General features: G+C 48.7%; 3 protein-coding genes across 6 annotated transcripts; 1 reads left to right on the top strand and 2 right to left on the bottom strand.

The window, feature by feature from the left end:
• Positions 1-874: 874 nt before the first annotated feature.
• xkr7b (XK, Kell blood group complex subunit-related family, member 7b) lies at positions 875-65205 on the bottom strand. The gene is made up of 3 exons (XM_029260108.1): positions 64562-65205; positions 9452-9651; positions 875-2465 (listed from the first exon to the last, which is right to left on the bottom strand). The coding sequence occupies exons 1-3, from the start codon at positions 65203-65205 to the stop codon at positions 1513-1515; spliced, it is 1797 nt and encodes a 598-aa protein (XP_029115941.1). The 3' UTR covers positions 875-1512.
• Positions 65206-88863: 23658 nt separating this feature from the next.
• On the bottom strand, positions 88864-91241 carry sox18 (SRY-box transcription factor 18). The gene is made up of 2 exons (XM_018737635.2): positions 90648-91241; positions 88864-90253 (listed from the first exon to the last, which is right to left on the bottom strand). Exons 1-2 carry the CDS (start codon positions 91000-91002, stop codon positions 89310-89312), a joined length of 1299 nt encoding a protein of 432 aa, XP_018593151.2. The 5' UTR covers positions 91003-91241; the 3' UTR covers positions 88864-89309.
• A 15243-nt stretch (positions 91242-106484) lies between these two features.
• tcea2 (transcription elongation factor A (SII), 2) lies at positions 106485-116830 on the top strand. 4 transcript variants are annotated; one of them, XM_029249830.1, is made up of 11 exons: positions 106486-106642; positions 107075-107261; positions 109401-109463; positions 109574-109679; positions 111048-111138; positions 111676-111827; positions 112320-112376; positions 112765-112919; positions 114157-114303; positions 115399-115470; positions 115883-116830. In XM_029249830.1, the coding sequence occupies exons 2-11, from the start codon at positions 107193-107195 to the stop codon at positions 115889-115891; spliced, it is 921 nt and encodes a 306-aa protein (XP_029105663.1). In that variant the 5' UTR covers positions 106486-106642; positions 107075-107192; the 3' UTR covers positions 115892-116830. The 4 variants fall into 4 exon arrangements, with proteins under 4 accessions (XP_029105662.1, XP_029105660.1, XP_029105663.1 ...); XM_029249829.1 differs by lacking the exon at positions 115883-116830 and having other exon boundaries at positions 106485-106642; positions 115399-115866; XM_029249827.1 differs by lacking the exons at positions 115399-115470; positions 115883-116830 and having other exon boundaries at positions 106485-106642; positions 114157-114876.
• The last annotated feature ends 5066 nt before the right edge of the window (positions 116831-121896 follow it).

Here is a 121896-nt window from a genome sequence, read left to right as displayed (position 1 = left end):
TTCTTGCCCTCTTTGTTCCGGACCTCCGAGGTTTGGGCTCCAGCAACATCATCACGAATCCGATTTCTAATCGGTGAATTTACCGCCGAATTCTCACGTCTGGGACGAGGTGTCCGCCGCCTAAAACACGTCATGTGCACCGTCACTTATTGCATCACTTAGTACTATGCGCGTACGTTTTAAAGGGTCGAAGAGCGCGGAGCCGCGTCGGTCGGGCCGTTCGGTAGAGAGCATAGAAAAGCCACAGGTATGGACGGGCGCATCATACATTAGGCAGTACGCAAACACACTTGTGAGTGTCCTTGTACAGTGCGGACTTCTTATTGTAATTTTTTTTTTTTTGGTTCCTGTGAATAGCAACAGTCCGACCATGGTCAGAAATGCAGAGTGTAAGGCTTTGCATCTCGCATGATGAAGTCAGTTGTGTTTTACACCAGTAAAGGAACCAGCACAATCAATCCAGTATAAATCAGTGCAAACAATCGGTGGTGTAAACCAGATTTACAGTTAGCACCAGTGCTGAGCTCATCTGTACCATACTCAGCGGTACCATAGCACTGCCTGTAAAGCTAATGTCACGCTGACTTGATCCATTCCATGGCAAGGGGCAGCACAGTAGTCCATGATGTTTCACCCAACCCATCTACAGGCGCAGCCGTCACACAGCGAACACCCTAATTTACTTCTAGAATACAGAACGAGTCAGTTCATATATATACTGTATGTCACAACAATACAAGAACTTTTACTATGGTATTTGCCCAGCTACATTTTTTTTTTTTCAGTTGAAATATCCCTTTTATTGTTTCAGTGTCAGTTCTGCATCCAGTTATTTAAGAAATAATATGGCAAAATAAAATCGAAGTAAAAAAAAAAAGAGAGAAATCATATACTTTTTATATGTACACAAGAAAAATGCCATTTTTATACATAATTGCCATTTCGTAAGTGATATAAAAAGACATGGCCATTGAGTAAAAAAAAGTCACCTCACCATATAGAAACAAATCAAGACACAAACATTTCCGTGTTAATTTAACGTCGACATTATAATGCGGTCGGCTCCAGAGGACCAAGTTCTCTTGAACGCCGCTGACCTAAAAGGTTTTTCTTCATCATTCTCATCATCATCATCATCATCATCATCATCACCACTCCACTGCTCCTTCCCGCGCCGTCTGTCGGGTTACATCCACCTGGTTTCACCCTTGAGCTCAGAAACCCCCCCAACCCCCACCCCAGCGGTCCAGTCCTGATGCTCTACGTGGACTCCGGGGTACGTCGCCCAGTGATGACATCATCCACGCACGCACGTGGAGCGGCGGCGTGGCTGCAGCAGAGGAGGTGGTGCCGGTCCCCGGTGCTGCAGGATCAGTGCATTCTTCTGACACCTCTCCTCTCTCTCTCTCTCACTGAGCACCAGCCTCCAGTCACCAGCTCCTGCTCCTGCTCCAGCGCTGTGACCATGGGTCATGATGCACCAGCGCACCCCCCTCCAGGGGGGCAGGTGGTTTACACAGTGGTCTCGTACTCCATTACTTCCTTGGGGGTGCCAAGACTGCGGTACTGCAGGCGAGGTGTCACAGGGGAGGTACTCTCCAGCACCAAGATAGTCTTACGCAGCCTGCGGTCGATGAAGTGGGCGTCCCAGGCCGGATACCTCTTTCTGGGCAGGTCTATGCGAATGACCGGCCCTTCTGTCCGGGGGGCACGGGGCACCTGGGTGGGGGGAACGCTGGGCCGGACTTGGAACACAGGCAGGCAGCTGTCCCTGTCGCCCGGAACCTGGTCCCTGTCCTGTCCCGTAGTCCTCTGCAGGGTCCGGGGCGGGCTGGTCACTACATCCGGAGGAGGGGCTGGGACCATGCACGGTTCAAGGACCCCCTCCTCCGCACATCTCCACTGACCCCCGAAGATGGGGCCGTTGGGGTGCAGCAGGCAGTAGTAGACGAACATGAAGAACATCCCCAGCGCGAAGCTGCACACCACCACGCACACCACGATGAGGGCGCTGAAGTCAGAGATCTGCGGCCCGCGGTACAGGTACCAGAGGACGGTGAGCGCCGCGTTCTCCGCCAGAGTGATCAAGTAGTAGATGAACATGCGGTAGCGGGTCCGGCCCTCCTTCACGTTGAACCAGCAGAAGATGTAGATGATGCCCACCACCATGTTGTAGATGATCTCCTCCCACTTGGACATGCAGAAGTCCGTCTCGCCCTGGATGATCCAGAAGGTCATGATGCACCAGTGCGTGACGATGAAGATGCCGAAGTAGAGCTGGAACACGGAGGCAAAGAGGGCGAAGGCGATGGTGCGCGCCCCGATGGTGAAGAAGTGCCACAGCATCTGGACAATCACCGCCTTGTAGCTCATGGACATCTTGTCGTCGCGAGAATCGCGCAGAACCTTCTGGTAGGACGCGATCATCCATGAGAGGGACACGAGAGAAGCAGAGGCAGACAGGCCTGGAAAGGGAAGATGTAGGATGGAGGGACGAGGAGGAAGAGAAGACAACTTTATGTTACAAAAGAGTGGACAAGGAAGACAGGGACAGTTGGAGAAAAAAAAAAGGTCAAGGTCAAGAAGACTAATGTAAATATAAGATGTTAAGGTAAAATCCATGGATCGCAAACATTTAACGCTTGTTAATGCTCTCCGGAAGGGTCTTGAAAGTGTAGAAGCTGAACGTCAAAACTCCATCTTAGAGTTATGAATTTGAGTACACTAATGGCTTTCTAAAGTACCATGTATTTACCATGGTTCATTAAATGTAAAAGAGAAGCACACTTGAATACGATTTGAGAAGGGCAAGAAGGATTTCATCGATAGTCAATAAAATAGTTAGGGTCTGCATAAATAGAATGAACTCGGAAATGGTTAAACACCCATGCTTGCATACTATGTTTCGGTATTCACTTTCAACTAGATGTGTTATGATTAATTACTAACTGGACATTTGATTAAATTATTAAGATTTTTCCATGAATAATTAATACTCCAAATTACATCTCTTTCCTCTTGCGGTCCTCGCGCTGTGAGCTTATTAATATTTCCCTCAATCTGACACTATGACACAATACAGAAACCAGTGTGCTCTCTGGCCTGTGGCACAAAATCAAAGCGCGCATGTGGCATTAGGAGCACGTTTCACGCGCTGCCCGAGTATCCGGTGTCTCTGTCAAAAAAAAAATTTAAATTTTGCTCATTTTTTTCACTTTGTCGCATTTTCATGCATAACACGTACTGTGCCTTCGGGGAAGTTGTCTTTGGGATGTAATCACAATGAAGGGAAAGGTGCTGAAAGGAGGGAAAGGTGCCGCTTGCCTGTACACTCATCCCCGGGGACGCACCCATTAGGGGCGGGAGAGCCTGCTTAATGAGGAGTTTCGTTTAAAGCCCGGCGGTGCCTGGCTGGTGCGGGAGGACGTGGGTTTGATCCCCGCATGCATGTTCTCCCTGCGTTTACATGGGTTTGCTGGTGGGGAAGTGAAACTAATAATGTGTGAATGTGTGTTACATTCCTGTGGAAAGTGTAAAGCAGTGATTGACTGTAGGTAGTGTATAAATATATATATATATATATACATATACACACACAGATAAGAGGGGGTGCAGTGGCGCAGTGGCGCAGTGGGTTGGACCACAGTCCTGCTCTCCGGTGGGTCTGGGTTCGAGTCCCGCTTGGGGTGCCTTGCGACGGACTGGCGTCCCGTCCTGGGTGTGTCCCCTTCCCCTCCAGCCTTGTTCCCTGTGTTGCTGGGTTAGGCTCCGCTTCCCCGTGACCCCTGTATGGGACAAGCGGTTCTGAAAATGTGTGTGTGTGTGTATATATACACATATACAATTTTATTTGATGTGTAAATATCTACATCTTTTCAGTAAATGAAATGTGGTAATAAAAGCAGTTACTGAGGCTAATGAAACAAGTGTAGATTTATTGAGCAAACACTTTTCTCCGAAGCAATTTACAACATTAAGATGCTCACACCTACTATCCCATTTACACACCTGAGTAATTTAGGGTAAACACCTTGCTCAAGAGTACTACAGCTGGCAGTGGGATTCAAACCCACAACCCGGGGGGGAACCAAGGGCAGTGTCGCACACCACTACACTACCCATGGATCTAGCTGGCTAACTTTTACTGGAGTAATACAAGGTAAGTCAAGGATACTAGAGCAGGCGCCAAATGTATAGAGGGGGCAGCAATGTAATGAGCAGAAGTGATTTTGTCTTGATGTGTAAATGAACAAACGTGCAACATCCTCCAGTAAAAGCATGTTGCCAATGATTAGTATGAAACAAAATTTACTTACATACAAGTAACGCAGTAAATATAACTAGTTGCCACCCACCACTGAAAATAGCCTCCTTTTACAGTTAGAATGTAACATTACCTTACACTACACTAGAGTTTGCCGTCTCTCGCACGCACAAACACACACGCACACACACACACGCACGGCTAAATGCTGCGAGAGCTGCGTGACCGCAGGCACATCGTCGTCGCGCAGCATCTCCACCCGGCGCCATTGGCAAACACCTCACGTCACTTACACCTCGAGCTGTAACACGCTAAGAACGCTTCCCGCAAACGTAAGTAGAAACAAGTTAAACCCCCCCCCCCCCCAACCAAAGGCGGATGTGCTCTAATCACAGGAAGTGTGCCAGTCATTCCCCAGGTGTGCTTCAGTCATGCATGGATCAGCAGAATCTCGGAGTCTCTGTAACACATTTCAAAGCCTGTTTGTTTGTTTCGCCGCTCGAGCCGCGTCGCTTTCATTCATGCTCGAGTCCCGCGGAGCCACCAGGACTCTTCTTCGAGCATTTACAACAAAGGGGAACAAACCGTCGGGCACAAACCAACACCGGGAAGACAGGAAAGAGACAAAAGGCCAGGTGCCCGTGGATTACAACTGTCGGATAGCAGCGCTGCGACTCTTACCTGGGTACAGCAGGTCGTGTTAAGAAATGCAAACAAAGCACTTTTTTTCCAGCCAAATCCTCTGCTTGTCACTTTGACACACTAAGCTGGAGCTCAGTTGTTTCAATGAAATGGGATAATCGACTGCAGCGGTAAAACGCTTAAAAATTCATTCTTAAAAATTCAAGAACACTGTTCTTCTTCAAGGGGGGGTGTGTGGCGGCATAGCGGGTTTGACTGGGTTCTGCTTTACGGTGGGTCTGGGGTTCGAGTCCCGCTTGGGGCGCCTTGCGATGGACTGGAGTCCTGTCCTGGGTGCGTCCCCTGCCCCTCCAGCCCCGCACCCTGTGTTGCTGGGTTAGACTCTGGCTCGCCGCGACCCCGCTTGAGACGAACAATTTCAGTCAGTGTGTGTGTTTTTCTTCAGCTTTCCATATGAAAAATCAGAATTTAAATTTATCCACATAGCAGATACTTTTCTCCAAAGCAACTTCCAGTGAACTCTGTGTAGTGTTATCAGGCCACACACCTTATTCACCGCGGTGAATTACACTGCTAGATACACTACTTACACTGGATCACTCATCCATACATCAGTGGAACACACTCTCTCTTTCACTCACACACTCTGGGGAAGCGGAACAGCATGTCTTCGGACTGTGGGAGGAAACCAGAGCAGCCCAAGCAAACAGATGGAGAACACGAAAACTCCACACACACCGAGTGGGGATCAAACCCATCTCCTCTCGCCCCACTCAGGTAGCTTGGAAGTATCTCATCGCATATTTACCAGTGCACCTGATCTCATCCGATACCACTTCATCTTCATTCACTCATTTATAGGACAGCGTGTAGGTGGAATGAGATTGAGGAATAACTGTTTCACCAAAAAAAAAAAAAAAAGTGACTAGTTTCCGGTTGAAGCGCCGAGAGTTTTAGCGATTCCGAAGGCGTCATAAATATTTCATGTGGTTCCTTTCCGTGTTTCTGCCCTTCCATTTGGAGGAGATCCAGATTAAGGAACATCTTAATTAGCGGCTCGACTGAAAGCATTAGTCAACACTTTTAAGTCTTCGGCTCCCTTCGCCGTCCCTCCCGGCGCGTTGGAGCCACTTGGACAGGAAACTCCTGGCAATCTTAATTGAATCTAGCATTACAGGCACCATATCTCGCACTTGCATAAAGGATGGCAGATTAGAGGTAAATAAAAGGAGTCTGAATGAAATGGGAATTTGCCGTCCCGCACGGCTGAGCGCTTGCCCGGCTACCTGGGCCGGAGAGCGGGACAGCGGGGAGGGGGGCCGCTCTGACACAAGGGCTTCAAAGATCGACCGGACTTCTCCGACCGGGGCCTGGTTTCGAACAAAGCTTCGAGGGGCCGCGCTGCCCCGAGCGCACGCTGCCGTCTCTTCCGCCGCGTGCCGGGATGCTCGCGTGCGGCGAGAAAGTCAGGTTGACGGGCGACGCTCGCGTCTTCCTTTCCCATGAAGGTGGTTTTGTCCTCTTGCACACGGATGACTGCCGTATGCAGGATGCTGCCGACGAAGGCGCTGCCTCCAGGCTGCGGAACCCTTCCCGAGCCCTCTGGGTCCTCCATCGTCTTATTGCCCCATGAACCATGATGCTAGAACCAGCAGCGGTAACACTGGCAGCCAGGGCTCAGGGAACGGCGCGGACACAAAAAGCTGCTGCCTTTCCAACAAAGTCAACGGTCAGCGGAGCACAAGAGCCCTGTCCTCCTCTGGCCTCATATGTCGTATATCCGGGATCTACCCGCTGCCCTTGCGTCTTACATCGCGGCGCTTTTGTAAAACACAGAACGGAAACCCACACCGTGGCAGGTCCTCAGTGAAATTATACAGATGTTTACACCCCTGGTAGCTTCTGCTCCCTGGGCCACCTCTGTCCATCGAGAGCATTCAGAGATGCTCTGTCTCCAAAAACAACTGCGGGGCATGCAGGAATGGGCCGGGTCCAGGGAATAACCCGGCGAGGGATTAAACCGAGTTTTTATTTCTCTTCCCCATAATTATCAATCACTTCAGCACAAACGACGCGCTTTATTTACATTTATTCATTTAGCTGATGCTTTTCTCCAAAGCCATTTACAATTATTTGCCCAGTTCTAGAGCTGTGCAATTTTGCTGCAGAAATTTAGGCCTTTAGAAATTAAGTACCTCGCTCAAGAGTACTACAGTTAGAGGTAAGATTCGAACCTGTGACCTTTAGGTCCAAAGGTAGTACCTCTAAACACTACACTTCAAGCTTTAGCAGCCAACCGCCCCATCTCAACAAGCACCTGTCCCGAGTGGGGTCACGGTGAGCCAGAGCCCTACCCATAGGGGAAATACCCTGGATGGGACACCAGTCCATCACAGGGCACCCCAAGCGGAGCTCGAATCCCGGATCCACCACGCAGCGAGCACCATCACACCCCCCAGCTTTATAAACCAAGAAACCAAATAAAATGGCTTCTCCACCTTCAAAATGAGAAATCAACTCAACTAAATGAAGCAAGGTCCTAGGCATCTCAGAACGTCTGCATCTCGAAACTCCGGTTCCCACCATACCTTTCAAAAGCCGGAAGCTTCCGCAACACACTTTCCTTATTCGAGCAATCCGAATTAAACCTCAGATCTCACACCTCTCCTCATGTCATCTTCTCAGCTCTCTGTCTCAAAGAGAGTTTGACTGTTTCCGACTGGCCGCAAATGGTACTTGTTCTGTCCTAGTCAGCTGTTTCCCAACACAGCTGTCAGAACTGAATTTAGGAGCCAGCAGGCAAACATCTCAGGAACAGGGAGCAGCTGGGAGCAGAGTGGTTAGGGTTACTGCCTTTGGATGTCCTTTCCGTGTCTGCATGGGTTTCCTCCTGGTGCTCTGGTTTCCTTCCACACTCCAAAGACATGCTGTTAAGGTTCACTCATAGCGTGTGAGAGACGGAGAGAGCGTGTTCCACTGATGTATGGGTGAGTGACCCAGTGAAAGCAGTGTATCTAGCAGTGTAAATCACCACGGTGAATAAGGTGTGTGGGATGATAACACTCATTGGAAGTCGCTTTGGAGAAAATCATCTGTTAAATAAATGTAAGCTTTCTGTTTTTTAATACTGTAAATGTCCACAGGTCATCATCAGTCATAGTAACTTATACCCCCAACACCTCAACAGGAACTGATTACATTTGGTGGGAACACTTTGTAAAAAATTGGAGCAAATCTACGGCTGGGTTCAGCCTGTTCCAAAGTCAAGACGATGTCGGTGTGCCGAATTGTCCGAATTTCGGAACGGCGAACCCTGAGCAGAATTTCCACTCCGCAGAGCGCGCAGCAGTGGAACGACCGGTCCGCCACCCAGGATTCGCCTATCGCCTCGCAGAAGCCCCTCGGCATAGCGCAGCGTCCAGCGCTGAGCAGCGCCTCGAACCACGCTATGCCGTAACAGCGAGATGCGTCGCTCCACAACGAGGCCATCATTCATCGCAAGCTGACGCTAAAACGGAGACTGGCGCAAAGGTGTTATTTTTAACGCATTACCGAGCGTGACGCTCTTCCTCCGCAGGTCCTTTCCAGGAGCCAGGCGAGGGCACGGTGTCGGAGGGAGGAAACGAAAGGGTCGGGAGGTCGCTCATCCGCAGCGGACCGCCGGCGTCGCCTAAAGCTTCGTTGTCGGCGCTTTTCTAAGGCCGGCTGGCTTTTAATGAGGTGAAGATGAGGATTTAGTGCGCTCGACTTGCGGACGAGAGCGTTATTAGCAAATGCTCACGTGGGATTAGGCAAGTGCACCCCCACCCCCGCAGGCACGGGTAGGACAGGAGCCCAGAGCGTAAAAGGAACGCACCGCTTGAGAGAGGGCAACCGGAAGGGTCACATTCAGCTCATGCTTTTCTCCAAAGCAACTTCCAGCTACTGACCCATTTATACAACTGAGTAACTTCACCGGAGTAATTTAAGGTAAGTACCTTGCCGAAGGGTACCGCCACTACCCCCGGAGATGAGGCTCAAACCTTCGACTTCTAGGTCCAAAGGCAGCTTCTGAAACCGCTACGCTACCAGCCGCTCAGCGAAAGGAGACTGCCGGTCCCCCCCGCTGTTTACAAATTAACAGCTGCACCGTTAACTCCCGGCTACGGTGACCGTCACTGCGCTCTGTTGCCATTAAGACAGTCTCAACATGGCAATTACGAGGACGTTAATTTGCTGTTGGCCTGAGGGGGCTGCTGTTTAGCTCACGCTGCGAGGCACATCGCACACGCCAGCCCGCATCATGTCGGCACACGCTCGTATTTCTGGAGCCGAAGCGCCCGATCGTCGGCTGCCGAATCCCTGCATTTTCATTGGCTGCCGTACCGCTGGATAATGAGCGGCCGTGAGATCGTTGGCCGACGCCTCTTTCTGAACGAGGGGCCTTTGACCGCGGAAGCGGCCTGCGGCAGACGAGCGGATGACGTAGCGGTGCGTGCCGGTGCGTGCGCGCATGAGAGCAAATGCTGCTGCGGGAGGGAGGGTGGGGGAGGACTAATCTCTCACCTTGCAGCGGATACATCTGGTTGCTGTGGATCATGATGCTGAGCTGCAGCACCAGCTGGGGGGCGCTCTTCAGGAAGGTCTCCAGCAGTCGCAGCATGTTGATGTCGGCGTTCTCGAACATCATCCGCCAGTAGAAGTGGCGCCGCTCGTGGTCCCCGTGCCAGCGGCTCTGCACCCCCAGGTACAAGGCATGAACGTATCTGCGGGCGACACAGCGGAGGGGGATATCAGAACAAGTCGCTTATAAGGTCGGGGAATATGTCGTGCAGCAGAGATGGGATGTCTGGGCAGATTTCGGTCCAATTCAATCCTATTCATTCCACATGCATCCACGATCAGTAACCACTTGTATGATGCAGGGTCGTGGAGGTCCGGAGCCTATCCCAGGCGCATAGGGCGTGAGGAAGAGTACACCTCGGGCAGGATGCCGGTCCATCACACGGCAATCACGCACGCTCACTTATGCACAGACACACTAAGGGCAATTCAAGGTCACACATCCTCCTGAAAGACATGTCTTTGGTCTGGGGGGAAACCCATGGAGACATGAGGAGAACATGCACAATCCACACAGGCTGAGCTGGATCTGAAGCTACATCCAAAGACACAGTCCAGGAAAAATAGCATTTCATTAGATATGTTCTTGCAGAGAGCTCCTCCCAGGACAGAGTCCCTGCGCCGTCTGAGCAGTTACTGTAAATGGACAGATGGACGAACCCTCTCGCCGCTTTTCTCAGAGCACTTAGCACGGGTGCAAAAAGTGCGGAATTGCATGCAACACGTGGCATTAGCGATAGCGGCGATATACAGGTGAAAATTAGTGTGGGGAAAAAGCACCTGAGGTCGGGACCACCGTGGTGCTCCGTCAAAATGCCTGCTGCAGTGGTGGCCTCTCCGGCCTGTCGGCGGCTACGTGGGGGACCTCACATAGGAGCCATGAAGATCAGTGGGCTTCACAGTCATTACCTGCTACACATGGTCGACGGGAGCTTTTCTCGTTATCGTTTTCTTATAAACTGGCGGGATGTTTTTAGTAGCCAACCTTTTTTCTGCGGAAGCTAAATTCCACAGCAGGTCTGACCTGCCCACACAGGGGGGGTTAGGGACATAATAAGGGTTAGGGGTAGGGACCCAATAGTTGGGTGGCATGGTGGCACAGCGAGTAGTGCTGCTGTCTTACAGCGCCTGGGTGATGTGAGAGACTGTGGGTTTGCATGTTCTCCCTGTGTCTGTGTGGGTTTCCTCCAGGTGCTCTGGTTTCCTCCCACAGTCCAAAGACATGCTGTTCAGGTTCCCTCAGAGTGTTGTGTGTTCCACTGATATATGGATGAGTGACCCATTGTAAGAAGTGTATCCAGCAGTGTAAGTCAGCTTGGTGAATAAGGTGTGTGGGCTCATAACACTACAGAGAGTTCATTGGAAGTTGCTTTGGAGAAAAGTGTCTGCTAAATAAATAAATGTAAATAAGGGTGGAGATTAGGGACGCAATAAGGGTTAGGGGTCAGGACACAAGTAGTGTTATGGGTAGAGACACAATAAGGCTGAGGATCACCACAAAGCCAACGGTGTCTATGACGGTCAGCTTGCGGTCAGGAACGTGGAGATCTAACAGCCGAAGGCCAAGTGGAGCAGTGGAAAGAGCTGACCGATCCTTGCACTCTATGCCCAGCCTCATCTCCTGCGTCATAGTCGGAGCGACTAGAGGAACGCTCCATTATCTGAAAGGCTGCCGCTGTGTCAAACACGAGCCCAAATTCGAGACTGAGCCGCACTCCCTGGAGGAGGCTGCCAGGCACGTGACTACTTGAGGGAGTTAGGGCTCAGCTTATGTCTAACGCTGGACAGCAGGTCCTCGGAGTGTGTGTGCTGAGCCTGGATCATTCTTACATTTATCCATTTATTCATTTTACTCACACTTTTCTCCAAAGCAACTCGCAATGTTAAGATACAATTACCTATTTATACAGCTGAGTAATTTTACTGAAGCAATTTTACGGTAAGCATCTTGCTCAACTCTACTACAGCCGGAGGTGGGATTCGAACCTGCAACCTTCGGGTGCAAAGGCAGTCCCTCTTACTTCTCTATTTACTCACTGAGCTGAAGGTTTTTAAAGCAAAATACAGCATCATGCTGCTTACTATGATTTACCCCTTTATACAGCTGGGTTATGTTTACCAAGGGTGGGATTCAGATCTGGGTTTATTAAATTCAAAAGTGGTGGCCCTAACCACTACGCCACCTGCTGCCCCAGGGAAGAATTTAGAGAGAATTTAGTCCAGGTACTGATTAAGACTTATTTTTAAGCGGGGTTTGAGTCTGCTGGGGGACACTTACTTTTTAATGATTTTACTGTACTATTTTACAGTAAAGTCTTCATTATGTTACTCATCATTTCTTTGTTATTCTTTCCCTGTACTTATTGTTGTGAACTGCATGCTGTAGAGAGTTCTAGAACACACAGTCCACAGACTCGGGACAGGAGGCTGAAAGGCTTGGACCTTTGAGAACACACCAATAAGTACATTTCAGGCTGTATTAGAAGACGGGATCGGAGACACGAGGTGTGTGAGCACACACACACACACACACACACACACACACATTAGCTTCAATTTGTGGAAGTCCACAAAACAGTAACATTCCTAATTTGCTGTGCCTTACCACTGAGACCCCAAAGAGCCTCAAACTGTCAAGATCCAATCCCACAAGCCCCAAAATCTCTTCCAGGTGTGTCAACTTTGTCAAACAGAACCATGGGCCATGCGTCCATCTGTCCATTACCAACGACCACTTGTTCAGTGCAGGGTCACGGTGGTCCAGAGCCTATCCTGGAAGCACAGGACATGAGGCAGGGCACAACCTGGGCAGGGCGCCACTCCATCACAAGGCAGTCACACCAACCAACCAACCAATGTCCGCAACCGCTGGTCCCAAGAGGGGTTGCGATGAGCCGGAGCCTACCGAAGGGAAAGGGGACACACCCCACAAAGGATGGGGGGAGGTCATGCATATACAACAATTTACTCGCGGACGGATGGACGGGCGGATGGACACACACACACACTAACACACACACACACACCCACACCCACCCAGTGGGGGGACTCCAGTGTCCAGAGATGCTCCCTGAACCTGAGAGCGACTCCTGTACTGGTGCACAGCGGGCCACCATAACAGCAGCAACATGCGCCAGACGGGGGTACGAAGTCAGAGCTCAGCGATATAAAACGCGTCTGGCTGACACTGCCAGGCTCCGGAGCACAGCAAAATGGGGATGACAGCGCGTGGCGGACAGCTTGACTGTGCCACACAGCGTCCCTGTCACTCTCTGGCACAGCGATGCCCCCGCGATGGTGTTGGTTAATCAGTGCCGAAAACAGGAGAAGGCCGTCGTGACTCCTCGTTCGCTCCGCAGCGGAAGTCAGCGTTGACATTTTGGCGCACTTCCGGATATGGAGAGCGTGCCGGTGCTCCCCGGTGCTGCGCTGCTGGCTGCTTCGCGACGACATCCGTACCCTGTGAACAACCTGCCTCCTGTGCCGGTGGCGTCACTAGGGGGGTGCCGGTGGTGCGGACAGCACCGAGTGACACCATCAGAGGGGCTGACACCAAAATGGCTGTCTATAAAATTTTTGTGCATTATTATTTTTATGGGGGGGTGCGGTGGCGCAGCGGGTTGGACCGCAGTCCTACTCTCCGGTGGGTCTGGGGTTCAAGTGCCGCCTGGGGTGCCTTGTGACGGATTGGCGTCCTGTCCTGGGTGTGTCCCCTTCCCCCTCTGGCCTTACGCCCTGTGTTGCCGGGTAGGCTCCGGTTCCCCGTGACCCCGTATGGGACAAGCGGTTCTGAAAATGTGTGTGTGTGTGTGTATTATTTTTATAAAAATATTCCTGCAGTTAGTTCTAACATTTTTCGTAAGCCCAGCTTATATGTATCGATATACTAAAAAGAGTGAAATGGGTGGTATGGAGGCACAGCAAGTAGCACTGCTGTCTCACAGCACCTGGGTGGTGCGAGAGGATGTGGGTTTGATCCCCGCTCAGTCTGTGTGGAGTTTGCATGTTCTCCCCATATCTGTGTGGGTTTCCTCCGGGTGCTCTGGTTTCCTCCCACAGTCCAAAGACATGCTGTTCAGGTTCACCCGTAGTGTGTGAGTGACAGAGAGAGAGAGAGAGAGAGAGAGAGAGAGAGTGAGAGAGTGAGTGTGTGTTTTCCACTGATGTATGGATGAGTGACCCAGTGTAAGTCACCTTGGTGAATAAGGTGTGTGGGCTGGTAACACTACAGAGAGTTCATTGGAAGTCAATTTGGAGAAAGCGTTTGCTAGATAAGTGAATGCAGAACTGTATGCGGAGTTACTTGCTGAACCTTCTAATGCACTCCGCTCAGAGCTCTCATTATTACCTGGTTACAATGGCGGTTCAAATCCCGTGGTTTCGTCTCCACGCGCCACAAACACGTGCTGTTGTTTTCGTCGCTGCTGTTGCTGTTTTTATAGTCGCTGATTTTGTCACATTTTCTGGCATTTTAGCCACAATACTGTGGTAATTAGTATTTGTGAATCTATATGAATAACGTTAAATTAAAATAATTTTAATGTAGTTCTTAAAACGTTCTTACTTCGAATTCCACCGTTTTCTATTCACTTTAACCACGTGAAACTATGTCGATGCAAATGCATTTCGGCCGTGTGTACGATATTGTAATTTAAAGGTGTAATTTTAATTTTGCTAGTTGTTTATATCACTACTATCGCCATTACGCTCAGTGATGTACAGGAATTTCGATTTACGAGTAACATTAATACAAAAAACATTACAAAGGATTCTACGGCCTGGTCCGGGAGGAGGTCCATACGGGGGGGGGGGTGATACCATGAGCTACCGCACTGGGTGACACTAACCCTTGTGACGCCACTGTCTTGCGCTTTCAACTGAATCCAGCTTCCGCTCAAAATGTATTTAATCCACAAATCGCGTGAACCGAAGGTGCCGAAAGCGATTCTTTTATGGCGCCGTATCTCCCGCCCGGGTCTCATCGGACCGGCGGCCGAGGACGCGTGGCCGCTCTCAGCCGAGGCCTATTCGATGCAGATAGGAGCCCGGGTCGCCCGAGGGCCCGAGGAGGAAAATTAGCGCTCGGCGAAGGATGCGCGCACCAATCCGGGGAGGGGATGGGGCGTCTCGGGTTACCGCGGGGTGGGCGCTCCAAAGTGCTCCAAACGAAAGTAGCCCTTCCCGGTGCCGGGATCGATAGCCGTCCCCGACTCTGCTCCGCTCCGTCAAGGCGAGAATCACATTTTCCGCACCTCCTCAATACTCCCCCCCCCCCAAACCCCAAAAAATTCAGTTTAAAAAAAAATCAAAGACACTCCTGCAAGAACAATAACTGCAACTTTTGTCTGATTTAAATTTGGATTTCTTCATTCAGCAGACCCTTCTCCCCAAAGGGACACACAACCCCGAACACAGTAAAATACTTACTGACGGCAGGAGCCGGTGGTTTCGGAATTTCTCAGAAAACGACTTTTATTCCACGTTAGACACTTCAATAGAACCGAATATTGAATAGTGAAATTCAATAGGACCGATCGTATAGTGTAGTGGTTAGAGCTGCTGCCTTTAGACTCCAAGATTGCAGGTTGAAATCTCATCTCGGCTGTAATACCCATGAGCGATGTACCTACCATAAATTGCTTCAGTAGAAATTACCCAGCTGTATAAACAGGTAAATAATTGTAAATATCCTTGGAGAACAGTGCCAGCAAAGTGTAATGCAAGTTTCATTTTATTTCAATAGAAATACAGTAATCATGTCATATCGGTGATCAAACAGTCGCTCATAAAGGGGGCGGCTGCAGGCAACCCTCAGATCTGAAGGTCGCAGGTTTGAATCCCACCTCTTGCTGCGGAGCCCTTGAACAGGATACTAACTGTAAACCACTCCAGTAAAAATCACCCAGCTCTGTGAATCGACGTGAGGGGATTATGAGGAACGCTGAAGTTCCAGAAGGTGAGCGGCGCCCTGATCTCCGTAGGTTCCGCGACCCACGCCGTCCGGTTATTCTCGTCTCCTGGGCGCATCCCCGATGGGACGCCGCTCGTCTCCTCATTCCCGTTCGCGGGGAGACGAGGGCCGCGGAAGCACGTCCCGCACGACACCTTGCACCCGCGGCGCTGCGCGCAAAGGACCGGCGGAGGTAAGCGCGGTGCGGTTAAGGGATCCGACTCGGGGCGGGAGGGTTGCAGGAACGCCGGGGCAGCCTGCTGAAGGAAGGCGTCCCCGCGGTGGGACGCCTTCCTTTGCAGGTGTCTGTTTTCTCCTCCTCCTCTTCTTGTTCTTCTTTCTGCGGTGCCCTGAAGAAGGAGAAGAGGAGGAGAAAAAAGACACCTGCGCCATGTATTGTGTTCTCCCCTTTCTCCCTGGTGCCAGTAAATGCGCGGGGCTGGCAGAGGAGCTGACGGATGGAGCACGGCGCAAAGCGTTTCATAAGCAGCCAACGTGGCGGTCTCAGCAGGGCCGATCAAAGCCGAGGGTGCGCGTGGCCGGCGCTCCCCGATGCCGCCGTACTCTTTTCGGGATAAACACCGGGCCACAGCCTTCCAGTCCGATGAACGTTCGTTATACATCTTCGTCGCTTGCACCTTACGTGAAAGAGTTGGGAGACGGACAGTGTTCAGCTTCGAGCGTGTGTGTGAGAGAGAGAAAGTCTCTCTGTCTCTCTCTCTCTCTGACAGAGACAGAGAGAGATAGACAGAGAGAGAGAGACAGAGAGAGGGACAGAGAGAGAGAGTGAGAGAGAGAGAGGGAGATAGACAGAGAGAAGGACAAAGAGAGAAAGACAGAGAGAGGGACAGAGAGAGAGAGAAAGAAAGAGAGACAGAGAGAGATAGACAGAAGGACAGAGAGAGAGAGAGAGACTATTATGATGAAGGCCTAGAAACGGACATTTTTCGCAACAGAAAAAAAAATGAGCAAAATGGGCACTGATTTCAGGAATGACCCATTATAGCGTGGACTAAAAGCGCATAACTCCGAAGTGCTTTTGCGGCCGCAGCTCGCCGCACCCGCGCAGTTTCCTTGACTGCAACAGAGCGTCTCAACGAGCAATACGTACGCGGCGAAGGGGACGCGGAAAGGACGAGAGGGGTTCCGCGCCAGCGTCGTCCGATGAGGGCGCCTCCCCGGCGCGCGCGGAGCGAAAATGACGGGGAAAATCATTTTTGTTAATCGCCAGGCATAAAAAAGGCCCGACGCCATCGGATCAGGTAGCGTAGCGTGAACGGCGGAGCTATTTTGGGCTCCGGAGCCTTTGTTTGCTTTCCAGCTCTCCGATTGACTAATTTGGCTGCTTTAGTGCCATGAATTGTCTCCCAAATTCCACTCTTTTCCCCCCTGATACAACTTGGGCAAAAGCCCAGCGGAGGCTGTGAATAAAACACCGGCTAAAAGAACAGAGGCACAAAGTGTACACTTATACTGAAGTGATTTACATAAATCTGTGCGTCTACGGTGCTCAATAGTCGATAATCGGTGTTCAGTGCTCACTCATCATTTCTCAGCGCTCAGCACCCAACGCTCCATCATCAATGCCTGGTTCGTAATGTTGTGGCCAGTGCTCAGTGTCCAATGTCCAATACCCAGTGCTCAGTGTCCAATACCCAGTTTTCAGTGTTGGATGTCCAATGCTCAGTGCCCAGTGTCCAATACCCAGTGTCCGGTGTCCAATACCCACTGCTCAGTGTCTAATGCCCAGTGTTCAGTTCCTAGTGTCCAATACCCAGTGTTCAGTGTCCAATGCCCAATGTCAAATACTCATTGCTCAGTGTCCAGTTCCAAATGTCCAATACCCAGTGCCGAGTGTCTAATACTCATCGCTCAGTGGCGACCAGGAGAGTGCCGTGTGGTCTGATGAGTTCCCGCTGCTAGGGGCTCAGGTACGTAGAAAGGACACTGGGCTGTGACACAGAAGGTGTTTCCTCCCCGAGGAATCGGGAGATGCGCGATAGTGCGCACGCCACTGAAAGTAGGACACGCTATCTGCATTTGGCTCACTTCGGAACACGGATCCTTTGTTTTCCATTATTTATTGTAACAGCGTCTGTGTACGCGCTTTGACAAATTGGCAGGAAACACCTTTAGTTGTTGCGCTGCAGAAAAAAACCCTAAATAAAGAATTTAAAATGCAAAAGCTATAATTAAATAGGTGACTAAAGGAGCCTAACAGCGCAATAAGGCGATATGTAACCAACCACACCGAGCCTGAAAAAACCCAGCCCACAGCAAGTCCCACTGGATTACAGGCCTTCATTTGCATAAAATCTTTCTCTTAAAGTAACTCCCCTTGCTTTGGGGGCTTTCGTGGGTAAGCAGAACATCAGTGTGACTGGCTCTTAGAGGTGAAACAAGGCATGAGACATCATCTGATCACAGCGCCTCTGCTTTCTTGAGTTTTATAGGCAGTTATGGTGTATAGTACGTACACAATAGCGCTGGACTCTGAGATGACTAACTGCCGGGCCAATGCAGAGTCGCGGTGGTCCAGAGCCTATCCCAGAAGAATAGGGAACGAGGCAGGGTACACTGCTGGGGGGATGCCGGTCCATCGCAGGACAACCACACCGTGAGCAATTCGGAGTCACCGGTTCAGCTGAAACACGAGTCTTCGGAGTGTGGGAAGAAACCAGAGCGCCTGCCGGAAACCCACGCAAAACCGGGCGAACACGCAAACTCGACACAGACCAAGCTGGATTCAAACCCGCATCCAAATACGCGGCCCAGGAGAGTGAGGCACCAGAGCTACCCGCTGCGCCACCCCGAACCTGAGATGTATTTTAATAATAAAAAAAAAAAAAAAAGACAAACTGCAGGACCACCAGAGACGAACACCACGCAGACTCTCCAGAACGAGTGTCACACACCTGTGTTTAGCTGGAACTAATTGGCGGAGCTCAGCGCTCAGCTGCTGCAATGTGTCATGTGAGTAATTTATGGCCCTTAATTTAAAAGTTAACAGAGAGAAAACAGCACATATGACATTCAACAGACACGCTCTGCTGCTCCCGATCACAGTGACGATGAGCCAGAGCTATTTCGTCAGCACGTGGAAAGGTGATCTTAGGAGAAATAATAATAATAATCATAATAATAATAATAAAAATTGCCCTAGATTTATAAGGACATAGTTGTAGGCCTGGTGATATTTTTGTCACTTTCGTATTTTTGTTCACAAAGCCTGAGCTTAGACCCCACCCACCGCTGGATACCGTACCCGGTTCCCCTGCAGCACTTTTATCCGTTTATGAAGGATTTCCTTTCTCCTCTCTCACCGTCAACGTTTCGCACGCGGCGGATCCGGCGCCGGCCGTCTCCGGCTGCTCGCCCCGAGAAGCGATTGTTTAATCGGAGGTGGGAACAACGCAGGGCAGATCTCATTACCTCGCCTTAACTCGGATAATTGGCGCGAATTAGTAGCGCTGCATTGTTGCAGGAGGAGGAATGAGCTCCGCAGCCGGAGCGTCTCGTGCAAAATTAAAGTCACGTTGAGCGCACCCTGCCTGAAGAACACCCTCAGTGCGCCAGTACCCAGCAGTGTTTATCACTTTACACCAGTACTGAGGGACCCACTTCTCTCTTGATCTCCAGACCCCACTGACATCTTCGGGACACGATCACTCCCTAGAGCTTTGTGCTCCTCCGCCTCTGGCCGCTCGGTGGTCCTGCTCACAAGTGATCCAAAACTCTCAGCTCTGGCTCCAATGTGGTGGAACAAATTCCCTCCGTCACTCAGAGCTGCTGAATCCCTCTCAGTGTTCTAGAAGGGTCTCAAAACACATCTCTTTGGGACCCGCTTCTCTCCTCGTCTCCTCGTCGTGATCGCCCTTTGCATTTCACATCAGGCTGAGCTCTACATGCAGCTGCTGGTGCTGGTGCAATGTGTATGAGAGTAAACGGCGGCGTGGGACAAATGGACCGAGCGTTCAGAATCATGCACCTGTATCTGTATCTCTCCGTCTGTTGGCGAACTTCATGTTCGTTTACCGAGTTGTTAGTTTCTTCGGTCGAAAGCATCTACTAAATGAATAAATGTAAACGTAAATTAGATCCGTCTAACCGGGTGCAGACGGCATCTCTGGGGTTCTTAGAATTATCCTTATGAAATAAAACCGAGTTCCCAGTTAAAGGTACCACTTGAGATGTTATTATAATTACAGGTTGGATTTCAATATTTTGAAATATTGTACTAAATGGGAAATCAGTCTGTTCACAATTCCGCTGAAATCTTCCAAAGTCCTATGTCAGTTTTATATGCTTTTTTTTTAATTCTTAATTGGCTGCGCACGCAGGAATATATTTTGGCCCAAACTGCCGCCGCCAACTGCTCGGTTACTTAGAGCCCTGGAGACGTTTGAGAGACAGGCGCGAAGGCTCCCAGCGATGTTCGCCTGCCTGCTTCCTGCTCCCTGCTCCACGTCTCCTGCTCCTGTCTGCGCGGCGAGGAGGCGGCGGAGCCCAAGTGACACCTGAGTCGGCCGTGCGGCGGCTGCCTGCGATGCTGTCTTTGCTGAATGACACCAGCTTCCTAAGTCGTGCTGGTGGTGTCGGTTTCAGGAAAACCCCCGCGCAGAGGTTAGATGTGTGTTACCTCCCACAGTTCGGCTATGAGGGAAAACATAACTGGTGCTGCTCCTAAAACACAAGCACTCTGGGCAAGGAATGAAGCTGTACAGAATACGGCAGAACACAGATATACTGTATAAATAGGTATAAAGGTCTAAATCACTCATTCATCCATCCATCCATCCATCCATCCATCCATCAACCCTCCAACCCACCTACCCAATCCATCCATCCATCTACAATTCAACCCACCCATCCATCAACCCTCCATCCATCCATCCATCCAGCCATCCATCCATCAACCCTCCAACCCACCTACTCAATCCATCCATCCATCCATCTACAATTCAACCCACCCATCCATCAACCCTCCAACCCACCTACTCAATCCACCCATCTATCCATCTACAATTCAACTCACCCATCCATCAACCCTTCAACCCACCTACTCAATCCATCCATCCATCTACAATTCAACCCACCCATCCATCCATCCATCCAGCCATCCATCCATCAACCCTCCAACCCACCTACCTAATCCATTCATCATCCATCCATCCATCCATCTACAATTCAACCCACCCATCCATCCAGCCATCCAGCCATCCATCCATCCATCCATCCATCCAGCCATCCATCCATCCATCAACCCTCCAACCCACCTACTCAATCCATCCATCCATCCATCTACAATTCAACCCACCCATCCATCAACTCTTCATCCATCCATCCACCCATCTATCCATCTACAATTCAACTCACCCATCCATCAACCCTCCAACCCACCTACTCAATCCATCCATCCATCTACAATTCAACCCACCCATCCATCAACCCTCCATCCATCCATCCATCCATCCATCATCATGAACTTCACAGAGTCACAGTGATTCAGACCCTATCCTGGATGCACAGGGCTTGTGGTAGATGTACCCTGGATAGCACACCAGTCCATTGCAAGGCAATCACACACACACACACACACACACTATGGGCGATGCAGAGTCACCCGATCACCCGAAACACATCTCTGGGCCATGGAAGAAAACCAGAGTGACTGGAGAAAGCCCACAGAAACACGGCAAGGACATGCAAACTTCACACAGACCGAGTCTAGAAGCGTGAGACACCGGTGCTACCTACTGCATCACATGTCACGCACAGAGAGTACAGCAAATGTCAAACGAGCAAAAAAAGATACGAATATAAATAGCATAATTATGAAAGAAAAAAGTTGGCAGCTATATAAAGCTGTTGCTTTGAAGATAATGCTGTGGTTGGTCAGGCTCTCACTAATTGTTGATCCCCAGCTCAAATCTCAAAGGACAGGCCTTGGAAATCAATAGCCCGCAATGTCGCTGCTGCCCCTCGACTCCTACGGCAGCCGGAGCGACAGCGAGCGGCGGAGTCACGATCAATCCATCACGCTGCTCTCTGAAAGCCCTCTTTGTGACGCCTAATATCGCATCACACCCACTTATCATGGGGGATTTGAAAGAGCAAAGTCACTTCTTCAAACTTTGTTCTCATCTCCTCTCACAATTCGTCTTTTGTGTCTTCCGTTGCCATCCGCCGACACGCTCCGGTTCGGGACGGAACGGAAATCGCAAATTATCGCCAAAGCGATCGCTGCATTTCCCGTCATTAACGGTGTCATACATCGCAGGCCTGCATAGTCTCATTGTCTCCGGCACAGTTTACTTCTTTAATGGAAACATTTACCATAATGAGGTAAAAGCGGGTAATTGCGATGCCTTGACCAGGCTGCAGATTAGAGAAGGAAGCCATTCGCACGAGTGGCTTCGGCAGAAAAATACACAGAAGTGTAAATTAAGACTATTGAGTATCTCAGCTCCCTTGTGGAAGTGAAGTGAGTCAAGGTTAATTACTCTCCAAATAAAAATTAAAACAAATCTGGATGAAATAATGGCAAAAACGGGGTTTCGGCTGAATTGCTTCAAGTTGAAGGCTGTATTACTTTGTCACGACAGAAACATGTTTTGAGTAAGTGCCACGATAAGTGGGTGGCACGGTGGCGCAGCGGGTAACGCTGCTGTCTCACAGCACCTGGATGGTGTGAGAGGATGTGGGTTCAATCCCTGCTCGGCCTGTGTGGAGTTTGCATGTTCTCCCCATGTCTGTGTGGGCCCCCTGTGGGTGCTCTGGTTTCCTCCCACAGTCCAAAGACAAGCTGTTCAGGTCTCTCATAGTGTGTGTGTGTGTGTGTGTGTGTGTGTGTGTGTGTGTGTGTGTGTGTGTGTGTGTGTGTGTGTGTGTGTGTTCCACTGATGTATGGATGAGTGACCCAGTGTAAGTAGTGTATCTAGCAGTGTAAGTCACCACGGTGAATAAGGTGTGTGGGCTCATAACACTACATAGAGTTCATTAGAAGCTGCTCTGGAGAAAAGTGTCTCCTAAATAAATGATAAGTGGGAGACACAGTACTCCAGGAGGCAGACTTAAAACCGGAAGGCTGTGAGTTCAAGTCCCAGGAGGAGCTTCTTAATTGATACAGTGCAGGAAAAGGGGGTGTGAATAAATGGACAAATGTCCAGCATGCTCCTTTAGGTCATAGGGTCAGGCGAACTAAATAATGACACCGTGTGTGGAAAGAGCTGTGGACATAAGATCGTGAATGTACTTCCTCTCTATATGCAGACACACACACAGAAGTGTGCAGAGCCGGTGTGTGACACCTGGAGGGGGGAAACGCAGCGTAAAAGGCAGGCTGAAGCGCGAGGTGACCGCTGCCCGACAGCCATGTGAGCTCTGACAAAGCAGGACACGTTGTGCGGCGCTGTGCTCCGATGGACTCGACCCGCTTGCCCGGGGGCTCCGTGGCGGCCGTGCGCCTGTCACGCGGAGCAGCGAGGCGTACCCTCGCCCCGTCGGGCTCCCCCCGTGCACCGCCACCTTAGCTCACCTCCCGCAGGAAACGCCACGCTCTCAGAGATATGGCTGTGATGCTAATCCCCAGGAATGAGGTGTGTCCTGTGGGACCTTTCCATTGGGGCGGGGGGCTCGAACTATTAGGCCTGTGCACACCCCTCACTAGGAAGAATCCCCTCCTTCTCATCTGTCTCGCCAGCACAGTCTCCAGGGTGCGAAGACGCGATTACCTCCCGCAATCGGCAGGGGACCCTGCTGTCATTTTAACATCTCTCCCATTGTCACGTGCTGTGAAGACAGCTGGTAGTGTACTGTTTAGAGCTGCTGCCTTTGCACCCAAAGGTTGTGGGTTTGAATCCCACCTCTGGCTGTAGTACCCTTGAGTATGGCACTTCTTATAAATTGCTCTAATAAAATGACCCCACTGTATAAATGGGTAAATAATTGTCGGTAGATTCACACAAAGTCACCGTGCAGAAAAGCATCACCTGAATGAATAAATATACTTTATGTGAGCGTAAACATTGAGCCATATATGCATCCATCATCAGATTCGGACGCTATGCTTCCTGTCCGGCGCAGGGTCATGGTGGGCCAGAACTTATCCTGGAAGCATAGGATGTGAGGCAGGATGCATTCTGGGTGGCATAAGGATCTATTGGAGGGCAATCTCACACACACATACAGGTCTGCCAAATAAATGATGGTTAAGAATAATACCTAGCACCCTTTAATTTCCTTAAAATTTGATACATGAGCCTATCTGACAAAGCCTAATTTTAGGTGCACCGCATTTTAGTAGCGCCACAGATTTCAGATATGATGTTATCCAAGAGATAAAATGACATATTTATAGAGTACTTGCAGTCAATCACTCATCTGCATTTACATCAGAAGTACAATTTATGCATTACATCGAGAGAAGGAGACATAGCTGCAGACATGAAAGTCTCAAGCAAACCTAGTTTGTTCCCGACCACTTGCTGCACCGAGGTTCATCGTTCGAGAAGGTGCATAAGACACAGGATAGACAAATCCTGAAACCCTCCCACCAATTTTTTTTTTTTAAATATTATAAGATACACAAATGAGCAAGTACAATGCCGGGGTAGTGGCTGAATAAAGGTTGTCTCTGGGGATGCTTATGGAGTTACACCATAGATGATCTGAAGAGATCTTGGGCGAAGTGGATCTGGCAAAGGTGGGTTTTCAGACCCTTCTTGAAAACCGACAGAGTTTCCGCAGTTCTGAGCGACAGGGGAGGGTAATTCCACCACAACGGACCCCGAACGGAGAACCTCCGAGCTTTGCCTTTCATGCGCGGGACCACCAAGCGAGCAGAAGTAGATGAGCGAAGGGGCCTGGCTGGGGCGTAGCGGTTGATCCAGTCCTGTAAATAGCCGGGAGCAGTTCTATTGATGCATTTGTACACAGTAACCAGGGTTTTGAATTTGATTCGGGCAGCTATAGGAAGCCATTTACACTTTCTACAGCAATGTGACACACTTTCACACACGCTATTGGAGTTAGGCAATTCAGAGTCACCGGTTCACCTGAAACACATCTTTGAATTGTGTGAGGAAACCAGAGCAGCCAGAGGAAACCCAAATGAACGTGGGGGAAACTGCAAACTCCGCACAGACTGAGCTGCATCCAAAGTCATATGCAAACCAACAGCCCAGGAGGTGTGAGACACCCTCGCTACCCGCTGCACCACCATGCCACCCAGCCAAAAAAGCATCAGTTCTATAAAGAAGCTCCACTGGGTGAGACGTACAACGCAGCGCAGCACAAACCAAATGAACAAGCCTAACGGTGTAGAAACGCCCACGCAGTATGGTTTCGGATCAATACAGAAAGTCTGGAGAGCATCCATTTATACCTTTTGAGGTCACTTTTCTTGCAGAACACAGCACAGGAGGACGAGTTGAAAATAAAGATCCGTGGTTTGGGGACTGAGGCCGAACCATAACATTTGAGCAGCATGGAGAAAGGAGAAGAGAAATAAGGGAGAAAAATAATAATAATAATGGCAGAAGCAAAGACAGGAAAGCCACGCTAGGTAGATGTGAGCAACATCTCCGCACAGCAGTGAAGGGCAATTATCGCTGCGAGAACGCACCATAGGAGGACAGATTTAAGTCCTCTGTATGAATTAGCCAAAAGTGTGCCCTCGGCGGTTGCCATGGAGATGGGGAAACAAGCGCTGCCTTTTTATTTAGCAGCAGGACAGCGAAATTAGACAACTTCCTTTTAAAAGTTTCCGACGGCTTTCATCGCCAACAATGGGTCCTCAAGCTGAATGGCGCTCCAAGAGGTTTCGCGCGTTTCAAACAGAAGGGCCCCGCAGAAACCGGGAAGAAAAATTATTTGTGCGATCGCATGTTAATGAGGTGCGTCTTTGTTTCTTACAAGGCAGACAATTAATAGAGCATCATAAGCGGAGCGCGTTAAGAGAAAGGAACTAGGGGATATTTATCACCCAGGTTAGCGTTTTCATCTCCGATGACTCAACCCAATAAGACATATTGAACTCACCAGTTCCCGTAATGAAGTATTTGTGACCCTTTCACCCTATATTCCTTGAAAATTACTCACAGTCACCGTATGCCCAAAATAAGACTGAAGAAAAACACAGCAAACTGTGAAAGTCAGGAATCTGGGACAGTTTGACCTGCAAAGAAATGAGTTTTGGCCCTTTGCACAGAGATGTCTCATTAAAATCAACATTGCGCCTTGTTCGGGGGCTTCCTCGTGGCAACACCAGGTACTGTACTCTACTCTACTCTACTTTTCGTGCACAGATCTGGAACAAACAAAGAATTTCGCCATAACAAAATGATACAGGCCTTATACTTCTACTGACTACCATGCTCTCATCTGTGGGACTGTCGACTAGTTAAAGCACCACTGTGAAGGTCACGGTAAGCCCTTATTTTTATGTAATGCATAAATTGTACTTTTGCTGAGATGTACGTCGCTTTGGACAAAAGCGTCTGCTAAATGAATAGATGTAAATGTAAATGACTGACTTCAGTCAGTATGAGAGAATGAACAGCTTCATAAAGGCCGAAAATTAGAGAAACGCACATGAAGCAAAAAGGCGAGAATTATGCAGACTCCTGTAAATAAAAAATGAGGATATAAATTATGATTTTCTGTTAAAAGTCTGCAGTGACGAAGCATTCCAGGTTGAGTTTCATGGAAAAAAAAAAAAAGAAAAAAAGAAAAAAACAATGTAAAGCTCACCATCAAACAATTAAATCATACAAAGAATCATTAGGTAAATTACATAATAAAATGAATTATGACCATATACAGAGTCCTGTGTGTATCTCTTGCATTGCTGGAATGGGTTCAAATTCCTCCCAAATGCAAATGGACCCACCTACCTACCTACCTACCTACCTACCTACCTACCCATGAAAATGAGTTTGTGAACTGGCAGCGCCACCGAACGGGCTCAGCGCAACTCATCGTTCACACATCGATCAATAAGCGGTCGGAAATGGCCCCAGCAGTGCTTGAAATGACATTATGATATACTTATGCAGCAGACACCCGGAGAGACCGGCGTTACTTTGGGGGAGCACAAATATGTGACATGAGAACACAAATGTAAATGTATAAAGGCTATGAAGCATGAGACTGGACTTTGCAGCGCAGGCCCTCTGACCGCTCCCATTTGGGGTCATTACATGCCTGACTGCTTCACCCTGCAAACCGCTTCACTAAAGATACATTCTACACACATACACACATATTCCCTCCAGGGGCCCGGGGATCCACTGTCCCATCCCTCCAAGGGCAATGCACGGGCACCCAACGTCATCATTATCGTTATTATTATTATCTTTGCAACCCGTTTCCAAAAGTCTGTGTTTTTCCCGTTATACCACTGTTTATTAAAATATTCTTAATCCTTCCATGCATCACTTGTCAAATGTAGGCTCACAGTGGTCCGGAGCCTATCCCAGATGCACAGTGCACTAGGCTACACCCCGGTACATGCGAAACCAGTCGATTGCAGGGCATTAACACGCACTTACTCACTCACCCACACACACATTAAGGGCACCAGTTGTCCTGAAACACGTCTTTGGACATATACAGACGTACATCCTTCACTTATTCATTTCCCAACATATTCTCTATATATGTCATATGTGTGGATGTGTGTACGTTCTACCACGTATGCTGCAGTAATCAGAGTAAATTTCATTCATTCATTCATTCATTCATCATTCATTCATTCATTCATTCCCACTGCTGCACTTTGACACCTTACTTTTTCATATATATTATCTATTAGTTGCATGAAGTAATTCAGGTTCAGTTCAGTAGCAGAGTTCCTTTGTTGGGTCCTTGATTAATCACCATGCACCTCTCCCTCTGCCTTACAAGAGCGCACACACACACACACACACACACACACACACACACACACTCTCACACACACCAACAAAATTCTCTTTATCTGCTCAGTGACCTTAAAGATACCCACTTAATGCGGCTGACATCAAAATCCATAAAAAGAATCTAAGCGAGGGTGAGGACAGCGATCGATTTGCGCTGTCAAACTTTTGGAGATAAGATCTTGGTGTTCCGCCGTTTAACCGAGGGCAAACGAGGCCTGCGCAATCATGTTGGCGACGTGTCCTCGGGTGGTGGTCTGGGGAGGAGATGCGATCGCCGCCAGGCACCTGGAGTCATTCTCAGGCACAGTCTCCTTCCGGAGCCGCCGCTGGATGTTGGGTTCTGGCTCTCAGTCTGGTGGGGGTGGGGCGGGGGACCAGGCGGACATTTAAATCAATTCTAATTTGTGAAACTGCAGCCTGGCAAAGCTGGCAGCCTTAGAAATGCCTCCAACTTTGGCAACAGAAATGAAACGTTGCGGGGGGGGGGGGGGGGGGGGGGGCAGCATCCCGATTCCTTCTCAGAAAAGGATGCAAATTGGTCCATAAACCTGATTTACAGCTGTCAGGGTATGATTGCAGATGCAGACTCGCAACCCGACACGCACGCACCCTCGTATTTTCGACGAAGAGCAGAGCAACGGCAGAGGGGTGAAGACTCGGTGCAGCCCGAGCAGCGAGCCTCATTAAAAGAAATCTGCAATCTGGTGTGTGTCACAGAAATGACCTTACGGTATGCTCGGCATCAAAGCATCTGTTTGTAACACAAAGTCACGCCTCTTCTTTCCACAGCATCAAAACATATAGGAAAGGGCAAATATCCAATCCCACAGTGACTTCGAGTCATTTTTGGCAACAGCTTATCTTATCTGGATCACAGTGAGGTGCAACGTGTGGTACTGTAAAGTAATGGTAAATAAACAAGGGAAGGAAGCTTCTACCCCCAGTAAAACCAATATTAGTAACTTGGCATATGACTGACGTAGGAATCCCTTAAAAATGGGCAAATGCACCCATTTCTCCCATGACAGTGTTAATAATTATGTGAAATTTCCCTGTTAGATGGATTGCCTCTTTGAGGGCTCCGAATCAACATTATTTCCTATTGTTAAGAAATCAGATCCTGGCTGAGAAATAACACACCTTAAACAAATGAAAACACCAAAATGAAAGGTACTCATACGTATGTATGGCTATGGTGAGACAAGATACACTCTGGACAGACACATCTTTCAAAGTCAATTCAAAGTGAAATCCAGCATTTTTCTGAAAATAAAAAATTATATTCACAAGATCACTGCCTATGTTTTTCACTGTGCAAAACACAAGGACATTATGCCATTAGAGGTGCTACGCAGCATCACTAACCCATGTTTCATCCCTGCTCCTGCTGTCATACCCCTGATGAAGGTACTCACCAAGAACTGCTCTGGTAAAAATTACCCTACTCTATGAATGGGAAAATACTTGTGACCAGCTAAACACAGTAAATCACTTTGGAGAAAAGCATCAGATAAATGAATTAATAATGATCTGCTGTTCCAGTTGTGATATTTTTCAGTTGTGGAGATACACACCCTGGATGGGTCACCAACCCATTGGAGGGTAGCCACACGTGCACACACTCACTCACACATTTACACACACTAAAATAAATTTAGAGTGTCCTGTTCACCTGAAGTGCATGCCTTTGGACTGTGGGAGGAAACCAGAGCATCCGGAATAAACCCATGAAAACACGGGGAGAGCATGCAAACTCCACACAGACTGCGCCTGGTTTGAACATATACCCAAACAGCTCAGGCACTGCGAACCAGCAGTACAGAAGTGTAAACATGGTAATAAAGAGCTTGAAAGAATATATCTTTCTCCTTCAGGCAGCTACATTAGAAGAGTCAAACCAGTACCATTGAAGCCCTGTTTGTACTCTAGTGGTCACTGTTTCCATGGTAATGTAGAGGTTAATATGCTAGACTTTGCCAGGAAATAGGTTGACATCACTGAGGGACAAACACTTTTTGGGTTTTGGACACTAAGTGTGTATCTCTGTCCAAAAATATCTGATGCAAACAGCGATGCTGCTGTGCAGAATAAAACACCTGTTATGGAAGTAAAATGACTGCGTAATAGGTGTTAGAAATGCCATACTTCTAAGTAACATATAATGTGCACTTTGGCAGACAGTGAGTGGAAGCGCAGCCATATGCCCCGTCCCGTGGGTGGGAAGGTAGGCTGTGTCTTTAGTTATTAACCCATATTTAGTGCGTGTGCTCGTTATCCATCCAAAAATTTAACGCAAACTGCAAAAGCGACCTCAGTTTCCTTACTTTCCCCGTCGAGGACACACCCTGAAATGTCACATGGTCATCACCCACAATGGACTCCGACTGTAGGACCGTGGGTGGCCGTGGCAATTTTCCCATTATCCTCTTCGAAGTGCCGTGTTCTCATTGGCTGCTTTTGGCAAAGCAGCGCTGCTATTCGTCCGTCACAAGAAGAGGCCCGCCTCCGCGCACAGACAGAACCTGGCGGCGCACACACACCAGCGATGCGTTGTCCTCGAGCCGCCAATGGCCCTACTTGTTCATCGCGGCCAACCACAAGAACACGACTTCCCACCTTCCTTCAGCTGCCCCCAAAAAATGTGAACAAGAGGCACCTAATCTTACCTGCTTATAATACTTTCTATATACAACATAGCTAAGCCAGTGCAATAAATCATATATTATATTTTTATCGTTTGTATAATTTTTCTCATTACTTTTACGATTCAGTTTTAGTTCCTTTTTCACTCTCATTTCCATGTGGGAATAGTGCAAATGGAAGTTAATTTAGTCATAATTTCTGCCGTAATTACCGTTATCGTCTCCTCCAAGATAATATAAATTATCGCCATCATTTTTTTGTGCCACAGTCCAGTTTAAGTTTAGCCTGCTGTAAGTTAAGAACATCTAAAAAATTGCACTGATTTACCCACATTTCAGGCACATTGGCTAGGAAAAAATTTGCTCATTTGAGTTTGATTGTAACAAGTCAAATCACTCTTTCAGATGCACTCAGAAATCATGTTACTATAATTTGACTGCTTGTCCACATGGCGACGAGGAGGTCAAAATGCACCGAGCACAGGAGTGGATTTAACACTGGTACAAAATATACATCAATATTCACTGGTAACATAATATAATATAAAGGCATCACAAGCCTTTCATTATCTCCCGATCACTAGGAACCTTTAATATTTGGAAACTCGCCGCTTCCTCATCTTACCAGCACAAATGGGACTGGAAGTCTGCTCATATTCTGATTTGTTCAGAAACACCAAACACACACGCTGTCTGAAACCGCTTCTCCCGGCAAGCCGGAGCCTAACCCGGCAACACGGGGCGGAGGGGACACACCCAGGATGGGACGCCAGTCCATCACAAGGCACCCCAAGCGGGACTTGAACCCCAGACCGACCAAAGAGCAGGCACAGGCCAAGCCTGCCATGCCACCATGCCCCCATGAAACATTTATTTGATTTTTTTGTTAATGCAATTTATTTTATATCAATTTATGTTTTTTTTCTGTAAAAATCTCAACTATAGCTGTCGTAGATAAAAAGCTCTTTCGAAGACTTAAAATTTTATTAACCGCGCTACTTTAAAACAAAAAAAAAATCAAACTTCAAATGACTCGAAATAAAAGGACTATAAGAACCACGTGAGCGCGGTTAGTAATTCCACTGTTGCTCACCAACATCCGCAAAAACCACACGTGGGGCGTAAACACCGTGGAAGCGAGTTGAATGTCGGCGGTCGCACTTTACACAGCTTGTGCTCCCCCTGCGTCATTAAACTGAACAAATAAATTGCAAAAAGTCTGTATCTTAGAAAAGGTGTGGCTTGACCAACGAGCCAGCGCAGAGAGATTTGCTTCCGCTTCCGGCTCTAACCAAACGGTTGCGAACAGAGGCAGTTTTCACGGAAACGGACGGACGGACGGACGGACGGCCCGGCCAAACTCAGCGTAAGCGGCTCCGTAAGAGGAGGAGCAGGTGTTAGCCCGTAGCACGGCCGAGCACAGGGGCATATGGCAGGCGTGACCTTGCCGAGCGCCTGCCAGCTCCACGTATTACAGGCCCCCTCTCCCACGCTTGCAATGTTTCGCTCGGGGAAAAGCAAAGAGGAATCACAAAGGAACCGGGGCTCCCCTCGCGACACCGCCACGGGGGTGTAAATCGCGGTTTTACCTGGCCGCACGCTTCATCCGTCTGCCTCCACGGTCCACGGGGGCGGCCGATCCGCCACGAATGGGCACGTGAGCAGACCGCGAAGGCCGCGGGTGCGGGACGTTGCGGCCAAAGGACAATCTGCACGATTGTGTCATTTGGCACTTATAAACACGGCCCTAAATAAAGGGAAATATACAGAGAGAGGGCTTACGAGTCTCGAACTGGACACGAGCCGCCCTGCGACGGCTGGAATTTCTCTCCGAATCCGTCCCAAATGTGTCCGTCGACGCTTCTGTATTTCATTATTAACAAGCTGCTCAATTAACCGTCGTACGGCTGAAACCGCGCGGAAACGACGGCGAATTGCATCTTATCCGCTTAATGTCCTTTGCAGATGGGGCATGAACACGCGCTTGTGTTTGTCAACGTTTTCTTCGGAAACCCACAACGACTGCAGGTGACTGGTTTATAGCAGTTCCGATTACCAACGTGGGCACCGGACCAGCATGTACCGTACGCCGTGTTACTATACAGCAACGTTACACTGTGTGACTGTACACCGTAACCGTACGCTGTGCGAATCTGCCAATCAAGCCGCACAGAAAACAGACATTTCCCCGGAAGGTCAGGTTTCTGCGGACAGGAGCCTTTCGCATTTGATGTCACTTTACTCGAGAAACTTGTGCCGCGGCAGTGAAACCCCGCAGCACAGCGGCGTCAGGAACACGCACACGCATGCGCACACGCACGGCAGCATGTTGCGACAGTGGCTCAGGTGAGAGCTCGTGGCCCGGAGCACCGACTGAATGCTGAGACGCATACTGTAAATCGCACGCCTCACACGCGGGTGGTCCTCCGCTGCACGGTTCCGGTCCAACGACCTCATCGCGAGTCGACTTTGTCCTGACACACAAATCCCCCCCCCCCATGCTCTATTATATAAACCATAAGATATACGAACAAAATTTACAGTATTCCACACACACACACATTTTCAGAGCCGCTTGTCCCATACAGGGTCATGGGGAACCGGAGCCTACCCGGTAACACAGGGCGTAAGGCCGGAGGGGGAGGGGACACACCCAGGACGGGACGCCAGCCTGTCGCAAGGCACCCCAAGCGGGACTCGAACCCCAGACCCACTGAAGAGCAGGACCTGGTCCAACCCACTGCGCCACCACGCCCCCCCCTACAGTATTCCAATTTCAGTATAATAACTACTATTAGAATGATTAAACATTATAAATTTTAATTTGTGCAGCTGTGCGGAAGCGACCAATCGGCATATGTGAGGTAGCAGAAATAATATATTTTTGCCAGCTTACAGTGTGACATCTCACCGTTAAAGCAGCGCACAAGACTGCGGGTGGTCCTGGACTTACCAGGGGTTCCGTTCCGAAAAAAGTCCCCTTGTGCTGTATTACATAAGACGTAAGGATATATAATTGATTAACATGCGTGAATGTTTTATTGTATAATATGGCTTTGTTATATTTCGTCTCTTATTTCACACATCACTCACGTTATAATAATAACAATACACAGTATAAAGCTATAATTATATTTTCATGCCGCACTATTACTTTCACTTTCATTTCAACGTCTGCTATCTTTTAAGCAAAACATCTCGTAAACGAAATGCAGCCGCTGCTAGACGCACAAACGCTGAGCGAGGGCCCGTGAAATAAGGGCGACGGGATCAGCCAACGTCATCGTACAGCACGTGGACGTCGTCAGTAGACGGAACCCAGTAAGGTTACGGTAAGGCGGTCGTGAAGTCTTGGTGGTCACCAGTTGCCTGTGTTGAAATCTGAGGACCAGGGAACATGTCAAAGGCGAAAGCAGCACAGGTGTATACCATCTACAATACCATATTTTTTATTGTGTCATGGTCTCAATATAACATTATATATATAATGTATATATGTATACATGTTGGGGGTGCGGCGGAGTGGCGGATTTGGGCCGTGCCCGCTCTCTGGTGGGTCTGGGGTTTGAGTCCAGCTTGGGGTACCTTGCGATGGACTGGCGTCCCACCCTGGGTGTGTCCCTTCCCCCTCTAGCCTTGTGCCCTGTGTTGCTGCGACCCCATTCGGGACGAGTGGTTTCAGACAGTGTGTGTGTGTGTGTGTGTGTGTGTATATACATCTGTATATATCATATGTATGTACACTATTATAATGTCTATAACAATAGTTAATCAACCGCTACATCCCAACCAGACAGCTTTGCTCATCTACTTCTGCCTGCTTGATGGTCCCGTGCGCGAAAGGTAAAGCACCGAGGTTCTCAGTTCTGGCTCCGTTGTGGTGGAACGACCTCCCTCTCTCACTCAGAACTGCTGAATCTCTCTCCACATTTAGAAATGTCTGAAAACTCACCTCGTCCAGACTCGCTTTTCCCATGATCTCTCAAGCTCATGTAAGTATAAATATGTATAAATGGGTAAATAATGGTAAGTCGCTTTGAAGAAAAGCATCAGATGAATGTATGTAAACAGCACGCTACTATGTAACAGTTTTTTGTATCACATTGTGTACTGCAAGTTTCGTCGTTAATTATATTAACATATTTCGGAGAAAGCACTTTGATAACCGTGAAAAAAGAAACGGTGTCGCGATCATAATGCCATTTCTCAGTTTTCTTTGTGCTCCTTTTCTTTCCAAAGAAGAATTAGCGCTGCGTGACGCGCACTGATAACACGTGACTTCTGCGAACCTCCAGATGATCACTTGTGACCATCAGCCGGGGGTGCGAACCGTTTCCAGCGCCCGAAGCTCCAGAGTGCACTGCGGCATTTGCATAAATCCATAAATCCATACCTCGTGCGGACTTGCTGATCTAGCTGCCTCCCACCCTCAAGCGGTGCTGCGGTCCAGGTGTGCTCCGTGACATTTTGAACCGGTTCCCAACCGCGAACTTCATCAACACGTGATAAATCACAACGTCTGTAATGAGCGCCGCTCTGCTGCTATTCCAGTCCACAGCGTGATTTAAGTGAATGGCCTTATTCCCCCCCCTCCTCCCACTCACACTCAAGGTAGCACTGCTATTTCAAATCAGCTGCGGAAATTAAATGTCACATCCGTCCGTCTGTTTTTGTATGTTCTGTTTATGAGGCCCTAGAACTTCTGAAATGTCTTTGGCTGGGAAACGTGGAGCGCGGTAATTCAATAACGCCGCTTAATGGCTCTTCGGAGAGGAAGAAAGCAACTGGGCCGGGGGAGGGCGGAACCTCGAGAGCCTCCCCCCACCCCCCACAGTTCCTACAGAGCCCCAGTGAAACCATCCACTCATCCTGTATCAATGGCTGCTTGTCCCACTGCAAGGTCACGGATCCAGAGCCTGTTCTGGAAACACAGGGTGTGAGACACAGTTCACTCTGGGAAAATGTAAAAATTCCACAGTGTTTTGTCTTTAGCGCAGATTTAAAACTACAGGTGTGTAGAAGTGTCACTGAAAAACACACGCAGGCTGAAACCGCTTATCCCAAGCGGGGTTGTGGCGAGCTGGAGCCTAACCCGGCAACACAGGGCACAAGGCTGGAGGGAGAGGAGACACATCCAATATGGGACGCCAGTCTGTCACAAGGCACCCCAAGCGGGACTCAAACCCCAGACCCACCAGAGAGCAGGACCTGGCTCAACCTACTGCGCGCGCGCACGCACGCACACGGCAATTTAGAGTCACCAATTAACCTTAAATACACATCTTTGGACTGTGGGAGGAAACCAGAGCACCTGGAGGAAACCCACGCAAAAACAGGGGAGAACATGCAAACCGCACACACCGAACCGAACCAGTGAACCTAAAAATAGCCGCAGCAACTTATTTACTGGACATGCGCCCAAATGGCTGCCCTCAAATAAATAAAGTATGAAAGAAAAGGTGGGCCAGCAGCGCGTCGGGCAGCAGGCCAATTAATCTGAACCCTGCACACATTCCCGGGCACGTCAGCGTCACGGCGCAGGAGATGATTTAGTCATCTATCAAACACTTCCACAGACTCCACAGAGAGGAGGAACCTAATCTTAGTCCCGATCGATTGCTAACCGAAAGGTGCCCGGCGAGGAGTGCCGCCGAAACAGGGAAGACGGATCAGGGCAGCCCCACCCCTCGAGGCGCGGCGATCACGCTCCTCGACATCCGGCTGCGTTCTCCCCGATGTCGAGAGGTTCACCTGGAGGCCTTTGCGGCACGGCGGCCACCTGCCGTGCTGTCGGTCGGCAGCGGAAGGAGCCCTGAACGAACGTGTGACCGGACTGCGAAAGCGACCGCCGCCACTCAAAGTCATGAGCTATAAATGGTACAGAAACAGAACGAGTCGATAAAGTCTGAGCAATTTAACTCCAGACCAGCAGGGGGAGTAATAGTTAAAGCCACCACCTCCTGCTGTGGTTCTTACCCTGAATTGCAGCAGTAAAAATTACCCAGCTGTGTGACTGGCTAAATCAGTGTAAGTAGCACTCCAAGTTGCCAACAGCAGAAGCTACTGGGGACAGCTGGTAGTGTAGCGGTTAGTATTGTTACCTTTGGACCGAAAGGTTGTAGGTTTGAATTCCACTACCATCTGTAGTACCCCTGAACAAGGTACTTCTCTAAATTCCTCCAGTAAAAGCTACCCAGCTAAGTAAATGCGCACAAGTAATGCTCTGAGTCACCTTTAGACCCAAAGGTTGCAGGTTCAAATCCCCCCTCCAGCTGTAGTACCTTTGAGCAAGGTACTTACCTTAAACTGCTCCAAGAATTTACCCAGCTGTATTAATGTGTAAATAACTGCAGGTATTGTAACTTAACATTGTAAACCTTTCGGAGAAAAGCATCAGCTGAACCCCAAGAGACAGAGGCCCACCCCCAGCGACCGGTGCGAACGACAGCGGTAATCCGGTGAGCGGCGCACGAGCGCACGCGTCCGTCACTACGTCAGCCCATCCGAGGGCGTGGATGAACGCGGCCCGTATAGAAACGGTCCCCGTCTTCGACTATGCTGACCGCGCCCTGGAAAAACACAAACGCGCATGAATATTTTACATTTTTTAATGGTCTCCCGGATAATTGGCATCAATTCAAAGCCGGAGAACGAAGAGCGAAGAGAAATGAAGGGGTGATGAATTTCCGAGCAGCTGCCATGGATACAGACTGCGAGGTCTCCGGAGGAGCGAGGCGCAATGCACAATGTAATTGAATTAATTATCGTTAATTGCCAATTTCTACCCTCCTCTTCACATTGGTGCTTTTGCTCCCTCATGTATGTGTGTGTAAGTGTACATATACAAAATGACAACGCTGACGAAACGACTATCTTTAACATTTTCTTGAAAGAGAGTCTGTTGGCGTATTCTCACAAAATCTGTTTCTAGTGTGAAGGAAAGGACAGGTGGAGAAGACAGATACACGCAGTTACATGCACCTGCATGGCCCCCGTACTCGGCATTCCTTTCTCATGCTCCCTCTGCCTTGCGCAAGCGCGCGCGCACACACACTCAGAAACATATACATCCATTTGGCCTCAAGCGAAGCCACTGGAGACCTTAGTAGTCGAGATGTTGGGGAAAAAATGCGGTGCTTATTTAAAAAAAAAAAAAAAAAGAAAAAAAAAAGGCGCATCGTAACAGAGCGAGGCGTTCTGCTGCTGAGCATTTACACACCGCCGCATCCTACGAGGGGCATCTCGTACCGAACAAAACCGCCAGCGGACCGCAGGACAGAGGGGCGTAAAAAAAGGGGGCAGAGGTGGCAGCATCATGAGTAGCATGAAGAAGAATTCAGAAAACACAGCGACAGGAAGCCTCCGGTAGATGGGTTACGACTCCTCACCCTCTCTTAAGAGGTCTCTACACCATATCAGCATTAAAAACACTTTATTTATTCTTCTTACCCTTTACTACAAAGCAACTTAACTGCTACCAGGTTTCGAACCAAAGCTACTTACAATTATTTACCCACCTACATGGTCAGGTAGAGTTTACATTAGTCTGACACTTTTCTCCAAAGCAACTCACAATGTTAGTCTACCTACATTTACCCATTTGTACAGGTGGGTAATGTTACCGGACTAATTTCAGGGTAAGCGCTTTGCTGAAGGGCACTGCAACCAGAGATGGGGCTCAAACCTGCCATCTTTGGGTCTAAAGGTAACAGCTCTAATCACTACGCTAGTAGCTGCCCCAGGGTTGCAGATCAGGAGTGGGATTCAAAGCCAGGTCCTTAAAGTGAAATGCAGCAGCTGTAACCGCTGCCCTACCAGCTATCATTCATACACGCACACAATAGAGTGTGTATATGGATATACATACACATACAGGCAGTCCCCGGGTTACGGACGAGTTCCGTTCCTCACTCTGTCTTTAAGTCGGATTTCGACGTAAGTCGGAACAGTTGGGTACGGTGGGTATCTAACGTCAGTTTGTCAAATGTTTGTCTTAATATATCGCATATTGTGTATCTTCCTATGAATGAAAACCATTAAAGAAAAACTTCCGGATACACTAAAAAATCTTCAACATAACAATACAGTAATAATAATAATAATAATACAATGTAATGATGATGATGATGATAACAACAGCAACAATACTACTGCTGCTACTACTACTACTACTAATAATAAATGTAACTACAGTATTTATAATAGAGAGACATAGAAAGAGATAATAATAAATGTTACTACTGTCATGATGAACAGAGGACACGGAGGAGGCTGGACCCAAATGCAGGATCGTTTATTGAGAATCGAAGGACTGGACGTTCTCGTGGTCGGGGAGTCGGGGACGGGCGAATGGTTGTTCGATGGACAAATTGAACAGAGGCGAGGATCCAGAATCGTGGTCGAGGGACAAGGCGGGCGGTCGGTATCAAAGAGACGCGGAAAGGGACTGAGGAACGATGAGGGACAGGACTTGGAAGAGCAAAGCGAAATTGGTTTGAGAACGCAGAGGGGACGGTTGTCTGGAGTGAGATTCCGCAACCGGGAAGAGGTTGAGGAGTGTCTTTTATAACCGAGTGCTCTCTCAGAGAGAGCGACAGTGTGTGTGTCTGCAAAACATTAAAGAAACTTTAATGTTTGTTTATCCAATGTTCGTTGGCGTTTCACCTTTTTGCGATCACTTTATTATTTCCACTTTAGTTTCAGTTGTGATCGTTTGCTTTTCTTTGGGCGTCACCATCACTTGCACCACATTTACAATTTGGTGCCATGGTTTAGAAGGGTAAAAACAAATACAGTAAGACAAGGGGTGGCGCGGTGGGTTGGACCGGGTCCTGCTCTACAGTGTGTCTGGGGTTCGAGTCCTGCTTGGGGTGCCTTGCGATGGACTGGCGTCCTGCTCTGGGTGTGTCCCCTCCCCCTCCGGCCTTATGCCCTGAGTTGCCGGTTAGGCTCCGGTTCCCCGTGACCCCGTATGGGACAAGCGGTTCAGAAAATGTGTGTGTACAGTAACACAAAAGACACTTAACAGCAACGTGGTCCGACTGAAAAGAAGAAAGTCTGTCCTACCTCAGGCTCACATGAGCTGACAAAGTGCTGTAGACATACAATGTGTTGATGTGGGTCGCAAAGTAGCACCCGTTTGTTATTATGAACTATTTTATGTACAGTAACTTGAATTTTTAATGTAATAGGTTTAATTATGAAGTTTTCATTTGATTGTTACTTAAAGGTGACAAAAACACAGCTTCTGGTCAGTAAGGGGTGGTTCATTACTATGGACCGTATGTAAGTTGAACATTCATAACCCAGGGACTGCTTATACATACTGTGGTGTGCAGCACTCTGGGTTCATATGGGGCAAAGAAAGATGTACAGGCATCCTTTATTTTAAGCATTTTATTAGAACACCAGCACACAAGAAAATAATGCTTTTGGTCTAAAGGGCCTAGTTCCACAAGGCCCCACACATCAAAGCAATCTTCCTATCCTGTTTATCACCCTGAGGTTTTCCCTCTTTTCACTGTCAAACACAGTCACCCCTTTAGTTTGCCCGTAAGTCCCCCCAGTGGTTGCACGTTATTCACATTTTCCCATAATGCAACTATTTACATTAAACGGGTTTCCCTCTCAAATTCACAGCAATGCAGGTCGTTACAATATATATATACACGCAATCATACACACACATATGTAGAGTGATCTCTTCAGTGTCCCTCACACTGAAATCACTAGTATTTTCTGGAGCGTCCCCCCCCCACCCTCCCCAGCAGCTCAGATGCACCATGCTTGTATACCAGCCCCCCACTCCACCCTCCACCCTCTCAGTGGCTCTGTGCCTGCATTCTGCCTTTGCCACAATTACACTGTGTGCTGTGTCCACCCCGCCCTGTGGCTGCTTACACACCCTGTCCGCAGCACACTCCTTCAACGCCTTCAACTTCCAGCCTATAAGTAGACCCACAACAACCGTGAGGAGGGAGCAAGGGTTCCGCTGCATTTTTTTCTCATTTCCATATTTTCTCAACATATCTACATTGCACGTGTGTCCCTTTGCTGGGGGAGAACATGTGAGGAGTGGGTCCGGTGCGGAAATCGCCAATTAGTGCCTGAAAGCACTGGAGTGACAGGGATGGAACAGGAGAGCATCAAGCAGTGTGTTCTGACTCATTCCTGAGCAACACGGGTCTTTGCAGAAACGTGGTTTCAGTTTAGGTTCAGCAAACACTGTAAACATGAGCAGCCATTTCTACAGCACATACTGGCATGATGGACATGGGTTTGAATCCAGCTCACACTACGTGAGGGATCCATGTTGTCCCTGTGTCGGCATGGGCATCCTGCAGGTGCTCTGGTTTCCTCTCACAGTTCGAAGACATGTGTTCAAACTGAACTCTGAACTATAAATTGCCCTTGGTGTGTATGTGTGTGTATGTGTTCCCTGGCAGGCATCCCATTCAGGCTGTACCCTACCTCACACCCTTCTGTGATAGGGTCTGGAACACCATGACCCTGTATTGGGCAAAACGCAGCAGACACCTCCGCAACGACTCCTTATGGAACCCGTGATCGTAAGGGTTAAAAATCGGAGGCACCAGTTGCGATTCCGCAGCGCTTTACCCACAATTCCACACCTTAAGCACTGGGGAATGAACTTCACGTGCTTTACAACTGCCACCAAATCACTGGCATCGAGCAACAAGGAAACATCTTGTTCACTTAAATAAACCTTGAAAGGTACTTTCCAAAAAAATGTACCTTACCACAGCAGGCTCGGTGGTTTCAAAACACCAGACCTTTTTACAGTCTATTTTGTCCATCCACATCCATTCATTCACTTTCTAATCCGATTATCCAGTTAAGGGTCGCGGCGGCCTGATTCATTTAAGCACTATAATACCTATAACCACATTCCACTCGTGATTTTTATTATATTAATTATACAGAGATGTTATTTAGAGAAAAAATGGTCTCAGTATTACAGCACAACATCAGATTGTGTTCTTAGACTCAATGGAGTGACATGGCGCTTCTAGACTTTTCAAGTACATGTATTATTACTACTTTATAAGCTGCAAAGTGCTCAGTCTATTCACGGCCTTTGCTGCTGCTTACCTGTCCTTCTGCATCCTCTACATTTACATTTATTTATTTAGCTGATACTTTTCTCCAGAGTCACTTACAGGATTAAGCTACTTACAATTATTTATCCATTTATATAGCTGGGTAATCTTACTAGAGTAATTTGAAGGTAAGTACCTTGCTCAAGGCTACTACAGCTGGAGGTGGGATTCAAACCTGCGACCTTCTGGGTCAAAAGGCAGTAGGTCTAATCACGGCACTACCAGGTGCCCCAGGTAACGTGCCCCGAAGAGTGGGCTAAATTGATTAAACGTATTAAAACAAGAAATTATCATCATACAGAGGATATTTGATTGCAGCTCATTCATACAATAAATTGTCAGCGTGCTGCATCAGCGCTTAAGTCATAATCACAAAACGCCTCGTATAATGTACACCCATTTAACGGGCGATTCATTGTCGGTTTAAGAGCATAATTTAAGACATAGCAGATATTTGATGTTTATTATATGCAGTACCTCATAACTCTAAATAAGAGCTGGAAAAAAGATAAGGGAAGATTACCTGAATAAGCGTAATGAAAAGCCATTATTTTTATACTTGCATGGAATTCAAGCAGTTTATGGAAATGGAAAGTGGAATTCTCATTAGCTGGATAAAAGTGATCCCTGCACTTATCTGAGCAGCTATGTACACTGTCCCAGGGTGCGTGTTTGTGTGTGTGAGTGTGTGTGTGTGAGCGCACTTGACAGCATTGCCAGCGAACCAACAGAGGCATACATCCTGCAGTCCACGATGACACTGACAATATGCCTGTGGAAACGTAGGCGTGCGCATGCGCGCACGCATACACGCACGCGCGCGCGCACGCACATGCAGCCTCCCTCCCCGCTCAGTAGCTGCCCCTGTGCATGATGGGAGGAAGAGCGCGGACAGATCGCGAGGCCTGCCTCTCTCTGTATGGGATGAATGAAGCACGCGGGGCGCCTCCCGCGCACGGCCCGCGGTTCGGCCGGGTCTCCGAGCAACGGCGGCACCCCCGCGCCCCCTCCTCCGCAGCGATAGGAGCGAGCGCTCGTGCAGTGGTGACGAAGAGCGCGGCACCGTGCTCAACAGCCATGGCTAGACTGCGCATTGGCACATCGGCACAGAACACACAACCCCCTCCAACCCCAAGTGTGGAAAAGGTCAAAAGAGGTCGGAAACAGACGATTAAACCACTCAAAGCTCAAACCGCAGCCGTATCCGTCTTACCGTGCCCTGACTTGAATCGCACCTTTTTTCTAGGCTCAATTGGTTCAAGCAGGGAAATGTAGGGCTGGCGGCATCACTGCGGTTAGAGCGTCACCTTCCCCGGGTCCAAGTCCAGTACCCTTGACCGAGGTACTTACCCTGAGCTAATGCGGTAAAAATGTCCAGCTGTATGAACAGGTCAATAGTCGCAAGGAACTGAATGTCCAAGCCTGGCATTGCAAGTCATTTTAGAAAAAAGCAATAGCTAAATAAAGAGTAATAATGACAACTAAGTTATTAATAAGCTCCTAGATGACATTCATTGGGTGCAACATTCATTGATCACTAAAAAAAAAAAAAAAAAATCATGTTAGATTACAGAAAGCGGACAGAAATGCTGAGATTTTCCCAGCCCTTCAGTATCGTCTCGCACCTTTTCCATCGCAGCTTTTATTTTCCCCCATCCGCAAACACACTTATTAGTGAGTACAACTATTCACTCTATACAAATATTTTGCTAATCACAGAAAAGCCTATTTGATTTTTAAATGGTTATTTAAATCACGGCTCCTATAAATTGCTTTCTCGCCGCGTTGTTATGATGTGTGAATATTATCTCCTGGAGATTACATATTACAACCGAGCAATAACAGTTCTTCCTAATATTTAAATCCCCACGTGTGCGAAACTAAGAGAAAAAACAGAAGTGGTGAGCGGTGCTTCATAAGGAGGGTGAGAAGACGAAGGAGGGCACTGCTTTGTGTTACGCAAATGAGTCCCGCTCCGTTCCGTCACTCTGCCGGCCTGTTTAATTGCTTCTTCCCCAAATGAGACTTTTAATTCCTCTGCCTTCATTAGGAGAAGCGGCAAAGGTCACCGTGGCAAAACTACCGCGGCCATCGGTGGCAAAGCTGGCAGCTCGAACGGTCGGAAATGTGACCGGCGGGAAGGACGTTCTTGAACCCTCGTGCAAGGCGCCGTCTTTAACCTGGGCCGTGCGCTAATGTGCAGCTGTTTCGACGGTTACGTGTAACAAGTGAGAGTGTCGTCCGGACAGCCGGAATAAAGATGAGCGTGTCACTAGTACTGCACCATGGATATAACAGCACTTCCAGGCCACGAGCCAACTGAGCCTCAATTATTAATACCGATATTCTCTACTTCTGCAGATACGGTCATTTCTGGAAGATTTCGTATAAAGTGGCCAACGTTTGCGTTACTTCATTTAGCACACACTTTTCCCACGATGACTTCCAACGAACACCGTGTAGTGTTATCCGTACACACCTTATTCACCCAAGGTGGATTACGCTGCTAGATGCACTGCTTGCATTTACGTTTATTCATTCAGCAGACGCTTTTCTTCAAAGCGACGCACATGTCAGAGGAAATACAATTTGTGCATTACATTAGAAGAAGGACATAGCTGCAGACATGCGATTCTTAAGTAAAGTTAGTTTCTTTCTTTCCACTTCATGCGCCGATATTCATCGCACGAGTAGGTGCATAAAACTCAGGACGGACGGATCCTGATCACCTTCCTACAAAATTTTCTTTATTTTTTTAAGGTACAGAAACACTTACGTACAATACAAGAGTAGCGGCTCTGTAAAGGCTTATCTGGACATGATAATAAAGTTATGGTGCATGAACATTTACACCTTACATGAATTTAGGAGATTATGGACAAAGTGAGTCTAGAAGAGGTAAGTTTTCAGACCCTTTTGAAATCTGGACAGAGATTCAGCAGTTCTGAGTGAGAGGGGGGTCGTTCCACCACAACGGAGCCAGAACTGAGAAGCTCCGCACTTTACCTTTTGTGCATGGGACCACCAAGTAAGCAGAAGTAGATGAGCAAAGGGTCCTGGGTGGGGTGTAGCGGTTGATCAAGTCCTCTAAATAGCTGGGAGCAGTTCCACTGATGCATTTGTAGGCAGTAACCCGGGTCTTGATCCTTACAATGAGTTACTCGTCCATACATCAGTGGAGCACACTCTCTGTCACCATGGGTGAACCTGAACAGCATGTCTTTGGACAGTGAGAGGAAACCAGAGCACAGGGAGAACATGCAAACTCCACACAGACTGAGTGGGAATCAAACCCCGGTGCTACCAGCCCACAACTATTGTAATTATTACAAATAACTGCTTTTTACCGGCACACATTTATTCATCATCAACAACCTCTTGCTCAAGTGCAGGACATAGTGGTGCAGAGTCTAGCCAGGAAGCATAGGGCATGAGACAGGTACCCTCTGGATGGGACGCCACTCCACTGCATAGCAAACATACACACACACACACACACACACACACACACACACACACACACACACACTACCCGCTGCATCACCGTGCCATGTGACAGAAGCACGTGGCACAGGTTTTCACCACGTTCGTCTCGCACGCACACCTGAAGCATGCTGCTCTGGACACACGGCACATCCACGAGTTTGCAAAGTTGTGCCACAGAGACATTTTTTACGAATAATAATATTAACTAAAACAAGCACACTGATTTGTTTGGTGATAAAGGGATTTATGCTCCAGTATGTCACTCCAGGTTGGCTCCGTGTCTGGCGGCACACTTGAGTCAATACTCATTCCGCCCCCCCCCCCTTCCGCGAATTCGCGATTAGTTTCAGCTAAAAGGAGGAGGGAAGCGAAGGGCTGTAAGCAGTAAAAAGCGCGGTGTAAATCCTAAGGGGAGAAAAGGCGGCTCGTTCAGGCCGGGGGCTTTAAATCAGGGCCGGAACGAGGCACATCAATGGAGCCCATTAGCTAGTGAGAGACTGGCGCAGTGGGAAAAAAGTTGATGCCCGAGCTTTCAAATCATTTATCAAGGTGGCTGCTGTCACACACATTACCGTCCTCCCGGCTCCGACCCGAGCGTTTCGCCCGGCCACCGCGGAACGCCCCCCGGCCCGAATCCAGCGGTTCAAGCTCCTGCGGCCTCTCCCCTTGCCCTGCTGCCTTCCCCACCCCCCATCAAATATCGCTCGCCCCATCCTCCTCATCTCACCGGCTGCCGGCTTCATCCTCCACCTGACTCATCTTTTCAGAATTCCTGCGATTTATGTGCGCAAAGTCAAAAGGGACGCCAGCCTATTTTGCGCCGAGTTATCCTGCCGCCGCAACCAGGCGTCGCGCCGCTGCAGTGATTCTCCACTCGCTAGACTGTTTTTAATAGCATAACCGCACTAGCACATCACTTATCTTGTGGCAGGATGCAGTATGGTGCTTTAGCGCCGCATGTCTGCAGGTTTAAGCCCCAAGAGGACGTGTAAAGACTGAAACAGGCCCCTACTCTGAAAATATTCTTACTGAACATATTCTATTCTCTGGGTGCTCTGGTTTCCTCCCACAATCCAAGACATATGATTCACGTGAACCGGTGATTTTCAAGTGTGTGAGTGTGTGTGTGTGTGTGTGTGTGTGTGTGTGTTTGATTGCCCGGCGATGGGCTGGTGTCCCATCCTGGGTGTTTCGTACCTCACACCCTATGCTTCCAAGATAGGCTCTGGAACCCCGTGACGCTGCACTGGACTCGTGGTTACTGACAACGGACGGACGTACGGGCAGAGGTGTACGCTTGCTGAGGATGACAGCTGAACTAGAAAAATTAATAAGACAAACCTCAGTGAACCAGCCGGCCGAGCAACAGCATCCGAGCAGCAGTTTGTACAGTAATGAGAAGCAATTTGTACAGACAAATAAGTCGCACGGCACTTATATTTAGGTTCAGCCCAAGAACTCCACATCTGGGTCAGAGCAGTCAGCTCACATTGACTTCTCATTTTCCCGGCTGGGAGAGGCAGCGGGAGAGAGAGAGACGAGGAGAGCGGAGGGCCCCATTACTGCCATTCCTGCAGCAAACGGGTCGAGTGACATCGGTGCCACCGCGAGCCTCGTCCGCGCTGGAACTCCCTGCCTTCCTCTGCCCGCGCCATCCTTTTCCCGGCCTCTCCGGGAGTCTTGGTCTCGGCTCGGGGCGCACACTGACATTTTCCACTCCGGAGGGGCAGATGCGACCCTTGCCAAGGGCGCCGGGGAGTCTTTAAGTTGGGAGTGCCGCTCGACTCGAGCGAAAAGTCATAAATACATTAGCGGGCTAATTTGGCCCAGAGAGGGGCCGAAAGGGGAGCTGGAGTCCCCCTCCCCCCCAGAGTGCCCGATGGCTGCAGGCTCTGTCCCTATTTGAGAATGTCTCATTAAAAGCCGTCATTCCTTCCTCTCAGCCGCGTTCGTTAACGGTGCCCCCGCTCTTCTGTCCTCGCCACACGCACGACACGGAGTCGGACGGTAAATATTCGCTCCAGACAGTACCGCGCGACGCATGCGGGTTGCGGAGAATGCAAGCCTACGTACAACCGTGCCGCGGACACCCGTGGGCTCCGGACCTTTGGCAGTCAGCAGTAAAATTCACCGAATGCTGACCTCGCTTGGAAAGCAAGGAATATCCTCCAGCGACGCAGTCATTCATTTCTGTCCACCGTAGAGGACGTAAGTTAACGTGCATCTCCAAAACTGTACGTTCCGGAAGGCTGAGTCCTAATTCCACGCGTTCAAACGACACCGCATGATTGGGGGTGCCCCTTGGATGGCTTCCTAGAAATCCTAAAAACGTATGTATCCAGAACCCCCTTTTCTGTGTAAGGTCTCAAGGATGCACTGTAAGATTTTATACACCGTGCAGCCGTTGCGAAAGACATCCTGAAGCTCGCAATAAATACATTTAAGGATGCTTTGAAATAAATAAAATCACCCCAAGTGCAGACTGAGCATATTATGGCCACAGAGGAACGTAATGAGGTACGTTTGGAAATGTTTCCGCTGCACCGCTGTTTTTATCCATTAAAGACACTTGTGGATGTGAGAGAAGGCGGAGGGCACTGGCGCTTTGTTCGGTCCCGATTCCTTTCAAGCCCCGCCCACCCGACACCGTACCTATTCCCTTTTAAAAAGCTATCACAGATAAGCCCTCTGTTTAACAGCGTTTCGTGCAGAATTAAGTGGGAGATTGCTTTCTCTTGCCCTGTCAGAGAGATCCTTTGTGTGCTTCCGCCCAGCTAAAGACATTTTCTGGTTGTGGTTGTGGGAGTGTGGCAAATAAGAATAAGTTTGTCGCACAAGCGAGGAGGACGAAAAGCTCCTCGCTTTACGGGGAGCTCGCAGTGGAGATCTAGACAGCGCGATCCCGTCTTTTCCGCAGCGAGGGGACTGTTGGCATTAGGTGGCGTGTGCTTCGCTGCGTCCTAGGCGATGGTCCGGGGCAGAGCCCAAGAGCAAGAACGAGCCGACTCCGTTCCAACGTGGTCCCGGCTTGAACGTGTTAATCTTTTTAAATCCCGGAGGACGGCACATGTCCTGCCAACGCTTGGGTCGCGGCAGTGTGTTTTTCGTCTAAGCTGACGTCTCTGGCACAGCGAACGGCCAAGGCACAAAAGCAAGACGCCCAACACCGGATTCTTCATCTTCCTGAAGTGGGACCCCGGTGCAGTACCTTCACTGAGTCCGCTGATTTTGTTGCACGATATGCGGTAAACAACAAGCGCAGAGCAATTTCATTTTTACGTTACTCACGGGCCTTCGCGTCAGAAATACGAGTGCGTTGTTTGGCCTTGAGAGGCTGCTGAATGTGTCCAAAACGAAACCGGTGTGCTGGAGTGTAACCGAATCCTACCTGTGCTGCCAATGAACCCAAACCCAGACTAAAGCATAGACTGTCTGTCCAGGCCTCTGTCTTGGTGGAACCCTTGCAGCGAGATGGAATCCTTACCGTCCCGTAGAAACCTTACCATGCAGTAGGACCCTCTCCATTTGGTAGAACTTCTTCTATCCGATGGAACCCTTACAGTCGCGTGGAAGCATTAGATGGAGCGACGACTGTCATGTGCTACCCTCACTACCAGATAAATCCCTTAGCATCAGGCAGGGCTGTTGCTGGTGGGGTGAATGGTGCAGAGGGTCCACAAAAAGTCAAGCAGTAATCAATGAATTTTATTTAAAAAAGGTGAGTAATATTCTATCAAGGGACCCAGAATTCTCAGGTACGCTTCTGCCATTAGGTGAAATCTATATAATTTCTGAGAAGACTTACCATTAGATCGAACCCTTACATCATGTAACACCTTTCAGATGGGGCTGACCTATTACCATCGGACAGAACCCTTATTTATTATCGGTTGAAAACCGTTACCACCATGAAAAACTCATGAGATCAGGTAGAACCCCTTTCCACAGCTCCATTACTATGAAGTGGAACCTTTGCCATCATGTAAAACACACAAGATTGAACTTAAAATCAAGTAGATTCTGAACTGTGAAGAATACCCTTCCCATCATGTAAACCCTTTAAGATCAGGTTGACCCCTTAACATCAAGTAGAACCCTTATTATCAGGTAAAACTCTTACCATAAAGTAAAATCATGACCATCAAGTGAAACCCTTAAGCTCAAGTAGACAGACCACTTAGAAGCACTTGTTCCAAGCAGGGTCATGGCAAGCCAGAGCCTAACTCAGGGTGCAAGGCTAAGGGGAGAGGGGACACACTCTGGACAGGATGCCTCTCTGCCGCAAGGCACCCCAAGCAGGGCTTGAACTCCAGACCCATCGCAGAGGAGGCCCCGGCCAAACCTGCTGCACCACCACGCTGTCGCCGCTCTGCTGCTGCCATGCTACCACCACACCTCCCTAAACTCAAGTAGATCCCAACAATCACACAAAACTCATATCAGAGAAGCAGAAGAAGGTGATGGTTTTACCCAGCAAAAAAGAACTGCAGAATTTAACTTGTCAGATGTTCAGCAGTGGCTGCAGATGAACAGAAATCCAACCGACAGACATTCTGCTAGTCGGAACATCTAGGAAAGTCCCGCTTCGCGTTCAGGGCCCGACGACACTTTTGGATTTTGGGAATCCTGGTTTCGCGTTCGCGCGGTACTCGCCGGACTCTGACGTGCCTCATCGCGACATCCGTATCTCTCGCCATTACAACGGAGGGCTCCGATGGCGAGCCTGAGCCGCCGCTTCTATTCTTAGAGCCAAATGTCACTCACGTGCAAGGTTCGGCCACGCTGCTTCGCGTGCGCGACTCCACAGCTGCTCTGATGGCAGGACGCCTTCGCTGCCCCTGACCTGTGCTCGCGCCTTTCGTCGGACAACGAACAAGACGGCTGTCTCCCTGGAACCATCCCGACACACACCTCACTCCAGGGGCGATTCTGGGGATCAATTATAGATGCTTAGGAAGCTACAAAATGTAATGTAGAAGCGATCATAAATAGCGAATCGCTCCAGTACGTGTTATTTGACAGGGTTAGGGTGGAATTTGTGTTTTGTCAACGCTGCTTAAGTACTAGGCGAGGGCAGCTGGTGGTGAAGTGGTTGGAGCTACTGCTTTTGGACCCAAAGGTCACAGGTTTAATTCCCACTTCCAGGTGTAGTACCCTTCTGAAATGTACCTACCCTGGATTGCTCCAGGAAAATTACCTAACTATATAAAGGGGTAAATAATTGGAAATACCTTAACATTGGTCAATCGCTAGACACACACAGTCTCAAACTGCTTGTCCCATGGGGAGCCAGAGCCTAACTCAGCAATAGAGGGTATGAGGCTGGAGAGGAGGGGACACACCCAGGACAGGATGCCAGCCCATTACAAGACACCCCAAGCAGGACTTGAACCCCAGACCCAGCGGGGAAGAGGACCTGGTCAAAGCCACTGCACCACTGTGCTGCTGCTGCACCTCCTAAGGTAAATGTAGTCCAAACTAAAAAAATCTTTTTAAATGAAGTGCGATATGTACAGTCTGTTTCAACACAGAGTATTTGCAAAAACCAAAAACCAATAGACTAAGAAGTTCATTTCACACTATAATTAAAAGTATAACATGCAGCAAGTTTATTTTAGGCGAAGATGTAGTACAATGCGGAACCAAATATATTTTTTCTAGGTGATGCACACAATGGAATTATACTTATTGGGAGTACATCTCTTACCAGGAAGCGTTTAATGGATGTGGCAATGTTCACATGTCCCAGTGGGATATTTTAAGCTCTCTGTCTTCCTGGCATCCAATGAAATGGTTCGATATGGGTGAGGAACAACTGGGGGAATGTGAAAATAATCCCATTATAACTGTCACACATACAGATCAGGCGCACGCGCGCACACACACACACACACACACACAAGGAAAAGTACCATCTTTCATGCCGTCTATTGACACAGTGGATGTACCGTATGACGAGCCCCAGACATGGTCCCAGGGGACACTGCTTTACCATGTGCCATATGTAACCCTCCCACAGCCCACTGTCCCTCCTACAGTAGGGTCACAAATTAAATATGTACATGCGAGCTCTGCCTGCTGTCTGCTTCCCAGTGCTGCTGCTCTCAGACACATTGGCCCCCTTCATTAGGGCTTTATAGCCCTCAGGGGTGAACGCAAGGGTGAGAGGGCAGTGCATTACCATTGCCTGATTGAATTTCACCTCTCTCCAAAGCAGCTGTCTCCAAAATCTGTAGTGGGAAACGAGATCCACGGGGCCACCTCCTTGCGATGAGCAGCTACAGTCAATGGGTATGCAGACCAGTTCCTAACTGGCCATGTTCGAGGAACATGGAAAGTTCCCAGAAACGGCCAATCTTACGGCAAACATAGGAAGCACGTACAGATGCCCCTTGGTTTACGATGGGGCTCTGTTCTGACAACCCTGTCATAAACTACCCTTACTCTTCAAAAAAAAGTGCAATCTCTCGGGATAGTTGATAGTGGAGCGGTTAGAGCTGCTGCTTTTGGACCCAAAGGTTGCAGGTTTGAATGTCATGTCTGGCTGTAGTACCCTTGAGCAAAGCGCTCTACATTTATTTGTTTAGCTGATGCATTTCTTCATAGTGACTTACAATATTAAGGCTACAATTATTTACCCATTAATATAGCTGGGTAATTTCACCTCAGCAATTCGGGGTAACCAAGTGTTGGATTTTTCACCCACTAATAGGGAACGGGAGCTAGGATTAGACCATCATGGGACAGGTTAGTTTTACTCTATTGATGATGTGCTGCTGCAACAGTAATTTAAGTGTATTGCTCAAAGGTACTACAGGCAGGAATGCCACTACGCTACCAGCTGTCCCCTGGTACTCTCATTTTACCTTCAATCGCTCCAGTAAAAATTACCCGGCTGTACACACAGGTAAGTAATTGCAAGGAAGATTAACATAGTAAATCACTGTGGTAGGTTAACATTGTAAGCCCCTTGCTCAAGGGTAGTACAGCTGGAGGTGAGACTCAGACATTATTCCAACTGAAAAGTGTATTGTTTAATTGCATTGTTGTGCTACTATTGAGACAATACATTTTCCAGACGGTACAATGAATCAGTTTGGCAACAGCCCCACAAATGAGCTCATCAACCTACTGTTACTGACAGAGCCTGGATTATTCACCTATTAGGAGGGCGAGGTGAACGAGCAACCGGGCGCACGGTATGGAGTGTTTCTCCTCCTGCGGTTCGAGGGAAGCCTCCCAAGGTGCGGCGAGCAGAGGACTGAGCAGACAGCCATATACTAAGACGCTCGCTGTGGATCCGGGGACCCCAGGGGAGCGCGTCCGCGTGTTTGCGATCCCTGCGGCAGCGAGTTAATTAGCCGCTTCCCGGCAGGCGGACGGGCAGCCTACAGCAGCGGCGATCGGGGCTGCGCCCGAAACAGAGAGCCTCCAACTCTTTCTGCATCTCCCTCGGTGACTCCGCAGGCTTTGGGGCCTTTGATAATCCCCTTTAATCTTTTCAAGTAACTGGACCTGGCGCCGGTTGTAAATGTGCTAATGAAGCCGAATTACCTGCATCATTAAGGGATCAGAGCTATAAGGAGGAGGGTGGTGCTGACGCGGGTCCAGCGCTGACATCTGCGCGGGATGGCTGGGGGAGGGGGGGGGGGGGGGGGGCTTCTAAGAGACACTGACTGACACTTCGTAAGCCACCGGTACCACCTACGATAAATTAGCGCTCGAGTGGATAATGTAGCAGCCTAAATGAAATGGGCTTCACCGTCGAACGGGCTTGAGGGAGAAGCAAACAGCCAAACGGTTCTGAACATTTAAACCGTTCCTTTCCCAAGAGAAGAATTTGGAAAAACAAAAAAAAAGCAAAGCAATAAGAGCAGAAGCGCAAAAACTGCAGGGATAATGGACCGCGCCGTATTCGCTCTGCTGGGCGAGGCAGGGCTGTCTCACAATTGTCCAATTCAACAGTTTGCAGCGAGACTTCATTTAATCCCCCCCAAAGAGCAGCATTTCGGTCCGGAATCCAGGCTACTGGAATGACTGGCAGACGAAGACAGGTGAACTGGTGCTGTTCTCCACAGGACTGTGCCAGAGGATAAGACACTGGCAGAAACACTCCTCCTCTCCCACTTCTGCACATGATGGGGCAGCAGACACCAGCATGGCCTATCAAGCCTTGACACCCCCTACGGTGATGCTATAAGACCTATGGAACCGAAGGACCAGGACAAAAATCTAAGAGTCTTCATCTACGCATTCAGCTCGTGCTTTCCTCCAAAGGGACTTACACTGTTAAACTACCCATAATAACTTATTATTTCTACATATAGCTGACACTTTTCTCGAAAGCGACTTACAAACATTTACACGATTACACCGGCGGGTATATTTTACTGGAGCGCATTTGGATAAACTCTCGGGACTATATCAGGCTGTATGTCTCGATTTTAGGAGGCCCGGGGTCATGGGCCAAAACCTTCCACGTAGATCTTTCATTGCTTTTGTGCTGCGGAGCCCAGGGCCGTCGCCGGCGGAGAGATTGGTGGGCACGATTCAGGGGGCCCACAAAAATTCCAGCAGTCATTCATTTATTGTATTTAAAAGGGGCGTGGCCCAGCGAAACCCTTTCGGGGACCAGAATGCCCAGCTACGCCCTTGACGGCGGCCTTGCCTCCTACCAGACTGCCAACGATGGAGCGGCCGCGATGAGATGTCGCACCCTTGTGTACTCACGCTACGCAGAACATTCTTTCTTCTTTCCTCCAAAAAGCACGATTTCCCCGCCGGTAATGAAAAATAGACAGATAAAAATAAATGTCCTCTTCTTAGAGATATTAGAGATGGAGAGATATTGGAGATATTAGAGATCTTCCCTCTCCTCATTCAAGACAGGGCCTTTGCTCCCCCTCCCCCCCTCTCGGCCCTGGACCGGTCGGGCGATGCGGGATGGGCGATGTGCGGTGCAATAGGCGCCCTGTTCCAGGCCCGCACGTATGCCCCTCTAACGGGGGGGGGTGGGGTGGCGCTGCTCCCAGTCGCCCTGCCTTCATTACTCACTGCCACAGCACGACTGGCACGCTCAGCTGGCAAGGTGCCACCGGCGCCGGGTGAGCAGATTGCCCGCGTGCCAGGCTTTGCGCTCTGCTCCCAAGGAGTACTTTGCAGAGCAGGAACAGGTAAGCTCTTAACCAGCTTTGCGGGGCCTAGCACAGCCAAGCCTAACGGCATTAAGGTAATTCCAATCAAACGTGACCCGGCTTAAGTTCCGCACGTTCCCTTGAACTTCTTTCTGAGCCGCCAAAGGGGATCCTCCTTCACCGACGAGTCAAGAGTCGGGCTCTTCTTCGGAAGCTCCGAGCTTGGCGTGGAGCGGAGGCGACCGGGCGGGACGTGCCGCGACGAGGCAGACGCTTTAGCGCGCGCTTCGCTTTGTTTGTTTCGCCGGGAAAAGTGCTTCCGCAGCAGCTGCTATGGGGTGGAACACACTGCTGGGAATTTGGTTTCTTCTTCCCGAATACACTGGCTTTGCGCGTTCCGAGGCCACGTTCCCCACCCTCATTAACAACATCCAGCAAACGGAAGTAAAACGCACAAGAAAAAAAACTGATTTCTTCGCCTTCTGAAGGAAAAAATGTGGAATTCTTCCAAAACGACCACCTATTTCTTTTGTGCAAATAAATTTGTAACATAGCTGATGCTTTTGTTTCAAAGCAACTTGCAACGTTAATCTACCTACAGTTATTTACCCATTTACACACACACACACACACACACACACTGACTGAAACCACTTGTTCCGAGTGGGGTTGCAGTGAACCAGAGCCAAACCCGGCAACACAGAGCGCAAGGCTGGAGGGGGGGAACACACCCGGGATGGGATGCCAGGCCATCACAAGGCAACATATGCAGGACTTGAACCCCAGACCCACCAGAGAGCAGGACCCAGTCAAACCTGCTGCGCCACCACATCCCTGCTTTTCCCTTTTATAAAGCTAGCTATTGTTTTTTTTTTTTACTGGAACAATTTCTTTAGGGTAATTACTTGGCTCAAAGGCACTACAGCCAGAGGTGGGATTCAAACCTACCACCTTTGGGTCCAAAGGCAGGACTACCAAACACCACGCTATCAGCTTTCCAATCTTGTTCTCAGGAAATGAAGCTTTATTTCCCCACACAGTTTCTTTAACTGCTCATTCAAGATAGGATCAATGTGGTCTGGAACCTATCCCAGAAGCATGAGGCACACAACAAAGCAGGGTACACCATGGATGGGATGCCAGTCCATTGCAGGGCAGCCTCTTTCGCTCTCATACGCACAGTGCACTTAATCAGGAGTCACTAGTACCCCTGAAACACATTGCTGGACAACAGGAAGAAAGACGCTCTGTCGAGGGAGAAGACGCAAACCACACGCAGACTGAGCCGGATTTGAACCTATGCCCACGCAGCCGGGGCGTTGCGAGATAGCAGCGTCACCCGCTGCACCACCATGCCGCCTTAATCTTGTTTTCCATTTAGAAAATATCAGCTTACTTGCAGGGCACAAACACGGCTCCGATCCAAGCATATTGTGGTGTTTTTTTATGGAGCGCATTAAGGGAGATGTTGCTTTTCTGGGGAGGGGGGTCATCTGGAATGGAGCCCCTTCCTGGTCCCGCACTAGCGCCTGCCCCTCACCCTGAAACACGAAGCACACAGATCAATAGAGCGGCGGTGTAGCACCACGGATACTGGGAAAGTCCTTTATTCCCTCACCTGGCTCTCCTCCAAATATATACAGAATCAAAACACTCCTCTTCGACAATATATATTCGACAGAGAAGAAAAAAAATATTATTCTTTTTAAAAAAAAACATATTGACTTTCCCTCGCCCCACTTCCATACGTTACCTACTCAAAACAATTAGGGCATTTAACAGGATGCCCAGCAAATTATTGACAAAGCTTCCGCCTGCACTCAAGACAAAAAAAGGAAAGAGTAAAATGAGGAAAGAGAGGGTAAAAAAAAAAAAAAAAAGAAAGAGTAAAAGTAAAGCTCTCCATTTATACGCTTCCAGACACAGCAGGTTCTTGCTCTGGTGGAAATTCTGTTAGAGCCAGGAAATAAATGCAATGAGGCTTTATTGCATCAACATGCAAAATGCTCTGCTGTCCTTAGGCTGCTGGTCTGGCCTCACTGGGTGACCCACATCAGCGAGGGAGGGGGGAAAAAAACCCAGGGAAGTGAAGAAACCTGCAGCACCAGCTGAGCGAAGCACAAAGCCGGGGGGCAACGTGAGGGCCGTCACGTCTCAATTAGGGGAAATTAAATATGTGCGATGTGACTTCCGCGCAAGTAACGCCATCGCTAAGTTAAGCTGATCTACGTTTTGCGCGGGGACGTCACACACGGTCCCTTTCCGCCGTGGCTCCGCCTCCTTTTGTTTGACCCTCGTTCAGCGCTCCCTTCACCCCGACGGCTCGTTTGTGCTGGGGCGTGGTCGACGGAGGCGGAAAGGAATATGAACGGCGGCGAAACGGTGCACGTCGAAAACGTCGGGCGCGAAGGGTAGGATCGCACGCGCGCGGAAGATGTTGAAGATGATGATGATGCCGTAACGAAGAGCAACAGCGAAGAAGGACGTGGAAAATGACATTTAAGACAAAGAACACTATTCGTTCATTCAGCTGATGCTTTTCTCCAAAGAGACTTACAACGTTAGGGTTGTACACTAAGGCATTTACACTCATTTACCCAGTTATTCAACAGGACAATTTTTACTTCATCAGTCCAGCCCCAAAACAGAAGACGTTGAAACACTTCCAGTGGGAGGTGACAGCTCCGACCACTACGCCACCTGCTGGCCACCTGCCCCATCTGGCTCTGATGTGGTGGAACGACCGCCCCCCTCTCGCTCAGAACTGCTGAATCTCTCCCTACATTTAAGAAGGGACTTAAAACTCACCGGACCCACTTCTCCCATGATTTCTTAAGTTCACGTAATGCGTAAATGTTCATGCACCGTAACTTTGAGATCATAACTCGAATAACAGATAAAGTTTCGCGCGGCTACTCGTGTGACGTACATTGGTTCGTATGGCGGAAAGTAACAAACTTTACTTAAGAATCACACGTCTGCATCGATGTCTCTCTTTCTCCTAGTGCACACATTGTGTTTTCTACGTGATGCACGTCGTCAATGAATAAATGTAAACGTAACGTATTAATCACATGACTCAAAGCATTGCTCGGGGTCCAAAGAGGACACCTGGGTCACAACGGTCGGTTCACATCCCTTTCGGAAGAATGGGCGGTGCTGGGAAATAGAGCGCGGCAGGTGTGGGAGGGGTGCTCTCTGTTCCAGCAGGAAGTGACCGTTGCGGGTCGCCGTCAGGGCGGCGAGCGCGACCGACAGTGACAGCTGCCTGCGACGGCGGAGACGGCGAGCGCTTGTGACAGCACCACCTCCTCCGCGGGAGCTCTGGGAGGGGTGGGCTCTCCCTGTGCTCTCAGGAGGAAGGGAAACACCACCCTCGCCGGTCACCAAGGACAGCCCGCACCTGCCCGACGAGCCCCGACCCCCCCCCGACGCTCGGTGACAACACGTCCTAATCGCTTGCGCTACACCTGCACACACATCCCATTGAGGAAATTAAACAGCAGCAATAAGGCAAACATGAATCCGCGTTACGTCGAGTCAAGGAAAGGTTAGGTGTCCTACGAGACTCGCATACCTCCTCGTGGTAATGCGAGAAGCAGCGTGAAAAAAAATTCCGAGCGGAGGGAACTGCAAGCGTTCGTAAGTGCAAAAATGTTGTTTTTTTTTCTTTCTTATTTCCGTCAAACAACTGCCACTCTTGTTCACGGCACAATTTCCATATTCACGCGTCCAAAAACAAAGGCGGTACTGGTCAAAAGAACAATACTTTGCCCTAATGGCCCAAAGAGGGAAAGAGAGGAAATTGCCATGCGTTTCATGTCTTCTGTATGACTGGCAGGAAAGCAAATTAACCTCCATCCCCCACAGTCGAACCTCCAGCTGTTTGCAGCCGTGCAACAGATAGGAACTGTCAAATCCGATGGTAGCACGTGGGAGATGAAGGCCATGGCAAGATTTTATTTTTGCATTGGTGTGACATAAAAACAAGCGTGCGAGCACGGCGTTCCCCATCGCTGCTGGAACGTGTGTGTGCGCTCAGCCAAGTCCCCCCTCTTCTCCTGCCATTCAAGAACGTAACAAGGCACCATCTGCAGAGTATAATGAATGGGAGGTCATGTGACCAGGCCCACGGTACTCCCAGCTGCAGCCAGAGTAGACGGCCTCTGAGGTCAACAGGCGATCCGGCGTTCGGTTTCCGTTCGGAGTCGAAGCAGCGAATCCAGTCTAACCGCACACACGCTGTCTGAAACTGGTTGCGCCAAGCCGTGTCACAGCAAACCAGAGCCTAACCTGGCAACGCAGGGCACGGGGGGAGGGGACACACCCAGGATGGGATGCCGGGTCGCCTCAAGACACGCCAAGTAGGACTCGAACCCTACGCCCACCGCACGGTGGGATCCGGCCGAACCTGCTGCGCCACCCTGTGCCACCCTGCGCCACCCTACAGCCCCCTCTTTGAGTAGCTTTGCCTCATCATAATAAAGTTCCACATTTCAGAGGATGATAAAGTACTTTACCAGCATTCTCTCCCCCCCATCGCTGCCGCCCCTGATCCAGTGCGTCGTGCCACACACCGGGAGCCCCGTTGCCGTTTGCCTAATTGTGTTACTCGCAAGCAAGTGAAACAGATGATGTTGCTCAAAGGTAAAACATCCGGCGCCTAAGCGCTCAAACCGCCACCTCAGACACCGGCGACAATCTAACGGAAAGCATTAGCGAGATTTCAAACGGCTTTGCGTTCCCGATATTTCTCATTTCCAGCTGGATGACCGTGTACCGCGTCTCGCCCGGTTTAATTGGAAAAAAGACGCCTTGCCGGAGCAGCCGCTAAACTAGCAATTTAGAGAATAACAGAAACCGTATTAGATATTGTACAACATCCCTTAAGGAAATTTCCACTCATGACATATTCACACTCCATTATAAACTGGATGATAGCAAGGCTACGGGGTCTTTATAAACCAGCAAACAACAGTTAAAAGCTATTTAAATTCTCACGCAGGAATAAATAAATCAATGGAAAAATGCATATATTAACGAGAAAGTATTACACGAATAACCTTGTGCACTTCCAGTCTGCAATAAAGAAGGCGGCGCCGCTTTGTGACAAAACTGTTTTGTTCAAGAAGAGGAAACACTGCAAATTGACCACTGGGCTCCATGTGCTTTACCGCCGTTGACATTTACGTGCAGCAGAACCCAACACGGCTTTTGTGGGCCAACATCTCCTCGCATCCTCCACAGTTTCCTCATCTTGTGCTTTGGGCCACACGCGAGGAAAAAAAGCCTCCACATTATCTTGTTTCTTTCACATTTCTATTTGTTAAGAAAAGACTGGAAAAAGGAAAAGTGGGTCAGCTGTGGTGTGCTCTGCAAGGTGTACGCTACCTCATGCCCCATGCTTCTGAGATGGACTCTGGAGCATTGTGGACAAGTGGCGATTGGATGGATGCATGGACAACTGGATGATGGATGGATGGATGGATGGATGGATGATTGGATGCATGATTGGATGGATGGATGGATGGATGGATGATTGGATGCATGATTGGATGGATGGATGGATGATTGGATGCATGATTGGATGGATGGATGGATGATTGGATGGATGGATGGATGGATGGATGGATGGATGCATGATTGGATGGATGGATGGATGATTGGATGGATGGATGGATGGATGGATGGATGGATCAACTGTCTCTATACTGAACACCAGAGGTGATGGGCTGCTTTGGCAAAAGTTCAGTTAATGTGAGTGTTCTCTGTAATGGGGACTGTGGAGACCAAGAAAGTCACAAATGTTATTTCCATTTCACACATTTGCAGGTGACTTTTCTTTTTTCCAGCTTTTTAACTTGCAGTATCAACGAACACACTGAAAAGTGCCATATGGCACCAAAACACTGATCTAACTGCAGACATTCTTAATTTTCTTGAAAAGACGTACCAAAGAATAAGTAGCAAAGCGTGTAAGGAGTGTGCAGCAGACTTTAAGCGTCTGTCAAAGGAAGAACCACGGGAACAATCTCTCAGTCCCTCAGATGGAGCACTTCAGCCAGTTCTCAAGAAAAACCCAAGTAATCAGCATGAAGAGCAGACCAGAATATGAAAATGACCTTTAAAAAATATCGCAATTACTCTCCCATGAACCCACAGAGACAAAACACAAAAGAATTCCACAACCTGCTGAGTAGACCTGGTACGCACTCTTTGTATTAGGAGAAAGGTGGAGCTCAGGAATACTGGTGTTCCGGCCAAAGTCCGAATGTCATTTTTGGAAACAAAACAAGGAGTGTAGCAACAATACTAGCAAGGTCTTTCCATAACAAGCAATAAACCTTGCCATTCGCATGCCCATTCAACACAATTAAGATGGGGCGGCTACCTGGTGAAGAAACTCATCCTGGTCACTGCCTACATCGATCACGCTTCCCCTTGCTTTTATCATTTACGTACCAACTATACTTCCATTACTGGTATCTTCGTGTCCCCGCTTGTAAAAAGCCGAGCGGTCAAAGCAATCAGGACTGTGCGTACCGGTCACTGTGACATGGCCATACATCCCAGGCATTGCTACAGCCCCCAGGCGTGGGGTCACTGTAACAGCAATCTCAGCCATGTGACAAAGGTTCACTCAAGAGCCCCCCACGGACCTCCAGAGTTCCTTTCCAGGGCCGCAATTCCCATTAGGCTCTGTGGGCAGGGGGAGGAAACTTAAAAACAGGGAAAAACATAGAAAAAATTATTGGAGCTAGAAATTCAAGATTACATTTCAGACAGATAAGTGGAATTTTTAGTCATTTCGTTTCTTACTTCAACCAGACTCCAATCCAACGGTTTATGTTAACATTTATTTGTTTAGCTGATGCGTTTCTTCAAAGCAACTTACAACGTTAACCTACCTACAGTTATTTACTCATTTATGCAGCTGGGAAACTTTTTACAGGAGCAATTAAGAGTAAGTACCTTGCTCAAGGGTACCACAGCCAGAGATGAGATGTGAACCTGCGACCTTCGGGTGCAAAGGCAGGAGCTCTAACGACTATGTTACCAGCTGCCTTGAGAGAACCCCTAGAACGATTTAAATTGTATCATGTGTATGAACATTCACCCCCCCCCCTTTTTGCACATTTACCTGACACTTTCCTCCAAAGCACACAGCTAGGTAATTTAGGGAAAGTACCTTGCTCAAGGGTAAAACACCTGGAGGTGGGATTTAAACTTGCAAACTTGGGGTCCAAAGGTAGAAGGTCTAACCCCTGTGTTACCCATCGTAGTCATGGACAGCAGACTGCAGCCCTGCTATTTCTCTCACACACACGCACCTTGCTTCTGACACACGTGCCCGTATCGGAGCGCGACGGAGAGATCCCAGCCAAGACAGATCCTGAGGTGCTGGGGGACAAGCGAGCAACACAGTTTTAACTCCCGTTTGTGGCGCCGCTCAGACAATAAGAGCGAACGAGCACAACGGAGCTCACGCAACGAGTTAATATCTGCCGTCTTCTTTTGTAGACCGAGAAAAGCCTCGAGGCTTGTGAAAGGAGGAGGAGAAGCAGGTGCAACAGCAGCCGAGGTGCTGGACGTGCAACCTATTTACCGCACTTTGCGATCCCACGGAAGGCCCACATGTTGTATCCTCGAGGACGACGCGCATCCCCAGTATCCTCGGTAAAGTTGCATAGATGGGGGAGATGTAAACATGTAAAATACTGCAGGTAGGAGCATTTCCTCCACAAAGAGCAAATACCTGGAAGGTTTACAGCCTACGCCGCGAGGAGACGGCTCCCGCAGAGACGTGCCGCTCCACGTCTCGTGTCTTACGTTACAAATGTGGATTTTTTTAGCCCACTTAAGCACAAGGATCTCAGGCTGGATCTTTAACCCAACAACTGGGGAATACTTCAATGGTTTGATCTGATTAGAAATTCCCCAGGATACCGTTACTTTGTTATGCCAGTCAAAGTGAGGGGAGGAGGAGGGAGGGAAGGGGAAAAAAAACTTGTGCAACTTTTCCAAAAAATGCTTGACTTGAAATTAATAAAAAATTGTATTAAAGCAACAGAAGTACAGGGAGTCCTCCACTTATGACATATGCGACTTGTGATGGCCACGCGCCTAACGATATTATTTCTACACCCCTATGCTTTGTCAAGGGGGGGCACGGTGGCGCGGTGGGTGGGACCGGGTCCTGCTCTCCGGTGGGTCTGGAGTTCGGATCCCGGTTGGGGTGCGTTGTGATGGACTGGCGTCCCGTCCTTGGTGTGTCCCCTCCCCCTCCAGCCTTGCACCCTGTGTTGCTGGGTTAGGCTCTGGATCCCTGCAACCCCCTACGGAACAGACGGTTCAGACAATGTGTGTATACTTGGTCAAAATATGTACCGAGGACCGCTCCGCCTGCTGTACCATAACATCGGCTCGGCGCATGTTTACTACTTTGGGCCTCAATTAGTGGGGTGGCGTCTAACAGTGACTGCATTTTGTTTCCAAAACTTGCCTTCAAGTTACTTTTTATTTACAATCGCAAGTGAAACAGCGAGTGTTCTGGGGGTGCTGAAGTGAAAAAGCAAAACAAGTTTTAGAAATGAAAGTGAAAATGACAGTGTAGCATGAAAATAAAATTATAACACTATATTGTACGTTATTATCATTATTATCATCATCACATGAATGATGTGTGAAATCAGAGACAAAATATAACAAAGCCCTATTATACAATGTAACATTCATGGATATTAATTGCTTGTATATCTTTATGTCAATATAAGAGGACTTTTTTCGGAACGGAACCCCGTGGTATGTGAAAGGCCGCCCGCAGTCATGTGCACTTCTTTAACGGTGAAACATCACACTGTAAACTGGCAAAAACATTATTGCATCTACCTCACATATGCCGATCGGCCGCTTCCGCACAACTGCACACTTTATAATTTCACACATGAAAAGGCAACACGGAAAGAAACACTTATGTGCACGGCCGCGAACTAACCGGTGCATTTATTCAGTGTCAGAAACAGCGCGGTCATAGTTTGGCTACACCAAAAGTAACCGGATAGTCTCATTTCAGATAAGTGACACATCCCTCTAGCCATCGCGTCCTTTATTATTTAACAGCTTCAGCAAAAATGAAGCTGCAGCAGATCAGCTGAACCTCTCGCACCCAAAACCCATGACATACGTCCCCAGACTGCGCATCCTTGGACCAACAGCGGTCAACAGGTCACCACATACAGTATGATCAATAGACACATGTGCAAGAAATGACACTATTCAGCTGATGTCACTGTGTTACATTTATTTGACGCTTTTCTCCAAAGTGCCTTACAACATTAAGGTCTTTACGATTATTCACCCATTTATACAGCTGGGTAATTTTAAGTTAAGTACCTTGCTCAAGGGGACTAAAGTCAGAGGTGGGAAACAAACCCGTAACCTTTCAGTCCAAAGGAAGCAGTGCTAACTACTACACTACCAGCTGTCCAATTACTTTCCACTGAGTGACTTTACACTGATTTACCCATGGTTTTCTTAATGCATCAATTCAAGGTAAGTACCCTGATAAGGGGGGGTGGCATGGTGGGCCTGACAGGTACTCCGCTGCTTGGTGGGCATGGGCTCGAGCCCTGCTCAGGCTGTGTGGCAGCTCCATTTCTCCCTTGACATAGAGAAGATGGCACTGGCAACACCCCTCTGCTCCTTCCTTGCCATGAAAACCACATGGGTGGTCACTATGGGTCAGGTTTGACCCGATGGCATCAACAACAACAACCCTGATAAAGGGCACTGGAGCTGGCTTGTGGATTCAAACCCAGGACCCTCCGATGACAGGCCTACACTCCTGATCATATTGCACACTGAATGTCAGTCTATTTGATTTATGCAACAAATGCACAGATCAGCATTATAAAAAATTCAGACAGACGTGTACTCAGCATCACAAAGACTTTTATTATTATTGTTATTATCTGAGCAGATGTAGCGGTGAGCCGCCCGCCTGCTCACAAAGAGGCGAAGGGATCCTGAGTAAACACTTGAGATGAGCGAAGGTGGATGAGGCTGAGCCAACCGTCTCCTCCGGGAGACCACTGAGTGACAAGATGCTTCAGTGATGAGCAGAACTTCCTGCTCTCTCATGGTGAGCCGATGACTTGAACAGAGGACCGGAAACAACGGGAGACTGGGGTACGAGATGCGCTCTCAGCTCGGCACCGACGTTCGTAAGCGGACGGGTAAGGAGAAGCCTTTTGCTCAGAGAGGAGTGGACGATGTCCTCTGCTGAGGACAGGGGACCCGTCCCTCGACAGTGGACACCTGAGCAGCATGTTTGCCTTAGGCAATGGTTCTTAACCGCTTCTAGGCCACGAGGCACTTTACGAACCTGACGAAAGCCATGGACCCCTCCTATAAAAACTACCATAAATGCATTAGTAGAAAACACTGAGCTCTGTTAATTTGGACCCTGGATTAAGAACCCCTGTGGTGTGGAGGTGGGTGTCCAGCTGTCATCCTTCCAGAGTGTCCACAAGCTCACGGGTCCACAACACCTGGGATGAGCGGAACCTCGTCTCCTGAGGGTTGTGGGGTCAGGCTCCCCATCGGAGGGGGGAGTGAACACACACACACACACACACACACACACACACACACAGACAGATCACGGGGTCCCGTCTGCCTTCTGTTTCCCGCTCCATCATGTCAAGCACACCACTGCGTGGTACACATCGCACGGTGCGCACAGCTGTGAGCGCGCATCTGTACACACCTGTGTGTGTGTGTGTGTTCCGGGGCGCTCACCTCCAGACCTGTCCGAGCTGCAGGATGTGGATGACCGACTGGAAGAGCCACATGCAGAACCTGCAGCAGCGCTGTGTGCCGCTACGGGCGCCGGGCGCGAGGATCACTGGGGAGGCGCCGGCGCCGCGCTGCTGATGCTGATGCTGCTGCTGCTGCTGCTGCTGATGCTGATGCTGTCGCTGCTCTTCGCTGCCCTTGGTGCTGAAATCGCAGTCCGCCCTGGACGCCGTGCTCGTTCCCGATCCCGCTCCCGCGCCTCCCGATCCCGCCGCGGCCGCCGCCGCCGCCGCAGCCGCAGCCGCCGCCGCCGCCCCGCTCACGCCGCCGCTCGCGTCCGAGTAGTCGTAGACGAACCAGCGGAAGCTGAGCACCTGCACCACGGCCGAGGGCACGGCCACGAAGAGCAGCGTGAGCGCGAACCACCAGTAGTCCCGCCGCAGGTAGTAGTCGGCGGCCAGCCACAGGTCCGTGGCTCCGTCCGAGAAGAAGACGAGCAGGGCGCACCACACCCAGCAGCAGTCGAGCAGCGAGTAGCGCCCGGGGCCCGGGGCGCGGGGAGGCGCGCGCTGCGCGCCGCCGGGGGGACCGCGGGAGAGGCTCTCATTGTGCACAGACACGAGCGCTCCATCCGACTTAGCGGCCATGTTTGTTGTAGGAGAGAGAGAGAGAGAGAGAGAGAGAGAGAGAGTGGAGAGGAGGTGGAGGAGGAGGAGGCGTGGGGGAGGGGGGATGGCTTTGTGTGTGTGTGTGTGTGTGTGTGTGAGAGAGAGAGAGAGTGAATGTGAGAGAGCATAAGAGCGGATTTGGTGGCTGATGTTGTCCCGTGGTTCCCTTTTTATCGATCAATCCGTGTGTGTGTGTGTGTGTGTGTGTGTGTGTGTGCGCGTGTGCATCCTGTGCTGTGCATCCCTTTACTACATCATTCGGCACCGATCTGCTGCGCTCAGACACTTCGCCATTTATGAAGCACAATAACCCCCCCGCCCCCTTCCCCAGGAGAGAAAATCAAAATATCCTAATGCATGTCAAAAGCACACTGTCAAAAACGGAGGGCGACGACTGATGATGGGAAAGATGACGGAGTGGAAATGGCACGAGTGGCATGTGCCAAAATTCCATACGTCTTTACAGCCTAAACATGTACATCATCATTGACTCATTCTTTATCCAACAACACACACACACACACACACACACACACACACACACTGCTCAGTGGAGAGCGCACTCGGCCGTTCCCTGGATTCCGAAGACACGGCGCGCGCGTGTCCGTGTGCGCGCGCACGCGTCGCCAGGGTTATGGCTTATTGATTAACGACAGCTGCGGCGCCCTTTGTCTCCGCGAAACTCCTCTCCGGATGCGCGTCCACGCCGCGACCCCGCTCTCGCAGCCCCGCGGCCCCAGTGCGCGGTCACGTGGTCACTTGGCACGGACACGTGGTCGCGCTGCTTCATTCTACGGCGCCCATCGGTCGCACTCGCGTTTGTTCCCTCGGCGCGTCCGATTCAGGGTAAAACAGGGTGAAAGTTGGACTGCTTGTCGCTCAGTGGCCTTTCTTTCTATAGAACTGAGGCATCCCGTTCGTTCCGAAATATGGCTTTGAAAAATTGCTTTAAATAAACCGAACCTCAGTTGGCTCCATGTGACAAAGCCCCAGATGAGATGGGAATCATGTTCACTCAGACAATAAAAAAAAAAACTCATTCATTCTCCAAAACCTGCTTCTCCGGTGCAGAGTCATCCTGGAAGCACAGGGCATGAGGCAGGGTACAAAAGACTAATTTACATTTACTAATGTAACACGTGTCTCCACGGCGTTGTTAGGCGTGATGCTTGTGTACCAACTTACAGCTTACCCACTTTTACAGCGGGTACGGTTACTGTGTCCGTTCACAGTGGGCGCCACAATGGGGGTACTGCAGCAGGAGCATTAGCTCAACTCGGATGTAAACCAGCTTCGCGGGGACATACAGAGGTCATGTATAGCGTTCCAGAGTTGATTTACAGGTGAACCATCTGGTGATCGGGACCCAGTCCTGTACCGGCGAACACAGGGAGAAATGGCCTTGTGGGCGCCGCCTCCGCTGGGCCAGCCTGCAGCCGAAGCTCATCCCTAATTCTCGCTGACCGGCTGCACAGGTTCAGCTCACAAAGGGTGGGCTGGAGGGGTGCTGAAAAAGTGATTTCTGCTCAGGCAGCCCCCGCCCCCCAAAAAAAACAAACATGTATAAAAGATCAAGGACAGGACACGATGCAGCACGGCTGCTTGGGAAGCGCAGAGAGGCGCGCGAGTTCGCATAAAGCATTCAGCCTGATGAGCATCGGTGCTCCGGTATCTCCTGCTCCTCCGGTGTGACTTATTCATTTTTCTCGTGACAGGCTTGTTTTGAACCGTTCGGAGAACATCGACTTTCATTCGCGCCAAACTCTGGTGTTCCCAGTTGCGTTCTCTTGGTAGACTAGCTTTGTTTCTGAGCGCGCGCGGCGCCCGCTCGGATCGTGAAGCACGAGCAGGGCTCTCCTCGGCGTTTCTGGGTACCGTATTTGTGTTTGACCGCAGCAGTCCGAGCAGCTCATGGCTCGTCTACAGACAGCACAAAAACCACACGCTACAGCATACCTGCCTCTGATGGCAGCTTCCAGGTTTGACTTATTCCGGGAGACAATGTGGGCAGCAGGTGGCGTCGTGGTTAAAGATGCTGCTTTGCAATCAAGTGACCCCAGGTAAAATCCCACCTCCTGTTGCAGTACCTTTGATCAAGGTGCTTATGAGAGGATAATACTCTATTAATCAGTGCAGGGATTAATAACCTGCATTGCTGCAGTAAAAATTACCCCGCTGCATAAATTAGTACATAATTGTACCAAGGGGGTGTGGTGGCGCAGTGGTGCAGTGGGTTTGACTGGGTCCTGCTTTCCGGTGGGTCTGGGGTTTGAATCCTGCTTGGGGTGCCTTCCGACAGAGTGGCGTCCCATCCTGGGTGTGTCCCCTCCCCCTCCGGCCTTACGCCCTGTGTTGCCGGGATAGGCGCCGGCTCCCCGTGACCCTGCATGGGACAAGCAGTTTCAGATGGTGTGTGTGTGTAATTGCACCAAGTCTGGTATACAAACCTAACATTGCATTGCTTTGGAGAAAAGTTAAATTCATAATTATAAGAAGAAATCACTTCACTCTCAACACATCATAGATACAACACGTCTCGGTAAACCGTTACTGCTTCTCAAAGTGATTTCTCTCCACTTTATATTTAAACAAACTTTTCCAAAGGTTCTGCATGCTGACTGGGTTTGGAAGGATTAAATCGGCGAAGACGTTACAATGTGTTCATGTGGCCACGCTTAAGCGTGTGCTGCAGAGCAAGGCTTCCCAGTGCAGGGCAGCAGGTACTGTTGTATCATGGTTAAGACTGTGGTCTTATCATATTACTATTAAACATATCATCATCATCATCATCATCATCACCTACAACTGTCTGCCCAGAGCAAGGTCACGGCGAACTGGAGCCTAACCTGGCGACACAGGACTCAGGGCCGAGGGGACACCCCAGATGGGATGCCAGACCGCCTCAAGGCGCCCCAAGCAGGACTCGAACCCCAGACCCACCGCAGAGGAGGCCTCGGCCAAACCCGTTACGTCACCACACCCCCCCGCAATAATAGTAATTATTATTAAACTTGCCATTCGATAAGTGACTTCACAACGACTTACCCATATATACAGCAGGGTATCCGTCCTGAATTAATTTGGAGTAAATTCCTTGATCGAAGCAACTAGAGCAGGAGTGGGATTTGAACCAGGAACCTTAAGACTCCATAAACACTACGGTAGCCGCTGCTCCTAGATGCGTCTTGCGAAGCAACGGCAATTCGCCGATGCCCCGGAAGTGTCTTCATCGACTCGGTCTCGAACACGGTGCGTCGCCTCTGAACACGTACCACTTTATACGCCTGGCAGCTGAAACAAGCAAACGAATATCAGCTGCTCCGAATGAAAGCACCTGCTGACCAAGCGCAAAGCGAGAACTGCAAGCTCGACTTCTGTGTGGGCAGGAGCGGCGAAGGCGGCTCGGTCCTGAGCTCCAAGCTCACTTGTGTTTCTGCCAACCTCTTAATTACTTAGTGCTGCCCGAGCTGTTAACAAACATCGATTAAACGTCATATCCGTGAAACGCAAAAGCAACGTGTCCCATAACTCTTAGAGGTCCTCTGGCACCAGCAGGAGACCGAAGAATGTTCTCTGTTTTTAATCTCTTCAGTTAATAACCCTTTTTTATCGGTTTTATGAACGGCACGGGGCCACGGCGGCACAGAGGAAGAGAGAGCACACCGAGGAAACGCACGTATGTCCACGCGCACGGAGCGAGGGCTCGGGGTCAAAAGGTTGCAGTTTATCGTGGTATGATCACGAACCACTTCCTAATAACTTCCAGAAGGGTGTCCAGACATTCCGTAATTTCTTACAACTGTCATGTAAATCAAACGTCGGTTTTTTCCCCCGGGAGGAATTGAAACGCTTCAGCCATCCGCATGTTTACACGGAGAACTTCTGGTGTAAATCACAGCATTAAAAATACATTTCTTTGCCAAATATGTACGAGCCTATGTGCAATTGGTCTGCCAATTAATGACTTTGTTGCATTTAATCCTAGTAATGCAGTTTTACACAGACTTACATTATACATAATCATCGTTATAATAAAAAGTAATCATTGTCTCTTTAAGGAGAAGTGGCTGCTAAATGAATAATAGAAAGTACGTAATAAATTTACGTACTCGTCTGATGCAACCGAATGTCCTCGTAAGGTGGAAAAACGAGGAAGATTATTTTATTTGTTATTGATCCGTCAGAAGGGGGCGAGGGGGTGCTGTGGGTCCGACGGGGTCCCGCTCTCCACTGGGTCTGGGGTTCGAGTCCCGCTTGAGGTGCCTTGCGATGGACTGGCGTCCCATCCTGGTTGTGTCCCTTCCCGCTTCAGCCTTGCGCCCCGTGTTGCCGGGTTAGGCTCCGGTTCGCCGCGACCCCGCTCGGGACAAGCGGTTGTAGACATTGTGTGCGCGCGTGATCCACCAGATCCGTCGACTCTGGAGATGTGCCAAAGCGGATGGACCGCTGGTGTAGATCTCAGGCAGGAGCTCCTCGCAGCTCCTGCTGTCCCGGTGGCCGAGCCCCGTTCCCGAGGGTGCCGTGTTTCTCGGTCGCAACACATTGTGCCATTTCTTTCGCTGCGATAATGGAGGCCTGTCAGACATGCCACGATCAATTGTTCTTCAGGCAGAATTCAAGCAGAGCTACGTCAAGCCCCATCCAGCCCGTGATTTATGTCTTGACATGAGTAGGATGACGGACTGAAATGCAAGGAGCGAAAGTGGGTTTTACCATGCTGCACCTGAGCATCCTGTGCCCTGCAATTTGACAAGGGTGTCAGTGGCCGGGGGTCTCATCGCACCCCGCCTTGCTGAGGCCCTTTTACCAGTGCAGTTCGCCTGCAAAAACATTTATATTTATTTCTTTAGCAGATGCTTTTCTCCAAAGCAACTTCCAATGAACTCTATTTAGTGTTATCAGCCCACACACCTTATTCACCGTGGTGACTTACACTGCTAGATACACTACTTACAATGGGTCGCTCATCCATGCATCAGCAGAACACACTCTCTCTGTCACTCACACACTATGTGTGAACCCAAACAGCATGTCTTTGGACTGTGGGAGGAAACCAGAGCACCCAGAGGAAACCCATGCAGATGCAGAGAGAACATGCAAACACCACACAGACTGAGCAGGGATTGAACCTATGTCCTCTCAGACCATCCACATGCTGTGAGACAGCAGCGCTACTCGCTGTGCCACCCGGGAGAAGGAAGTATTCCACTGCTTTTACCGGGGCTGCTAATCCAAAACGCTTGACGCCGCATTTGAATGATGCTGCTCTTTGAAACAGCTAAAAATAATGCTCGGAACGCACCAAAGTAAGAAATTTGACTCGGTGGGGAGGAGCATCATGCCAAAATATTTCGAATCGCAGCAAAAGGAAGAAAGATGTCTTTGGAGAGACGAAAGTTAAAACAGACTATATATGAACATGTAAGTCAATTATCGTGCGGTAATTCAGTTTCAGAGCTGTCTCTGTATAATCTTAATGGACAGGAAAGAAAAGATTGCTTGAGCCCAAACCGAAGCGGAGAAAGTGAAGGCGGGCTCTGTGATGGGAGGTCCGTGTGGAGGAGATGTGGGGTAAGAGCGTGTTCAGCGAAGAATTTAGGGGCAGTGATCGTGGGCGAACCACGTTTTATCCATCAGCGCTGCCCAATCAGCAGTTCAGATGCATTTAATGCCCAGTCTTAATGAAGATTGTCTCAGGACTCCAGCTGCCAGGCAGCAGCTATGAGGTCCAACCTTACATTTAACTGGATTGATCAGTCTCCGTTAATTTATTTCACTTTTTTTGTAATCTTTTAGCGTAATTACTTAATGTACACGGCATGGGTCCGCATCTCTGCTGCTTCGACAGAACCGCTAACTACTCCATGGCGCAGCGTCAACGCCGTCGGGACGCTCTATGGATTGAATACGGCCTCCGTTGCCGAATCGAACGCCTTAATTAAACGCAATGCCGAGCAGATTTGTAATGATGAGGAAGGCACTTGAAGGAAAATGACGGAGAATTGACGGTAGTCGCTTTCGAGCGACCTGCCAGATCGGGACGAAGCGGGTCTTCGCCGTAAATTAGTGCCGGAAAAGTACGAGAGGGTGCGGGGGTGAGAATGGAAAGCGTGCCCAAGCCATTGACACCAGGAGGAGGAGGGACGTCTGCATGAAACCATCAAACCGCTCGATGCCGCTCACCTCGATTTGGAATAAAACAACAGCGGTTGTTGCTTCGTCGCCCTTCTACGTTTGTTTTCATCATGTGCCTGGACAATATTGCAATATTTCAGAGCTCATTCAGGTACCTACGCTTCCTCTCATGACCCTTCCAGCTGCAGCAGTTCATGGGATACGCTTGCACATATGGGCATGGTGGCACAGCAGGCAGCACTAGTGCCACAAAGCTCTTAGGCTGCGGGTTTGAACGTGGGTTCAGACCCAGATCAGTCCTTGTCGAGTTGGTATATCCTCCCTATGTTTGTGTGGGTTTCCGCAGGGCGCTCTGGTTTCCACCCACACTCCGAAGACATGATTCAAGCGAGATGGCGGCCCTGAATAGCCCGCAGTGTGTGAGAGTGTGTCTTACATTATTGCCAAATGGGTGGATGATGACAGACTGTTTATATAGTGTGTCTAGCACTTCAAGTTGGCGAAAAGGTCAAAGGTGTTGGCTAAATGCTAATTAATAGTAATGATCCGAGTGCACAGACTCAGGTGGGAGGGTGGGCTACAGCGGTCCCTCAGCGAGTGACAGATGCAGGACCCTTTTTTAAACTTCCACTCCGGTTCCGCACCCGGTTCGAGTACCTCCCGTACCCGGCTTCCGCGGGCACGCGCCCGCTGCACGCGCCCGCTGCACGCGCCCCGCAACCCCCAACTCCAACGGCTGCTTTTCACACGAAAGGAAGAAGTGCTGCCAGCACAAAGGCGCAGGCTGACCCTCACGGTGCCACCTGTTCCCCGCTTGGATCCCAGGAGGGGCCTCTGGAGCCGTCAGCTGGGAAAGTCTGCTTCCCCAGATGCGCGACGCTCACCCCGCCCTCCCCCGCGGGTCACGCGGCCAGGACGGCCCGGACTGCACGCGTGACTTGATCCCGGGCCCAAGGCCGAATCACAAGGTGACGTGCGCTCCCGCGGCGGGGACTTCAAAGGCTGGGGAGAGCGGGGAATGCGAGAAGGAAGGGTGCCGTCGATCTGTGATGAAGGCACAGATACACACAGTGTAGGCCCCAGGCATGCATTATTGATGTGGCAAGACTGTCGGTATATTTTATTAATATTCTCCCCGACAGATGGGGCAGAATCCCTTCTGTTTGGGCGGATGGTGGGGGTGTTGCTCTCCGAGTAAAGCAGAAATGACAGGCGGAGATTGCCGACTGATGGGCTCCAAAGTGAGCGGATTGATGGTAATTACTCACACGGCTCTCCTTGGCGCTGCCGCGGCTGCGCAGGTTGCCGGGATGCCCGAATGGCACCGTGCGCCGCACAAATCAACTTAATTGACATTTCTGGAGGAGCCAAATTCATCTCAGCATCATGCCACAGGGTTCATTCTCGATCGCGAGAATATGTAAATGCGGGCCAGCGCACGAAATGATGAAATAAGGGAATATGCAAGAGTTATTGATTCATAACGCAGAGTTAGTGTGCAGGTATAACTCTTTACGTTTACATTTATTCGTTCGGCAGACGCTTTCCTGCAAAGTGACGTACGTCTCGTAGAAAACGCAATGTGTGCGTCGCATTAGGAAAAAGGCGCAGTTGCAGACGTGTGGTTCTTAAGCACAATTAGTTTCTTTCCACCATATGAATCGATGTTCATCACACAAGTAGCTGCTTAAAGGTTTATAAAAATTTCAATGATTCCTAATCACATTCCTAATAATTTTTTTTTTTTTTTAAACATTTACATCATGCGCGTAGCTGCATGAAAGTATCCATTACTCGACAGTTTTAGAACGGGTTTTAGAGGCTTTCGAAGAGGTTTTTAACAAAGATAAAAATGATCCAATGTGTTAGTTTGTGTTTCATCAGGGCAAAACGCTGTCACGTTATATATTTGTATGCGTCGCATCTTTTTCGAACCCACGTTTCTCCCGATCTCCTTTCGGCTCCTCGAACCTTCACTATTCTGTTAAACGAAAGAAAAAAACTGCTGATCGGTTCCATACGCAGCTACTGGCAGTGTAATGTATGTTGGCCAAAGCTGTGCTATTGGACTAAGTGTCTGCGAAAAAAAAAAAAACAAAAAAAACAAAAAAATCTGAGAGGTCATGTCAAATAACTGGAAGCTTGTGCTGCTGTAAGCCGATGAAAAATATTTTCTCGGAAGTGTTCTGAGCTGCACAGGTGTCTGCAGGGGTCACGGGGACGGGGGTCCGAGAGGAAGACCGGAGTCATCATTACAAAGTGCTCATGGGGAGAAAAAATGAGAGTGGGACGCAAAAGATGGAGTGAGAGAGACAGAGTGTGTATATGGTGTGTGTGTGTGTGTGTGTGTGTGTGTGTTCAGCCAATCCCAGGATATGAGAGCGCCGGGCATTTAGTGTGCCTGACAGCGGCCCCCTGCAGACACAGCACATCCCATGGAAGAGGTCAGGCTGACGCGCGCGGCACCGGGTGCTGGAACGCAGGAGTCGCAGTCTGAGCTGCAGAGAAGTCCAAATCCATCCATGAACCCAACCATTATCTATGGCTGTGTGTCCAGCGCAATGCTGTGGTGCTTCAGAGCCTATCCTGGAAGTACAGGGCGTGGGGCAGGGTACAATGGGTTGGGACAATCACACACCCTGACTCTCTCTCTCTCCCACACTCACACACATACAGTACATACACACTAAGGGCAATTCGGAGTCACCAGCTCGTGCGAAACGTCTTTCGGGGAACATGCAAACATGCGAACTCCCCGCAGACCGAGTCGGATTTGAACCCGCATCCCAACACGCAGCCGAGGAGTGCGAAGCAGCACTATGTTAGCCTAAAGTGATGATGTAAATCGCTGTATGGGACAAATCCAAGGCGTGTTTGGATCTGGGCTACGCAGCTCTTGCTCCGCACGAGCGGGTAGGACTGAGGTTCTGCGTCCGCTAACGGCAGCAGCCGTGAACGCGGCGAGGGGCCCTTTCCCCGAGCGACACCCGTGACGTCCGGTCTGGCTCGGGCTCCGGCCCTCCGATCGCGGTTAATGGCGTCTGAAGCCGGAATGGCCGTAATGGCCACATTAGAGGCCGGCGACAAGTCCGGTGGGAACACCTGAGGTAACGTCTCCCCTGCTCGGCTCATCGACTGCCGCCAGACTCGCTCATCTTGTCACGGCAGCGTAAATACACCGGTACTTGGGAGGCTGGGGGAGTGCAGCGTGTCAATGTCCCCCCTGCTGAATCACTTCTATTAAAGAAGGGGGCCTTCGTTCTAACGGCAAAGGGTGGACGTTTTTTACACTTTTGACTGCCGATCAATGGACGAGCATCATCGGCAATTTTATAACAAGAGAACGAGACGGAAAGGCATTGCTCTTTTATTGTGGGTACCGGGGAAAATGGTTTCAGATGCGAGGTCAAAGTCAAAACTAACGGGCAAAAGGGGTACGTATTATCTTGCCGGAATTCATTTCATCTGTGGATTGCTTTGGTTAACAGAAATAAACTCGTTCATTTATTATTATTATTATCATCATATGATCACCGTCTGATATCGGTCAGAGCTTGTGTTCTGCAGGGTCCTGATGGTCCGGAGCCTATCCTAGAAGCACAGGGTGTGAGGCAGGGTACTCCTTGAGAGGAAGCCGAGTAGACCGCAGGGGAATTGCTCACACACACGCGCACACACACACAACAGGTAATTTATAACCACCACTTCTGAAACACACGGGTGGGAGGTGGAGTTTGTCTTCAGACTCTTTTATTGGCATGTAACACCTATCTGATGCTGTACATAAAGGTTCCGTAAAGTACGGATAAACACATATACGCTGCAAGCTCAATTCCGAAGGTGTTCTTGCCATCCCAGCAGCGGGAGTTTGGATCCGATAGTGACGGACCGCTCGTCGAAAGCATATCGGGCCTCTTCTGGACTCAGTTTTCCTTCGGAGCTTTCTCAGTCGACCCATGAATAAGGCATCACAGGAGGCGCATGCACACACTAACTGAGCTGCATGCACAACAGACAGGCAGCAGTGGGTTTTTTTTGTTTAAACCTCTGCTTCTGCACATGGGGGAGATGCGATGGTGCCACCTAGTGGTGAGTACAGCAAGTCACCACTGACGTCACATCACATCACATCTGCTAATGGCTCAACTTCATCTTCATCCTTCTTGCTTACATCTACATTTAGATGCACTCATTTAGCAGACACTTTTCTCTGAAGCGATGAACATCTCATGGAAAATGTAATGTGTTCATTACATTAGGAGAAAGAGAGACATAGTTGCAGATGTGTGATTCTTAAGTACAATTAGTTTGTTTCTTTCCAACATATGAACCAATGTACATCACATGAGTAGCTGCATTAAAGTCGATCTGAATATCAGGAATTCCTTCCTAGTAATTATATATATGCCTAGGGGGGCGTGGTGGTGCGGCAGGTTTGGCCCGTCTCCGCTCTCCGGTGGGTCTGGGGTTCGAGTCCCGCTTGGGGTGCCTTGCGACCGCCCGGCATCCCGCCCCGGGTGTGTCTCCTCCCCCTCCAGCCTCGCGCCCTGTGTTGCTGAGTTAGGCTCCGGTTCTCTCTCCCATGTAAAGAAGATCATAGACAGAAAAGGTACAAAAGTGTGTGATGTTGCTCTGTGAACTATATTTACATTTGTTCTTTTAGCTCTAAAGCCACTTACAGTGATGTACCCTTTTATAGAGCGGCGTAATTTTTGCTGGAGCAATTCAGGGGATATACATTAATAAGAGGTATTGCAACAGGAGTGGGATGGCAACGCTGCACAGCACCTCTAAGAGCGGAGAGTCCATGTGCTTTGCGCAGTGAAAGACATAGGCGGTGATCTTTTTCTTTATGTCATAAGGGGGGTTTAAACCGGGGTCCTCCAAGGTAAAAGCATCAGTGCTAACAATTACACCAGATGACTACAACTCACCCTTCGGCTTACGGTCAAGTTTTTTTTTACATTTAACCCGCCTCCGGCTTTGATCGGATTGGAAAAAATTGCGTTTATTACATTTTTCAAAGCATTGTTTTTTTCAGTACTCCATTCCATCCAAGCAAAATCTGAGATCTCTCTCTCTGGCTCTCTCTCTCATGCTTTTCCCCTTGGCCCCCCCATCCGCGTTCCGCGGCCCACGAAGGAAGTGCTATGATTAGCTAGCGACAGGACCGGGTCCATCTGCCAAGGTCAGCTCGAGCCGATTGGTCTTATCAGCTCCGCCGCAGCTGTGCCGACTCGCCGCCTGGAGTAAACAGACCGAGGCTTGGCCTGCTGCTCCTGTCTGCGCCGATAAGCCACAACAAAAGGGCCCGTGGCGGAGAGCGGTGGCCGAACCTCCGCCGCCACTTCGCCGGTCGCTACCCGTCGCTGCTCCGAGGCGCCACCGCCTGTCCCGGACGGAGCGCTGCAACACCCCTCACGGGAATGTCACCTGTGAGAGAGGAAATGCGGTGAAGCTGCACTCCTTTCACAGCTCATGTTTTTCTTCCCTCTTCCTTTTTCTCAGAGATCCAGCTGTCAAGACAGGAACGGTGGTTACACTCATAGGTCACGAGTCTGAATTCCACCTCCTGCTGTCGTACCCTTGAGCAAGGTGCTTTGCCCCGAATTGATACGGTAAAAATCACCCAGCTGAATAAGTCAGGAGAAGGGGTACGGCGGCACGGTGGGTTTGACCAAGTCCTGCTTTCCGGTGGGTCTGGGGTTTGAGTCCCGCTTGGGGTGCCGTCCTGGGTGCGTCCTCTCCCCCTCCAGCCTTTTGCCCTGTGTTGCCGGGTCGGGTTCCGGTTTGCCGCGACGCTACTTGGGACAAGCGGTTTCAGACAAAGTATGTGTGTGCGAATAAGTCGGAACATCATTATAGGCGGTTTAACATTGTCGTTCGGGAAAAAGGTGTCTGCTAAATAAATGAATAGCATAAGCCTAAGACCAATGACTTAGACACTAAGGTATGATTATTGAAGCGTCAGCTTTTTGTTCACTTCCACCTTATTGTAGTACAGGTATTTCCAGCCGGTACCTGTAGCAGCGGCATACAGACTGGAAAATAAGGAGCGAAGGACTAACAGGTGGTGAAGGGCTCACTCGGGTAGGTGTCAGCAGCTCAGCGGGGAAAGAGATGGGCTTTGAAACCCTTCTCCAACGCTAGGCGGGATTCAGCAGTTCCGAGGGGCGGAGGAAGCTCGTTCGCTGGGGCCGAGACGGAGCGCCGACAGGAAGGAACAGGAACAATACGGGAGGAATGCGGCGCTCCCGAGCGAAGCTGTAAGACGAACACGGTGACACAGAAAGTCGTTTGCAAACTCACTGACATAATACCGCTGCAGACAGAAGAGACCATGAAAAAGAAATAAGCTCCGTCAGATCATCCGGACAGCTTGTACGTGTTTACTTTCCTACCGTTTTGTGATTCTACCCACAGACAAGACTGTCTAGACATCTAAAGCAGCCGTGTCAGGCGGTGTAAAAATGCGGAGTAAAAGTGTGTGAAAATGCAGCGAAGATTCCACATTTTCTCTTCTGTAGGTGAAGCGTGAGCGACACGGTAAAAGTCTGAATACAGCAAATGCGAACGGAAAGATTCAGAACAAGCAACAAACAAAACACCCCCCCCCCATGGTTCATAAGACTAAGAGCTGTGGTCATATTGTTCTTGCTGTTCACAATTCAATACGGTTTTCTGCCGACATCTCCGAAACTGCGCTAGAATGAGCGCTTGTGAAAAATACCCCCGTGGGCCCTGACAGATGTTCCAGGAAGGGCCTCGGCCGCTCTCTACGAGCGGGACACCTGCCGCACTGTTGTCTAAGCGTCAGAAGACGGAGAAAGCGCTTGCAGCCATAACGTGGCTTTTGTATCTCGGAGGGTCACTCGTCGCCCCGCTCTGTGCCGGTGTAACTGCTCAGATACTGTGTCCCGTATCACTCTGCTAGCGCGTCATTATTCCCATGATTCCTGAGCGACGGCGGCCTCTGCTTTTTAAGGAAAAACGAAAGACTGGACGTTCGTTTCTTCGACTGATCGTTTTCCTCCAATATGATTTACCATAATTTGTACGGCCGCGTCATTTTTCACGCAGAAATTCAGGATAAGTGCCTTGCTAAAGGGTACTACAGCAGAAGGTGGGATTTGAACCCAGTTCTTTGAATGGAAGGTGCAGGTTCCAACCACTACGCCACCTGCTGTCTGCTAACAATTCCTCTAGTGACCGTCCTTTCGTACAGCACACCGGGTTCCTTTGAGTTATAGCGATCAGCTTGCGTGACATTTAGAGACATTGCAGCAAAATCAACATCCAGTCATCCAGGTTGTCCTGCAGGAGGTCCTTCGAGGAGCTCTTCTTCCGTCCACCTGCTGCTGCAGCTCAGGAATGGCACGACTGTGGTGCAGAGCTTCCTCCAGCACGGCCGTTCTCCTCTTGCTACGTTGATCAACCCCAGTTCAGCTCTGTCCTTGTTACTGGACTGATAGTACATTTACATTTATTCGTTTAGCTTCTCTCCAAACCAGCTTACAGCGTTAAGCTACTTAGAATTATTTGTCCATTCATACAGCCGGGTCATTTTACTGGAGCGATTCAGGGTGAGTACCTTGCCCAGGAGTATTACAGCTGGTGGTGGGTCTCACACCTGCAACCTTTGGGGTTCGGAGGCGGCAGCAGCAGCTCTAACCGCTACGCTACCGGCTGCCCCGCTACCAGTCAAAAGTTTGAGTACACATGTACAGCACCTGTACAGGAGGAAGTGAAGGCAAGAGCGAAAGCAAAGCAACACACAAGTGTCCTACATCTGTGGGAACTGCTGCAGAAGAGCTGATTTCCTCATCGGACTTTGGTAACCAAATGCCTTGGGAAAACAAACAATTTTCCACCGAGCGGACACTCACTTTTCACTCGTGCGGTACGCAGAAGAGGAAAGCACAATGGAAGACATACCCACAGGCACACACACACCCATACACTCGGCATACTGCTGCCAGCACTGATTGCTTGTCCCGGAAAGAAGCCAAACCCCAAAATGGGAACGAAGGACGACTCGCTGCTCACACCTTGCAAGGGGTTTTCTGCACTCGTTCCTTTAACATGAAATTCCAGGATATGAAAAGTAGACTCTCTGGGACCTGGATTCCCACCCGTGTTGCTCGTGTTGCTCGTGTTTTCTTGTACTCCATCGTCTGTGAGCGTCACCGGTGGGGGCCAGGCCGCCGTCCTGCAGCTGAGCTTTCTTCCAAGCGAGGAGCATCCCTCACACCGGCGCCATAATTTGTAGCTCCTCTGCAATGAACTTTGCAGAGCCTTGATAAGTTCAAGTGCAGCGGGCAGCGCTGGGAAGGGGAGAGGGGCTGAAAGAGGACGTATGTGCTCATCTGGTCATAGATAAATCCAAGGCTTTTTCGGGAAGCCACTGTCAATGCGGTCTAAAATTATTATGTGAAAAGAGGGAGGGGCTTACGAACTCATCACCATCAGTGAGCGGGTATAATTTTATCCCACAGCGGTGCAGAACCACACCGGTTCCCGTGTAGATCCACTGTCTGAATATCCTGTTCGTGTCCTTGTAGCCCCCCCCGGTCTGAGCCCGCCACCTTCCCGGCGAAAAGTGCTGCTCTTGTCTGTATCACGTTGTTCATTGTTTCCTGTTTTCCCCCTCCAGGCCTTGGCGGTCTCGCAGACCACTGCACATCTTGGCTTTCCAATGTAGAACATGAATGAAAACCATGATTTTAAGAAAAGGGAAAAGATCTTTTTTTTTTTTTTTTGTTTTTTTGGGTCACATGACACGTGCACTGCAGCACAGCCTGTGGGATGCTGCCACAAGCTGTTGGGGTGCAGCGGGGCCTCTGCGGAGCAGCCTGGAGAGGGAATCCAGAGCCGGAATCCGCAGAGCGCGTCCGCTGCGCCCACCTTGTGACTTGCGCGGCAAAACAACGGGTCCTTTCTGCTGTAAACAGCGGCACGTAGATGAACGAAGGCAGCTGTCGCTCACAGAGGTTTACCGCATGTGATGACGCTTTGGGAAAAAAATGCGATCAGCCGGCAAGGGATCACCCGGGAACTGCAGTTTGGTGGGCGGCAGGTGTGCAGCCGGCTGTGAGCGATGGCAATAATAATGAATAAAATTGCGCCCGGTGAACTTCGATCTGCCGAGGAACCGAAAACCCCCGCAATTTATCTCCGGGGTTTACGTCCGTTTCCCCTCCCCGCACTGTAAATTTTCTGCGGGGGGAAGGAAGCTGAGAGGCGACTGCAATAACAGAGAGGGGGAAGAAGGTCTGACACTGGGGAGCAGAGCGGAGCGCAGGGGGCGCAGGTGACGCCGCAGCAGAGCAGGAAGGCAGGGATCTGGGTGCCCTGTGGCTGCAGTAGGAATGCAGAGAGCACGTAAAACAATACAGAATACGCACACTTCGATGCTGGAGCTCAAGCAGATATGAAATGCAAGTATGCTTATTTATATAAAGCTGCTAGTGCCCCCTGCCTTTGGATTTTAAGGACCTAGGTTTTCTAATACCCCTGAGAATAAACTGTTACAGCGGAAATCTCGCTGGAGGGGGAGGGGACGCACCCAGGGCGGGATGCCAATCCACCGCAAGGTACCCCAAGTAGGACTCGAACCCCAGACCCGCCAGAGAGCGGAACCTAGCCAAGCCCGCTGTGCCACCGCACCCCGCCTTACAGTGAAAATTACCCAGATAATTTACCCTGTAATTTTTAAAATTGTTATAAGTGCCTCAACATTGCAAGTTGCTTTGGAGAAAAGCATGAGCTACATCAGTAGAGGCATCCCTCGATTTACGGAATTAATCCATCACTGAAAATAGTGCGTGTAACAAAATTTCTGATATCGGAAGCTCATTTTCCATTATTTCAGTTGGAGGAATGACCACATTCCTCAATTGTTTTAATTGGAAAATTAATGTGTTCCCACCACCTCCGAAAACCTCAAAGCAGTTTTGCCAAATTTAATAACTAAAAGACTGAAAAACACCTGTGTAATCAGCTCGTAATTTCAGCACAGCTGAAACATTTCATTTGCATTTTCCTTTGTTTATTTAGCAGACACTCTTATCCAAAGCGACATACGTCTCAGAAAATAATACACGAAAGTACGTTACACCCGTTACCTTTGCTGTCCCGATTTCCGACCGTGCTCAAAAAACCCAGGCGAGTTTTCTGTCTCCACTGATAACTTCAGGACCGGTATTACCAGGGTAACGAGGTCTGGGTCAATTCTCACTTTTCTTTTTGATTGATCACTTCTCAATAAACCAAACAGGGATCCACGGAGCACGTTGAATTTATTGTGAACAACGTTCTAAAACTGCGCACTGCTACCAACCTAATCAATGTCAACGACCGCTTGTCCCGAGCGGGGTCGCGGCGAGCCGGAGCCTAATCCGGCAACACAGGGCGCAAGGCCGCAGGGGGAGGGGACGCGCCCCGGATGGGACGCCAGTCCGCCGCAAGGCACCCCAAGCAGGGCTCAAACCCCGGACCCGCCACGCGGCGGGCACCGGCCAAACCTTAATTGCTCTGCAGTCTCCACAATCGTTCAAGTAAATAACACACAGACAGAAACTCGGTCGGGATTTCATACATTTTCCGTAATGCCCCAATCTCCTGTAGCAACACTCTCACCCTCATAACAGAGCAACAGATGGAGATGCAGACACGCCAACTACAGTACATTACCGCACTTCTGCTTCACACCTGCAACCTGCAACTTTCAAATTTTTTTTGGCATGCTTCGGATACATTTTGCTACACCCGTCTTTGGTTCCATGAATCAAAAATTGGGTTTCAGACGCCAAGAGGCGTTATACAGAAATTTCGGATAGTTTTTACATGGAAGGATGCCTTTAAATGTCAATGTAAAGCAGGGTCCGGTCCAAGTCCCACACTGACCGGTAAAGTCGGTCAGCGAGGGAAAAAAGATGCCAAAGAGATTCATCACGATGCCGTCAGACATGTGTCGAAAGAGCACTGGAGGGTGGGGAACAGGAGGGGAGAACTGAGGAGCGGGGTGCTTTGGGGACTTACGGAAACAAACAGCTTTGCTCGAACACATAAGTTTCTCGTTTCGGCTCTGGCTCCTTATGTAATGGCAAAAAAATACAATGAGAAATTTGTGTATGGAGTGGGTCTCTTGAAAAGAGATGACTCAGGCGTTTGCGGGAATCACAGTGGGAGTTTGTTTTGTTTCACTTAAAAAAGGGAATGACACTGAAACAGGGACAGAAAAGTGCCGTCGAGGGGACGGAGGCAACAGGGCGTCGAACCGACACCAGGAACCAGATCTCGGGTCCGTCTAACGGCTCTGAAGTGCGACCGTGCCGCCGAACCCACCTACACCAAAACACACCTGGTTACGGACGTGCCCGAGAGCAGTTCTCGGCCCCCGATGAGGGGTTTGACGCTCGGGACGCTCAGCCCACCAGCGCAGCGAAGAAAAGCTGCCGTTCTTATGTAAATATTTCGTGCCTCCTCTGTCACTGTAGAGTTTGTGAGAAAAAGAGGCGAAAACAGCGAATTTCCTTCGCTGGATTCAGAACTTTCCACGTTCGACTTTCTGCTGCGGTTCATGTCCCCATGTTGCGCTGACATCCCACAGCGACAACCTGAGCAGCTGAAAATGCGCACTTGCGGTCCAGGCTAATTTAAACGATTTTAATTAAACTCGCAGCGGTACGAAGTGCGGAATCGCCCCGGAGGCACGGAGGAATCGGCAACGTGGGAACCAAAACGTATCGGTGAAGAACACACTCGCGTCGAGTCCGCTGAAGGATTAGGGCCGATTTCTAGCTCACTCTAAGGTTCCAGATACCGCTGACACACCGACTGGATGTCAGTGTGGGTCTGGATCTGATGTCCACTGAGCATAAAAACTGGAGTTTTAACAAATTCTAGAAAAAATTTGGCAAAGTCGGTTTTGTTTGCCACGGTATATTCCGAGGCCTTCGCACTAGAGCTGCTGCACTTGGCTGCTGCGCTGCTTAGCACCGTCACCGTATAATCTGAGGACCCAGAATCGAACCCTCGCCGTATAAGACCAGGTCCTGCGTCTAGCTGTAGCACCCTTGAGCAAGGCACTTGCCCCGAATTACACCGGTGAAAGATTCCCAGCTGCACAACTATGTAAATTGTTGTAGGAAGCTTAGTGTACACACGCAACATCGTACGTGACTTGTTAAACTAAACGATTAAAGCGTAGTGACTACTCAACGGAAGAAGAGGAGCATGTAAAGATCTACTTGAGTTTACATTTATGCATCTAGCAGACGCTTTCGTCTAAAGCGACGTACATCTCCGCAAAAGTTTCGGGAACAGCGTTCAGAGTCATGCCTTTTCGGACCATGGTTCGGGAGCGCCGTGACCCCCCGGTGTCCCGTCCAGGGCGCGCCCTACTCCGCGTCGTGCGCCGTGCTTCCAGGAGAGGATCCGGAGCGAGCGGTTATGGAACTTGAGTGCGAAAGCGAGTTTGTGAGCGTGATGAACGGCACCGAGAGGCACGCACGCCGAGCAGCTGCCAGCTCACGTTGCCAAAGGGGAAATCCAAACAGGTAGAGCTTAGAGGACATACGTTCGCACATGCATCCTAAATCACAGCACCAGAGATGAGGCTGACGAATTAAAGCAGAATTATTGCAGTCCCAGGCAGACGGTGCCAAACAGCAGTCAGACGCGGCGGATGGGTCCAAGAGCACGGAGCGCCGTTGCGCGGCACACGTATCCGAAGGCTCGTTGAAAGAGAGCGACGCCGGGCGCGGGTGCGGGTGCGGGCGGCGACGGCGGGGCGGGGGGTTGGCTTCCCATCAGAGGCTGTAATTCTTCCTGATGAGCCTCTGTGTCTCGTGTGGGTGGACTGCGGATGAACTCACAGCCACTGGAAAAGGTGCTTTTGGTTTTTCCCTCCTTCGCCTCGGCTTAGGGAGAAAAACAACGCAAAACAAACATGCGTACTGTGCCGTATAAGAGCTAAGTAAACAAACACCTAAAAACGCTCCGGGCAAGGCGGCGCTGTCCTCCTCGGCCGTGGTGATTAAAGCGCGACCCACCGCGCCGCGAAAACCCTGCCCGCTCGCAGCCCGCTGTGTGTCAGGGCCTTCTGTGCCGTCTCATTAAGAAGTATAAAATATAGCCGGGAAGAGGCAGCGGATGGTGGGAACACGGAGGGATGAATGCTTGCCGCAGTGGAGGCTCTTACCCTCAGGTCCTGTGGGACACATCTTTTTGGAGAACCATATCCTCCCGCTCTCCCCGTTCCCTCCGCGTCTCCCTCTCGGTCCGAGCCTCGCTTGGCTCGGCGTCACTCACCACACTTTTGCGGGCGCGTTGCTTCTTTTCATAGCAAAAGCCGGTTTAATGCGAAAAAAAAGGACGCCTGTTTTGAGCTCTCGGGGAGCTGCCTCGTCGCGGCAAGGAGAGGACGCTTCAGCGCCGAGAGGCGAACGCGCGGCTCGGCCGGAGGGGACGTTTCGGCGCGTCGGGGATCCCGAGCTCAGCTACCCCGGCGAACGTCCGGCAAAGCCCGGAACGAGACCGTCCTTGCCAGGGTAGCTGAGGTCGAGGGGGAGTCGTCCTCGCGGACCGGACGCTTGCGCGTAAGGCCCCGCAGTCGGCGCGGCGGCTCCCCGGCGCTCCGAGGAAAGAGGCCGTGAGTCACGGCAGCGACGAAATTTGGGGTTGTCAAGCGTGCGGTGGAAATATTGCCCTCTGTCCGCCGGAGCGAAACCGCAGGTCCGCTCGAGGTCCAAGGGATGATTGGGCTCCGAGTGCCGTGCGTGGGTGACGGCGCAGCGGACGACGCTGCCTGGCCGCGGGACCCAGCGATACGCTCGCTGTAAAAGCGGGGTCGATGCGAGGGAGCTGCTTATTTTCCGCCTTCGTCGTTACGGCTCGGGGAGGGAAGGAGGCCGAAATGAGGAGGGGAGGACGGCTTGCTGGCCCAGCGCTGTCTGCTGGCCCGCGCCACTAGTAATTTCCAGGCTTCGCACCTAGTCGCAGACAAACCTCAGACACGCCGTCGCGCAGTTTCATCATCCGCGAGCGTCCCCGAGGAGCCGCGCGGAGACACGTACGGCGTGAGAGCAGGTCTCCGCTACCGTGGGGGGACGAACGCCCCTTCCGCACGGCCAGCGTTTCCACGTCGAAATTTTAACGGCGTGAATAATTCGCGCAAGGCAGCAGCGCTGCCCCCGTCTCTTTGTTTGTTTGCTTTCGATTAGACACCGGTTAGAGATACATACAACTACGAGCCCCGCACCGCAGACCCCGTGACCTTTAACGCGCTAACAGAAACGTCCTCTATTATGTCGAGGAACAAAAGGGGGAACAAACAGATTTACGAAAATAACAAAACAAATTCACGGGAAACGTAAACAGGCCACTGAGGCCAATTTCCTTTGGTTGTGTAAAATCTGCCGCTCGCTTCTCCCGTATTTGGATTTTCGCACGATATTCCTGTCATATTTTCCTTTCTTCCCCACTTTATGTGCAGCTACATTCTCAGCCAAAGAAGAACGATGAACATATTTAGGCTTCAAATCAAAGCGTGCGTTATTAGTCAATGTAGTATAGCAATACTCACGCTGACTCTCACATCGTCTGAAAGCGCACGTCCCAAGCAGGGTCGCGGCGAACCAGAACCTAACCCGGCAACGCATGGCGCAAGGCCGGCGGGGGAGGGGACACACCCAGGAAGGGACGCCAGTCCATTGCAAGGCACCCCAAGGAGGACTCGAACCGCAGACCCACCGGAGAGCAGGACCCGGTCAAACCCGCTGTTCCATCGCATCCCCCTCGTATAACAGTTCTGTACAAATTAATTATAGTGATAATAAATAAGCTACTGCTGGTGCAACAACTAAAGCTCAGGATTCCAGCTGAAACATCAACATTAGAGACGAACAGCCCTACTTACTGTCCTTTAAATAATTTCTCCTTAAATAAGTGTTACCCGCGCAAATAAAACACGACGATTTGGAAGTCCGCAATGATGTTTCCGTCCCCTTTGCATCCCCTTTGCATCCTGCTGCTATGAACTGGGGGACGCTTGAAATGCTAACCTATTTCTGCGGAAGGAACAGATTTCATATGCTCTGTGTTTTCATATTGCCGAAAAGGAGCAAGAAGAGGGCTGGCATCTTTTCCCAAGGTCTCTCACAATGTCAGATTATCATCTTTAATGTGATTTACCCATTCATACAGCAGGATGTTCTTACTGGAGACAGAAGTTCCTTGCTCAAGGGCACAACAGTAGAAGCGGGATTTAATCCCAGAACCTTCAGAGCTTCATAAGCAATTTGATATTTTCATTATGTGCAGAAGCACCGAGAGAGAGACCCCGACACCCCGTGGCATTACGAAAGGGCATTGCTTCCTTCCAAAGAGGCGATGTCCCTGTTTGCACAGGATGCCCACGTAGCCCCGTGTCCTGCCTCGCTGAGGAACCGGGAGTTCTGGAAAGGACCGCATATCCTGATGTTTCAATTCAATGACATCATGCCGTCCGCCCGGCATCTGCTGCGCTCAGGAACCCAAGTCCGCCGAAAAACTGCCGTGAAAACGAGGACTTGACCGGATTTGAAGAGACCTCGATTAGAGGGCAAAAACATTTCCAAATCACGCCTGAATTATTTTGTGAAAGGAATTAAACGGCTGTATGCTCCATAATTAACACATGAAACAACCCGATGCAGCTTTGTGACAGGTGAACTTAAAATATTACAGATCTAAACTGAACCTACAAAATAGATTCTGAGCAGAGAGTTATATTATTATTTATTATCAAAGAGGCTATTTTTATTTTTCTTCTTATTATTATTATTGCTGTTGTTCGTAGATAATGCTTCTGTATTAAGTAGCTTTCGATTCCTCCCATTCACACAAGGCTACAATAGAAGGAATCCCTCGGGACAAGTCCTTGCCTTGAACCGTTATGTCCAGATGGGTACGTACTGCAGACACTTAAGAACACATGAGCGGCGCTCCCTCTAATGTGGAGGACACCACGGATATCCAGATGGAACCAAACACCAAACGATCTGCCTTTCGGCGGGGAAATATTATGTTTTTTTCCACTCAAAGGGAAGCTTCGGCCGCGGAGGGCGGTGAGGCTTTTGGGACAGAAAAAGCCTCTCTTCCCTCCAACATCCTTCCTCCACGAGCAGAAAAAACACCTATAAGTACCTCCTGGGCTTTGACAGGATTTTCCTATGTTTTGACATTCCTGCTAATTTTATCATTTATTAATTGGCCGTATAAAAGTTGACGGCTCGCACCTGACCCCGGCTTCCACGCGGGTCACCCGGTTAAAGCCACCGTCAGCAGACTCTGCGGACGGCCACATTCTTCTCGTGCTTTCGCGCAAACATCAGGGCCCACGCGTCAGGTCCGCAGGCACCGCGCAGCCCGAACATTCGACCGAACGAACGTGCTCTTGCTCGTCTCGTCGCGCCCAAACTTCTTAAGTACATCGTGAAAAATACAGTGCTGGACGGTAATAATGTTAGTAGGGCAAAGTAAAATGCAGGGGGCCAATTAAAATATAAAACATGGTTTTTGTTTTTACAAGTTGTAACTATCACTCATCGCCGAAAAAGCCAAGACACTTGTGGTGACGCTTTATATTCTTACATCCAAACGCGCCTGGTTTCCCTATAAAAAAAAAAAACTGCCAAAGCACTGAAGCGGAGTTGTAACTTAATCAGGCCTGAGAGCAAAACAATACCATACATATACTTTTTTTTTTCTTTCAAAGGCCCCTTTTAAAATGCTCAAACAAAAAATTCTTTATATAAAAAGAAGAAGAGTGGAAAGAAGTTAGAGATTTTTCCCCCGCTATAAAATGTTTTCTTTTTTGTCCGTGGTTTGGGAAAAATTGCTTTATGGGCCAAACTCATTTTGTGGTTGATCAAAAATCTAAGAAAATGGAATCAGACAGTAGAGTGGATTACAGCTTAAACACTGCGGCTATTTGGGGAAAAAAAGATTCTCGGACTCGACGACGACAACTCTGATCTTAAAATACAGCAGCGCACAGCGATGGCCGAGAAGAAAATGTGACCTTTTTCAACTTTAATTATCGGCACCTTTTATCCATCTCTTCGCCACATTACAATAATATCAATTCAAACACCAAAGACTGTAATGAAAAATTTTATTTTGTAAAATTGCTAAAGGAGTTCTTGATATAAAGATTTCTTCTTGGAATAAAAGAGAAATGATTTAGAAGTACAGATAATAATTCTTATGAACAAATTCTCATTAGCAAAATGATATAATTTCCCTGTATTCACAACTGTGCATTTTCAGTTTTTTTTTTTTATTATTTAAACGAAAGAGAGCTTATGCTGAAGTTAAGTTTTGGTCGAGGAATTGTTAACAAAGGCACTGTTTCATTTTCTTATATAGAGAAATTTAATTTTTTTTTCTTGAAATTTGCTTATTGTCCCATGTCCTTATGCAGCCAAATCTATTTGGGCTAAGAAAAAGGAATTTGTATTTTTTTCTGATAAATTTACATTCACAAAAAAACCCTTCACATTCCTGTTGTGTGGAGACAGTACTCGATGTCAAACGTTTCGTGTAAAACAGAGGAACATGGAATCTGGTGACTGATAAGCACATGAAATACTCATGACAGTGTGTTTTCCAAGAAATGTTATGAAATGTAAAAATTCTACAATGGTTTGTCCTTAGCGCAGATTTCAAACTACAGGTGTGTGGAAGTGTCACTGACAAACACACACACACACACACACACACACACACACACACACACACACACACACACACACACTCATTCATTGAAGGTGTAGACGAGAAGGCTGCAGTACGCAGAAGGAAGCGTCCCCCGTACTCGACCTCGGTATCGGGAGGAGACGGACGAGCGGGCAAGTGCGCAGGAATGTCCGGGACGTGTTCTGTCGTCCGCTCCAGAGGACGGATCAGCCTGTGATGCAGGTACTGTAGTAGACGGCGCTGCTGGCGTCCGACAGGGCGGATATCAGGGGGCTGCTCTCCTCACAGGATGTGTGTCTTCCCGCCAGCTTAGACATGGCGGTGCTGTAGCCCTCCAGGCGAGTCCGACTCATGTTCAGGTACTGGTCGAACTCGTTACGATCCACTTCCGTCCAGAACTCGGAAGAGGGGCCCAGCGGCTCTGCGGAGTCCAGGCTGGGGACGTGGGGCGCGCTGGAGGACTCGGGCGGAGGGGACAGCTGGCCTAGGTGGGATGTGAAGGCAGTCTGCTGGCTGCCGGTGTACAGCTGGCCGTAGTATAAACCGCCAGGGGGCTGCGGAGCCTTTCTGCCCTCAGTCAGACCGGCGTGGTTCTGGGCATATTGGCCATTTACGGCCCCCAGGACGTGGCACTTCTCTGGGCGGGGCTCCAGCGGTGCCTTCTGACCCTGATGCGGGTGCCCGTGGCCCTGGCTGTGCAGGTGGGCGTGCCCGTGGCCTTGGTGGTGATGGTGCTGGTGGTGATAGTTAATCCACGGAGCCAGGCTGAGGTCCTCCTGCATGTGCGGAGGAAAGAAGACGGAGTCTCCTCCTTCGTCCAGCACGTCCAAAGGGGACATCTCGGGCGTGGGCAGACCGTAGCTCTCGAACTCGGAGGGTCCCTGAGGCCGGTCGTGGAAGTGGCCGAGAGCCGGGAGCAGGCGGTGGTGGTGCACCGGGTGGCCCGGGTGGCCCGGGTGGCTCGGCCGACCGTAGGCGTCTCCGGGCAGCTGGAGGCCCGGCTCCATGCGCTTCATCTTCTTGGCCTGCTTTTTCCTCCTGGGCCGGTACTTGTAGTTGGGGTGGTCCTGGAGGTGCTGGAGCCGCAGGCGCTCTGCCTCCTCCACGAAGGGCCGCTTCTCCGGCGTGCTCAGCGCCTTCCAGGACTGGCCTGCAAACCGGAGACACACCGAATTACTTCTCTGAAGCCCGACCCCACATCACTTTCCGGTGAACTACGTATATTGGAGAGCTGCCTTCAGCTGCTACACGTTAGCTGTTCGCATGTTAATGTGTGCCTCACACAAGAGACGCAGAGCTTTAGAAGCTCATCCCATCAAGAGCACCGGGAGGGACGTTGGCCCTCGATGCACCATGACCGGCGACACGCTGCTGCAGGCCAGTCGATGGTTCGTAAATATAATTTACACGGAGGCTTTCGAAGGCTCGGCAAGCCGACGGGCACGCGGACGCGTCGGAAAGAAAGCGAGCCGGAAGAAGCGGCGCTCGACCGGTCCTTGGCTCGACACGAGAAGACGGCGCGGCGACCCGGAGCGGCATCTTACCCAGCATCTTGCTGAGGACGGCGTTGTGCAGGTCGGGGTTCTGCAGTGCCAGGCGCTTGCGCTCATCTTTAGCCCACACCATGAAGGCATTCATGGGCCTGCGGATGCGGCACTCCGGGCTGCTCTTGCCCTCGGCGCTGCCCAGGATCGAAGCTCCCAGCTGGCTGGAATCGGGGCCGGCGCCGCGGCCCTCCACCCCGAGCCCCGCTCCCACCGCGTGTCCCGAGTGTCCTGCGAGGGTCTGGTGGAAGCCCAGCCCGCGGTCAGCGCCGGGGCTGGGGCTAGTGACCCATGAACACTCGCCCCTGGGCTGAGAACTCTCCTCTCTGCAGTAACTAGACTCAGATATATTCATTCCAGCAAGAAAACCTCGGGTTTGTCAGCTGCTCTTAGGTGACGTTTGTGAGTCTTGCTTTTCTCGAGAAAGGGCAAAAAAAAAAAAAAATGTAAAAGACAAAGTCGAAGCAGGAGAATGCGAGCGGCTTGACCCCGGGCACCTCGGAAGAAACGGCCGAAGAAGCAAGATCCCAAGCTGCAGATTCCCTCTCCGGCGCTGCTGTCAAAAGGCTTGCCTCCTGAACTTTTTTTATTCCGGAGTTTTGAAAATTGTGGCGAGGCTTGATAAACTCATGGTGTAAATATACGAAGCCTGCACCAATCAGGCGCCGGCCAAGAGGGAGGGGCGGCCTTCGGGAGAGCAGGGGGAGGAGCCCCCCATCGCACCCCCTCGGCTCCAGCTGAGAGGTGTAATCCGAGAGGGCCATTGTTTCCCAGCACACCAGCGGAGCGCCCGCGAGCTGGGCTCATCGAGTCGATCCGCGCTCCGGCCGGGGTCCTCGTCCGAGGGACCGCGACCTCGGCAGTATCGATTATCGCGCTTTGACGAGAAACACAACCACGCGCAGTAAGGACGTGGCATTTCTCGACTCATTACGAGGCACCGACACTTTGAATATCACGACACGCTGGCCGAACCTGGACTTTGGGTCGGTCTAATTGCTGATCACCACGAGTACCAGCTTTACTACTCGAAGAACTTTTTGGTAACCGAACAATAACCCCTTTTCATAAATTCAAGCTTTTCGATTATGTTGCACAGGATACAAGCTGAACAATCGCAGGTGTCAATCCGTCTAGATTATAATCATCACAGGAGTAATAAGAAGGGGGCGGGGGTACGTGGCCATCATGGTGCTTGTGCAAGTCCAACGTGTCCACCCCGGTATTTGCGCGTAACATTTTTTTGGTCCCCGAAAGACTCGACATGATTTCACACCGCCGACTATCATGTTAATTTAACGCCATTCCCCATCTTTTATGTGGGAGAGAAGTAAAATGCGTTAGGTCGCTTCAGCGGCGCACGGGGAGGCGCGACCGCTGCATCTCGGACGTCCTTCAAGATGGCCCGCGGCCACGTTTGGGACAAAGAGTCCTTCCAGAAAATAATGGGATCCCTTCAGTTCTACTCTGAGAGGGGAGAAAAAGCCCAAAGGACGGACATTCAAACAATATCTGGGCCTGCTCTTCATTACTGGCGGAGTCCAGAGTGTGGTACTGTAACTATTTAGAGAGCGCCATGACACACAGCCTCTCTCATCCGCTGCAGCGCGCAGCAGTGCCGACGACTCGCTGGCTCCTCCGAGCGCTAAATATACGCCGAAAAAGGATGCGCCCCGAAACAAAATTCGAACGGAAGCAGTTGGTGAATGGCCTTCCTTTACCGCGTGCTGCCTTACCGGCAAGAGCGTTTAACCCGCACGTGATCCCTTCTTTCTGCACAGGACGCGGCGCTTCGATAGAGCCAACCTGCAAATATAAAAGGGCAGCTGAGCGGGTCCAGGGCCGGCCCGCGGGGCCCGCTCGTCTGGCAGAGCCGGCCCCAAAAGGGGTCTGCTCCAAGGGCGGGCCCGCTTACCAGAAGCGGCCTGAAGAACACCCGCGTGTTCCAAACGCGAGTCTCCGCTGCAGCCTTTCCCTCGCAGTAAACGTGTGCAAATCCGACATCTGAATAGATGTTTATTCGAAGTCATAATAATCTTTATTTCTTAGCTGGCTGTATTACAATAGGGACACACACACACATTTTCTGAACCACTTGTCCCATACGGGGTCACGGGGAATTGGAACCTAACCCGGCAACACAGGGCGTAAGGCCAGAGGGGGAGGGGACACACCCAGGACGGGACGCCGGTCCGCCACAAGGGACCCCAAGCGGGACTCGAACCCCAGACCCACCTGGTCCGACCCACTGCGCCACCGCACCCCCACACGATAGGGGCATTGTTTCTGATTTGCTCGTGATGCTAGATTATGGACACCAATAGTGTGAGAACATCTCTACTAGAAGACATGGCCTTTTAATATTATTATTATTACCGTTATTCTTTATTTGGCGGATGCCGGCTGGCGACTTTCAGCGTCAGGGTAAATGGAATACGTCGGTCCTTGTATTTGACAAGGGTTCAACTTCCATTGGGACCAAAGGGGAGTGGAACGAGGGGATAAGAGCCCATGCGCTACTGGTGCCGGAGTACGATCGCTTTCGCCGCCTGCCCCAGTGTGCGGGTTCAGCTACTCTGAGCAGCTGCTATGTGTTTGTACGTTTGTATTTACGTGTGCGCTTTCTCAGTGCGTTTGTATGACAGGGAGGCAGAAAACACACCCAGGCGGTGTGCAACTTTACTGGAAAGGGTGGTGCAACGGTGGCGACGCAGCTGCAGGGAAAGTGGGAAAAGTGTGAGCGTCGCCCGCCCGTTCATTTTCTTGGGAGCCCCGTGTTCTCGCCGCACTGCACCCCCCCCCCCCCCACCACCACCTTAACCCCCATCCCCGTCCCCACCCTCCGCCACACACACAGCACAGGAAGACAGGGATGTTCCTGCTGCCTGCAGTGGCTGGACCTGATAAGATCGGCTGCAGGGAAAGCTGGACAGAGCGTGGCAGTGGGGGGGGGGGGAGGGGGGGGTTCTTCCAACCTCAGACACACCCACCCACCCACCAGAGGACACCGTGCCAGGGCTGGCGTCGTCGGAGGGGGCTGGCAGGGCGCCCGGCGAGCGGAGCAGCACCCCCTCTCTACCGCTGTCTCCATAGCCCTCTCCCTGTGTGTCTGTCCACCCCCGAGTCGCTCGCTCTCTCACGCTGCCGGAGCCGGGGCACCACACCTACACCACAGCGGAAATTTGGCCTCAGAGCCAGACTCGGTGGCTGTGAAGAACTTTGCTTCGCTCTTTTCTTTTCTTTGTGAGGAAGAGAACACACACTGAGACATGCTGACTGGGAGAGATGGAGACACACACGCACGCACGCACGCACACACACGCACACACACACACACACACACACACACGCACAGGGGGAGGGAGAGGTCACGTTCACACACAAGGCTATTTTGGAGTCGTCCGAGGAGGGGCGCGGGGTGACGGATGAGACGCTGGTCTTGGGAATCCCACCGCCCCGACCGCACTCCCTTCTCCCCCACCTTCCCACAGAAATACGCGCGCAGAGTAAACACCGAGTACCCGGTACCACGGTTTTCACCCGCAAACCGCGGAGCCTCTCCGTTCTTATTGCATGTTTGTTGGCTCTGCCCAGCTTGGCTCATTCTTTAATTCTCTCAGCAAAAACTAAGCGGTGCGTCTGAGGGTCGGACCTGATTAAAAATGAGCCGTTTCAACGGTCTTTAGGCGCTCTGCCGCGCGTCCCCGGCGTTACCACCGTCACACACTTCGCAGCGACGCTGTGTGGGGAAGGTGTCTGAGAGGCGCTGCGCCGCTCTGCCGAACAAAAGCCATTAAAATAAGTTATTGCATGGGAAAATTAAGTGCACGTCGAATGAAAGGCTTCCCTCCCATTAATGTGTGTCTGAAATGTTTAAATAAATGCTTTCCAAGCACTCACTGACTTTTTAATGACCTTTTCTGTGTTTCGCAGCACTAGAAAACTGTTTTCGCATCTTTCAGAAACCCTGCAATAATTCACATTTATTAATTTAGCAGATGCTTTTTCCCAAAGCAACGTTCGGTGAAGATTCCTTTTCGCCGAAGGTTGGCTTTCAGCACTACGTGCGGTACAGTACCTAGTCGGTCCCTCACAAATACACCAAAGCAATGTAGCGCACTGTTTTACACACGCGCGTACACTCACGCACAGTGGGGAAATCAAGTCACCTGACACACGAGTCTTTAGACTGTGGGTGGAAACCAGAGCACCCAGAGGAAAGCCGCGTTAACGCAGGGAGACCGTGCAAACTCTACGCAGCCTGAGCTGGGATAGAGCCCTCGAACCCTCGGTCGAACAGCATCGCTTGCTGTGCCACCTCAACGATCAGCTCCAACATTCTTTATCTCTTTAAACGGCTGGGAAATTTCTACTGTACCAATTTAGTTCTTGACACCTCGATCAAGGGTATATCAGCAGGAGCAGGATTTGAACACATAACCTCCAGCTGTGGAGGGGTGATTGTAACTACCACTCTAGTGGCTGTCCAGATTTATCGTAACAATAATTATTACTGATGTTCAGGGAGTATTTCTCCCAAAAAACGGTGGCGGAGCAGGTAGTTCTGCTGCGTCTCAGCTTCTGGGCTGTAGGTTTAAACTTGGGTTCAAATCCAACTCAGCCTGTGTGACATCTGCGTGTTTTCCCTGTGTTTGTGTGGGTTTGCCCCACAGTGCGAAAATGTGTTTCAGGTGGAGTGAAGGCCCTGAACTGCCTGTAGTGTGTGCGTTGTGCTGCCCTGCTACGCAGAAGAGCGAATGATCGTGGGGAATTGAGTGCGGTGCATCGAACACCGTAAGTTGCCTTGGACAGAGGTGTCGGATAAATACTAGTTAATAATCACTGTGTGGCACACAGGAGAAAAGGATCAGGATCTGAGTATACGGAGATTTGAACACCTACATGTTCTTGACTGTAGAAATTCAGGTCAAGTGCATCTCTAGGGTACAACAGCAGGGCTCATCCTCTCTGGACACGGGTCCACCAGCTTACGTGATGTGCTAGGGTACGCGAGCTGCTCCCAGCCTCTTCATTCCCATCCCTCTTGCCTTTTGGACAGGGCTCGTGCATCGACATTGAAACGGAGTAATTTCTCCTTTTCCCTCCGCTCTCTCAGCCCTGACTGTTTTCCAGAAAATTACAGCAGGCTATTCGATGGACCGTGATCTTCCAAGAATAACGATCTTTGCTGTAAACTGTGCTTGTAAACAAGCACTTTCGGATACTGTATCCTGGAAGAATTACTGCCCAAGAGTATTTTATGCTCTTTGGGCAAATACTGTAACGACATCCAAGGGGCTCGAGAAACACGCGCGAATTCCGAGCGATGAAAACAACACACAAACATATCTTGAGTTCACTTGCTCGTTTGGTGAAGCCCTTGCCTTGCGCAACGCTGTGAAGACAGAGAGCTAGTGAAAAGCTGCTGTGTAATTTGGAAAAGCCATCAGTGATTTCTACGCTGGCTTGCAATAATTTACATTTGTATGAGTATTTGTTAAAAAAAAAAAGAACAAAAAAAATTGAAAAAAATCATTAGAAAAAATATTATTCCGACGGGAGGCTTTACAGCAAACTCGCAATTTGTACGCCTACGTATATTTGTGGAGCAAATCTCTTTTCACCATCGGATGCTTTTCAAAACAGATGTGAGAATTTACCCTCAAAAAGGACTGCGATTGTTTAATTTCGAGTTAACAGTGGATGGAAGATAACCGAGGCCTTTTGTTATTTTGCTGTGGGAACATAAATCAGATGCGGTGATTCCCGAGGCCGACCCTCGACTCAATGCTATCGGCCTGGACGCACGCCTGCGCGGCCCCAGATCCCACAGGGCAGATAACAAATCCCAGAGGGACGACGGGAGCGCTACGTGCTGCGACCTTTGTCTGCGTCCAGTGCTGCTTTATCAGCGGCGGGGAGGCTGGAGGAGCGTCGCATGCACACGATGGCCCGACGGGTGCTGTTGTTATTTTGCTTTGCGTTTTCTTTTGTTCCAGGGGAGCATTTTTCGCTTTCACATGCAAGGGCAAAAGCTGCTGCGGGACAAAAGGTTTCGAGAAGACAAAGCCTGCAGGAGAATGCTGATACACCACCACGGTGCCGCGTGGCGTAACTCCAACGCGTCTCATCCAGACGTAAGTGTGATTTCTGCGATTGCCATTACGCATTTTTCTTGCGGTTTATGTTTTGGGATTTTTTTTTTTTTTTTTTTTTTTTACAGTTGTTCTTATTAGAAACTTTGATCTGAAATCTCTGCGCCTAATGCAATAACACAGTTGAGCGGAGAGTTACAAAATGTTACAATCAGATAATTCCTCCTTAACCATAGCGGTGTCAGTGCTGTAATTGTCAGCCCCCATAATAAAAGAGTGCAGCTTTACAGTAGAGCGCGATCCTAAATCCACCAGCGGCCGTCTTAGAAAGGGAGAGTCTCCAGTATGCCATTCACCACAAAAGTGGGGAAACTATTTTGTGGTTTGCACAACTATTTGGAAAATGTTAAATACATGGAGGTGGGGGGTGGGGGTGGGGGGTGTTTAACTACGATCTGTGCGAAAGGGCCTGACTGCAGCGCCGAGGAGGAAAACACAGTGTTGTTTCCTATAGTCTCCACAACAACAATTAGATTTAAATATAGAGCGTTTAACATTTACTACCATCTCACAGGGACCTCGCTGTTATGTTCCACCATGACCTCAAGGTTTACTTAGTAAGGTCTGGATCCCAGGCGCTCCCGGTGCAGGGGACAGTGGGTGTTGAGGGGCACCACAGAGGTGCTGATTGTGCACAACTGGCTGGGTGTGTATGCGTGTGTGTGTGTGTGTGTGTGTGTGTGTGTGTGTGTGTGTGTGTGTGAGTGTTGGGGGGGGGAGCGGCTCACAGAGGAGCCGTTAGGCCTGGGCGTGAGGGGCAGGGTGGGGGTTTGCTCCTCGGGTCGGCCACCGGCCACCCCCCGCTGAGCAGACAAGCAGACGGGCATACGTCTCCCCTGGGAGGGTGGCGGCGCGGGACCTGGAGGGTTTCTGGGAATTGTGCTGTTTGAGGGAGGGGGGCCTCATTGTTCCTCCTGGAGGCGCTTTTCGCTTTTTTTTGCCCCTTTTTCTAATCTATGAGATCAGAGCGGCTGCACGTCGGCCGGCCTCGTAGCCACGCCCACGCGGTTATTGGTGAGGCGGCAGTGCGCTGCAGTGGTGACTCCAGAGGTGGACCGGTGGAACCCATCGCCCCTTGGAGCCTTGGAGGAGATGAGCCATCGGCAGCCCGAAATAATGATGAGCATCACATTTCCTGCGTTGACACAGCACTCCGTGACATGTGGAGGACTGTCTTTGGCTTCATCCTGGTTTCCATCAGCGGACTATTTACACCTGGGCGCGGAACACACAGCTACGTGGGCCGATGCTTTTCGTCAACGTGGCTTAAAATATTAATTAAACTTCTCATAACGGTTTATGTTCTGGCTTCGATTTGGCGCAATGACCTCCCTCTCTCACTCGGAACTGCTGAATCTCTCCCAACATTCAAGAAGGGTCTCTTTCGCACTCACTTCTCCCCTGATCTCCAAGTGCTCCATAAAACATGTACAATGGTACCCGTGTCACAAAAACACAACTCCATATGCTTCTTTTATGAAGCATCCTGATTTATACCATGGCATGCAACAAATTTACTATATTCGTAAGCCATACGCCTGCATCCCGATCTTTCCTTCCGTTGGTGTAGTGCACTGCGGTATTGTTTTCTGAGAGGATCATCGCAGAATAAATGAATGTAAATGCAAATGATCAACGGTGGGATTCAGACCTGGGTCCTGGAAGTCCGAAAGCAGCGGCTCTGCCCACTAAACCACCTTCTTCCCTAGTTAACACCGCAAACAAAAAGTGCTCATCTGAAAAGCAAGCTGCTGAAAAGCATGCAGAGAGAGAACGTCCTGAAGGTAGATCAAGGTGCAGTAGCCAAAAACAAACATTAATATCACCCCAGAGTCTCTTCCAGTGCCGTGAGATGGCGGAAACGCTCAAGCTTTGTGTTTAGCGTCGCTCTCCTATTCTTCTGCGGGTCCCCCCTGGATTGTACCTCTTGTTTGGTCCACCTCCCCCTCCTCCCCCGCCATCTATCTGATGGGGAGCAGGCAGTGTAGGAAGTGTTAAATGGGAAGAATGCTGTGTGAGATTTCAGCCGCCCGTGCCTTCCCACAGTGGGACCGCATCAGGCCACCTTCCCCAGCCTGGCTGTCGCGGGCCAAAGGGAAGTGCTCTAATGCCCGAGCGGAGCAGGTCAAGGACATGCAACTGGGAGTGGGTGGGAAATGGGGGGGGGCTGTGCTGGACTTACGGGGTTGATGACTGTGTGTGTGTGTGTGTGTGTGTGTGTGTGTGTGTGCTTCTGTGTGAGCTGAGGGTGGTGGAAGGGTGCACCGCGGTACTGCTCCTGTACCGCAGCGTTAGCAGCGAAATCGCCGCGCACTTCGAAGGTGAAAACTGGACAGGATGATGATGTCATGTCACTGCTTTGGCCTGATAAATACTAAACAGGAAAATAATGATCTCATTCACGCTGAAAGAATTCCCTTTGTTTTCACACGTTATGAGAGACGCTGCCCCTTTGTCCCGAGGAGCGCAGGGCGCTCGATGTGACAGCGCGTCGCACGCCGCTCGCTTCCCCACATGTGTTCAGGTCCAGCTGAGGCTCTAGTAGGGTCTGTGCCCTGGGGCAGCCGGCACTGGACTCCTCCTATAGATCCATTCTGCTCTTGTTGGCATTCTGCTCTTTAGTTGATGCTTTTATCAAAAACAATTTGCACCGTTACCCATCTTTGTGCTGATGTAATGCACATGTTGTATTTTCCGTGAGATGTATGTTGCATCGGGGAAAAGACGCACACAGAGTCTGAAACCGCTTGTCCCAGGCAGGGGGTCGCGGCAAACCGGAGCCTAACCCGGCAACACAAGGCACAAAGCTGGACGGGGAGGAGACACACCCGGCACACGATGCCAGTCCATCACAAGGCACCCGAAGCAGGACTTGAACCCCAGACCCGCCAGAGAGCAGGACCCAGCCAAACCCAATGAGAAAAGCATCTGCTAAATGAAAAAATGTAAATGTAAATCTATGCAGCTGGAAATTATACTGTGCTATACAGCTATTTACCCATTTATACAGCTGGATAATTTTTACTGGAGTAATTAGGGTTAAGTATCTTGAATGGAGAGGGGGTGCGGTGGCGGGGTGGGTTGGACCAAGTTCTGCTCTCCAGTGGGTCTGGGGTTCGAATCCTGCTTGGGGTGCCTTGCGACGGACTGGCGTCCCGTCCTGGGTGTGTCCCCTCCCCCTCCGGCCTTATGCCCTGTGTTATCGGGTTAGGCTCCGGTTCCCTGTGACCCCGTATGGGACAAGCGGTTCTGAAAATGTGTGTGTGTATCTTGAATGGAGGTGCTGCAGCTGGAGGAGGGGTTTGAACCTGTGCCCTTCCACTTAATGTCTAAGGGGCTCGAGAAACATGCGAGAATTCAGAGCGATGAAAAGTGCTGGCTCAACTGCTACGCCACCTCGAGGATCACTTAAATTTAGCAAGGATAAAAAAGAGAAGGGTGGTGCAGCGGGTTGAACCGGGTCCTGCTCTCTGGTGGGTCTGGGGTTCGAGTCCCGCTTGGAGTGCCTTGCAGCGGATTGGCATCCCGTCCTGGGTGTGTCCCCTCCCCCTCCGGCCTTACGCCCTGTGTTGCCGGGTTAGGCTCTGGTTTCCCGCAACCCCGTATGGGACAAGCGGTTCAGAAATGTAAAAAATGAGAATAAACACCTTACGTTTTACACATCACCAGACCAGGCATTTTTAAATCCAAACAATTTAGTAGAAATAATTCTGGTTGTGTCATGTGTTTAATAGTACAACGGCAGGTTGCGTCTTGGGTCACGCGCACAGCCCTTTAACCGCTGCGTTCAGCGGAGGAATTAAGGAAAATACCGTAAGCTGTTCAAAAGGTTAATAATTTAACAAACTCTTTTTGTGTTGAAGTACAACAGAAATAAATAATGGCAAGTCTTCCCTGCTCACTTGGAGCGTATTTATGTCCCCGAAAAAGTGTTTTATGCGCATCGCTACATGTGTTTAAAATTTAGAACATGTACTTTTTCAGACAGAGAAGACCCTTGACAGCGGCAAGATAATGCTTCATTGTTTTGAAATAATCTTGGATGTTGTACAGTCTTCTTTTATTCATTACTGGCCAAGTCTATATCTGTCAAACACATTTTCTGAGCACATTTCCATGGCTTCCCTGTGAATAAGCCTTTCAAGGCACACAAAAGCACATATCTAATAAATACAGCGAAACATGTCAGCCCCGCGCAGGGCCGTTCAAAGCGAGCGACCGCACCGTTGTTCTGTACGATGAGCCACAGACACATGACACGCCTGTTCCTGTGGCAACGCTGCTCGCATGTGTACTGATCCCGTTGTTTGCGGATCAATAAATGTGGTCATATTTGGCAGCAGGAGGCCATAGCAGACAAATTCGCTAAATTTGTAACAGCGCATTCAGGCATCCATAAACGCACATCCGCACCACGGACGCAGGAGTGTACGTGCATCCATTATGATTAACTGTTTTTCCAGAGTGGGGGGCGTGATGGCACAGCAGGTTTGCGCTATGCCTGCTCTCTGGTGGATCTGGGGTTCGAGTCCTGCTTAAAGTGCTTTGCAATGGACTGGCAGCCCATCCTGGGTGTGTTCCCTCTCCCTCCAACCTTATGCCCTGTGCTGCTGGATTAGGCTCTGGTTCACTGGGACCCCACTTGGGACAAGTGGCTTCAGTCTGTGTGTCTTCTTCCAGGGCAACCTCAGGGAGGTCCAGAGTCTATCCCAGTAATAGAAGGTTAAGAAAGTGATGCAGGTACGCCAGTCTACCACAGGGTAGCCACATTCTGAGAGCAATTTGGAGACAGCAATCTGACGTAGGCCTACATGCTTCGTGACTGTGGGAGGAAACCAGGGCAGCCAGAGGAAACCCATGCAAGTTCTACACACAGCGATCCACATTTGAACCCGAACGCAAACCTGCAGCCCAGGAGCTGTGAGGCACCGGCACTACCTGCTAGGCCATCATGGCACTCACAGGTGAAAACAAGTTTTTTTTTATAAAAAGAAATTCTTCCTACTCGGATTCATGTATCTGAGAACTGAGCATTTGGCTCACATGAGTTAGATCTCGGCAAAAGCAGAACTACAGATATGTGTTTTGACACCGGTGAATGTTTGCAAGATGAAATGTCAGATGGAATTTCAAAATGTCAGCGGTGACCGGGAAAATTCATGCTCATCCTTGCCCGAGGAGCTGGACTGAATTCCTTATGCCACCAACACAGAAAATGTACACTGCTCAAACGCAGATAAAGTACCAACATATGTACTTAACCTGCCAACGAGGAGCACATGTTGGCAGCTTATGTACATTTGTAAAGTGGACAAAGCTTTGGCAGAAACATGAGCAATTGGATCATTTTCCTCAAGAATGTAAAATTACTTTCATATTATTCATGTCTCTCCCAAAAGTGAGTGCAGTTTTCTCTGCGAACACAGATTTATTTCTCTGCAGCGAGTGCGGCTGAGCACCCAGAAAAAACGCAGTTCAGTTCTTAAGTTCTCTTCACATCAAAAACTGCAAAGATCCCGCAAAGTTCAATTATTTAAAACATCTATGCAGAGTTATTCACACTTATATGAACTCACAAATCTCACAATTAAAGACTTAAAAATAGTCCAATAGCTCCATTCAAAGTGAATGGAGACATAACTATACCATCAAGCTATTCATATTGTATCTATACATTGTTATACTTATTACACGTACAGCAGTAAAAAGTTCTCATAGAAGGAGGAACATAACATACTAACTGTACCTTTGACAACTGTATGCTTGTGTTTGGAACTATTTGTGTGTCATTGCAGGGAGAAATCAAAAAACGTACATGTAATATATATAATACATACACTGTGTGTGTATATATATATATATATACACACTTTGTTTTATTCTTCCTACTTGAATTCATGTATCTGAGGAGAACCGAGCATTTGCATCAAATGAGTTCTCAGAAAAAGCAGAACAATAGATATGTGTTTTGACACCAGAAATATTATACACATATATTATATATATGTGTATATATATATATATATATATGGGAGGGTGCGGTGGTGCAGCGGGCTTGGCCTGGGCCCACCCTCTGGTGGATCTGGGGTTTGAGTCCCGCTTGGGGTGCTTTGCGACGGACTGGTGTCCCACCCTAGATGTGTTCCCTCTCCCTCCAGCCCTACGCCCTGTGTTGCCAGGTTAGGCTCTGGTTTGCCACAACCCCACTTGGGACAGTCAATGTGTGTGTGTGTGTGTGTGTGTGTGTGTGTGTGTGTGTGTGTGTGTATACATAAAATTTGTTATCTATGTTATTTATTGAAGGGGGGCACGGTGGCGCAGTGAGTTGGACCAGGTCCTGCTCCCCAGTGGGTCTGGGGTTCGAGTCCCGCTTGGGGTGCCTTGCGACGGACTGGCGTCCCGTCCTGGGTGTGTCCCCTCCTCCTCCAGCCTTACGCCCTGTGTTGCCGGGTAGCCTCCGGTTCCCTGCGACCCCGTATGGGACAAGCGGTTCCGAAAATGTGTGTGTGTGTGTATGTGTTATCTATTGCATTTTGTAGTAAGAAATATTTTGAAATTAGGGTTTTGTGTCAGGGGGATGTGGTGGCGCAGTGGGTTGGACTGGGCCCTGCTTTCCAGTGGGTCTGGGGTTCAAACCCTGCTTGGGGTGCCTTGCGACAGACTGGCATCCTGTCCTGGGTGCGTCCCCTCCCTCTCTAGCCTCACGCCGGGTTAGACTCTGGCTCCCCGCGACCCTGTATGGGACAAGTGGTTCAGATGATGTGTGGTTTTGCATCTTGCTTCTTGAGCAGGCTTGACCTCTTCCTAATTCTAGTTTTAACAATAATCCAGAAGATTTATATGCTGTAAAATGGGCTTTGAATATAAGTAAGAAATGTGCAGACCTATTAATAGCCACATTAATCTCTCGGTGCTAAAAAAGAACACTGGAGTTCACTCCTTCTCAAGAAATAGAAGTGGTGAGTAATTCACAGTGACGGCACAGAAAGCAAACACTGAGCACAAGCGGGAGCTCAGGTATCTCCCACGCTCGGCCACTGAAGATCTGATGTTTGAATCGGGGTGTCGGAGGAGGGGTTTCTTGAGAGGCAGGTGGCCTCCACCTAAAAGCTGTGTGTGTGTGTGTGTGTGTGTGCGCGCGCGTGCGTGTGTGCGTCCGTGTCCGTCCTGGGGTGGACGGCTGAGCAAGCACGTTGCTGGTGTTTCCACAGCTGTCACACCCACTAGACTCCATGACGGGGAAACTGAGCAGTCTGACAGCACTGCTTTACCCCCATTTACACTGAGACTGTACGACAGCTGAACTGCACTCCCCTGACAGCACTGCCGTCAGGAGTAAACCTACTAACCAGCCATGCTGCCTGTCCTGACAACTTCCATGAGCTTCCTGCTCCTCGCTTCATCACAACACAGCTGCTGCCATCACTACAAAACCACCAAAAAGTGCAGGATGAAAGCTTGGTTTTTTCTTTGTCATCATTAAAATGGTTTTTCTTACAAGTCGATGATGCACATATTCACGGGGGATACTGCATGAACCTGTTTACAGGCATATATTCAATACTTCCCACATAAACCCTGAAACACTTAAATGAAAATTAATGGTTGCTTTAATTTCACTTGCGCTGGTAACAGTCTGGATTTCAGCATGCAACTGAATGCATATGACCATCACTGTACTGCTGTAGTGGGTGTGGTGGTGCAGCGGGTTTGACTGGGTCCTGCTCTCTGGCAGGTCTGGGTTCAAGTACCACTTGGGTTGCCTTATGACGGACTGGCGTCCCGTCCTGAGCGTGTCCCTTCCCTCTCCAGCCTTACGCCCTGTGTTGCTGGGTTATGCTCCGGTTTGCCGCAACCCCGCTTGGGACAAGGGGCTTCAGTCAGTGTACGTGTACTGCTGTACTGCAAGTTGAAGACTAGTTGATGATGCAGTGACTCCGCAGTTAGCAATCTTTCTTCCCAAATCTGAGCGGTTTTTTTAAAAGGGGGAAATCTTTCAGTCGTTAGTGTTTTCTGGCTGACATTTGAAGTGCTCGAGTTGATCCAATATTCATACATCATCACTGTGAACTGCAGAGATTGATTGTTTTGATTAACGCTACTTTGGGAGAACAGCGCCCTCTATCGTCCCCATTTCATGGCACAATAAGGCTAAAACTACTCTTGGGTGATACAATGACGACACCATAGCAACAATAAATAAATAAATAAATAAATAGTCAAAGGGAACACAGCACAAATGTTGAAATGCATCCCAACTCTTCAGGCAGTGCACAAAGCTGCATAATATTTTCATTGGCAGGGCTACAAAATGAATATAATAAGACATTATTATATACGCAGAGATTTGTCTTTACATGATAACATTTGTTTATTGTGTTACAAACAATATGCCTGATGCTGTTCGTCACAAGTTTTCTTAGCAAGGCCCGAGTTCAAGTCCAGTTAGTGTTACAATAAAAATTATTCCAGTTAAGTATAACTGCTGGAGCAGGAAGCACTTCCTTCACAGTTGTGATGAGTTTGCCAGTTGACTTGGCAGAGAGAAAGAGTTTCCCAAGCTTGTGTTTTCTGGGAGCACTGAGAGGTGGAGCATTTGTCGCTGACCGGTGTTTGTACAGCACTAACACAGAGTGAAAAAAGGGCTGTGTATAGCAAATAATATACAGCAAGGCTATTTTTCCATAAGAAATGACTGCACACATCATTGATGAGTACCAATGTGACATGAATCAAATGACTGAAAATCACATGGATCAATGGATCACATTTTTGCCGGGATTCCCTTTGAGTCTATCTGGGCAACTTAAAGGTGGTTACAATGAATATACAGACGAAATATTGAAAGGTGGGTTATACTCCATAAATGTACACCTTCCATAGAACACATAAAGCAAGAGCACAAGTAAAACATACCTAATAAATAGGTAACTAATTTAACATCGCTTAACACTGTAAGTCGCTTTGGAGAAACATGTCAGCTAAAATGTGAACATTACAGCACTGGAAACTGCTGTACAAAGTTTTATGCAGCTACTCATGTGATGGACATTGGTTCATATGGTGGAAAGAAACAAACTAACGGCAGTAAAAAATGATGCATCTGCATCTATGTCTTTCTGCTAATGTAATGCACACATTGTATCAGCTGTGGAGAAAAGCTTCTGCTAAATGAATACACGTAAATGAAAATGGATATTTTCTACCTGCTCACTTTTTTCACTAATGGAAGAATAAGCACTTATTACTGTATTTACAGTGCTGTTTAAGGATCTTTTGTATACGTTATGACAGCACGGTTAATTGAAGCCCCCCTCATTTACCTGCTTTTGGAAAGTGAGTGCCGTATCATTTGAAGGTTGCATCTTTTAATATTTCACATTTAAATGCGAACTTTCACTTTAAGGTAGCGGCGCTCTCACTTGGTGGGCGGTACTTAAGTGTGCTACACAGCATTTTATTCAGAAGCACCTTTCCTATGTTCATAAAATAGTTTTTTTTAAACAACTTTTTTTTTTTTTTTTTGTAGCTCTTGATTAAAATGCATCCCCCTGACGATGCATCCGTGGGGGTTAAGCGTTTTACAGGGGGACGGTCATAAATAAGGAGCCACGTATCTGCAGAACAAGGTGTACTGGGGCGCCCTATAGCGGGGACCTTATGTACCAGCAATGTGACGTCATGGAGGATTTATCCAATGAGAGCAGCCGGTGTGACAGGGCGAGTATAGTACAGTATACCGTACAGTATTCTGCGGGAAATTATTCACAAGTAAACAACCGGCCCTTGTTGTTGAGGAGCTCGCTGACAGCAACAGCATAACAGCGTCACTTCAGGGAGGTTTGTATTTATATTTCGCATCTTAGTAAAATATAATATGGACATATACGGAAACTGAAAACAGGGAGCTCAGCTGACGCGGAAACGGGAAGAAAATGTAGCAGGAGAATCAGCACTACAGAATGCAACAAAAATCAGACGCAGTTTTCACATTTATTTATGCAGTTTGTAAGGAATCTGATTTTCTTACTTTTTAATAGATTCGAGCAGGAAAACGTTTTGAAAGATTGGCGACTTGTTTTTTTTTTTTTTTGTTCCCAGTTGCACATACCACGCAGAAAAAAAAATGTTAGGAGCGCCGTGAAACAGCGAGAGAGAGAGAGAGAGAGAGCGCGAGCGAGCGAGCGAGAGACGCGCGTACCCGCGCGCGGCCGCCACCTGAAAGCAGGGCCGTGATGAATCAGTGTTTTCTCGTCTGTGGCTGCTGCGCAGGAGCTACAAATCCAGCGCTCCCGTGCGTGCACGGCCGCGAGGGGAGTACGCAGACGCGGAGGCGCGCGCGCTGGTTGTGGAGGAGGCTCTCGAGCGCCCGAGTGGCACGCGCGGCGACATGGCCAAGGACCAGGAAGTGGAGCGCATCGCCAAGAAGCTGGACAGGATGGTGCAGAAGAAGAGCACGGTGGGTAGGCGCGCGCGCGGCCATGGCGGCCACTCTTTGTCCGCTGGACTTTTCTGGAAAAGGCGCTGATACTAGCTTCCCCGCGGCTGACACGTTACACAGCCCCCCCCCGCAGTCCCCCGCGCTCTTTTTATTTTTAAACCACGTTTAATGGTGGGAAGCGACAAAGACGCATTTTTTTTTTTTTTGAAACGACGTTTTGCGTTTTTGTTGCTCCGCTTCACGGTTAAAAAATATTCTTAACAAACTCGTGTTCTTTTTGAGTCTTTTAATTATGTTAATCACGGTGTGTATGTGTGTGTTTTTTTTGCGTCAGGCGCAGATGGGGGGGGGGCGAGCAGCGCTGTGTGCTCAGGTGCAACGTTTCTGGAAAAAAGTCCTGTGCCCTGAGGAAAGAAAACACACACACACACACACAAGAGACAGACGGCGCTACGTCAAATCCAAATAATCTATCTGTCTCAGTTTGTCCGCTGAGTTACTGTGAGCTTTCCCCTCAGGTGATGAGCCGAGGTGCTGCCCTCCCAGGTTATATTTACATTACATTCACATTTATTTATTTAGCAGGTGCTTTTCTCCAAAGCAACTTCCAATGAACTCTATGTAGTGTTATCAGCCCACACCCCTTAGGCTTATTCACCAAGGTGACTTACACTGCTACATACACTACTTACACTGGCTCCCCATGATGTTTTTGTTTAATTCCAGCTGACCGATAAAATGGTGCCTTTCATGCAGTGCTTCTCCTGTTGGTTCCCACTTCGGAACGTAATGGGGCTGAAATCTGTTTCTCATACATCTCAGGTGTGCTGGAAAGGAGCAGTACTGTTGGACTGACTGACTGCACTTTCACAACTGCGTCCCTGTATCCGCACGTGTGTCTTGATGAAGTGCACCTTTTTTCTTTTTGGTTCTCTCTGGGTTGAGGGTCACTTCGCAGAGAAGTGTCAGCTAAATGCGTAAATGTAAATGTGAGCAATCCGGACAGCTCCGTGGCGCTAGCCTTCGATTCCGTGAATTGCGGAGGGCCGGAGGGCTCCTCTCCTTGCTGAGGATGTAGATGACTACATTTATTCATTTAACTGATGCTTTTCTCCAAAGCAACTTACAATGTTGCGCTATTTACAGTCATTTACCCATATATACAGCTGGGTAATTTTACTGGAGCGACTTACGGTAAGTACCTTGCTCAAGGGTACTACAGCCAGAGGTGGGGATCAAACCTGTGATTTTGGGTCCGAAGGCAGCAGCTCTAACCGCTACACTAGACTAACAACTAACCCTGCAAAATAACAATGACGTAGACGTAGAAGAGGGCATTGGTGCTCACCTGCGCCGCACGTCACGCATAATTCGCTCATATACAAGTGTAATAAAAACCACAACTACAAGAAATGGAGGGGGGGTTGTTGTACGTTGTCCGTTATTTACCGTGATGTACTCGCAAGCACTCAACTCGGAGCCGAAGGTATTGTATAGAAGAGCGGGGTCGGGGGGGAGCGCTTCACAACTTATAGAAACTATGAGATTATGTACAGCTCATTCACATTCTTCTTCCAACACAAAAAGAATCAACAGAATACACAAAGTGTTTATTAAAAACATAATTAAAACACATACGGAACAATACAAGGGATGATAACAAAGGTCCCACCGTCCTGCCACTACAGTATTACTGAAATAACAAGTAATAGTTGTTGAGGTATATTAATATGTCGATGTATAATTAACTCACCATTAATTGCTTGGGTAAAATTTGCTCAGCTGAATAAATTAAACGTAGTTAAGTAGCTTAACATTGCACGATGTTTTAGTGTCCAAATGCTAAATTAATTTATAACAGTACCGCTGTTCAATAGTTGGCATTGGTACGTTGCCCATATGTTGGGATGTAAGTATTAGTTGGTTTTTGTTACGGAAGAAGTGTGATGGAAGGAAAATAGCCAGACTCACCACTGAGGGATAAAAACCCTTTGTTTTAGACCCCCAAGCAGTTTTTTTTGTTTGCCTGGACCTCATTAAATAAGGGTTGATTATACTACTTAATTCCTTTTAGTACAGAAGGTACTAATGTGGAAATATTTACAGAAGTGTGCCTAGCCAGTTCTCATCTTTGTTTTATGTTTTTTTTCCCTCCAGGATGGAGCTATAGATTTGCTGAAGGAATTGAAAAACATGAAAATGTCTTTGGAGACCCTACAGGTAACTCATTAATCCAGCCGACACTGAAACTAGTTTATGCCGGCTAGTTATGACTCCTGCAGAAGAAGGCTTATATGAGTGTGTGTTTGGGTTTTTTGTTTATATTTCAGTCCACAAGGATTGGTATGTCGGTGAATTCAGTGAGAAAGCAAAGTTCTGATGAAGAGGTGCAGACGTTGGCCAAGTCTCTCATCAAGTCATGGAAGAAACTGCTAGGTATAGTATAATTTAAAAATTTTAAAAGCACTGAAATCTGGGCAAACTTTTTATGGCTTATAAAATTTAGTTAATCCATTGTAATCAAAACATTAAGATGCATTTCACTAAGTCTAGGCTGTGTACTGGCAAAACACAGCACTTGCTTTCACAGAAGTAAAGGTTAAAAATTTACATTGCACATTGCATTCAACATCTGGTTTTCAATCATCCAGTCCATGAAGAACTAAAACTACTTAAATGGCCTTTCCTCCAACACAGCATTCAGAAATTAATTCTAGAGAATATGAATGTCTCTGAAAGTAGAGGACAAGGCTAGTTTTTTAATGTATATTTATAGTCATACGCCGCTTAACGACTGACCGCATATGACGGTGGTCCTGTAAGGTTATAATGGAGCTGAAAAATTCTTCTCGCCTAAGTGACGTTGTAGCCGTCGTAGCGCAACGTGTTACTTGTGTATTCGCGTTGGTGCTGGTGTAAACAAACCTGCGCTGCCAGTCGTATAAAAGTATCACATACAATTATGTACGGTACATAATACTTCATAATGATAAACTCCTGTGTTACTGGTTTATGTATTTACTTTTTATTGTTATTTTAATGTACTCTTTCTACTTATAAAAAAAGTTTACTGTAAAACAGTTTGCTGTTAGCTGGCAGCAGTGTCATAAATCTCGTGTTTACCATGTTTCTTGACTGCATCGAGGCTATACCATCTAGGTTTGTGTAAATACACTCTATGATGATTGCAGAACAACCAAATCGCCAACAACGTCTCCTTGTCATTAAGTGACGCATGTCTGTATTTATTTTAATTTATTGATTTTGGGCATGGTTTCCTCTGAAACATCTTTAAATGTTAAGTTCATTTTTTTGTATGCCATGTTACTTATCCTGCTGTATAAACTGGTAATTATAATTTTACTGTATCAGGTTAGGGTAAGTACCTTGCTCAAGAATGCAATCGGTGTACCCCTTTGAATTGGTAACGCTTAATTTTAACCACTGTACTGCATCCTGCCCAATGTCAGCGATGGAACCAAGCAAGGAATCATCCATTAAATTATTATTGGTAGTACCTACAGTTCTAGTCCACTTTCAGATAATCTTTGTGTAGCACCCTTAAGGGTTATTGAAACATTTATCATAAATACGGAAAGTGTTGGTGTTATATCGTGGAAACAATAACCTATTGAAAGAAATAATACCAAGAAATAATCCTGTTCACCGTTTGTTCTAAATTTGATATTAAATTTTTTTTTTTTCCCTACAAATTAAATTTTGTTTATGAATAGATCCAGTGGACATAGTGTCATAAGTGGCCATAAGCGTAAAAACTGAATGACGTCCTTCAATGTTTCCAAGATGGTTCGGAAAGCAAACAGGAGGACAAGAAGAAAGACGGTTCTGCTCTGTCATCCACCTGCAAAGGAAGCCCGGGATCAGGTGACCAGAGGTGGGGTTTTAGTACAGTTCTCCACATCTGAGTAAAACCTAAGGTCTGAATTGTACATTTCACTTTTTACTTGCACATCTAGAAGAGCTTACCACAGGCACAGTAAACACTCTACATTTGTAGTGTTTTTATGCCTAGTAAAGTGATGAATAACTCTTACAACAAGTATAGTTGCAAGAAACTGCAAGACCAGTTAACCAAAACTATTGGTTTATTTCTTTTTTGTGTAAAGTCCTGTGGGTCAGTCCTAATCCTGAATTCATTTGAACACCTGACTCCACTTGTCCTCTATTCAAAGTATTATTTAGAGGTTCACATCCTTTTTCCATAAATGTGCCTGATTGTTTAAACAATTTGTTCAATAAAGATAATGTAATGTGAAATGTGTTTAATAATACTGTTTATTAATATGACTTGGGTGAGGATCACATTTTAAGAGCCATTCATGCATAAATTCAGATGATTCCAAAGGGGTAACACTTTTTCTCCAAACTGTATGTTAAATGGCTAATGTGTACTTTTTTCATATTCCTTTAGTTCAAGCAAAAAACAAGAAACCCCAAAGACTCCTACCACCCCAACAACGCCCACCACTCCAAAGATCACCTCCTTCCCCCCAGCACCAATAACAACTGACAGCGTTCGCACCAAGTGCAGGGAGCTCCTGGTTGCAGCTTTGCAGACGGGTGGTGCGTGAATCGGCCCTTTTACCTCGTGGGTTGGCCAGGCTTGGAATTGACAGCTTGCAGTTACAGCTCTTCTACTGCGACTGCAGCTGGCAGAGGAAAGGATGCTTCTTTCCTAGACAGGCTGTGAATCTCCTGATTCAGTTTACTGTCACGGTTGAGCCTGTTTACCCTCTCCTTTTGAGCTCCTGTGCATTTTTCCATTGTCTTGAAACTGCAAGCCTCTACAACTCATGGTGTCAGGACTGGTGTGGAGCTAGTACAAATGCAGATGTGAAAAGACATCTTGTGAACTGTATACATGTTACAATGCTGAATCATCCAGGACATACTGTTCTTGTAGATAGTACTGCATGTTTTAGTGTAACTCTGTACATGTCAGAGAAATGAGTGATAAAGGCCTTTTCTTGCCAGGTCTCCTGGAGGAAATGGCTTTTTCACAAATACTTGAATGTGTGGGGACTGAACTCATTCTGGTTCATTTTACATTTTCAGATGATTACAAAACCATTGGATCAGACTGTGAACATTTGGCTGCACAGATTGAAGAATATATCCTTTTCTTTGATTTTCATTGAAAAACTACTTTTCATGCAGGAATATGCATAATATAAGTTCTCTTTAAAACATGAATGTTTGTCCAGATACTAGAGACATTTCAGTCACTCCTTTGGAATCTTGTGACAAACTGATTAAATTTTTTTATTTTTTTTTTTTTATTTTTTTTTTTTTTGCGCCTTGAGTCTGGGTTTTTTGCTTCAGGATCCTTGAATTCCTGCATTACTTGTACAAAGGGCTGGGTGGTAATACTGCACCTGTTGTCCGGTTACAAAGCTCAGTAGTACCAATAGTCTTGATGATAGAGCTGTTATGATGCTTTCTTTCGGAGCTGTGTGTCAAGGCTAAAAGTACATCCTCCTTGACAGCTGTCCTGAAGCACGCATCTATCAGGAGTTCAAGTCCACAGATATGAAGTACAAAAGCAGGCTGCGGAGCCGAATCTCTAATCTAAAGGACCAGAAGAACCCGGACCTGCGGCGGAGTGTTCTCTGTGGGAACATTCCTCCAGAGCGCATCGCCACCATGACTGCAGAGGTTTTTATTGTTTAGGTGGCCTCCATAGTAGACCTTTAGCAGTACCACATGGGTTTTATCCACTGGAAACAAAATTTGTATATAATCGGGAAAGACCTAGACTGTGGGCATTACTTACAACTCCATTTATTTCTTTAGCTGATGCTTTTCTCCACTGCGACTTGCAATTAATAACCCATTTATACAGCTGCTTCATTTTTGTGGTGCAATTTAGGGTAAGTTCTTTCCTCAAGGGCACTAGAGCAGGAGGATTTGAAGCTGTGGCCTTCAAGTCCAACGGCAGCAAACCCCACACTACCTGCTGCTCTGCTGTTCCAGTCAGATAATTCATAATTGTCCGTGTGTTTGTCTGTTGTGGATTGCTCTTTTGTTGCCCTGGGATGCACATTGCTTTGGAGAAAAGTGTCAAATCCATAAATGCACATGTATTAGCTTTCATACCAATTGTGTAGAGAGTAGATTTGGAAGTGCCGAGGGTGATTATACATGCATGTAAAGAATACGGCCAACACGCATTACTGGTGTGTGAACTGAGAGAATGTCCTCTCGGAAGCCTTAGTGCATGTGTACGTCAGGCGTTTGTTTTAAAATACCGCCTTACGGTAAAGGTAACTTTTTTATTTTCAGCAACAGGCACATTTCAGAATAATTTGAGCACCATTTTTTCAAAGTCACTTTAGTCCACGATGAGAGCTTCTTGACCCACATTTACAGTCTGTTGTTGAACGCTTGAAAGAAGTAGACTCTTACTCTGAATTATACAAAACTGGTTTATGTAACTTGTGTTTCTAGGGCTGGCCTAACATCTGAGTCATAGAGACAAATGCTGAAGTTTTAATTCTCTAATTTAGTTTGCAACAAAAAAAGTGATCCTGAACCTGTTAATTTGGATACATTTTAATACATAAACTAGAATTAGTTCCCCAAAACTTTTTTTTTAAATGTATATTTTGGATGTTCAAAATGACTCCAAGGGTATTCGCTTTTTACTCAGTTCTCCGATAGGGCAAAAGTGCCACTTGCATGGTTCCTAAAATTTTTTTTTTTGCACATGATGAGAATAAATTGCAGATGCTTTGGACTGTAGCAAAAGGGCTGCACTGTAAAGTAAACAGTTTTCACTAGTCTGTCAGTGACTCTTGAGTGTCTGACCTCATGTTGTCCCCTGCGCCTCAGACAGTTGGGTGATTTGCTTCTTATAGACTCCAGTAACCAATACCCAGTTTGTCCCATGCAGGAAATGGCGAGTGCAGAGCTGAAGGAGATGAGGAAGGCTTTGACCAAGGAATCCATCCGCGAACACCAGCTCTCTAAAGTGGGTGGCACAGAGACCGACATGTTTGTCTGCGGGAAGTGTAAGGGGAAGAACTGCACATACACCCAGGTAAAAACCTATCCCCGATTCATCTGTCTTTTGAAATTCTTTGTATCCACCTGGCTCTTGTACAATAATGCACCCTGCTACTTTTCACCTCATGCTTTGGAAAGGGATGCCAGACTCAGTTTTGACATCTCTACCAAAGGTCCCTTGCCAGGAAAGTAAGTTACATTTTCAGAGGGGTACAGGCCATGTCCATGCCCTTTACTGGCCACACAGGTAATTTGAACACAAACTTGTTTGCTTCACAATTCAACATTTATGGCTGAGATTCATAGCTGAAATGTATATTGCAATGATCAATATCCATGAAGCCGGTGTGTGATTTCTGATCTTTAACTTGTAAGTAGGATAGTATGCCAGAAGTACCGAAGTTCATAATGCAGTGCTGTCAGTGTAGGCACAGCAGTGTAGCAGGACTGTCTGAGCTGTGAATTTTCAAAGATATATTTTTATTTCAAAATTTTGTCTTTTAATAGAATTTTCTTCCACATTCTGCTTTCTAAAATAATGCTCATTGTTGTGGAGCCTGCATTTCTATGGCCACCCATTAGCTGGCAGTATTACTTCATCATGAATCCAGTGTTCACAACTCTTCTTAGAGTTTGTCAGTGATCAATAATAATTTTGTGGATATAAGATGTTTTTTCAATCATACTATTATAATATCAATAATTATTGATGATGGATGGAAGTGCTTTATTTTTTAAATTAAAAATATGAATGTCTGTATTGGGTACCTCTGCTTAATTTCCACTTAGCACATGCTTCTGCGTGATCAGTTTGTGTGTTGATAATGTTATGTGATGTCTGCCAGAAGGGGGAAGCTGAAAGTATAGTGGTTAGCACAGTTTCAAGGTTGCTGGTTGAAATCCCACTCCTGCTGTAATACCTTTGTTGTAGGGATTTGATAGAGTAAAAAGAACCTGGCTGTATATGCAGGTAGATCATTGTAAAGTTATTTAACACTGTATAAAAGTATCAGGCAAATTGATAATGATCATGAGTTGATGTTGGTCAACGAGTACTGGGAGCAAGTGGTACAAAAACATTTTGTTCTTAGATGTCTATGGTTGAACAACCCTGGGGCTTGTTGTGCAGGTGCAGACACGCAGTGCGGATGAGCCCATGACCACCTTTGTGCTCTGCAATGAATGTGGCAACAGATGGAAGGTAAGCTGGAGGTCATCTGTTTCACAGGCAGCATCGCAGATTCACTGCTGACTCTCCCACTGGCTTCAGTGAGGTTTGTTTATGGATGTTCAGTTTAGAGATTGCACATTGATTTCATACAAATAACTGACTATCTTTTATTACACACTGCTGCAGTCTCATCTGCATAACATCAATACGAAACTAGGTTTCACTTACTCACTCATCAGGGGACGTTTAGGGATGTTGTGGTGATGTTGAGCAGTACCACTGATTGTACCATTAGTCCGCAGTCTAGTAATTTTGCCTTCAATGTGGTATCCTATTTTTCTGAAACTCTAGACCGGTGAAAATGATCAGTATGTGGAAGGTTAGAAAGTAGAGGTAACACTGCTAACTTTTTTTTTTTTTTTCTCCCCCCCCCTTCCACTAGTTCTGTTAAGGAATGGAATCGTTTCAAGATTTGTTCCAAGAAGAAAAGACATGGATAACATTCAACTCAGTTGATTTGTTATAAATGTTTTTTGTACAAAAAAATACTATATATAATGTTTAGAATAATATTGCATCTAATGAGTGTTAGATGTATCTTTTTGCTTTCTACTAAGCACATTACATCTTACACTGTTTTGGTTGATGTAATTATTGCACCTTTTGGTGAGGTAAGCTTAATTTGCCTTCTGAAACAAGGTGTGCCTTTTGTACTATTAGATGGATGTTCTTGGTTTTTCTTGATGTGTTTACTAAAGTGTGTGTGTGTGTGTGTGTGTGTGTGTGTGTGTGTGTGTGTGTGTGTGTGAGTGAGTGTGCTTGGATGCCTTCTGCCAATCATAAATGACTACATTACGTTCACATGTCCAGTTTTTGGAGATATTGTAAATTGCTAAAAATGAGTGACTTGCTGTTTTTAGATGCAGCTTTACATGTACAAAATTGCCTGTTTAAGGTACAGATTTCTGCCCCACCACCCTGCTTGACTGTAAAAATAGGGGTACAATATTCTTACATAGTTTTATTTTGCTTTTTTAATTTGTATGCAAATACTCTTTCATTAAACCATTGAAGGTGGCATTTTTTGAGCAATGTAAGAAACTGAATAAAGTACACTTAGCACCTATGGCTTCCCCAGCCCATAATTTGGTTGGCATAAATAGGGACATGACAAAAGTGAAATTTAGATTTTATCAGTCTGCGGAGTGAGAGATGCTGACGTCTGAATACAGAGAAGCTGTAATTCCTCTTTGCTGCCACTAGATGGAGGCTGTGAGGAATGTACGTTACTCAATCACTGCACCTTTTGTTGTGCTCAGCAAATTTTTTTTTTTTTTTAGGTAATGAATAAATTTGCACAAATAAAGAAAAATGGCTAGTACAAAAATTATTACACTGTTTCAGATCTGTTTTTCTGTCTGGTACATTGATGTGAAAATAAGGTCAAAAGTGACTTGATTTTTAATAGTGTGGGCTCATGCAAGAATAGTATGGCTGATACACTACTAACCACTGATGTGAACAAGGGCATTGGAGTTGTCTCACTTTTTGTTTTTATCATGTGCTGCAAGTCTTTTTTTTTTTTTTTTCTTAAATTTCTTGTTAACAGTTGAGAGTTTGAGGTTCTCTACAGTATTGCCACACCAGTTCCAAAATTCGATTTGCAAGTTTGGTCATGAAAGGGGGAGGAGGAGGTGTTAGGGAACATGAAAATATTTACCAGAAATATGCAGAAACAGTGGGCAGGTAAATTGGCACAAGGGGCTTAAAAGCACAGGTTTAATTTTTCAATTTAGGAATTGAAACATTTGAGGCATAACGTTTGACATGACTGAGCAGCCCTTAAGGGACATAGGTCACTATCGACACCCTTGAGCGTTTATGGGTTCGCTCAAGTGGGTCACTGGTGGGGCCGGTTGGGATGGAACTCTTTGACGTAAGCGGAGGTGACTGAATCGTTGTGTGTGGGGTGTTTATGACTGCTGCCAACAGCGCTGTTTCTGAATATCCACTCTTCTCGTAAAAGCAGGCCTCACACGACAAGTCTGATCACATACCCACTTTTCTGAGAAAGGGATTCTCTCGCCCTGGTGCACAAACACGCTGGAGTTTGAGGGCCGCCGGTGATGGGTGCACGCACAGTAAAGCATTCACAGGAATTTCCAAGGCTTCCAGGCAAAATTTGGTTGTTGCCCTTGTCACTAGGACATAGTGATTCAGTAGTGGGGAAAACAATTATTAGGAAGGTGATTATGAATCGTTGATATTCGGATAAAGTTTTATGCAGCTAGTCGTGTGATGTACAGGGGATCATATGGTGGAAAGTACTTAGTCATGTGTCTGCATCTAAGTCTTCCTGCTGATGTAATATACACATCGTATTTCCTGAGAAGTACGGAGAAACACGTCTGCTAAATGAATAAATGCAAACGTACCGCTGTACGTCAAACGAGTTCCTGGGATCGTAGTCATACTGAAGTTTGTGAGGAAAAGTAAGTAACGGGTAGCTGATTCTAAGGCGCAACAGGAAGTGCAGCGGTGAAGCATGTAGACCTATCTGTCGATTGTTCTAGTTCTATTTACTGCTGCTTTACCCTATATTGATGTTCTTGCAGTGCATTGATCCAGTATAATATACACAAATGTACAAATGGGTAAATTGAGGCAGCAGGTGCCGTAGTTTTTAGAGCTACATTTGGAGTCAGAGGTCGCAGGTTAAAAGATAATAGCCCTGAAATGATGTGGCAAAAATTACCCAGCAGTATAAGCAGGTAAATCACTGTAAGTAGCTTATCACTGTAAATCATGTTGGAGAACTGAGTAAATGTGAGTGTAATACAGAATCAAATGCCTTTGATGGATAATTTAAGGAACCAGCTAATGAGCTTAATTAACTGGCAAGGGAGTTGCAACACAAAACAGGATTCAAAGGGGTGTGTGTCAAAGAGGTATAGAATGTGGATTTTGATCATATCTGCACAAGGAATTAGTAATAAAAAAGGACTTGCATGCCAACATGTAGGTGAAATGTTTGGATTCAATAATACAGGTGAAGGGGGTGTGGTGGCAAAGCGGGTTTGGCTTGTGTCTGCTCTCTGGTAGAGCTGGGGTTCAAGTCCCGCTTGGGGTGCCTTGCAATGGACTGGCATCTTGTCCTGGGTGTGTCCCCTCCCCCTCTAGCCTTGTGCCCTGTGTTGCCGGGTTAGGCTCCGGTTTGCCGCGACCCCACTTGGGACAAGTGTTTTCAGACTCTGTGTGTGTGTGTGTGTGTGTGTGTGTGTGTGTGTGTGTGTGTGTGTGTGTAATACAAAAGACGTGCACGTTTCCTCCCAAAAATGAAACGCATGCTGTTGCAGGTAAACTGGACATTTCCAGGTTCACGTTTCCTTTTTCTAAAATTTCTGATGCAGAGTAAAAATGGTGTACGCTTCTGTTTTCTACCACTAGCTGCCAGTAAAATACAGTCAGGATTTCAAGGTGAGACACTTTTTAATGTTTTCTCCAATTCTCCTTTTCACTCTCCTTTAGTCCCTGAAGAACAGAAAGAACTGCACACTATCAGAACTCAGCACGGTGAACAGGAGCTGGTGAAACTGAGGTCTTTTTTTATTTTCAGTAATTTTTAGATAGACAACTTCAATACTGCTTCATGTTAGATGAAACACCAGTTTATTATCTAACACCTGATGTTTCCAGTATAGAGAGAAACAGACCTGCATTGTATCAACTTGATGAAAACAGAAAAAATGTCTTGCAGCAAATTAACTATAACTTCAGCTGATCCTTTTAACAGATCCTAACCAATGAATAACCTAAAGGATTAAGTTGTAATATGAAGCTTTTATTGGGTGTGAGGTAGTGAGTGACCTTAAGAACAATTCTGAGTTACGAAAAGACTTTGGTCCCAACTTTGTTGATAAGTGGAGGTACGAATATGGTGTGTAAGTGGAGCAGCCTTTGAGCATCGCCCCGTCTGGATGCGCCCTGTCTTACGCCACCATTAGCTGAGCAGGTTTCTGAAAATGATCAAGTTATGTTCCCCTTTGACTATATGGCCTCAAATGGAATGTATAACCCTGCATATGTCTTATCTGCTCGCGCACAGCTTGAATGTCACACGAGACTCACAGTTTGGTGTTTACTGTACAGTAACTGTTCTCCAGAGCAGTGAGAGCAGACGTAGTGAGCGTTCAAGTGCGGGGATGATGTGCAGCGACCCGGGAGTCTGTCACTGGGCAACTGAAGCTCCGGACACAACGGTGCTGGCATCAGCTTGACAGCATTTAGGGTGAGGAGGAGGGGGGGGTTGGTGTATTCCAACATCATAATTCTTAGCCATTCATAGTTCTAGTTTAGACAGGGGAGATTAAAAAAAGGTTTTCGGACGTTCCGAGGCAGGCCACCGTGTGAGAGAGTTTGCCTCGCGTTCGGATGTTCCTCTTCGGAAATGTCCAGGGTGTCCGCAGCGCCTAAGAAAAGATGTGCAAATCTTCTCCAGAACACTGTTATAGGTGAAGACGGCGTCACGTAGAGTGTATGTAGACCGGGGCGGTACAGCGTGGCGTGGGGTCGCGTGGTGTTTCACAGCGCAGACGATCCGAGCTGAAGGAGGAGCCCTCCTATCACGGCCCTGAGCAAAAGGCCCAACGTGGACAACAGGTGGCGTAGCGGTTAGAGCTGCTCCCTCTGGACCAAAAGGAGCAGGCTGTTTAAACTCCTGCTCTGGTACCCTTGACCAGTGTTCTTTCCCTCGATTGATACAGTAAAATTACCCAGCTGTATAAACGGGTAAATAACTCAGTAGTTAAACCTGACATTGTAAGCTGCTTTGGAGAAAAACAATAAATAGTAGTAATGAAAAATTACAAGCAGTTGTATAAATGGGGGGAAAAGCGTAGGGTTAGTTCACAGCTGCCACAGGACAGAGTGTGGAGCTTAAAGGAAGCAGAAAAAGTAGAAACGGACTGAAATAAGACGCATCTCTTTAAGGAACATGAGGTGACTCTTATTTTAGCACGGAACGGAAGCGCGAAAGAGTAAATCCACAACAAAACAGGAGGATTTCTGACAGCGGCACAGCAGCCAAAGGGAATGTGAGGTGGCACAAGAAAAAGGCAGAAAGAGAAAGCGGCATGAGGAGGAAGCACGACGACCATCGGCGCGCCAGCAAACCGAATTACAAGGGCGGCTGATGCAGACAGAGCTGACTGGGACGGCAGTAACTGCCCACAAACGCACACGCCCGCACGCGCGCGCGCACACGCACACCGCCGACTTTACTTTCCAACTGCCACTCAGGACATGATCACACCTGCAAGGTTCAAGTTAAAGAAAATTTGAGTGTTCATGAGTGTCCTAACTTGTCCAGATTAATCGAAATTTTTGTGGGGAAGTTGATAATCACCTTTACTTTTGTTTGCATGACGAGGGTGCTTTACGTAGAATGGACAAGCACAAAAGGTAAAGGTAATATGAGAAATACACACACATTTTCTGAACCGCTTGTCCCATTCGGGGTTGCCGGGAACCAGAGCCTAACCTGGCAACACCCCGCGTAAGGCTGGAGGGGGAGGGGACACACCCAGGACGGGACGCCAGTCCACCGCAAGGCACCCCAAGCGGGACTCGAACCCCAGACCCACTGGAGAGCAGGACCGTGGTCCAACCCACTGCGCCACCGCACCCCCCATATGAGAAATAATTGGTGCCATTTCTAATAACCTAGAGTTTCAGCCTCAGCAAATGAAAATACTCATTTGTAGGCCAGGTGAGGGAAAATAACATAATTCAATCTTGTGTATTTTATATATATAAAATTTTATTTATATATATATAGCAATATGAATATTTTTCTAAATATTTTTACATATATGTAATCAATCGTATAAAAAGAGCTCACTTGCAAGTAAAGGAGGGTTCTGAATGCATTGTACATTACACACGGTCCTACAGCGATGGTCATTGTTCTTGTATTAAATATCAAAGTAAACTTACAAACTGAAAAAACGATCACGGTTTACACACCTGACTCTACTTGCCGATTTGGTTTAACTAATGCAGCTTGGGGGTTCCCTTATTTTTACACATGAATGACTTCTGTTTTCCTGCTACACACACGAGTTCCCTTAAACCAACATATCGCAATTGGTAAATACACACCTATCGCGTCAGATGAGAAAGAGTGCTTCTCGTTAAATAATAATTTCGTGGTAAAAAGTACGGGGCACAAGGGGTTCGCGTACTTTCAAGCAGCACTGCGTCGGATTGATGTTCAAAATACGTGTATAACGTAGTAAAATTCCGAAATATCTCTGCATATTAATGATAATCCTTCCTCTCTAATTCACTGCATATATGATGTGAAAATGATCTTTGGGTAAATGCGTGTTTTTTGCTCTGCATGCGTGGAGCCCGTGGGGCGGATGGCAAAACAAGATGAGATGTATTTAAGTTATC

This window comes from Scleropages formosus, chromosome 2, assembly GCF_900964775.1.
Source record: "Scleropages formosus chromosome 2, fSclFor1.1, whole genome shotgun sequence".
In the NCBI taxonomy this organism is placed as follows: Eukaryota; Metazoa; Chordata; class Actinopteri; order Osteoglossiformes; family Osteoglossidae; genus Scleropages; species Scleropages formosus.
Note: the sequence above shows the minus strand (reverse complement) of the source record. Positions and strands in the feature narration are given on the sequence as shown.

Bases quoted from the DNA above. Each gene is read 5' to 3' on its own strand.
- tcea2 (XM_029249827.1), top strand. From the start codon at position 107,193: ATGGCCAAGGACCAGGAAGTGGAGCGCATCGCCAAGAAGCTGGACAGG. The intron at 107,262-109,400 runs GTGGGTAGGCGC...TTTTCCCTCCAG, and splicing joins TGGTGCAGAAGAAGAGCACG to GATGGAGCTATAGATTTGCT. The intron at 109,680-111,047 runs GTATAGTATAAT...AATGTTTCCAAG, and splicing joins GTCATGGAAGAAACTGCTAG to ATGGTTCGGAAAGCAAACAG.
- sox18 (XM_018737635.2), bottom strand. From the start codon at position 91,002: ATGAATATATCTGAGTCTAGTTACTGCAGAGAGGAGAGTTCTCAGCCC. The intron at 90,254-90,647 runs GTAAGATGCCGC...TCCGGTTTGCAG, and splicing joins CGTCCTCAGCAAGATGCTGG to GCCAGTCCTGGAAGGCGCTG.
- xkr7b (XM_029260108.1), bottom strand. From the start codon at position 65,205: ATGGCCGCTAAGTCGGATGGAGCGCTCGTGTCTGTGCACAATGAGAGC. The intron at 9,652-64,561 runs GTGAGCGCCCCG...TGTCGCCCGCAG, and splicing joins CAGCTCGGACAGGTCTGGAG to ATACGTTCATGCCTTGTACC. The intron at 2,466-9,451 runs GTGAGAGATTAG...TTCCCTTTCCAG, and splicing joins CCAGATGTATCCGCTGCAAG to GCCTGTCTGCCTCTGCTTCT.